We start from the raw sequence: 144179 nt of genomic DNA on the forward strand, positions 1-144179 counted from the left end.
TGGGGTCATTGTCCATTTGGAAGACCCATTTGCAACCAAGCTTTAACTTCCTGACTGATGTCTTGAGATGTTGCTTCAATATATCCACATCATTTTCCTTTCTCATGATGCCATCTATTTTGTGAAGTACACACTTGTGGGGGTGCTTTCCCTCCTGCAGCAATGCACCCCCACAACATGATGCTGCCACCCCCGTGCTTCACAGTTGGGATGGTGTTTTTCGGCTTGCAAGCATCCCCCTTTTTTCTCCAAACATAATGGTCATTATGGCCAAACAGTTCTATTTTTGTTTCATCAGACCAGAGGACATTTCTCCAAAAAGTATGATCTTTGTCCCCATGTGCAGTTGCAAACCGTAGTCTGGCTTTTTTATGGCCGTTTTAGAGCAGTGGCTTCTTCCTTGCTGAGCGGCCTGTTTTACTGTGGATATAGATACTTCTGTTTCCTCCAGCATCTTCACAAGATCCTTTGCTGTTGTTCTGGGATTGATTTGCACTATTCGCACCAAAGTACGTTAATCTCTAGGAGACAGAACGCGTCTCCTTCCTGAGCGGTATGACGGCTGCGTGGTCCCATGGTGTTTATACTTGCATACTATTGTTTGTACAGATGAACGTGGTACCTTCAGGCGTTTGGAAAATAAATTCTGAGGTCTTGGCTAATTTCTTTTGATTTTCCCATGATGTCAAGCAAAGAGGCACTGAGTTTGAAGGTAGGCCTTGAAATACATCCACAGATACCTCAAATTGACTCAAATGTTGTCAATTAGCCTATCAGAATCTTCTAAAGCCATGACATTTTCTGGAATTTTCCCAGCTGTTTAAAGGCACAGTCAACTTAGTGAATGTAAACTTCTGACAGAGATTATTACACTTACAATTCAGTATGTAAACAATTATTGGGAAAATGACTTGTGTCCTGCACACAGTAGATGTCCTAACCCACATGCCAAAACTATAGTTTGTTAAGAAGAAATTTGTGGAGTGGTTGAAAAACAAGTTTTAATGACTCCAACCTAAGTGTATGTAAACTTCTGACTCCAACTACATAGATTGGGTAGAACAGTATGTAGTGGACATTTTAGTGTCCTGTATCTGTAAATGTGTGACATGTAGCGTGTTGTTTCCTGACTGTTAGGCTGTTCTGTGACTTTGCTCTCAGGGAGGAAACTGATAGAAGAAGAGCAGAAAGAATGGAACCCATTTGTACTTTCGCCCAACGCCTAGAAACTGTGTGCAAGGTTATCAGTTTATTGCACCCTGAGAGGAGACGCCTAGTTTGTGCATGAGTATAAAGAGTGCTGAAGGGGAAGCACCCCTTCAGAGCTTCTGACACACTTGTGCGTTGAGTATTGTTTGTTTGTAACCTATCCAGACGATATTGTGGGAGAGAATTCGATGCCACTAATTGCATTTGCTATTTCTGAGAAGAGATCATGCCAATAATTACATTGGCTAAATGTAGAAATGATGTCACCTAGTGCAAATGCTGTTTCTGAGCAAAACTCATGCCATTGATTACATTAGCTAATGTATATGACTACATTAGCAAATGCCAATGATTACATTAGCTAATGTACGTGACTACATTAGCAAATGCCCACGACTACATTTGTTACATCTGGACATACAAATGGAGACAGGATGGTAACAAAATGACCAATACGTGAAACATATGTATACAATAAATGTATCATTTTTGTATTACATAAAAGGTCCTGCCACCATTATAATTTAACTCTAAGCAGATGTGGGCTTTAATGGGCGTGGACAAGCAAGACCAGGCACTAAAAGAGAATGATGGCGAAAGGAAAAGGGGAGTTATTCCATTTGCATGTGGGGTGTACCCATATGCGTTATGTAAGGATGTAATGCTATAAAGGCAAAGCTCTGTGCTGAGAAAGACGGTTGTTCCATGGAATAGCACGACTTTGCTACTTTGTAATAAAGTCTAATTTGAATTCACAAGTTCCAGTAAAGGTGTAATATTTCTGAGTCAATATTCCACAACAATATCAATAAATATCTGTTCATTTAACTTAGACTTGGAGTCCTTAGTGGTAGTTTCGACAAGTATGTAAACATTAAATTGACCAGTACATACAGTGAGGGGAAAAGGGTATTTTATCCCCTGCTGATTTTGTACGTTTGCCAGCTGACAAAGAAATGATCAGTCTAAAATTTTAATGGTAGGTTTATTTGAACAGTGAGAGACAGAATAACAACAAAAAAATCCAGAAAAACATGTCAAAAATTTTATAAAATGATTTGCATTTTAATGAGAGAAATAAGTAGCACAGCTGCTTCCTGCCACAGACAAAGCAACAGGATACAGTATATCTATGTACTAGACAGCAGACAGAAACAGCAGAAACACACAGCTCTAAACGAATACTGCCAGATGGCATATTCTCAATGCAATTATTCAATTTGCATCTCAGCTACAGATCACTCCTCATCACTTCACTACAGATCAGACTGGATGGGAAACAAATGGATTTACACAACCCACACTGTTACAGCCCTGCTACACTGTTTGTATGGCAGAGAGACTCGATGCATGCAAGAATACAGACCTGATAATACTGTAGAACACATTTTGCATATCAAATATTTATTTATTTTATTACTATTTGGCATTGCTTTTGTTTAGCCCATTTATTTTTATAGGGGTAGGCTTTACCATGACTGTTTGTAATTTTGGAAAAACGTAATAAAAAAATGGAAAAGAACAGATAATTGGACCCATTGTCTGGTGAATGATGTCATGTGAGATTAAATGGATAATAACATGAGTGAACTGGTGTTGATGCCTATTCATCAACAAAAAGATATTGAGCACATGGAAAGATTCAGTAGGTTTTTTACTTTGTTGGCATGAAAGCCAAGGCACATGAAATTGACTATCCAAAGTAACCATTTGATTTAATATTGCATGCTATCTACACTGAGTGTACAAAACATTAGGAACATTGTCTTTCCACGACATGACCAGGTAAATCCAGGTAAAAGTTATGGTCCCCTATTGATGTCACTTGTTAAATCCACTTCAGTCAGTGAATATGAAGGAGAGGAGACTGGTTAAAGGAGACAATTGAGACATGGATTGTGTATGTGTGCCATTCAGAGGGTGAATGGGTAAGACAAAATATTTAAGTGCCTTTGAATGGGGTATGGTAGTAGATGGCAGGCACACCAGTTTATGCAAGAACTGCAACACTGCTGGGTTTTTCACGCTCAACAGTTTCCCGCGTGTATCACGATTGATTCACCAACCAAAGGACAACCAGCACACTTGACACAACTGTGGGAAGCATTGGAGTCAACATGGGCCAGCATCCCTTTGGCACGCTTTCGACAATTTGTAGAGTCCATGCCCCGATGAATTGAGGCTGTTCTGAGGGCAAAAGTGGAGGGTGCAACTCAATATTGCGAAGGTGTCCTTAATGTTTTGTGCACTCAGTGTATCTTGATTCCATAAGTATTCAACCCCCTGAGTGAATACATGTTAGAATCACCTTTGGCAGTGATTACAGCTGAGTCTTTACGGGTAAGTCTCTAAGAGATTTCCACACCAGGATTGCACAATATTTGCACATTATTCTTTAAAAAAATAATTCCAACTGTCAAGTTGGTTATTGATCATTGCTAGACAGCCATTTTCAAGTCTTGCCATAGATTTTCAAGCTGACTTAAGTCAAAACTGTTAACTAGGCCACTTAGTAACATTCAATGTCGTCTTGGTAAGCAACTTCAGTTTGCGCTTCTCAGTGAAGAGAGTAGTACACAGCGTTGTACGATATCTTCAGTTTCTTGGCAATTTCTTGCATGGAATAGCCTTGATTTCTCAGAACAAGAATGGACTGACGAGTTTCAGAAGAAAGTGCTTTGTTTCTGGATATTTTGAGCCTGTAATCGAACCCACAAATGCTGATGCTCCAGATACTCAACTAGTCTAAAGATGGCCAGTTTTATTGCTTCTTTCATCAGAACAACAGTTTTCAGCTGTACTAACATAATTTCAAAAGGGTTTTCTAATGATCAATAAGCCTTTTAAAATGATAAACTTGGATTAGCTAACACAATGTGCCATTGGAACACAGGGGGGATGGAAGCTGATAATGGGCCTCTGTATGCCTATGCATATATTCCATCAAAAATGTGCCATTTCCAGCTACAATAGTCATTTACAACATTAACAATGTCTACACTATATTTCTGATCAATTTGAGGTTATTTTAATGGACAAAAATGTGCCTTTCTTTCAAAAACAAGGACATCTCTAAGTGACCCCAAACTTTTGAACGGTAGTGTATATATACAGTACCAGTCAAAAGTTTGGACACACCTACTCATTCAAGGGTTTTTCTTTATTTTTACTATTTTCTACATTGTAGAATAATAGTAAAGACATCAAAACTATGAAATAACACATATGGAATCATGTTGTAACCAAAAAAGTGTTACAAATCAAAATATATTTTATGTTTGAGATTCTTCAAGTAGCCACCCTTTGCTTTGCACACTTTTGGTATTTTCTCAACCAGCTTCACCTGGAATTATTTTCCAACATTCTTGAATGAGTTCCCACATATGTTGAGCACTTGTTGGCTGCTTTTCCTTTACTCTGTGGTCCAACTCATCCCAAACCATTACAATTACGGAGACGTAATTCATAGATCGGCAGGTATGGCTAAATGTTCTTTACCATTCGGCCATTAGATTTGCCACCAATGCTTCTTATAGCACTCATCCCTGCACTCTATGCTCGTCAGTAAACTGGTCATCTCTCTGTACCCGTCGCAACACCCACTGGTTGATGCTTATTTATAAAACCCTCTTAGGCCTCACTCCCCCCTATGTGAGATGCCTACTGCAGCCCTCATCATCCACATACAACACCCGTTCTGCCAGTCACATTCTGTTAAAGGTCCCCAAAGCAAACACATTCCTGGGTCACTCCTCTTTTCAGTTCAGTGCAGCTAGTGACTGGAACGAGCTGCAAAAAACACTCAAACTGGACTGTTTTATCTCCATCTCTTCATTCAAAGATTCAATCATGGACACTCTTACTGACAGTTGTGGCTGCTTCGTGTGATGTATTGTTGTCTCTACCTTCTTGCCCTTTGTGCTGTTGTCTGTGCCCAATAATGTTTGTACCGTGTTTTGTGCTGCTACCATGTTGTGCTGCTACAACATTGTTGTCATGTTGTGTTGCTGCCATGCTATGTTCTTGTCTTAGGTCTCTCTTTATATAGTGGTGTGGTGTCTGTCTTGTCGTGATGTGTTTTGTCCTATATTTTTATTTTACTTTTAATCCCAGCCCCCATCTCCGCAGGAGGCCTTTTGCCTTCTGGTAGGCCGTCATTGTAAATAACAGGGATGCAAACTGGTGAGGGCCGAAAAAGGTGACACTTTTTTTTGCACTGAAACGTGCTAAAAATCTCTGCTTGGGGGAAATGCAGGTTTTAACTAATTAAACAACAAAGAATATGATCTACATGATCATTCTCTGTGTAAAATAAAAAGTGGTTAATGTGAACCTAACTCACAGCTAAAAAAATTCAATAAAGCGATCCAATGTTATTTGTTGCCTGGACTTTACTGCAAATGACACTCAAGTCTTGAGAAAAAACAATACACTAATATTGCAGTTAGCCATGACAGCCTTTATAATGGAACATTTGTGACCACACACACACATCTAAATATTGCACTTGGGGGGAAAAACAGCTTAAAGTAGAAATATAATGAAACAAACAGGCATTCTATTTTCGCTCTATAGTGGCCACTACAGGAGACATCGGTCAAGTGCACAAGGCTACATGCGTGCAAAAATAATGTTCACTGAGTCAATTTTTTTATAATCCCCCCTCACTCACCAAACCCACTGGCTCCAGGTCATCTACAAGACCCTGCTAGGTAAAGTCCCCCCTTATCTCCGCTCACTGGTCACCATAGCAGCACCCACCTGTAGCACGCGCTCCAGCAGGTATATCTCTCTGGTCACCCCTAAAGCCAATTCCTCCTTTGGCAGTCTCTCTTTCCAGTTCTCTGCTGCCAATGACTGGAACGAACTACAAAAATCTCTGAAACTGGAAGCACTTATCTCCCTCACTAGCTTTAAGCACCAGCTGTCAGGCAGCTCACAGATCACTGCACCTGTACATAGCTCATCTATAATTTAGCCCAAACAACTACCTCTTCCCCTACTGTATTAATTTATTTTATTTTGCTCCTTTGCACCCCATTATCTCTATTTCTACTTTGCACTTTCTTCTACTACAAATCTACCATTTCAGTGTTTTACTTGCTATATTGTATTTATTTTGCCACCATGGACTTTTTTGCCTTTACCTCCCTTATCTCACCTCATTTGCTCACATTGTACATAGACTTGTTTTTCTACTGTATTATTGACTGTATATTTGTTTTACTCCATGTGTAACTCTGTGTTGTTGTATGTTGTCGAACTGCTTTGCTTTATCTTGGCCAGGTCGCAATTGTAAATGAGAACTTGTTCTCAACTTGCCTACCTGGTTAAATAAAGGTGAAATAAATAAAAAACTCACACACAAATGTTACTGTCAAGTTCAACACAACATAAGCAAAATCTTTGGGCTACACTGCACATTATTACAATTGTACACTTTCTGCCCGTGGACATCTATTCTACAATGTGCCAGCAGAGCATGATACCCTTTGTTGGCATAAATTATCTCTTTCAGGCAGAGTACACATGGCATACCCCTTTTAATCCACTGTATTGAAAAAGTGAGAAAGAGGGAAAGTGTGTGGTGTTCCTTTCATCTCCATAGTGGCATCCAGCTACACTTGATTGCTGAATGCACTTTTACAAGCAACGCCTCATTTTCACCTAATTCTCAAATTCCTGAAAATTAACCACATACTGTAGAGTGAAAACATTAGTTCACAGATAGTAGTTTGTTCGTTAGCTAGTTAACATTTCACGCAGATTGCCAGGGTCCAGTAAGCAACTAACGCATTATAATTTGAACGGCAAGGAGTCATATACCAGTGAATACTATAGCGAATTGGTTAGGTTACTAACGTTAACGTTAGCTCATCTGATGTTGTAACGTTAGCTAGTAAATGTTAGCTGTCCGACTTAATGTTAGCTGTCTGAATTAGCCAGCTAATTTTCACACCATAAACTCAAATAAACACCACCCCCCCTGCCCAAACTTTTCACATCAGATTTACACGAATCACGTAGGACTAGTTTGCATCCCTGAAATAAGAATTTGTTCTTAACTGACTTGCCTAGTTAAATAAATGGGGTTGAGGTCAGGTGATTGTGGGGGCCAGGTCATTTGATGCAGGACTCCATCACTCTCCTTCTTGGTCAAATAGCCCTTACACAGCCTATAGGGGTGTTGTGTCATTTTCCTGTTGAAAAACAAATGATAGACCCACTAAGTGATAACCTGGTGGGATGGTGTATCATTGCAGAATGCTGTGGTAGCCGTGATGGTTAAGTGTGCCTTGAATTCTAAATAAATCACTGACAGTGTCACCAGCAAAGCACCATCACACCTCCTCCCCCATGCTTCACAGTGGGAACCACTGGGAACCACAGTGATCATCCGTTCACCTACTCTGCATCTCACAAAGACACTGTGGTTGGAACCAAAAATCTCAAATTTGGTAGCCACCCTTTGCTTTGCACACTCTTGGCATTCTCTCAACCAGCTTCACCTGGAATTATTTTCCAACAGTCTTGAAGGAGTTCCCACATATGTTGAGCACTTGTTGGCTGCTTTTCCTTCACTCTGCAGTCCAACTCACCCCGAACCATCTCAATTACAGCGACATAATTTATAGATCGGCAGGTAAGGGTGCTCTCAGGCGGCTAAATGTTCTTTACCATTCGGCCACCAGATTTGTCGCCCATGCTCCTTATAGGACACATCACTGCACTCTATACTATGTTTCACAGTGGGAACCACACATGCGGAGATCATCCGTTCACCTACTCTGCGTCTCACAAAGACACGGCGGTTGGAACCAAAAATCTCAAATTTGGACTCATCAGACCAAAGGACAGATTTCCACTGGTCTAATGTCCATTGCTCGTGTTTGTTCTTATTGGTGTCCTTTAGTAGTGGTTTCTTCTCAGCAATTCAACCATGAAGGCCTGATTCACGCAGTCTCTGAACAGTTGATGTTGAGATGTGTCTGTTACTTGAACTCTGCGAAGCATATATTTGAGATGCAATCTGTATCACGGCTCAGGCTAAGACTCAGATGCAGACACAGGAGGCGGATAGTACAAGTCTCAGAGTTTACTACAGTACAAGGGGCAGGCAATAGGTATATCAAGGCAGGCAAAGAGTCGTAATCCAAATCAGAGTCAGGCAGGTACAGGACGGTAGGCAGGATCAGTGTCAGGACAGGCAGAAAGGTCAGAACCGGGAAGACTAGAAAAAGGCAAAACTAGAGCACAGGAAACACAGCAACATGCTGGTAGGTCTTGACGGGACAAGACGAACTGGCAACAGACAAACAGAAAACGCAGGTATAAATACACATGAGGTAATGGGTGACACCTAGTGGGGGTTGGAGACCATCACACCCTAAAACAGATCAGGGTGTGACAGTAACCCCCTCTAGGGGCATCACCTGGTGTCCTACCCTGGGAATACCTGGTTGACCAGGGTGTAGATGGCAGAAGTCAAAGATGAGGGCTGGGTCCAGGGTGTTCCTCTCCTCACGGGCCATAACCTCGCAGTCAACCAGGTACTGGAATCCCCTGCCTTGAGAACGCTCAGGAGGCACCTCACCATGTACACTGGATGGCCGTTGATGAGATGGGGTGAGTGGTGGGCCTGGAAACAGGAGACAAAGGGCTGTGAGATGGGTTTAGTTCTAGATACATGGAAAGTGGGATGTATACAGAGGGTGCAGGACAACAGAATGCAAACAGCAGAGGGTCTAAGGACCTTAGAGATTTGGAAAAGGCCAGTAAAATGGGGGGGAAATTTGCGGGACTCCACCCGGAGGGGCAGATCCTGAGTGGAAAGCCATACCCTCTGCCTAAGACACTAGCAGAGAGCAAGGGTCCGGTGGCGGTCCACTTGTTGGTGATGCCTGGAGGTGGTCTTCAGAAGAGCAGCCCAGGCTCTCTTCCAGGTATGGTGACAGCGACAGACGAACATCTGGGTAAAAGGTATGCTGACCTCTTCCTCTTGCTCTGGGAAGAACTGGGGCTGATATCCCAGGGAACACACAAAAGGTGAGAGACCAGTAGCAGAACAGGGAAGGGTGTTGCTGGCATATTCCACCCACACAAGTTGCTAGCTCCAGGTGGTGGGATTGGTAGAGACGAGGCAACGAAGTGTCATCTCCAGGTCCTGATTGGCTCAATCCAACTGGCTGTTAGATTGGATGAAAACCAGAGGACAAGCTGGCCAACGACCCAATGAGAGTGCAGAAACCCTTCCAGAACCGGGATGAGAACTGAGGACCAAGATCGGACACCATGTCTTCAAAGTCCATGGATCCGGAAGACGTGCTGCACCATGAGCTGGGCCATCTTCTTAGCTGAGGACAACTTGGGAAGGGGGATAAAATGGGCAGCTTTGGAAAACCTATCCATCTGACAGAGGGAGACCCGTGACGAAGTCCAAGGGTATATGGGACCAGGGGTGGTGAAGAACAAGGAGTGGTTGGCAATGAACGCGGATACGTCAGGAACCATGGTGGGTCTCCAAAAACATTGTCGGATGAAAGCCAAGGTCCAACGGGAGCCAGGATGAAAGGTGAGTCTCGAGGAATGTGCCCATTCCAGGACCGGCGCATGGCAGAGTCCGGGACAAACATCCGATTACCCGGACCCCCCCCCCCCCCCCCCCCCCCCGGCCCGGTCAGCTGCTGGAGAACATATGAACGGAACCTTGGGAGAGGTGAGTGCAGAGAGCGGGGAAGCAAGGGTGCTATAACCCTGGATGAAACAATGGTAGAAATTAGCAAACCGTCATTTCTCTTTGCTCATTTGAGCTGTTCTTGCCATGGTCTTTCACCAAATAGGCCTATCTTCTGTATACCACCCCTACCTTGTCACAACACAACTGATTGGCTCAAACACATTAAGAAGGAAATACATTCCACAAATGTACTTTTAATAAGGCACACCTGTTCATTTAAATGCATTCCAGGTGACTACCTCATGAAGCTGGTTGAGAGAATCCCAAGAGTGTGCAAAGGGTGGCTACTTTGAAGAATCTCAAATATAAAATATATTTTGATTTGTATAACACTTTTTTGGTTACTACATGATTCCATATTTGTTATTTCATAGTTTTGATGTCTTTTCTATTATTTTACAATGTAGAAAATAGTAGAAATAAATAAAAACCCTTGAATGAGTAGGTGTGTCCAAACTTTTGACTGGTACTGTATATATCTTCATTTATTTCCACAATTAACAAATAATTTGCGTAACAATGTAGGCAGTTCATACAAAGGATTGTTACCTATAACCAGGATTGGCATTACAAAAATACAAATTTTGGCAAGCAATTACTATTTTGGCAAACAATTATTGTGATTCATCCCGCATTGTCCTAAACATCATTGACCCTGTCATGTCTGTGACTATCATTAAATGTGAAGACTGTTATTTTATCAAATCAATTCTCTATGTGTAATTATTATTACATGTTTAAACTGATCATGTGAACTTTAATTAACATTGAAGTTGGGGCACCACGAGAAAATGTTTATAGTCTCTATTTCCCAAATCGACTCTTCAGATATTTTCATATCTTATTGAGTACAGTCTTGTATTAATGTATTATTATTACCTCATCAGTTCTCATTACTGAATGTCGCAAACCCTTGGATAGCTGCACAAACCTTAGTTTTCATATACAAATTGGCTTAATTAGTTATTTACTAACTAACTAAACAAATCACAGAAATACATAAACAAACAATATAGTTATTGTTTACTAACACAATGCATTGATAAGTCCCTAGTGGGCTAAACTGGTATGATGGCTTGGTAGACAATGGAAAGGGGGTGGGGACAGATAAAAAGCGGGAAAGACAAAATGGATTCACTACACACATGCTAATCTTTTGCACATTAACAGCCACTCATTTGAAAATAATTGCGACGTATATATTTATGCCCGTATGTTGTTGCTGTCTTCTCTGTTGGAATCGCCGGTCCATCTGCTGGAGAGTCAGTTCATCAAAGAGTCTCTGGTTGACTTCCCCAGAAGACACAATGTCTTTCGTAGTTGTCGCTTTCTCAGCGGGTCTGGATAGTGTCTGTTGTAATGGATACGTCAGGCGTACAGATGGTCGTTTCATGGAATAGATGCTTCCGCGGTTGTCGGTATTCTCGTGCTAGAATTTCCAGCTGCAGACTAGTAATTCTACGTCTAGGATTTGCTCTTATTCTGTAGTGATCAATAGTTTCAGAGATGAACCATTTCCAGCCGTGTAGCCAACACTACCCGCTGTCTGGTCTCCTGGGCCTATAGAGTTGTAGTTCTTAACCATTTCAACATGTAACGTCAGCTCCATGTTTTCTAGTCTAATGTAAATTTCATCAGGAGTGGGTTTTATACACTTCTGAGAAAGGGGCGGTCCATGACGCCAACGTAATGTCTATGCTCACGTGGGCGTGGCCACTGATTTGGTTAACTTTATGTGAAAACCCATATTTTTTCATTTAGAAGGTTGACATCACACCTTTTCACAAATTGTTTCATGTTTATCACATACGTTTCACAATATTTAGATGTAAACCCCATAATTAAGAGGTGCACACAACCAAAGACACAGGAATGAGTGTTTCCTGTCCTTCATGAGATCCCCAAATGAAACACACTCTCCATGACTGTCCCTTAAGTGTCCACAGACCACTCCCACATTCTCAAAAATATAAATATGTTTTAATTATTCTATCTTTTGATGTCCAAGAGTCTCTGTGTTCCACAGTTTACATTCCAATCTGTGAACCCTACAGAGCACAGAGGCAGCGTATTTTATGACCGCCATCAAACAGCCGACTTCCCCCTCTCCCCTACGAGAGAGAGCACGCTGTAGAGCGGACCCACTGTAACCTGATCCTTCAGATCGTCACTGGAGAGTTATGACAACCCATAGCAACAGATGTGACACACACACACACACACACACACACACACACACACACACACACACACACAGATAAGCTAGTACTAATAGAACCCAATTCTATTGCATAAAACAACCATCTGATGCAACAACAGTATTATAAAATAGTCTTGTAGTTTCTCCACCATAACACACACTCCCCACCCTTCCCCCACAAACAACCACAAGCTCAGATGTTCAACAGTTGTTCCATTCCCAAGCACAACTCAAGAGAAAACTTGATGTGCGAATGCATGTACAGTTTTAGCTGTTTGAGAAGGCATGCAAAATTTACCAAGAATGGGGAGATTTGATTAACCAATGTCAAGTCCTAGCTGAAACACACACACACACACACGCTGGTCAGAGACCTGGCCGGGTGGTGCCAGAATAACAACCTATCCCTCAATGTAACCAAGACTAAGGAGATGATTGTGGACTACAGGAAAAGGAGCACCGAGCACGCCCCCATTCTCATCGACGGGGCTGTAGTGGAGCAGGTTGAGAGCTTCAAATTCCTTGGTGTCCACATCAACAACAAATTAGAATGGTCCAAACACACCAAGACAGTCGTGAAGAGGGCACGACAAAGCCTATTCCCCCTCAGGAAACTAAAAAGACTTGGCATGGGTCCTGAGATCCTCAAAAGGTTCTACAGCTGCAACATCGAGAGCATCCTGACCGGTTGCATCACTGCCTGGTACAGCAATTGCTCGGCCTCCGACCGCAAGGCACTTCAGAGGGTAGTGCGTACGGCCCAGTACATCACTGGGGCAAAGCAGCCTGCCATCATGGACCTCTACACCAGGCGGTGTCAGAGGAAGGCCCTAAAAATTGTCAAAGACCCCAGCCACCCCAGTCATCGAATGTTCTCTCTACTACCACATGGCAAGCGGTACTGGTGTCATGACGTTGCCCTCTTTGGGTACAGCGAGCACTATTCCCCCTCCCTCTGCACCATCCCCCCATCTCTGTCTCCCCTACACCCAGGCTGCTGTGACCTCAGGTCGTAAATTCCTGGAGGAGAATCCTTCCTCATGGCCAGACAATATAGAGAGAGTGAGTTTTCATAGAGAGAACAAAGGAATTTCTTCCACCTCACAGAACTGGAGGTCCGAACAATATTTATGTTCTGGAAAATGTATAAAAGATCGGTGAAGAATCCAGCTACAAACTGGTCCGTTTAGTATGATCTTGTGAAACTCATGATTGACAATACGGCCACATTACCATAACGCTGTTTATACAATAGCCTCAGTTATGAGGCTTACATCTAATGGTTGTATAAAATGAATGAATAAGGATGAAGATATTTGTGAGATGATGGGATGCTGTGTAATGATGTTAATGTGAGAGAATTGTATTTCTGTTTAAAGTTTCACAACATCCTTGGCACGCCCCCAGGAGCACAGACAGGACCTGGCGTCATGAGACAGCCCTTTTCGATGTTCCGAATAAAACCCCCACCTGGGTTTTCTGTCAGCAGACCGAGCTGACCTCAATTACGAGATGGCTAAACGTTGCAGACCAGCTTACCACGAGAGGGCCAAGGTTTGAGGAGAGACCATAAACCTGAGTATAAGCTAAGGTTTGAGTAGATGGCTGAATCTTTTAACCATACCACGTGGTTAAACTCTTAGACTATCGATACCTGGGGATTCAGTGACCGCCTGCAGGGAGAAACTTTGTTGCGGGGCAGGGGAAAAAGAGGGTGGAGCATCGGGGCTAGTCGCATTAGAAGGGGTGGGATATGAGGAAATGTTGGACGGGCATGGAGTCATGGCTGAGTCAAATAGGAATCCTGACTTAATAAAGTGGTGATTAAAAAGCTCAGCCGTGTGCTTCTTGTCAGTAACAACCACATCACATCAACAACCACAACCACATCAGCTGTGAGGAGGAGGGTTTATTCTCCAGGTCTTTAACCATTTTCCCGAAATTATTGGAGTTAGACCCATAGAGGGAGAACTGCTCCTTAATAACTAACACTTATTTCTCATTTGCCTGAATGAGAGCCAGTGAGCCTGAGTGTGTGTGCTCTCTTCCCTCCACCGGTTTATGACCCCCCATAAATACCTTTCCCCCTTCTCTCCACTTTTGAAAATCCTTTGTTACCACAGAGAGAGACTTTGCAATACAGTAACATCAAAAGGTTGGGAATGGAACAATATTTCTGTAATCCAACCAGTTGAAAGTATCCGTTGATATTTAAGAATATGATGTCAGATCAGTTGTTGTCTGGGACATTATTACTGATGACAGGACAACATAAATTGTATCTTGGAAAGTCTACACATTCTAGTTATCAGATTCACATGGAATTGTTGTACAATTTAAATGTTTAAATATGAAACTATTTGTGAAAAGATTAAATGTTAATTTTAGCCTTCTAAATGATAGAATTGTTTTCATCAGTAAACTACGCTCACTCAGTGGCCACACCCAAGTGAACAGACATTGATTGGAAAGGGATGAAACACGCCCTTCTCTTCTCCAGTATAAAAGCCCCCGTGACCCAATTCACGTCAGACTAAGCAAACCCAGCGTGAGCTGTGGTTGCGAATGGTTAAATATCCACTCTACATAGTGAAATTTACATGAGACCAGATCACGGGGAGGTGACGATCACCACGCTGGAAGGATGAAATCCTACTAGACCAGCAAGAATTCAGCACAAGCTGATTATGGCAAAATGGTATGAACTTTGAACTCTTATTCACTATAGAAGAACTGATACATCCTAGAAGTGAAGTTATCAGCTGCATGTGTAAACGTGCGTAGCCTAGGAAAGGACAAACAATCTCCTAATAAGAACGACAGAGTATAATGTATCCGCTCTACAACACTACGACCAGAAAGATTCTTCAAAGGACAATGGCGATCTCTGCTGGGCAAACCAGTCTTCCATCTTCTACCCATCTATCGAAGCGCAGCTCAGTGTAGATACAGTTGAAGTCAGAAGTATATGTAACAGTATAGCTTCCGTCCCTCTCCTCGCCGGGCTCGAACCAAGAACCCTCTGCACACAGACAGCAGTCACCCTCGAAGCATCGTTACCCATCGTGCCACAAAAGCCGTGGCCCTTGCAGAGCAAGGGGAACAACTATTTCAAGGTCTCAGAGCGAGTAATGTCACCGATTGAAACGCTATTAGCGCGCACCCCGCTAGCTACCTAGCCATTTCACATCGGTTACATATACATACACTTAGGTTCAAGTCATTAAAACACGTTTTTCAACCACTCCACAAATTTCTTGTTAACAAACTATAGTTTTGGCAAGTCAGTTAGGATATCTACTTTGTGCATGACACAAGTAATTTTTTCAACAATTGTTTACAGACAGATTATTTCACTTAATCCCAATTCCAGTGGGTAATAAGTTTACATACACTAAAATTCCAGAAAATTGCCATGGCTTTAGAAGCTTCTGATAGGCTAATTGACATCATTTGAGTCAATTGGAGGTGTACCTGTGGATGTATTTCAAGGCCTACCTTCAAACTCAGTGCCTCAACCAAGACCTCAGAAAAGAAATTGTAGACCCCCACAAGTCTGATTCATCCTTGGGAGCAATTTCCAAATGCCTGAAGGTATCACATTCATTTGTACAAACAATAGTAAGCAAGTAGTCTTCCCTGTGGCTCAGTTGGTAGAGCATGGTGTTTGCAACGCCAGCATGGTGTGTGCAACGCCAGGGTTGTGGGTTTGATTCCCATGGGGGGCCAGTACAAAAAAAACGAAGAAAAAAAAGAATGCATGAAATGAAATGTATGCATTCGCTACTGTAAGTTGTTCTGGATAAGCGCATCTGCTAAATGACTAAAATGTAAGTATAAACACCATGGGACCATGCAGCTGTCATACCACTCTGGAAGGAGATGTGTTCTGTCTCCTAGAGATACTTTGGTGTGAAAAGTGCAAATCAATCCCAGAACAACAGCAAAGGACCATGTGAAGATGTTGGAGGAAACAGGTACAAAAGTATCTATTCACAGTAAAACGAGTCATATATTGACATAACCTCAAAGGCCGCTCAGCAAGGAAGAAGCCACTGCTCTAAAAAAGCCAGACAACGGTTTGCAGCTGCACATGGTGACGAAGATTGTACTTTTTGGAGAAATGTCCTCTGGTCTGATGAAACAAAAATAGAACTGTTTGGCCATAATGACCATTGTTATGTTTGGAGGAAAAAAGGGCATGCTTGCAAGCCGAAGAACACCATTCCAACCGTGAAGCACGGGGGTGGCAGAAACATGTTTTGGGGGTGCTTTTCTGCAGGAGGGACTGGTGCACTTCACAAAATACATGGCATCATGAGAAAGGAAAATTATGTGGATATATTGAAGCAACATCTCAGGACATCTCAGGACATCAGGACATCAGTCAGGAAGTTAAAGCTTGGTCACAAATGGGTCTTCCAAATGGACATTGACCCCAAACATACTTCCAAAGTTGTGGCAAAATGGCTTAACCTCTCTAGGGGAGGTGGGATGAAATTGTCCCACACTATTCAACAGCCAGTGACAAATCAGAGCGTCAAATTTAAAACCACAAAATGTCATAATTCAAAGTTCTTAAACATAGGACTATTTTACACCATTTTATAGATACACTTCTCCTGAATCGAACTACGTTGTCCAATTTCCAAAAGGCTTTACAGCGAAAGCAAAACATTAGATTATGTAAGGAGAGTACATAGACACAAAAAAACCACACAGCCATTTCCAAGCAACTAGCATGCATCACAAATACCCAAAACACAGCTAAATGCAGCACTAACCTTTGATGATCTTCATCAGATGGCACTCCTAGGACATTATGTTATACAATACATGCATGTTTTCTTCAATCAAGTTCATATTTATATCAAAAAACAGCTTTTTATATTAGCATGTGATGTTCAGAACTAGCATACCCACCGAAAACTTCCGGTGAATTTACTAAATTACTCACGATAAACGTTGACAAAATACATAACAATTATTTTAAGAATTATAGATACAGAACTCCTTTATGCAATCGCTATGTCCGATTTTAAAATAGCTTTTTGGCGAAAGCACATTTTGCAATATTCTGAGTACATAGCTCGGCCATCACGGCTAGCTAATTTGACACCCACCAAGTTTGGGACAACCTAAACTCAGAATTACTATTAGAAAAATTGGATTACCTTTGCTGTTCTTCGTCAGAATGCACTCCCAGGCCTTCTACTTCAACAACAAATGTTGTTTTGGTTCCAAATAATCCATAGTTATATCCAAATACCGCCGTTTTGTTTGTGCGTTCAGGTCACTATCCGAAGGGTAACGCCCGAGCGCATTTCGTGACAAAAAATTTCAAAATATTCCATTACCGTACTTAGAAGCATGTCAAACGCTGTTTAAAATAAATGTTTATGCTACTTTTCTCGTAAAATAGCGATAATATTCCAACCGGGCAACGTTGTATTCATTCAAAGACTGAAAGAAAAAAATGGAGAAGTCTCGTGAACGCGCATCTCCAGTCTCACTGTCCCCAGGCTGACCACTTACAAACTCTGCTGCTGAACTTTGCCCAGAGACAGCAGACACCCCATTCCGCTTTCTGGCGGCTTTAGAGAGCCAATGGAAGCCTTAGAAAGTTTCACGTTACAGCACAGATGCTGTAATGTTGATAGAGATGCAACAGAAGGACAACAAATTGTCAGACAGCGCACTTCCTGCATGGAATCTTCTCAGGTTTTGGCCTGCCATATGAGTTCTGTTATACTCACAGACACCATTCAAACAGTTTTAGAAACTTTAGGATGTTTCTATCCAAATCTACTAATTATATGCATATTCTATATGCATAATACTGCCCCCTATACCACAACAGGTTAAGGACAACAAAGTCAAGGTATTGGAGTGGCCATCACAAAGCCCTGACCTCAATCCTATAGAAAATTTGTGGGCAGAACTGAAAAAGTGTGTGCATGCAAGGAGGCCTACAAACCTGACTCAGTTACACCAGCTCTATCAGGAGGAATGGGCCAAAATTCACCCAACTTATTGTGGGAAGCTTGTGGAAGGCTACCTGAAATGTTTGACCCAAGTTTTAAACAATTTAAAAGCAATGCTACCAAATACTAATTGAGTGTATGTAAACTCCTGACCCACTGGGAATGTGATGAAAGAAATAAAAGCTGAAATAAATCATTCTCTCCACTATTATTCTGACATTTCACATTCTTAAAATCAGGTGGTGATCCACCTGATTTTAAATAATTAAACCAATTTTTGTATTGTTGATTCAACTTGTTAGCCAGGGTTTGTGAAGATAACCAAGAAATGTACGACGTTCAGATGAGACTGAATAAGGTGACGATTAATAATTGACTGCTATTGATATAAAAGATCTTCAGAGCTTTAAGAGTTAATTCGGAAGACAGCAGATCAAAAAACACTTTTCCGTGGTGCCCCAGGTTATTAACGAGTGAATTGTTGCATGGTTTAATTCAATCACGTAATAAATCAAACGTTAGGTAATCGATTTGATAAAATAGCCTGTCATATAATTTAATCAGTCAGAGACATGACACACCCAACTGGTAATTACGACTTCACAACAACTAAATTCCCACTTCCCACTTGTTTAAGAAAGCAGTATTACTCCACCAAAATCTTTCTGCGCGAGATGAGCGGACCAAGTGGGAATTTCTTTCATAGAGGTCTATGAGAGTGTCGAATTGTTGTGAGGCTTTTTTGATCTAATGAAAGTTTCGTAATGTTAAAATTGTTACAAATGTACTAATATAAGTGAACGCACTTGGCATTCCGGCAACTTTGAGAAAAACTACTTAGTTCTGCCTGTTGTTCACACACGTATCTGCCCTCTCATTGACTAGAATGGTCCCACCTGATCTTACCCCCTCCGGCCTGCCTTCTATCTTTGAAGAAATGTTTGGTCACTCGACCATCTTGTCAATACTCCGATAGCCATATTAGACTGCAGCTACCCATACTTGAGTTAATGCGCCGCAAATGCGCCGATTGATTCATCATGTGACAAAGCAGCAGCACGCCCACACGACACTCAAACTCTACTGAACAAAAATATAAATGCTACATGCAACAATTTCAGAGTTACAGTTCATACAAGGAAATCAGTCAACTGAAATAAATTCATTAGGCCCTAATCTATGGATTTCACATGACTGGGAATACAGATATGCATCTGTTGGTCACAGATACCTTAAAAGAAAGGTAGAGGCGTGGATCAGAAAACCAGTCAGTATCTGGTGTGACCACTATTTGCCTCATGCAGCGCGACACATCTCCTTCGCACAGAGTTGATCAGGCTGTTGATTGTGGCCTGTGGAATGTTGTCCAACTCCTATTCAGTGGCTGTGCGAAGTTGCTGGATATTGACAGGAACTGGAACAAGCTGTTGTAAACATCGATCCAGAGCATCCCAAACATGCTCAATGGGTGACATGTCTGGTGAGTATACAGGCCATGGAATAACTGGGACATGTTCAGCTTCCAGGAAATTGTGTACAGATTCTTGAGACATGAGGCCGTGCATTTTCATGCTGAAACATGAGGTGATGGCGGAGTGATGAATGGCCTCAGAATAGGCCTCAGGGTCTCGTCACGGTATCTTTGTGCATTCAAATTGCCATAGATAAAATGCAATTGTGTTCATTGTCCGTAGCCCATGCCTGCTCATAACATAACCTCACCGCCACCATGGGGCACTCTGGTCACAACGTTGACATCAGCAAACCGCTCGCCCACACAACGCCATAAATGCTGTCTGCCATCTGCCCGGTACAGTTGAAAGCGTGATTCATTGAAGAGCACACTTCTCCAGCATGCCACTGGCCATTCCCACTTTAGTCGGTTATGAAGCCAAACTGCAGTCAGGTCAAGACCCTGGGAAGAACGACGAGCACACAGATGAGCTTCCCTGAGTTGGTTTCTGAGTTTGTGCAGAATTCTTTCTGTTGTGCAAACCCACAGTTTCATCAGCTGTCTGGGTGGCTGGTCTCAGACGATCCCACAGGTGAAGAAGCCTGAAGTGGAGGTCCGTTGCTGGTCTGCGGTTGTGAAGTCTGCGGTTGTGAGATGCACTGTCAAATTCTCTAAAACATCATTGGAGGCGGCATATGGTAGAGAAATGAACATTCAATACTCTGGCAACAGCTCTGGTGGACATTCCTGCAGTCATCATGCCAATTGTATGCTCCCTCAACTTGAGATATTTGTGACATTGTGTTGTGTGACAAAACTGCACATTCCACAGAACAAGGTGCACCTGTGCAATGATCATGCGTCTAATCAGCTTCTTGATATGCCACACCTGTCAGGTGGATGGATTATCTTGTCAAAGGACAGACACCCTCTAACAGGGATGTAAACAAATTTATGCACAAAAGTTGAAAGAAATAAACCTTTTGTGCACATGAAAAATTTCGGGGATTTTTTATTTCAGCTCATGAAACCAAAACTTTACATGTTGCGTTTAGTGTATGTGTTCAGTGTATGTGGGGGTGCATCCTGTTTCCATTGATCATCCTTGAGATGTTTCTACAAGGTCCCACAGTTGACAGCGTAAGTCAGATCAAAAACCAAGCCATGAGGTCGAAGGAATTGTCCGTAAAACTCCAAGACAGGATTGTGTCGAGGCACAGATCTTGCGAAGGGTACCAAAACATTTCTGCAGCATTGAAGGTCTCCAAGAACACAGTGGCCTCCATCATTCTTAAATGGAAGACGTTTGGAAACACCAAGACTCTTCCTAGAGCTGGCTGCCAAACTGAGCAATCGGGGGAGAAGGGCCTTAGTCAGGGTGGTGATCAGGAACCCAATGGTCACTCTGACAGAGCTCCAGAATTCCTCTATGGAGATGGGAGAAACTTCCAGAAGAACAACCATCTTTGCAGCACTCCACCATTCAGGCCTTTATGGTAGATTGACCAGGCGGAACCACTCCACAGTAAAAGCCACATGACAGCCCACTTGGAGTTTGCCAGAATTCACCCAAAGGACTCTCAGACCATGAGAAACAAGATTCTCTGGTCTGATGAAACCATGATTGAACTCTTTAGCCTGAATGCCAAGCGTCACGTCTGGAGGAAACCTGGCACCATCCCTACAGTGAAGCATGGTTGTGGCAGCATCATGCTGTGGGGATGTTTTTCAGTGGCAGGGATTGGGAGATTAGTCAGGAACGAGGGAAAGATGAATGTAGCAAAGTACAGAGAGATTCTTAATGAAAACCTGCTTCAGAGTGCTCAGGACCTCTGGTGCACTGGTGTGAAGGTTCCCCTTCCAACAGGACAACGATCCTAAGCACACAGCCAAGACAACACAGGAGTCTCTGAATGTCTTTGAGTGGCCCAGCCAGAGCCCGGACTTGAACCCAATCAAACATCTCTGGAGAGACCTGAAAATAGCTGTGCAGCGACGCTCCCCATCCAACCTGACAGCTTGAGAGGATCTGCAGAGAAGAATGGGAGAAACTCCCCAAATACAGGTGTGCCAAGCTTGTAGGGTCATACCCAAGAAAACTAGAGGCTGTAATCACTGCCAAAGATGCTTCAACATAGTACTGACTAAAGGGTTTAAATACTTATGTAAATGTGACATTTCATTATATAAATTTGCAAACTTTATAAAAAACTGTTTTGCATGGTCGTTATGGGGTATTGTGTGTAGATTGATGAGGCAACAATTTGTTTTAATCCATTTTAGAATAAGGCTGTAATGTAACAAAATGTGGAAAAAGTCAAGGGGTCTGAATACTTTCCGAATGCACTGTATGTTTCTGGATGATGCACCATGCTGCCTTGTTGACAACATGACTGAGTGGCACAGATTACTGTTCCATTTGAGAAAGGCACTCCCTCTCTGCTTTTGGACAATGGTGCAGAGATGGCAGAAGCAGTGGAACAGAGACACTAAGGGCAGGCATCTATTCCAAGTACAGAGACAAATCGGGGAAGGGAGGACGGCAGGAAGAGACAGAAGAGAGGAGGCCATCTTAACAAGACTAAGGATGGGACACAGCCGGTTGAATAAGACATTAAATGTGATAGGAAATCTTCCAACAGGAAGAAGATATGATTACTGCCAGGAAACAGAGACAGTGGAACATGTACTGATACAGTGTGGGCAGTGAGGGAAAGAGAGAGACTGAGATCTGTGGGGGAAAATCAGAATTAGCTAAGTAACATAACATAATTAAAGTCTCATTTGCTAAATATGTTTTAATTGCTGTTGATATGTCTCCCTTCAGACTCTGGTGTTGGCGACTGCACTTCCTCCTTCATATGGGCCTCAGTCACCTGGGGCCCAGAGAGGGGAGAAGTCAGAATTGTCTATCACATGTCCCTGTTGCTGTGCAGAACATCAGAAAGAAAATAGGGCAAAGGAGGTCAGAAGGGAACATTGTTTCCATACATGAATGTGTCTTTACCTATTGCAAACCATGTGAAAGGATGGTGTGAGTAATGGGGAACCAATCACTTGTCTCCACAATGTCTGTGCGTCAGTCAGCCCCTCCTTGGGACTTGGGGGAGATTGTTCTTTCCACTGGTTCCCTTTTTAGCACGGTGGAGACTAAGTAACAACAAATGTCCTTTTAAATTCTTAGTACTGAACAAAACAACAAGTTCTTTGTATTTGGGGCCAAGGTCTGGCGCAGGATGTGTGGGGTTAGTGTTTGGAACCATTGTACCATCTCTGAGGTTGCACCTATCCTGAGATAGTATATAACCCAGAGGCTCACTCCAGTCAGTGGACTCTCACTCCATTCACTTTGTGGGTGGTGTGACCACCTCCCTTATCGATACGTTTTTAATAAAGTTATTATCCTGATTGGTGATGGAGCTTGTCTCTTCTCATTATTGATTCAAATATCCACCACAGATCCAGTATGAGGGAGAATGGTCAACAGGAATTGAGTTTAAAGAGCATATTGAGTAGAACATCATTTTAAAGAAATGGTGCTGGCAGGTAGGATTTAGTTCCTCCCTGTCTCTGGCCCGCACTCCAGTACAGTAGGTGGTGGTGATGCCAACCACCGTTAAACCCCATCGAAAAAGAAGAAGTGGCAGCTGGCCAAGTATGGATAATTGCATTCACAGACAGAAGGGGTAACCCAGACACGTCACAGGGGCTATAAAGCTGAAGCATCCATTTAGAACGTTTTATTACCACCAAATATGAGAGTAATGGGACTAGGTGAAACTGGGCTGACATTCTGCAAATTTTTTCATTGATGAAAAGTCTGATCTCAATAAATGTTTCTGTTCCCGAAACTAGAATCTGTTACAGTGCACTAAGTTTTATAGACTTGACGCAACACATGCTACAATGCGCCAATAGGATCTCGCTAGCTCATGCTTGGCTTTGCTCACCTTCTTGCTTGTTCCGCCCACTATGCTTAATTTGCTCCCACTGTAAACGACACTGATTACCTATCTTGGGTTAGTTAGAAATATATTTGCTGCATACGTGGGGTGTGTCTGAAAGTGGGCGTGTCAACAGAAGGGGGAGGCTCAACAGTGATAGGCGTTACACCAGAGCTCTGTAATTGGTTAGACGGTTTTGATTGAGTGTGTTGTTTTTCGTTTAACACGTTTTTATTGGTAAGTTCCCGACCGTGTGAAACAAAACTGGGGGAGCTAAAAGCCACTGTATTCTTAATAGAGAATCATACTGTGTCACTTGAATGTTAACAAAACACACAACACCTCACTTATGAAAATATGAAAATAAAAATAATTTTCACAGCGGTTATTAGTCTACCAGTTTTTTATTTATTACCAGTAAATCTTTATTATTAGGCCTATACTTCATTATGACATCTGTTCGGCTATCATCTGATGATGACAATAAAATGGTGTTTTGTGAATAAGGCTCATTATAATTACTCTTGTGTAATTGGGCAGCAAACAGCCTACCGTTTTTTCATTTACCAATAAATCTATGTTTTATTATTATAACTCATGGCATCTATTTGACTATCATTAGATGATGACAATAAAATAGTGTTTGGCTAAATATAATTAATCTTGTAAAATTAGGCAGCAAACCAGCTTAGAATTAAGTGTATTCAAGGACAAGGGTTAACAAAACAAATCCATTACTAACATGCCTCACATCAGAAAACCACTGTACACAACAGATTGAAAGACAATGGCAAATGAACTTAATGACTTCTACATAAAGTTTGACTGACATTACTTCTCTGCCAAGTGTATTAACATGCTCAACACCATTGTTATTGATGGCCGTGACACCAAGTTAGAATTTAACCCTAGAGAGGCCACAAGAGTCTTTAAGTAAACTGGCAACAGGTCCTGATGGCGTCTCTGCTTTGTACAGAGGAACTTACACAAGCCTGGGTCCCTGTCTTTCAGAGGTCTGTACATTCATCACCCCTCTTCCCCAAAAGCTTTCTCCCAAAGAAAACAAAGACTGTAGAGACCTCCATTATAATGAAGTGTATTGAAGAGATCATGGTGTGTATGCTTCGGTCAGACTAAACACACTGTTGGACCCATATCAGTTTGCTTACAAATAGAAACGTGGCACTGATGAAGCAATCCTCAGTTTTAACAATTGGTGTCGGATGAACAGGATTCACCCTTGAGAGACAGACTTGGTGGGAAGGAGAATTGGTAGTGGAGGTGGCTGGCCTAACAGCCAGCAGCATACCACACTGCAACCCACTGCCAGCTTGCTTCTGAAGCTAAGCAGGGTTTGTCCTGGTTGGTCCCTAGATGGGAGACCAGATGCTGCTGGAAGTGGTGTTGGAGGGCCAGTAGGAGGCACTCTTTCCTTGGGTCAAAATAAAATATCCCAGGGTAGGGTGCAGTCTGTTGGATGGGATGTTAAATGGGTGTCCTGATGCTCTGTGGTCACTAAAGATCCCATTGCACTTATCGTAGGAGTGTTAACACTGGTGTCCTGGCTAAATACCCAATCTGTCCCTCATACCATCACAGTCACTTAATCATCCCCAGTTTACAATTGGCTCATTCATCAACCCTCCTCTCCACTGTAACTATTCCCCTGGTTGTTGCTGTAAATGAGAATGGGTTCTCAGTCAACTTACCTGGTAAAAAAGTAAGCTAGTTTCTTACCTGTGCCCCATGTTTTTTTTGAGGTTGCTAAAAAAAAAGTATCTGTAGGAGAGTGAAGTTTCAATTAGTTAATGTGAAACCATTGTTGGTGGGAGGGGTACCCCGAAATAGAGTCTGGTCATCATAAGGGTGCAGACTATTGGTAGTAGTTTTGAATTGGGGAAGGACTGTGACTAGGACATATAGAGGGTCTCTGGGTGGGGGCCTAGGTGCTCGGGTGAGGGCATTACAGTCGGGTTGTATCATTGTATGGTCTGGAGTGGGAATTCACTATACAGAGTCTCACCATAATGTGCTGTTGTTTGGAGGGTCGTTCAACGCAGGAGGGTCATATTAAGTGATCGATTCAGGTAGGGGTGCGTCCCTATCAGACAATAAATGTGTGGTTGTTTTAAAAAAAAAGTTTTTACATTTATTTAACTAGGCAAGTCAGTAAAGAACAAATTCTTATTTACAATGACAGCTTAGAAACAGTGGGTTAACTGCCTTGTTCAGGGGCAGAATGACAGATTTTTACCTTGTTAGCTCAGGGATTTGATCTTGCAACCTTTCGGTTACTAGTCCAACGCTCTAACCACTAGGCTACCTGCTGCCCCATGTTTGGTGCAAAGACAGGGTTCAAGGGAAGGGGATACTGGAGTGGAGACTTGTATTTAATATAGGTGAAAACAATGACTGTGTGCTGGTTTTCATGGGTGAGAGCTGTATGCAAGTATCCACAGGTCCTCAAATGGCAGCTTCATTAAATAGTACGCACAAAACACCAGTCTCAACATCAACAGTGAAGAAGCGACTCCGGGAGGCTGGCATACACTACCGTTCAAAAGTTTGTGGTCACTTAGAAATGTCCTTGTTTTTGAAAGAAAAGCACATTTCTTGTCCATAAAATAACATCAAATTGATCAGAAATACAGTGTAGACATTGTTAATGTTGTAAATGACTATTGTATTGGCACGTTGTGTTAGCTAATCAAAGTTTATAATTTTAAAAGGCTAATTGATCATTAGAAAACCCTTTTGCAATTATGTTAGCACAGCTGAAAACTGTTGTTCTGATTAAAGCAGCAATAAAACTGGCCTTTAGACTAGTTGAGTATCTGGAGCATCAGCATTTGTGGGTTCGATTACAGGCTCAAAAGGGCCAGAAACAAAGAACTTTGTTCTGAAACTCGTCAGTCTATTCTTGTTCTGAGAAATCAAGGCTATTCCATGCGAGAAATTGCCAAGAAACGCAAGATCTCGTATACAACGCGGTGTACTACTACTCCCTTCACAGAACAGCGCAAACTGGATCTAACCAGAATAGAAAGAGGAGTGGGAGGCCCTGGTGCACAACTGAGCAAGAGGACAGTACATTAGAGTGTCTAGTTTGAGAAACAGACGCCTCACAAGTCCTCAACTGGCAGCTTCATTAAATAGTACCCACAAAACACCAGTCTCAACATCAACAGTGAAGAAGCGACTCCGGGAGGCTGGCAATCTATGCAGGTGAAGCTGGTTGAGAGAATGCCAAGAGTGTGCAAAGCTGTCATCAAGTCAAAAGGTGGCTATTTGAAGAATCTCAAATCTAAAATATATTAATTTGTTTAACACTTTTTTGGTTACTACATGATTCCATATGCGTTATTTCATAGTTTTGATGTCTTCAATATTATTCTACAATGTATAAAATCGTCAAAATAAAGAAAAACCCTTGAATGAGTAGGTGTTCTAAAATGTTTGACCGGTAGTGTATATATATATTCGAATTTGTAGAAATAAGTAGATAAATAATTGGAACATTTGTGAGAAGAAAACAGTAACAAATAAATAAAATAAAAGATCAATTAATTCAGAAGTTCCAAATTGCTAAGGTAATAGAGTTATTGAGTGATGGCCCAAGTATTGTGGAAGGTTTCTCTCTAAAAACGCTACAATATAACCCTACTGTGTAGAAGTGAGAAATATATATTCAGTGTACAGAACTTATATTTTCAGCACTTGGGAGGTAATTTTTGTAAATACCGGTGGAGACAGGGTAAAAGAGCTTTGTGGTAACATGGCTATTTCACCTGAAAACTCCACAGATCGGTGGGCACAAACAGTAAACAAGTTGGGTGAGGATGCTGATGAGGAGTGCAGAAGCATGTATAGGAGTAGTCACCGTAAGTTTCCAGTATTTCCAGTTACAGGAAAAGACGTCCCTGAGGATATATAGAGGGAGGTAATTATGGGATGTTTTGCACCAGGGGTGAAAACATGTAGTCAAAAGTGTGCTCCGATGCTATGGAGCAAATGGTTATCTCTGAAACAAAACACCCGTAGTGCATGGACAGACCTAACTGCAGCAGCGGTGCGGGCAGAGTCAGGGCTAGAACAAGTGGGGGGCCCGAGTCAGAGTAGTGGTGGATAATTTCCCAGCTGGGGGAGGGATGGGTGTTCTCAAGGTAAGGCAAATTGGCAGCCGAGCAGGAAGAGGGAGAGAAACTATAAATCCGGAAAACCTGCCAGGGGTGAAGAAATGGGTTGTTTTAAGTGTGGGAGTATGCCACACTGGATAAGAGAGTGTAAGACAGCCCTAGGGGGGAAGCTGGTGAAGCAATTTACCCCATCTAACAACAAGGCAGAAAAAGGCCATGCTAGGAGCAGCCAGAGGGAGGAAGGATGATTCTGAAGCTTAGGGGTGGTTGACCTCTGTGCGGTCAGTGGTAATAAAAGGCATTGATGGGTTTTATATGGAACGTACCGTTGGAGGTCGCGGGACATTTAACTTTCTTATAGATACTGGTGCCGAAATTTCACTGATTCCTTTTAACTCTATCACAGAACATTTTGAATTTGAGGCTGAAGCACCCTATCATGGGATTTCAGGAGTGCAACAAACAGCACGTGTCACTATTCCACTGTCGATTGACTTCGGTTGTGTAACAGTGACAGCAAAATTAAGAGAAGCTCCAGTCAAGGAAGCTATATTGGGTTTAGACATAATGGCTATGTCCCTGAAGCATGGATGTTTATATAAGGGAATATGGAGTACCTACCACGAGTACGATGCATAGAAGATGCCAAACTTGATTCAAAATGGGATACATATGACTGTTGGGCAAAAGATAGATTGGATTACGGTTTTTGAAAGACTGTGAACCAGTGGTTGTGGAGGGGGAGCCTCCTCCCCCACAGAAACAGTAACCCATCAGGAGTATGAATCTGTAGATTCAGACAGAGGGACTCATTTTACCTCAATGGTGGTATAGGCTGTGTGTAAGGGTTTAAAGATTAAACAATCCTTCCACACTCCATATCAGCCTATGGGAGCGGCAAATGTTGAACACAGCAATAAAACGTTGAAGGAGAAACTCACCAAGGCATTGTTGTCGGAGCAAGGCTCATGGGTAGACCATCTACCCGCAGTTCTGATGACCACCAGGGCGGTGGCAAATGCTAGGACTCACTTGTCTCCATTCGAGATACCTATGGGTAGACCCATGAGGGTACCAGGGGCACCAATATCTCAGCTGGAGCGATGTGATCTTCAAGGGATGGGAGACAAACTGCTAAACTATTGTAAACAACTTACACTTGTATTGAGTACTGTATCTTCCCAGGTGAAAAAGGCCCACCGTAGACTCCCCCAGGATTGGAAAGCACACTCACTACAGCCGGGAGACGAGGTGTACTTGAAGGTCCATCAACCGGGTACCCTTTCAGCCGAGGTGGACCGGACCCCACACTGTCCTACTAGTGACTGACACAGCAGTGAAGGTGTCGGGAAGGAAGACCTGGATCCACGTGTCCCAGGTGAAAACTGCACCAACACCTACTGACTTGGGAGAGGCTGAGCAAGATGGAGAGGCTAGAGCAGGATTTGATAGAGGAGGTGATGATGGAAAAGAAGGAGGAGTGTAGATCACACTGTAAAAGGGCAATAATGTGGGGCATAGGGACATTTTTAGTTGGGGTAGTGTTTATGGTGGCTGCTATAATCACTACCACTCCAAGAGGAGAAAATCAAATAACACTTTATATAGAGTGGATAGCTCGATATGAAGATAAACGGGTTTATTGGGAGAGGGTAACATCAAATGTTGCTGAAGCCGTGAGCGTAACTATTTAAAAGGGCATGGTGATATGGGTGGCTCCAATAGAAAATAGGTCTAGTGTCTTAGATGTACGATGTTCTGATAAGGCGATGGTTCTTTTACAAACAGAAATTTGGAAAGAACGTAATGGAACAGAGAGTTTGAAGAATGAAACCATATTCTCGTCCCTCCCTCATCTTGGCATTGTGTGCGATAGACTCCAGTTAAAATAACAGCAGTTACTAACCTTCAAGTTAGTGTGAGCGGGGGACAAAACTTCAAGCCAGGTGAAGCTACAGATACGAAAGAGAGGGGATTATATCGGAGCAAGAGGTTTTACATACCTGTCACTCCGTATTACCCAACACCAACAGGAATGAAATGGTCTGGGAAGATTTTGGATATTGGGGAGAAATAGCTTGTTGGGGCAATCAGACCCTGGACAATATTATGCGAAGAGAGTATAATGACCAGATAGTCCTTGTCGTTAAACGGCATGAGGAAAGTGGGGGATATGGGCAGATGAAGGCTTATTTACAGGCTCAGTTTGGCCCTACTTTAGTTCATGAGACAAATATACACCAATGTCTGTGGCAGAGTGGGGGAAGTACAGGACATTCCTATGAAGTGTTGGTGTCGGAAGTGGGGTTAACACATGTAAGCCCTCTTCAGGGTATCCCGAAAACCAAGGCCATAGTCTTTACTGGGACAGGAAATAGAGGAATAAATGTGACAGAGGCGGAGGGATGCCTCGCCTATAAATTAAGAAAATGGGTGATAGACTCATTAGAGAATGATACCACTCCACTGTGTAGAGTTATACATGGAATAGTGCAGTGTGGGAAAGACAGTGGTCTGTGCAGAGTCGAAGGACTACTATGAGGATAAGCTCAACATGGAGGACTCCAGGAGGGTGATCATAACCGTATCAAAAATAGTGTTATCATTTCAGACTTTAATAGCCACATATGGAGAAGATTTTACTGATGATGGAACAACAAATGAAAGGGCAATGGTGGAAAAAGTACCCAATTGTCACCCAGTAAAAGTGAAAGTAAAAGTGGAAGTCACCCAGTAAAATACTACTTAAGTAAAAGTTTAAAAGTATTTGGTTCTAAATATACTTAAGTATCAAAAGTATCAATAATTTCAAATTCCTTACATTAAGTAAAGCAGACCACCATTTTCTTGTTTTTAAATGTACAGATAGCTAGGGGCACACTGACACTCCAACACTCAGACATCATTTATAAAAGATGTGTTTGTGTTTAGTAAGTCTGCCAGATTTAAGGCAGTAGGGATGACCAGGGATGTTCTCTTGATAAGTGCGTGAATTGGACCATTTTCCTGTCCTGCTAAGCATTCAAAATGTAATGAGTACTTTTGGGTGTCAGGGAAAATGTATGGAGTAAAAAGTACAAATTTTCTTTATGAATGTAGTAAAGTACAGACACCCCAAAAAACTACTTAAGTAGTACTTTAAAGTATTTTTACTTAAGTACTTTACACCACTGTGAGAGGGTTGCCACAGACCCATGTATACAAGAAGCTGTATTCCCAGAGAAAAATCTTGCAGTAGTGGTGGCAGCCCATCTGTTGCAGGGGACAATAAGGAAGCATGTGACCCAGAGATATGTAGAACTAGGAAATAGTCAAATAAAGAAAAACCCTGGAATAAGTAGGTGTGTCCAAACTTTTGACTGGTACTGTATATATGATTAAATCATCTGTGATTTGGTCGGCTATGTATGATAGGGAGATGTGCAGTATTTGTGATTGGAAGTACTTTCATGTTTGTATTGTTACTGTATGGAGCAGCTATGTGTGTACAATACATATTTCCCCTTGGGGACAATAAAGTAAATAATAACCTTTTAATAACATTGAATAACCTTTTAAAACAATGATCTGTCCAGAATGAAAGAATTACATATTAATCGTGGAATACATTAAGCTTTACACCTGATGAAATGTTAAAATGTGTCTATGTCCTGTTCAATGGGTTTAAATGTCTGTCTGTACATAATGTTGTGATGTTTATACTGTATGTTCACCTGCCCGGGGACTCCAGATGTAAATTAGCTGTCGGCTAAATCTGGTGCAATGCATCACTTCTCATATTCTTAGACTGGTGTTTTGTTGTACTGTACATTGTCCCTGACAAATAAACATAATAAATAAATCATATTGCCTATTCAGCTTAAGCTAGACAATCCTGAACCACAGATTTTACATGCAGTACAAGTAGTGATAGACAGACTCTCAAAATCACACAAATGTTTAGCCTGGTCTGATGGTTTCCCATTTGCATCCAAATTTCATGCAGGACAATAATTAAACAATAATTAAAGACATAATGAAATTACAAAAGAGGGCATTTTGTGAGATATTCATTTAACCATGTACAGCCCAAACAGAATGGCGTTTGGAATATGCATGATAAGGTACTGGAGGTGTTGACCTGGAGGCGTGTCATGATGTCATGTCAGTATTATCATCATGACTAAACCAGTTGGACATTACAAGCATCTATGCCTAATATGAATCCTAAAGAAACCCCTCTTCACAGACCTCTTTGTCTTGACATTACTGACAATACAAATGTACAAATTCTAGCTTGGCATGGCAACGTGACAATAATGAAAGCCAGAATGAAATAATGAACGAGGCCTTTTTACTGTGCGATATTTCTTGCATTTCCATGACTGATAAAAACGTTTTCCATGGGTCCCTTGTCCTTCTGCAGCAGACATATAGTTAGCAATATGTTTGGAACATCGAATCACAATAAAATCACAGTAACGAATCGCAATATAGAATGGGGATATTGTATTGTGAGGTCCCTGGCAATACATATAGAATGGTGGTAATGTATTGTGAGGTCCCCGGCAACTCCCAGAAGAATGCCATGGCTTTTCCCCCTTTTTTTCTGGTTTGTCACAAACTTCCTTCCCACATTGTCCCCCCCACTCCCGCTCCAGCGCTCGACGTCGCCGGTCTACTTACCACCGGCCCTGGCAACAATTATTTTGCACACCTGCTCCCCATCATTACGCACACCTGCTCCTTATCATTACTCACACCTGGTCATCATTATCCCCTTGATTACTCCCCTTTATTTAGCCCACAGTAGACATCAGTCATTAGTTAGTATTGTTTTCTCTCACGTTCTGTACGCTTCTCATGTATTAAACTCACCTTCTTCCGGAGTATTACGTTATGCACATACAATTGTTTTTAAACAACTTGTCACGCCCTGACCAGGGGAACTCTGCTATTTTGGTCAGGGTGTGGTATTTCTATGGTTTATTTTCTATGTTTTGTTATAGCCTTTCTTTGTGGTTTATTTCTATGTTGGGTGCGGGGGTGATTTCCAATCAGACAGCTGTCGCTAGTTATGTCTGATTGGGAATCACATTTAAGTTCCTTTCCCCCCACGATGTTTGTGGGTTGTTGTCTCTTTTGTTTGAGCAGTTAATGATCAGGCATTTTCTTGGTTTTGTGTACGTGTTTATTTCGGTGTAAAAGAATAAACATGTGTTCGCTCCCAGCTGCGTTTTGGTCCGCTTCCTCGTTACCTGACGCCGATCGTTACACAACTGCTCTAAAAGACGGTCATTGTTGTGTGTGCATTTGGTTCCACAAACTGGAAAACATTCCCTCTAAATGTAAACGTTATTAAAAGAACAAAATAACAGTGAGAACAGTCTCCTAACAGTCTTTTAACAGCCAGACGTGTCACGTCCTGGCCAGTATAAGGGTTAATTGTCATTTTAGTTTGGTCAGGACGTGGCAGAGGTATTTGTTTTATGTGGTTCAAGGGTGGTGTGTTAGTTAGGAGGGCGTTTGATTTATTATTTCCGGGTTTTGAGTTATGGTCTATGTTGATGTATTTCTATGTGTAGTCTGGTTGATCTATTTCTATGTTGAGTTAATTGGGGAGGACTTCCAATTGAAGGCAGCTGTGTGGTGTTGCCTTTGATTGGAAGTCCTATATTAGTTGGGTGTGTTTGTCTGTTTAATTGTGGGAGATTGTTCCGTGTTTAGCGTGTGTAAACCTAACAGGACTGTCAGTGTATCGTGAGTTCGTTTTTGTTATTTTGTATGTTCGTTTTGGAATTTATTAAAAGTTCATAATGAACTATCTCAACTCTGCTGCATATTGGTCCTCATTTTCCGATGATGATTTCGCCATATCGTCAAACGACGAGGAAATCCGTGACAGAATCTCCCACCAAACCAGGACCAAGCAGCAGAGGAAGGAGCAGAGGAATTTTGATTTGGACAATCGGGAGAGATGGACATGGGAGCAAGTTATGGCCGGAGAGGGCCCATGGAGAATGGCTGGTAAGGACCGGGAACGTTTCCGAAGATCACGACTGGCGGTGAAGCACGAGAGGCACCCCCAATAATTTTTTCGGGGGGGGGGCACACGGGTAGTTTGGCTAGGCCTAGGAAGAGCCGGAAGCCAGCTACCCGTGGTTATATGGAGGAGCGTATGAGGTGGAGAGCGCCATGTTTCGCGGAGGAGCGCACTCTCACCCATACGCACGCACAGTCCGGTGCGCGTTATTCCAGCCCCTCGCAGGTGCCGTGCTAGAGCGGGCATCCAGCCTGGTAGGAGGATGCCTGCGCAGCGCATCTGCTCGCCGGTAAGCCTCCGAGGACCAGGCTACCCAACTCCCGCTCTACGCACGGCTACCATCAGGCCCCTGCACAGCCCAGTCCGCCCTGTACAAGCACCCCGCTCGTACAGGGCTACTAGTTCCATCCAGCCAGGACGGGTTGTGCAGGAGGTAAGATCAAGACCGCCTGTGCGCCTCCATAGCCCTAGGTTTCCAGCTCCTGTCTCTCGTGCGGACCCGGAAGTACGTCAGCCCAGTCCGACTCGTCCTGTTCCCGCTCCCCGCACTAGCCTGGAGGTGCGTGTTCCCAATCTGGTACGTCCAGTACCAGCACCACGCACCAGGCTTCAAGTGCGTCATCCCAGTCCGACGTCGACAGAGCTGCCCGTCAGTCAAGAGTCGCCAGAACTGCCCGTCAGTCAAGAGTCGCCAGAACTGCCCGTCAGTCAAGAGTCGCCAGAACTGCCCGTCAGTCAAGAGTCGCCAGAACTGCCCGTCAGTCAAGAGTCGCCAGAACTGCCCGTCAGTCAAGAGTCGCCAGAACTGCCCGTCAGTCAAGAGTCGCCAGAACTGCCCGTCAGTCAAGAGTCGCCAGAACTGCCCGTCAGTCAAAAGTCGCCAGAGCCGCCCGTCAGTGAAGAGTCGCCAGAGCCATCCACTAGTCAGGAGCTGCCAGAGTGGCCAGACTGCCCGGAGATGACAGAGTGGCCAGACTGCCCGGAGATGTCAGAGTGGCCAGACTGCCCGGAGATGTCAGAGTGGCCAGACTGCCCGGAGATGCCAGAGTGGCCAGATTGCCCGGAGATGCCAGAGTGGCCAGACTGCCCCGAGCTGCCAGAGTGGCCAGACTGCCCCGAGCTGCCAGAGTGGCCAGACTGCCCCGAGCTGCCAGAGTGGCCAGACTGCCCCGAGCTGCCAGAGTGGCCAGACTGCCCCGAGCGGCCAGACTGCCCCGAGCTGCCAGAGTGGCCCGACTGCCTGGAACGGCCAGAACCGGAGCCACCTCCAGATATAGGTGGGTTGGGGAGGGGGGGTGTAGCACAGTGCCGTCGTTGACGGCAGTCACCCTCCCTTCCCTCCCTTTAGTAGGGGGGAATTTTTGTTTTGTTGTTGTTGTTTGGGGTTGTTTTTTTTTGTCTTAAGGTGCTTCCGGGGTTAGCACCTTTAAGGGGGGGGGGGGGTACTGTCACGTCCTGGCCAGTATAAGGGTTAATTGTCATTTTAGTTTGGTCAGGACGTGGCAGAGGGTATTTGTTTTATGTGGTTCAGGGTGGTGTGTTAGTTAGGAGGGCGTTTGATTTATTATTTCCGGGTTTTGAGTTATGGTCTATGTTGATGTATTTCTATGTGTAGTCTGGTTGATCTATTTCTATGTTGAGTTAATTGGGGAGGACTTCCAATTGAAGGCAGCTGTGTGGTGTTGCCTTTGATTGGAAGTCCTATATTAGTTGGGTGTGTTTGTCTGTTTAATTGTGGGAGATTGTTCCGTGTTTAGCGTGTGAAAACCTAACAGGACTGTCAGTGTATCGTGAGTTCGTTTTTGTTATTTTGTATGTTCGTTTTGGAATTTATTAAAAGTTCATAATGAACTATCTCAACTCTGCTGCATATTGGTACTCATTTTCCGATGATGATTTCGCCACATCGTCAAACGACGAGGAAATCCCTGACAGACGTCTAGAGCGCCATGATATCATCCTCTTGCTGGGAAGGCGGAAAGCCTTCTCCACCAGATCCTGCCTGCGAATCCTGTCAGAGAAATTCTATAGGAAGAGAAAGACTGTAGATTCTTCTAACAACAGCTTTATTATAGAATTTGCAAAAATGAAGCAATCAACCATCACCAAGAATGGTTCAGAGTTGAAAGCTTAATAAACATAATCCGGTCTTTTATATAAAAAAAATTCAACCCCTTTCTGTATACGTGGCAGTCAGCAGATGGTGTGTAAAAGGCAATTAATTGTCTGTGCAGATTTAAGATAGACAGTTGAGCCCTCAGGCTAACTGCATTCACAACAGTAAACACTATAATGTGCTCCTTTCTGCAAGTTTCCATACATGTGACTTCTTGTAGATAGTATACCCACGGGATGTTGCATGCTGCAGTTGCAAACAAACGGCTCTTAGCTGTAAGCCCAGTCTTATGACTAAGTCCCACAAAGACAAGTTTGTATCAGGTTAGAAAAAACACTAGCATATAACAAGAGACTGTTCTTTAAGCAGTAAAGCACAGGATTACTAATTATGTCATTTTCCACAACTATCCTCACCAGTCCTTCACTATGAACTTAGTGATGACAACGTCTCCCTTCTGGTTGAGGCGGTGATAGTGGTCCACACACTGGTCCTCTATTGCTGGGTTCCAGGCTGGCTCCACGAGGAAGACGCGCGAGGCGGCTGTGAGGTTTAGCCCCACCCCTCCGGCTTTGAGTGACAGCAGCATGATCAATGGGCTGCATCGTTCTAGAACTCCTGGACCACCTGAGCCCACCTCTTCTGGCTCAGTGTCGTCCAGACGCACAAACCTGAACCACTCTTCCCTGAGTGGGACTTCCAGTATAGTGAGAAAGCGTGTGAACTGAGAGACAACCAGACTCTTGATGAGGATGTCCTCACTGTGCAGTCTGAGCATGTTCAACATTAGAGCAGGGTTCTCCAACACTGAGAGCTACTCTCTTGTAGGTTTTTGCTCCAACCCCAGTTGTAACTAACATGATTTAGCTTATCAACCAGCTAATTATTAGAATCAGGTGTGCTAGATTAGGGTTGGAGTGAAAACCTACAGGATGGTAGCTCTCCAGGAACAAGGTTGAGGACCCTGCATTAGAGCCTCCACCTTGGAGCTGCTCCTCCAGTTCTCTGAGAGGTTGTTCTCCTCCTCCTCTTCCTGAGGAAACTACACCAGCTCCCTGGCCTTGATCTGGCCTCTGCACAGAGGGCACCGAGCCTGCTCCTGCTCGGTACGTATGACCTCTGAAATGCAGAGTCTGCAGTATACGGTTGCACAGTGTGTGATTAATGGCAGATGGACAGTCCAGACTCACAGCACACTCCTCATCAGAGACAGTGTCCAGCACTAGCCTCAGCCTCTCTATCAGACGCACTCATAACTCTGAAGTGGTCTTGCCCAGTAGGTCAGGGTGGCAGCAGAACTGTCTCAATCTGACCAGGATGTCCAGAACATCCGCATAGTTCCTGAGGACGGTCCCCTCCGGAATATTCCTGCCGATGGTGGTGCATCCCTCTGTCCGTGCCAGCTCATATTCCATTCTCTCTTTGTCAGCTCCACCTCGGGCAGAGAGACCAGAGGCCGCCCACACACGACTGGTGAAAGCTCACACAGACAATGAAAGCTCTTACAATATTTGATGATTACATTTATCTAAAACAGGTTATAGGCTACATGTGCACCACCAAGTCAGAACAGTAGGCGAAATGAAGAGGGGTAAATAGACCAAATTATTAGGGTGAGGCACATTGAACTCCGTTTTGGGTCTTTGCATTTCAAAAAAGATACATGTCATAACACTATGACGTTAAATAAGCTTTAATTTGACACGTCAAATAACAAAATTCTATTATAGAATGTTGTGTGTGCTGAATTTTCACATGCAAGCCAAGCGCCACCACTACTATCAGTAGCACTGTCAAACAAGCACACACCTGTCACAAATTATGTGTTTACAATACCGCGTTGGTGAAAATAGACCAAATTATTAGGGTGAGGCACATGGGCTACTAACATCTTACTACACAACAAACTTAGTATTACTTTCTTAGGTACAGTATACATATCTCCCTTGTATATTACATAATTTATGCAGCAGCACACAAGACATTTTTGGACTGACCTTGTGATATGCTCATTTAAACAGGAAGGTGGCTGGCGCGGCAGTCCTTTGTGGGCACATTTTGTCATCAATGTCTGGCATTCTCTGAATTTATGGTGGGAAACGGGGGAAAAAACACACAGCCACCTCACTGAAAAGCAAGGCTAGTGATTGCTTTGAAATGCTTGCAGTTAGCCACTGATTCCTTCCAAATGACTCATTGTATAATTTCTCTTCATTATTTCTCTTCATATGACAAGGATTAAAAATAATTTGCCAGTAGATTGTGGACTTGATTCATGATGATGACTATAATGTGATTTGACGTAATTTTATCTGTGGCCAATGACCTTGAGCCTTCTTGGAAGGGCACTTGTAATATAGCAATGGCAGTGGCAGGACACAAAGGGCTGAAATGTTGGATGTCTACCCTTACTAAGGATTTAAATTTAGCGATGAGGTGGTGTTCCGATGAGTGACAGAAGACTGAGCCAATCACGGCGCAATACTCCTATTTTCTGCTGGCTAAAAGTAATTATTTTTCAAAAGTATCTGTAATCTGATTACAATAAAACATTCAAAATAATTTAAAGGCATAAAATACACTTTTTCTCTCCGGGTAGGTGTAGTTTGCCCCGGGTGAAAAGTGACTGACTGGGATTGTTCGACATTGCGTAGTGATGGGAAATTCGCCTATTCTGTGAAGAGCGCGTCTGCAATCATTCAATCCGCCCTTGCACTCCTTCTAAACAACGCATTTTTTTAATTAATTTTTTACAATTTGTCAAAAACGCAGTCCACTCTGTGTTACAGATTATAATTTTGGAAACAGAAACCTGTATGGAGATCAAATGTTTCATCGATGAAAACACTTGCTGAATTTCGGCCAAAATCTTGCTCCATCTTTTCCCACAGCCGACCACTGGGCTTCCTGTCGTCACCACATTTGGTAGTGGGTGGAAACGCCAACCGGATGCTTCACATTTATACATCCGGTGAAATATCTGGCTCATTGTTCAATCTTGGTTTGGATCACCTGTCAGCGAGCTAGCTTTAGGAGGTTAGCTTCTCCATACCCACTTGCCCAGACACGGGAGTGGCATTAGGGCAATGGATTCGCTTTTGAATATGTGAGTGGGTAGTTCTGACAGGTTACAGAAATGTTCGTTTTTGAGCGTCTATGAAATGTGATTTGTAACAAATCGTCTAGCTAGCTTGCTAGGTGTCTAGGGTAGCTAACGTTACCTTCTAGTTAGATAACTACATGTTCATTGATGTACATTTCCATTCTTGCAGAAGCGCCTTATATGTCTCAATCTATGCGGACAGATACCTCAGTAACTTCATGGCTTTACCTGCGGGCATAAAAGACACGCTGCTACGAATCATGTCATCACAGGGCACGGTGACCGACCTAAACATCAGCCAGGTATTAGCTGTGTGTTATATGAAATACGGTTGTCCACTGTGGTTCTGGAGAATTCCTGTTCTGGAACCACAGTGGACACTTTCAGTTCTGACTGTGTGCAGGTTTTTGTTCCAGCCCAGCAGTACATATGTCATCCACCAGCAGCGGCCTCAATTGAGCTAGGGCATGTGTTTAGCCAAGGATTATGGATATATTTACAAGATACATCTCTCCACCCTAACAATGGGAGTCATCCACAAAGCGGCACAGCAGGTATTGGGAATTTTCCAGTACATGTGTGCACATTATTCATTCATCTTAGAGTAGTAAGCAGAATCAGTATACTCTATATGTGTGTCTAGGTCATTAGGCTAAGGGAAGCCATTAGCTAGTCCGGTGAGGTTCATTAGACGTGCATTAGGAGCATAGGTTTGTATTACTTAAGCACTATTAGACATGCACATGTGTTAGGAGTGTGCATGTCTGTTTATTTTTGTATCATTGCTATGGTTACGCCTCCAATAGAGTCTATGCCCTAATGTCTGTGCCAATAAGAAAATGGAAACCAAGCTGAAGTGAGTGCAAGGCAAAAAGATAACGGTGGCTAAATGCCAGAGTTACTATGTGTGTGACGTAAGGATGAAAACTGTATAGAAAGTGTTTGCCGAGGCTGGAAAGTCAGTTGGTCCATGAACCAGCTCGGCTTGTTACTTTGTAATAAAGTCTATTTGAATTCACAAGTTCCGGTATCTGAGAAATATGATTGAGCAAATATTTCCACGACACAAGCTGTCTAGCTCCCACCTATTATTTTTTGGCTTGGTGGATACAATTCAATATAGTAATCCTATTTTGAATATTCGATGAGGGTGGTTGAGGTGAACTGCTTGTATTCAATGGAGAGATGCGCTATGCTACTAGCCTCACCATGAATATGCATAGCTACCCTGAGACAACTCCGATATTAGTTTTTTTTCTCAGAATTGCCGGGATGTCACGTGGCCTACTTATTAGTACATTTGTAACAACTTAAGCATTATAAAACTTCTATTTGATAAAATCCATCTCACGTTGAAAATAAACCCTAAAAAAGTTTGACGACCAAATTCGACACACTCTTATTGACCTCCATACAAAAACGACTTTCTTGGTGGGCGAAACAAAAAAACACTACCTGTTGGAGGGAGACAGATTTTCCCCCGAGTTGGGCCTCTCTTCCTCTCTAGTTTGGCCAGCACAAACACACATGATTCTAATCAAAGTCATGTTATTCATTCTGTGTTACTACTGGGATAGAACCAACTCCTGCACACTTCCTACTGTGTTTGCCCTCAGCTGATGCATCTTGGGACACACAAGCTGGACATGGTGAACTGCAGAGTGTCTGACTCCGCCCTGCAACAGATCCGCTGTCCGCAGCTCCGGATGATCCTTCTACGGGGCCACCCCAGCATCACCTCAGATGGTACCTGCCTACCAAATGTAACAATTTCTGTGTTAAAAAAATAAAAAATCAGTTTACTATTGTTAGTCAGCACCTCTACCAACATTCTTGGATATGCACCAGCTCATGCTTTTTACTGGACCATCTCTTTGTTTACAATACAGTACTTTACAATGTAATGAACATCATAATACAATACATCGCCGTTGATAATGGCTGACCCTTGCTGTGACCCCACTCTCCGAGGTTGTCTCAGGGGGAGTTGGGATATGCAAAAAGCACATTTCCAATTCACACATGCATATAATACAGACTTGTACATGTGTGAAACTGGACAAATATAAGCACCCACAAAGTAATTATTATTACAACACAATATGACATATGATATGATCTAATACAGTTAGTTACATTGCTCTATACAACTAACATGTTGATTGGTCGGTTCTCTGTAGGTGTGAGGGCCCTGGCGGCCTCCTGCCCAGGCCTGCAGGTCGTGGACCTGACTGAGTGTGCTGCAGTGACCGATGAAGGGGTCCTGGCGCTGGCCCACGGCTGCAGTTCGCTGGAGGTCCTCTCCCTCTGGGGCTGCTCTGCTGTGGGAGACGCCGCCCTGCTGGCACTGGCAGGAAACTGCAGGCTTCTCCATAGCCTCAATCTCTCGGGAACCCAGGTAATTCAATTGAGTGAGTGAGATGCTTATTACGTTTTCACTGCAGATTCACGCACAGATTGGATGACATATCTCTCTTATAAACTTAAACCCTGGGTTTAGGACTGAATACTTTGTGAAGGCTGCGCTCCTCCTATTCCTAAGATTTAGATTATCTTAGTATATCAGGAATTTATGGTTTATCCCTCTGGAACGCAGCATTACCAGGTTGGTACTTTGACGCTTTGGAAGAGGAACATTTAATTTGTCATCTTATATGGCCCGAATAAGGAACAGGTTATCCTGTTCCTCTTAGTATCTGTAAGATTGCTCAATCACACGGTTTCAAGTTGCCCTTTTCACTTAATCAGTCTGTTTTATAACTGTTTCTAAACTGCCATGTTATAACTTTTTGTGAAACAATCTTTTGTGGTTTCTGTTAACTGGGGTTGTGTGTCCTTGGTCTGATTTGTCTGCTACCTCTGGAACTGTTATCTAGTGATAAGTAGAAGTAACTGACTCATCCAACTGGCATATGACACCCCCCTGCACCCCTCCCCATTTTTTCTATAAATGTCTGCGTGAACAAAGAGCGAGTCTAGTTGTTTATTCCCTTGCATGCATGCTCGTAATAAAGCTTTTGTATATTGAGATCCAACTGCCTTCTGAGAGGTTTTTCCACCACAACACACATTAGAAGTACCAAACTTCTGATGTAGCTAATGTACACTGCTTTTTACTTGTAAGTATTTAGTTGTCAATCACCTCAGCAAAACTGAGATCATATGCGTTTTGTTTCAGGTTACAGATGAGGGTATCATTGGGCTGGCTACTGCACCGTGCTCTAATAGTTTGAAGGTAAGAAGACCAACAAATGTGCATATGAAAATCATTTCCTCATAGAGGACAATAAACTCTGTCCCTTTATTCTTTTGTTGTTGTGTAGATCTTGTTTGTTCAAACTTAAAATGATCAATTAATACCCCTAGTATAGTATAAGTGTGCAAAAAAGTAGCAATGTGCACAAGTTCTTCAAGGTGATGGCTATGGTGATGGCTTTGGCAGCAACTTAGTATCTATGCACACTTGCAAAGTCTAATTTGTTTTTATGCAAAGACTTCCAAGTGTGACATTTTCCCATGTTATTTTGGAGCCAGAGTATTATGTCTAGGCAGACAGGGATCTATTAACTATGTGATTGGATGTGTTGTAGGAACTCCAGTTGGCCCGATGTCGTAACCTGACAGGCAAGGCAGTGAGGGCTGTCCTTACAAACTGCCCCAACGTCCGGATCTTTACCTTCGACGGATGTCCTCTCATCACTGGTGAGCCTTTAGCTCAAAGTACAAGTCGTCTACTATAACAGCGTTAAGAATGTACCGTAAGCTCACTCCACAGCTGATTAGAAATGTTGCCGATTGAGTTATCCAATTAGATCTTTTGATAGCTCAAACAGTTGGTAGGTTGAGGGCGGTCACGTGTGTCTGCGAGCAGAGAGCCTGGTATGGGAACCGGGACAGTGGAGGAAAAGATATTGTTAGCAGCACTGTCTGTTTCACTAGCCCAGTCCAGACCTGTATGTGTGTTTATAAATTAGTATTCAAAAGACAAGTGTGGTAAATTTGCAACTGTATAGTGTTAGTTATTTACTCTGAAAATTAGAACCTCACAGACACTAGAGAAGCTTAACCAAGTTGAATTATTCCCAAAGGGTCGATACAGCTGTAATTCAGACAACCGACATTTCACACAAGCACTGATATTTAACCCTTTCTCCTAGGCTGAGTCTCCTCCTCCACAACTGAACAGCCAATGCATCTCTGTTGCTAGACAGAACCTTAGTAATATCTGTTCTTCCTCACTTCATCTAACCTGACCTCTACCCCAAAGTGCTCACTCCTCCCTAACTCAAGGTTGTCATGGTTATTGATACCAGACTGTCTCTCTTCTCCTCCCAGAGGATCTCTGATGGCTAACAATAACATATCCTGACATAATGTAAACATTATGCATTACACTCTCTCCCACAGTGACATTGTTAGTTTCTAAGATCTCCACCCATCTCCTCTTACCAATGCCTGCCACATGTAATTGCTTCCCTGCACTCAACACATCCCAAGCTTAGTTGCACACACTATATACCTTCCTCCTATAACCCTTAACTTCTGGTGTAGACCCTCTAAACCTTAGCACTCCATCAGTGACATGAATAAGTATATTTCACATTCACAAAACCCAACAACAGCTAAAACCTTAAACTCCTTTGTCTTTCAGATCAAGAGGCCCTGCATAACCTTTTAGACCCAGATAAGTTCCAACAGGTATCATGGACAGTGTACTGAGGGAAAAGTTACCCATAAATGCAGACCTAGGAACAGATTACCCTACCCACAATCCTTAACCTACCCATTAGATTATCTGACCCTGGATCAAGGCGTTAGGAGCAACTTGTACTTACTCCAAGGGAGCACTGAAGAGGATGACAGGAATAAACACACAAACTCCTTAAAATGATCGAAGCTTCTGGGACCAAAGTGACTGAGCTAGGCTAAGTGATTGTTATTTACAGTTCGGTCTCAGTAAATCTTAGCTTTATAGTGTGATTATCATCAGTAACAGTGGTTGAAGATCAAACCTCGATAGTTAGTTGGATGTGCTGCTCAGTGTTGTATTCTCTGTCAATGTTTGCAATTTATACACAGAAAAACATTTCATATTTATTTATTCTCTAACATTTCTTTTTTGTAAATTCACTTAGGACATTCTTTTCACTGTACTTCATTTGAGATGTACTTGCTGTAACCTAGTTGTTTGCACGCAGAACCCTGTCCTAGATTTAGAAATTGTTACTCAGTTTTTGTTGTAAATATGTAAGCACGAAAGTAGTGATACAATCTTACATTTGGAAATAAATAAAATGTTGGAGCAAAGTCTGTTCAGGTACACTGTGATGAGAACTGCCTGTTTAACTATATGTGTATCTTTGTAACATGGGAAAAACATGCTTCTCTCTCTAATATCTGTTTGGATGTATGTTAGATAAAGGCTCTTCTCAGGAAGGTATGGGCTTCTTTGCCTTTGTACTTCTTATGTAAAACAAAGAAGACAAGATGTACCAATACATACATGACCTTCATTACAGAAGGTATGCTGATGGAAACATGATACACCTGAGCTCAATTTCGAGTCTCATCGCAAAGGGTCTGAATACTTATGTAATTAAGGTACTTTTTTTATTTTGCAAAAAAAAATAAAAAAATATGTTTGCACTTTTTCATTATGGGGTATTGTGTGTAGATTGATGTGAGAAAACATTTATTTATTTAATACATTTTAGAATAAGGCAGTAACGTAACAAAATGTGGAAAAAGGGAAGGGATCTGAATACTTTCCAAATGCACTGTACATTTAGAATACATTACAAAGATAAGAAAGATGGTAGCTGAGAATTAACCAAAGATTCTAATATTTTAGCTAGGCAAGAAGGCCAATAATTATTTAGGTCACAAGGCTCATAACCTTTGTGAAGGGGCGTATATGGACCACCTTACAAACCCTTGGGATAGTACCAGGTTAAAAATAAGGGTTAATGATTCAGCAATCAAAGGGGCAGAGAGCTGCAGCAAAAATGGACCAAGCATATCAGCGCCAGAGGATTTTTTTTAACATCAGTCTTAAACAAGGCATCTAGCACATAACAGAGAGTAAATTGTTGAAATGAAAACAAAGATTCCCTAGAAGTTGACAGATTAACTGTCGAGTCAGCGAGAGTCTGGCAGAGGGAAGAGCAGATGATTGACTGACCAGGGTCAACTACACCACCGTTTCTCTCAAATGCAAAGCCTGCCGAGATAAAATGATGATTAAAAGCATCACTTATCCAGTTCTTCTCAGTTATGATGCCAGAGTCAGGCAGAACTTGATAAGGCAGGGATGAAGAGGAATTTGTACGCTTCAGTGCATTTACTGTTTTCCGAAATCAGAGCTTAAAAAATAGCTTGATTTAGTTTTCTTAATCGAGATAGTACCACTGTTTCTAAATTGTCTGAAGGATTGCCAGTCCACTACAGAGTCAGTTTTCCTTTCTTTGGCCCAAGCCTGATTTCTCCTCTGAATGAGCTCAAATAATTCCAAAGAAAACCAAGGGTTTAATCTATATTTGACTCCGAATTATTTAAAAAGGGCGTGTTTATCTGCTAGAGGAATAAATATGGAGTATAATTTTTCTAGAGCCAACTCAGGGTCAGGAGGTAGTGGCTAAATCAGGACATGTCATGAATGAGAGTAAGGAGTGTGGATGCCCCCTACTGTTAGGTCATTGGATTGCAGTCTGACTGCAGTGTAAGTTTACATGCTTTATTGTTTACACAGATGTGATTGATTGCATTTGAAATATGTACTGTATTACATGTGTTACTTGTCATTTTCAATTCATAGATCTGTGTACAACTTTGTTGAGACAACACCCCATACTACTGTGGCATTATTGCTGGGTTTTGTATAAAAGAGAAACGGTTAGGTTTGAGATGTCAAAAGAGGTGGTTGTTTAACGACAGTACATTTGACTTCATGGCAAAGAAGATTGACAAGTTTTGAGTCAATGCCAGGCACTTGCTGATATCAATTCGACAATCATATGTCAAGTGTCACGAACAACAACAGTTAAAGGAGTGCTCTAAAGCACATACAAATATGGGTTCGTGAAAGATGTCTGTCAGAGTTCAGGCAGGTAGCGCCACACAGTGCTGCAGGTCAGTCCATAGTTCTCCTCTCTGACAGCTTTAGGCAGTTCAAACTGAGCCTCCTGACGCAGGAGCCTCCTGATGCCGTGTCCTTCAAACTGGGCCCTCCCCGGGTCTCCTATCAGGACCTGTGTCCCGTGGGTCTGGATGCAGCAGTTTAACCAGCTGTGAAGGCTGTCGGCCAACGCCTCCTCATAGAACATGTCTCCCAGGAGGATGAGGTCATATTCCTCGGGCTCTGAACTAATCACATTCTCCGTATCACAAGGGAGGGGGTTCAGGCCATTCAGCTCACAGTTCAGCTGGGTCGCTATGGCTGCAACTGGAACGAGAGGGAGAATCAGGACAGAGGTCTTCATACCCCAAGGATAGAATCAATCAGTGAAATGTACAAAAGTGTTGTCTTACCAGGATCGATGTCATTGGCTACTACATGAGAAGCACCGCAGAACTTGGCAGCTATAGCAGAGGCTCCACAGCCGCACCCCAGATCTAACACTCTCTTGCCCTGCGACACTCCAGGGTTACTTAATAGATACCTGGAGAGGTGGTGGGTTATATTATGGGCTTATTAGTGGTAATTAATTTGATCCATTTCATTTGAATACAATAGTGCTTTCAAAACAATAACGTACCTGGCGAGTGCTTGTCCCCCTGGCCAGTATATTGCCCAGAATGGGTCAGAGAAAGGCCACAGTTCTGGTCTTGCATGCCAAAACCGACAATTTGGGGTGAACAGTCTCAAATGGATTTCTGGGGTCAAATTATGCTTTCTTACTATCTCAGTGTTTTCTATAATAAAGTTCTTTATATCACTATCCGAGGCAAAGCCTTGAAGGTACCTATTTGTACTATTTGTGCAAAGTGTTTTGACAATGTTCATATAACCCACAAGCCTGGTTAACATTTTGTTAGCTAGCTAGCTACCTAGCTTCTTACTAAATCATAAAAGCATGCCATCAAACACACTACATAGACACGTTCACAGTAAGCTAGCTGCAAGTCTACCAACTATATAGCTACCGACGGTTCAGTATTTTTCCCCATTTCACACAGAAATGTCAACATGTAAATCCTAACCAAGGAAGGCACAAGAGCGTTGTTCCCACACGGAAGCAAAACATGACAGGACCAAATAAATGTACAACGCTTATATGATGCCACTGCACTATAGCGAATAGTACTTTTGGTTCCGCTCTGTAAAAGAAATTCAGCCAATCTCATGTGGATAATGTCAATGCCAAGCTTCTCATGGATGGGGCCAAGGCAGCATCATCTTTCCACTGCACACTCAGTGCCATTTTAGGCAGATTTCATAACTTTTGATTGGGCAAATGTATTCATTTATTCAAAAAATTGGTAATTTGGTGTCTCTTGATTGAGTAAGAAGGTCTAGGCATGCATGTCAGAACATATTATAACATGCTATTACTATTGTTAAGAAAGAAATTAGATAAGTAGACATGAGCGGAAATAATCACAGGAAGTGCACAGCTCTACTGTGCGTAGTAGTGGTGTAGGTGTACACAAAGGGTATGGAAGCCCAATCCCTCCATGGAAAAAAAATAATGTCGATACTATCAAAAAAATGTCAAGATACTATCTAAAAAAAAAAGTAGATACTAAGTGGAAATTTTGAGATAGTAGACCATACTTATAGGAAATGTTTCTTCATTTGTAACAGTGTGTGGTGATTTCAGAGGTTACACCACAGGTCCCAGACTGGTGGTTCCAGATCTGGTAGGCTACCTAACCAGGTAAAACTTCAGACCCTACTTGTAGGGTATGACATAGAAATAAATCAGCTGTTAAACAGTTTTATATAGGCTATGATGGGACTAGATGTTTTCGAAGCAGGTCATATTGTTTTAAAAAAAACTAGACAACTGCTATTGGATAATAGTACTGAACTTGCTTTATGCAGGGTTGCATTGTGTAGGACTTTGCATCTGTAATGTAAAAGTTAATCACACAGTATGTCATCACTTTTGTGTTGATTGATTAATTCAATAAACTATAAAAAATAAAAAGATTTGCACACTCCATATATAAACTCCCAGCAATTTATTGGGTAAATCACCAACATTTCGGCATCACTGTGCCTTCTTCGGGATAACGTCATGAATACTTGAACAAGATTATGTAGACAAACAGTGCAATTAGTGCAACCAATGACAATAGTGAGGGGTGTGTCATAATGATTTAGTTAATTAGAATGGATTGAGTGAAACTGTTAAAAAACAATAGTTTATGGCATATGAAATACATTAGGCTATTGTTATCATATGCAAACATAATTGAATATTGTACATAATATTAGCATCAACAAACATTATTGTTTAATTCAATTTCACATATTTAATTAATTCAAACCAATAATTTGGGATTGATAAAGTCTAGGTAGCCTAGCCAGCCAAAGTTTAAATATAAACCAAATTTGATCACATTTATATTTTCTCTTAACATATACACGTATAAATAGGCTTATTTTAGGCTTTAAATACATAACATTACCGCTTTGTTCCCCCTGGCCAGAGGAAATCAAGAGTACATAGGCTTCTCTAGGCTACCTGCAGCTGTGGTTGTTATCAGTAGGCTACAGTAGATCAGACTGAAGCACCCTGTTAATTATGCATGAGTTGACAAATCATGAGGCAAATCAGTCTAAACAACAGTACTTTGTCCCTATTTTCAACGCTATTGTGTCAATATTTTTTATTCAATTGAATCAAAAATGTTGGGGCAAATGCCATCTGGCCAGTAGTTTGTGCTGTGCTGATCAATGTGAATAGATGGAAATTGCCACATAATGCTATAAATGAAGGAACATGTATAAATATGTTCTACTATCTCTAAATTTCGAGTTAGTATCTCGAAATTTCAAGTTAGTATCTTGCAATGTTGAGATAGTATAGACATTGTAATTTTTTGGGGTGGTGGGAATGGACTTCCATACATTGTACGTTTGAAATGAACCATACCTTGAGAGACTGTTGTTTTGTTGGTACTGAGACTTCACTGACATCTGAAACTGAAAGGAGATCACATTGAGTTTCAGATGTCAGTGAAGTCTCAGCACTGACAACAACAGCCTTTTAGGGTATGTTTCATTTCAAACTTACAATAGGTTTGAGGTTGAACAGTGTGGCTCAGTTGGTAGAGTATGGTTTTTGCAACGCCAGGGTTATGGGTTCGATTCCCATGGGGGACCAGTATGGAGAAAAATGTATGAAATGTATGCATTCACTACTGTAAGTCGCTCTGGATAAGAGCGTCTGCTAAATGACTAAAATGTAACAGAGAACAATAACAAGTGCTTGTGATGCGGAATGACAAGGGATGTTCTCTTGATAAGTGTGTGAATTGGACCATTTTCCTGTAAGGAGTACTTTTGAGTGTCAGTACTTTTGGGTACTTTTTACTGAGTTTTTTTCTTTAGGAATTTAGTGAAGTAAGAGTAGAAGTTGACAAATACCGTAACATGCTGACCACACACGAGAGTTGCAAAATAAATGTGCACATACTTGTTATTCAATCATTGCACCACACTGCTCGCACACGTCAACGAGTGTGTGCATAGCCAGGCGCTTGACGAGCTGCAAGTCCCGCCTCTCCCATCTCCTCAGTGGTATTTAGGAGCATATACCCACATGGGTGATTGAAAGATGAACTGAGGTCCACACTCCAGTTGGTAGTGGTAATGCACCTTAAAGTTGGTTGCCGACCGCCATATGAAGTTCAAACAGGAAGAAGAAGAAGCCTGAAGGAGGAGAGATTACTAGAAACGAACTCGGTTTACCTTTTTATCTGTGGATTAATTGTTGGAGTAGAGGACCTTGTGCCTTTCAGGTAAAATAACAACCCAATGTTTATATCCCAGGACAAATTAGTTAGCAACAGCAAGCTAGCTAAATTGCCAAGAATGTTTAATGCTTTTCGACATGTTCCCAAGTTAATTTAGTTGGTTCAGAATTTGTTTTGATCTGATGGAGTCTGATATGGGTGGACATGTAAGGAATAATTTCCCTTTACCTAAGTGAATTGTTTAAAGGCGTTGTATAGAGACCCTCAAATATTTCCTTGGCTTCCTGAGTGGCACAGCGGTCTACGGCACTGCATCTCAGTGCTTGAGGCGTCACTACAGACCCTGGTTCGATTCCAGGCTGTATCACAACTGGCTGTGATTGGGAGTCCCATAGGGCGGCCCACAATTGGCCCAGTGTTGTCGGGTTTTTTTAAATGTATTTTTATTTTCAATTTCGCCTTTATTTAAAAGGATAAACATTCAACATTGGCCATGGTGTCAATCCAGCATGACTTTTGCCACGCTCAAAACAACTTGAAACTCAGAACTGGGAAATCTGATTTCAGTGAGTTCAAGACAACTGGGAACTCTGGGGGAAAAAATGAGCTCCGACTGGGAAAATATGTTTGAACGGTCATCCAACTCGGAATTGCAAGTCGGGAACTTGGGCCTCTTTCTAGAGTCTTGACCTGACGTCTTCATGATTCAACCTTGTTTTTTTCAGAGTTCCCAGTTGTCTTGAAATCACCATAAATCCAGAGAATGTCAGAGGTCATTGGTCACAGATAAAATTACGTCAAATCACGTTATATCTACAGCAGCTTTGATTGGACTGCTGATTTTGTGAGTCCAAAAATGTCTTGTATGCTGCTGCATAAATTATGTAATATACCAGGGAGTTAATACTTCTGTAGCTAAGAAAGTAATACTAAGTGTATGTTGTGTAGTAAGCTATTAGTAGCCCATGTGCCTCACCCTTATAATTTGGTCCCGTTTCCCCTACTAATTTCACCTACTGTTTTGACTTGGTGATGCACATGTAGCCTAAAGCCTGTTTTAGAGAAATGTAATTGTCAGATATTGTAATAGCTTTCATTGTCTACTTATATGCCCCCTATATTTATCCTACGATTCTGACTTGGTGGACAGGCAGAATAACGTAATAACGGCCCATGATGTCGCCAGAACTTGTAAGACTGCTATGGGATGGGTTTAACATGAATTGTTGAACAAGGTTTGTGCTCTGTCAACAAGTTAGTATACTGTACTGTATATAAGCTTTGGTAGATAGACTTTCTCAGAGCTATGTTTTGGGAAAACCTTGTCGAATGCATTTCTTAAAACCATTTCTTCTTTCTCCAGCCATGGACATCATAGATCCCATCTTGGGCATAACGGAGAAGCTCTACTCTCTATGTGGTGAAGTGAAAGCCAACAAGAAGCGATGTCAGCGTTTGGGTATGCGTGTAAAAGCCTTGGAAGAGCTGGTGAGGGCGATAAAGGTGAAGGGGCTGGGGGAATACCCTGCCCATGTGGAGAACGGCCTGAGTGAGCTCAAATTCACCTTAGAATCTGCCCAGGATGTGGTTAAGAAATACGCCAGTGCCAGCTACCTGAAGCGCATCCTGAAGGCCTACGACCAGGGAGATGATTTTGAGAGTTTGAATGAGCGCTTGAACGATGCAGCTCAGGTGCTCTCGCTTGCCCTGCAGGTGGACCAGAGACAGAAGCTACAGCAGGTGTTTCAAGAGGCGACACGATGGAGAGAGGATGAGGAAGACAGGGAGATTGATTGTCTGGAGCTGCAAAAATGTGAGACACTGAGTACACCGTGTGTGGGGTGGGGCAATTTCAGGCAGGTGACATTGTGCCAATTAGGGATGCACGATATATCGGTGAACATATCGTTATCGGCCGATTTTTAGCTAAAAATGCCAACATCGGTATTAGCCGACGTCTAGTTTAACGTATTCATCAACCTGGCCAAGGCTTTCGACTCCGTCAATCACCACATTCTTATTGGCAGACTCAACAGCCTTGGTTTCTCAAATGATTGCCTCGCCTGGTTCACCAACTATTTCTCTGATAGAGTTCAGTGTGTCAAATCGGAGGGCCTGTTGTCCGGACCTCTGGCAGTCTCTATGGGGGTGCCACAGGGTTCAATTCTTGGGCCGACTCTCTTCTCTGTATACATCAATGATGTCGCTCTTGCTGCTGGTGATTCTCTGATCCACCTCTACGCAGACGACACCATTCTGTATACTTCTGGCCCTTCTTTGGACACTGTGTTAACTAACCTCCAGACGAGCTTCAATGCCATACAACTCTCCTTCCGTGGCCTCCAACTGCTCTTAAACGCAAATAAAACTAAATGCATGCTATTCAACCGATCATTGCCTGCACCTGCCTGCCCATCCAGCATCACTACTCTGGACGGCTCTGACTTAGAATACGTGGATAACTACAAATACCTGGGTGTCTGGCAAGACTGCAAACTCTCCTTCCAGACTCATATTAAGCATCTCCAATCCAAAATGAAATCTAGAATCCGCTTCCTATTTCGCAACAAAGCATCCTTCACTCATGCTGCCAAACATACCCTCGTAAAACTGACCATCCTACCGATCCTCGACTTCGGCGATGTCATCTATAAAATAGCCTCCAACACTCTACTCAACAAACTGGATGCAGTCTATCACAGTGCCATCCGTTTTGTCACCAAAGCCCCATACACTACCCACCATTGTGACCTATACGCTCTCGTTGACTGGCCCTCACTTCATACTCGTCGCCAAACCCACTGGCTACAGGTTATCTACAAGTCTCTGCTAGATAAAGCCCCGCCTTATCTCAGCTCGCTGGTCACCATAGCAGCACTCACTCGTAGCACGCGCTCCAGCAGGTATATCTCACTGGTCACCCCCAAAGCCAATTCCTCCTTTGGTTGCCTTTCCTTCCAGTTCTCTGCTGTCAATGACTGGAACGAACTGCAAAAATCTCTGAAGCTGGAGATTCCCATCTCCCTCACTAGCTTTAAGCACCAGCTGTCAGAGCAGCTCACAGATCACTGCACCTGTTCATAGCCCATCTGTATACAGCCCATCTATCTACCTCATCCCCATACTGTATTTATTTATTTATTCTGCTCCTTTTGCACCCCAGTATCTCTACTTGCACATCCATCTTTTGCACATCTACCATTCCAGTCTTTAATTTCCGTATTGTAATTACTTTGCCACCATGGTCTATTTATTGCCTTAATTCTCTTATTTTACCTAATTTGCACTCACTGTATATAGTTTTTTTCTACTGTATTATTGACTGTATGTTTTGTTCATTCCATGTGTAACTCTGTGTTGTATGTGTCTAACTGCTATGCTTTATCTTGGCCAGGTCGCAGTTGTAAATGAGAACTTGTTCTCAGCTAGCCTACCTGGTTAAATAAAGGTGAAATAAATTTTAAAAAACGCCCGATGTGCAAAACCGATATCAAAGCTGACGTACATGCCTATATTACGAAGGTACATGACGTAATGACGCCACGTATAATGTTGCGCTATGCGTGCAACACAGCATTCCTAAACTAGCCCACAATGTCTGCTGTGTGGATCGAGCAGTCAACTCAAAGGCAAAATCCATTAAAGCCAAGATAATGGAATTCATTGCCCGTAACAATCAAGCGTTCTCTGTCGTGGGTGATGTTGGCTTTCACCGACTGGTCGAGCACCGGTTAACACTACTAAGTGCGCTATTTTTCCGATGGAACGCCGTTTGAGTTTTTGCCTGTCAAAAAAAGGTACAGTAGCACTGTCAAAGCTGTACAAAAAAGTCAGCAAACAAGTAAACACCGGCCTTGAACGATGTGTTTACAATACCGCGTTGGTAATAAAGCATAATTTGTTCGACTGCAACTGCTGGGGTAGCTAGCTCTAGCTTGCTAACGTTACCTATCTAGCACCAATACAACCAGCCTGAAAACAATTACCAGTAGAAACTGCAGTTATTTTCGTTATTCTTAGCAATGATTTAGAAATCCTTGTGAGTAAGTATTAGCTAGGTTGCCTATTGAACTTGAGTTCATGCAAATAAATAGCTAGCCAGCTACTAAACCCTGTTGCCCAAACTTAACGTTATAAGCAGCCAGCTAGCTTCATCTGGCTAGTGATGCTCGACCGGACTGGGTTATGTGTTGTGAAGCTAGACACAATAAGGATTAAGCGCAATAGTGGAATTTGCGGTTTGCCTTCAAAATAAAAGAATGTCATTAACAGTGATGCAAATGAATACAAATAGTAGAATTATACCACACTTTTATTTTTTAGGCTAACCGCAAAGTCCACTATTGTGGCTAATCCTTGTTGTGGCTAGCTTCACATAGATGGGTCCGACCACCATTAATCAAATAAGAACGGTCTTATAAATTAGGGTTATTTTAGATGATGACACATAGCTATATAGTTTGCTAGCTAACTATAGCTACTGAAACAGATTATGTCGTGTCATTTGACGTGTATCTTTTTTGACACCCAAAGACCTAAACGGCGTTGCATAGAAATCCTGGTTGAGAATGAAACAACTGAAAAAACGAAACAGCACAGCAAGTAAGTGAAAGAGATAGGTTTATATTATGTTACTGGTAATGGGGACATACGTAAATGCCAACAAAATAACTATTTGGTCAGTGTGTGTGTGTGTGTGTGTGTGTGTGTGTGTGTGTGTGTAACCTTTAACTAGGCAAGTCAGTTAAGAACAAAATCTTATTTACAATGATGGCCCGGACAACAACGCTGGGCCAATTGTGCGCCGCCCTATGGGACTCCCAATCACGGCCGGATGTGATACAGTCTGGATTTGAACCAGGGACTGTAGTGACGCCTCTTGCACTGAGATGCAGTGCCTTAGACCGCTGCGTCCATGTGTGTGTGTTTTAACTATTTAACTGTACTAGAATGCTTAAAAGGCAGCTAAAATGTTTAATATTGGTTATCTGTGTCTGTTTTTTTTTTTGGCAAGGAAAATATCTAATATCAGTATCAGACAAAAATGTCATATCGGTGCCAATATAACCCACAGTGCTACAGTCTCTGGCGGAGGGCACCAAGGAAAGATTGGACACAATGCATGAGAAAATGGACTCCACCGAAAAGGATGTGAAAGACATCAAAGCAATGTTGGAAACCTGTGAGTAAGCCTATATAGATAAATGTCTAATGTAACTAAAAAAGTTTTGTCCTTAGTTGTTGCCAATTGATCACATTCAAACATCATACTGCATTTGGTAACTACTATTTCATTTGGATTCAGAGCAACTGCTGTGTTCATTAATCTCACATTCCCCAACTAGCACCAGGTGATAAAAAGGGACTGAGAGTCTGTTTGCTTGTTTGTTCCTGTGTGGTTTACACCTTTCTACGTTTTTGTTTGATACTACAAGCACTATTGTTCCACTCACACAAACTATATTGACGGCACTCTGCACAGATGAACATTATGTGCATGGGATGGTAAACAATGTGGCATTCAAATCAGATACCGAAACACAGTTTTGCATCCTGCACCAGGCAAGCACCCTCCATCCGCACTGTTTACAACACTGTGTTGTCCTGTGGTACCTAGAGTTATCTGTGTAAGTGATGTGTTATGTTCCTAAGTGCCTGTGTGACTTTATCTTATTGGCTTTGTTGTGTGTTATCCATTTACAGTACAGAAGCCCAGCATTTTAATTCAAGACATCAGAGAGATTAAGCCAGAGGAGCTGACCTACGACATGCCCAAAGAGCCCATATTAAAAAATGACAACTCAGTGTTGTACAAAGGAGAGTATAACAAATTCACAGTAGCCATCAAAAGATACACCTACCCAAGGAGCACAAGCCCAAGGTATGTAGCGTAGCATACAAGACATCTCAGAAGTATTGTAGTATAAACTTCAGTTCTAAACATCTATTTGTCTAATCGGTAATGTTTGTCCCACGCAGTCAGGTGAGAAGCATATTCAAAAAGGAGGTGGCGACTATGAAGCGCTTTGAGTCGCCAAACATCCTGCGAATGTTTGGGATCTGTGTCCAGCAAGAGGGCGGTGAGTGAGCTACTCTATTTGTTTTACAGTATGTGAAATAGTTGCTGGACAAATAGGAGATGGGATATAATCACCATGTGATTGCAGGATATGATATCAAAATGTGATGATGATGTGCCCTTGTTGCATTTAATCATCCTTTTCTCTACCCTTGTTGTCCTGCAGGTCCCAATCCAAACTACCTTATTGTGATGGAGTTTTGTCAGAAGGGAAGTCTAAGGGAGGTGCTGGATTCCCAAAGTAAGCTGCCCTGGGAAAGAAGGGCCCGCATGAGTCTGGATGCAGCACAAGGCCTTTACAGGTACAGTATACCACTCTTTACCCTGTGCCTTACACATGTAGACCAGACAGTACACCTATTACACATGAAGCACCATCTCTGCCATATCGTTGCCATAAATGTGTTATATTTATACAATTTGAACTAAGGAATTGGCCTATCATACATTTATGTTGAATAAGGTCTCTGTCGCAACCAGTACAGACACCTTCAACATGAAATGTTGGCGGACATGAATGTTGGCGCTTTCCACCAGCGCGGTGGAAAGCGAAACCAAAAGCTGGCTAATAAAGTCACACCCCTGCCACAGCCAAATGTCACTGGGTACACGTCGGGTACAATTTGGCTAAATTCAACAGAGGAACGTTAGATGCTATTCATGCATCTTATGATCCACCTATTAACTTGTACGTACCAATACTATACAGTATGCTCTGGTGTTTCCCCTTCACTAAAATAATGGGTACACTGTATCTGTGCCCTGTGCCTTGCTCACCAAAGTTCACAGAACAAGAAAGTGTATCCTAATCACACTGAGCTACCCTGACATGACTAGCTAATCCCTCTCTCACTGTAGATTACACCAGTCTGAGAAGAAATTTCAAGTGCATGGATGCATCAACAGCAGCAAGTTCCTAGTAGATACTGGGTACAGAGTGAAGGTATGAGGTTTAATGCATTCCACTACACATCCATGTGTGTTTGGCACTACAAAGTGATAGGCGAAGTACTCCACCTCAATGTAATTGTTGTGTGGTCAGCTAGGAGGTTTGGAGCTGGCGAAAACAGAGACTTCGTTGAAGAAGTCTAAGGACCGGAAGAGCTGCTCCTTATGCTACAGCTCCCCGGAGCTGCTTGAGAGTATCAACCACCCCTACAACAAAGCCTGTGAGATGTACAGGTCAGCTATCACACACTCAGATATTGTAAATTAATAAAATCACAAACCCATTAAATGTTTTGTTGAAATTGTATTTGTTAGTCTAATGTAGGCCCTCGGTCTACTGAAAGCTCACTCTGTTTGAATTGTGTCCATTGCAGTTTTGGCATTGTCCTGTGGGAGATTGCAACCCGCAAGATTCCCTTCAGAGGTGTGTCAACTCTGTGTTTATTAAACACAGCCTTTCTACTAACAGCAATGCCAATGATACATCTGAAAATAGCATGGTTGAGTTTTCTCTTTCTCTATAAGCATATGGTTGCTCTGTCATATTTAGACATCTGTCATTCCATTTCTGTTTTCTCTTGTCTTCTGATCAGACTGCTTACCAGAAGAGGTGTTAAAGAGGGTGAGTAAAGACAAATATACTGAACCTCTTCCTGAAGACTCCCCAAAACAGTTGGGAGAACTGATCAACGCCTGTCGCTCCTATGACAGCTTCCACAGGCCAACGGCAGGAGGTAATACCTTCAACACACACAACTAATAGGCCTAGACATTGACATACTGTAGGTCTACATACAATTATTTCACCTGTTCCATATTGATTCCTATTTGTCCTGTTATCCTTGTTTCTTATTTCCATTCTGATCATCATCATTAAGAGGTGTTATAATACCCAGGACGGATTGTTTAATCAAGTCTGTCTGTTCCACAGTGTTGGTGGACAAGCTCCGCAAAGTGGTGGAGCAGTTAAAGGAGGACTAACAGAGTTTCATCTCCAGAGTTCTCAGAAACATGGCTGGAGAAGAGGATAAACAAGAACAGTTATCAGCTCCAGTTTAAAGACATCAACTGACCGCCCCAAATTCATCATGGGATGAACAACACCACACCTACAGACGTTCGATCAAGTGCCTGTGATGTCATTTAAGCCTAGTACATTTTCACGTCATTAGTCAGGAATAACTTTGATTGAAACTGTGAAATGATTTGCAATTGATTTGACAAATTATTAAAGCAACACCATCAAATGTTTGCTACTATGGTACAAAGCTTTGAAAATAAAATATGTAATAACGAAGCGATTTGTTTGTAACTGACAATTTACAGTATTCAGGCCAGTATTCATTTGCATAATATTTAGTAGTCTGGCGCCGCACCAATGGTGGTGTTGAAACATTATGGGGCGGGTCATTGAAGACTGGCGGGGATATTCGAGCCTTCCAAATGACGACGGAGATAGCAACGAAACTAGGAACGGATTATTATTACATCAAATTAATGTCATGCTTTAAGAGTAATGTAGTTTAACAATTTAGCTTGTCGCGGTAACTCACGAAGTTTGACACTGTCAATGATTGTTTTGGTAAAACGAGAATTTAAGGTAGGAAGAGGCGATCTGCTAATTTACACTGCCCGGCAAGCAGCAGCCTGATCTGAGTGGAGCTAGCTAGCATTACAACTAGCTAGCTAGTTTATTAGCAAGGAGGCTATTTCCAAAGAGTAGCCACTAGCTATATATGAAAACTCCGTACTTTTTCATTGATCACATTCGAGACTCACGAAATATCCACATCGGTAATGTACCCTAACTAGCTAGCTAATTGTGATGTTTACGGTTTCAAGTAACTACAGTAGCTAGCTGCCCTTAGGTAGCAGAGCGGCCTTCGGTTTCGGTCTCAATGTACGGTGAATTTGCTTGTTCCAAAATCCCGCTTCGTGTTTTGCACTGCCTAGCAGTTGGCTAGTTAACTAGCTATCATTGTTACCTAGCTAACGTTAGCTGGCTACCTATTAACTGTGCCAATTGTCACCTAACATTTACCTTACATAGCTATCTATCTAATGTATTCTCATTTACATAACTGGTCTTATCACTGATTGTTCGTCCAATTTAGCTTGTTAACCATTTTTCAAGTAACGTTGTGTGGCAATTTAGTTAACTAGTTAGCATTGCATACAAGTTACAGTGCTTTCAGAAAGTATTCACAGCGTTTTCCAAGTTTTGTTCAAATGGATTTTGGCATTTCTTTTGTTAACGATCTACACAAAATACTCTTTCAACGTGGAGAAAAAAAAAAATATATATTATATATATATATATATATAAAAACACTATATTGATTACGTAAGTGTTCAAAACCCTGAGTCAATACACATTGGAATCACCTTTTGCAGCGATTACAGCTGTGATTCTTTCTGGGTCAGTCTAAGAACTTTGTACACCTGGATTGTACAATATTTTCCCATTTATTTAAACGATCCTTAAAGCTCTGTCAAGTTGGTTGTTGATTATTGCTAAAAACAGCCATTTTCAAGTCTTGCCATAGATTTTCAAGCCGACTTAAGTCAAAACTGTAACTAGGCCACTCCAGTGAATATTTGGCCTTGTGTTTTAGGTTATTGTCCTGCTGAAAGGTGAATTTGTCTCGCAGTTTCTGGTGGAAAGCAGACTTGAACCAAGTTTTCCTCTATGATTTTATATGCTTAGCTCTATTCAGTTTCTTTTTATGCTAATCTCCTTAGTCCTTTGCCGATGACAAGCCTACCCATAACATGATGCAGCTACCACCATGCTTGAAAATATGAAGAGTGATACTCAGTGATGTTTTTGTGTTGGATTTTCCCAAACATAATGCTTTGTATTTGGTACAAAAAGTACAATTACTTTGCCACATTTTTTGCATTATTACTTTAGTCCTGTATTGCAAACAGTATGCATATTTTGGAATATTTGTGTTCTGTACAGGCTTCCTTCTTTTCACTGTCAATTAGGTTACTATTGTGGAGTAAATCTTGTGGCGGGCCGGGTGCATGCCTGCTGACTTCGGTCACTAGCTGTACAGGGTTTCCTCTGACACATTGGTGCGGCTGGCTTCCAGGTTAAGCGAGCAGTGTGTCAATAAGCAGTGCGGCTTGGCAGGGTTTCGGAGAAAGCATGGCTCTCGACCTTCGCCTCTCCCCGAGTCCGTACGGGAGTTGCAGCGATGGGACAAGACTGTAACTACCAATTGGATATCACGAAATTGGGGAGGAAAAAGGGGTAAAAAAATATATATATTGTGGAGTAACTACAATGTTGTTCATCCACCCTCTGTTATCTCCTGTCACAGCCATTAAACTTTAACTTTTAAAGTCACCATTGGCCTGATGGTGGAATCCCTCAGTTACCTTTCTCTCCAGCAACTGAGTTAGGAGCGGCACCTGTATCTTTGCAGTGACTGACTGTATTGATACACCATCCAAAGTGTAATCAATAACTTCACCATGGTCAAAGGGATAGTTAGTCTGCTTTTTTAAATTTTACCCGTCTACTAATAGGTGCCCTTCTTTGCGAAATATTGGATAATCTCCCTCGTCTTTGTGGTTGAATCTGTGCTTGAAATTCACTGCTCGATTGAGGGACAAAGTGAGTCCATGCAATTTATTATGTGACTTGTTAAGCACATTTTTACCCCTGAACCTGTTTAGGCTTGCCATAACATAAGGGTTGAATACTTAGTGACTTGACATTTCAGCGTTTAATTTTTTTATGATTTTGTAAACGTTTCTAAAAACATTTCCATTTTGACATATTATCGGTTATGTGTAGATAAGTGACACAATCTCAATTAAATACGTTTTCAATTCAGGCTATAACACAACAATGTGGAAAAAGTCAAGGGGGTGAATATTTTCTGAAGGCATTGTACATAACCTGATTTTTGTTGTCACCATAGCTATGTGGCTCCAGGCAGCATTGCGTGCCCTACGGGGTGTATTGTACTCTTTATGCAGATTCTGTTGCAAAAAAATAAAAATAAACATTTTGTAACAGAAACCATTTATTCCAAACGGAAAACCTTTTGCAACAAAAACAAGTTTCTATTGGACAAATTCAGCATAATAATTACAATGTATTTTACGTAGTGCTTTTCAAATGGAGGCGATGGAGGTGGACTTGCTGCTGGGGGTCCCCAGGAGGGAACCAGAACCAGATGGTATGGCAAGCCACGTAGGGCTCCCTATCATCATCCCTGACTCTGGCAGCGAAACTGAGGTAGAGGACGAGGCAGACGCGGCTCCCCTAGACCCACCACGGCTCCCGACCACATGGGCGTTCAGTCAGAACCGAATCAGAGTGGAGGGTCAAGTTGGGCCCAGGATCAGAACGGAGGGTCATATTGGGCCCACGGTCACTACAGCAGCAGCCCTGAGGCAGCGGAGAGCCAGGTACTTATGGTTGGACTGGAGTCACTCCCTTTAAACTGTACCGGAGACATTGTATACTTCATTGAGTACCTATTTTACCAACAACTCATTTATTGTTCCTGTATTGTCTGTGTGTGATAAAAGGCCAGGCGTCAGGGCGCTCTACCCCACCCAGACCTCTGCCTCTGCTCGCCGCTTCCTAGATTTCCTGCTGCGAGTCCCTGCAGCCAACCCTGACTCTGGCAATACCACAGAGTCAAGCGAGTCAGAGGATGAGGCAGACCCCGCAGGGCCAGTAAACCCTCACGACCCTGACGAACCTGCTGTTCCCTCCAGCCCTCGAATGAACCTTCCCGTGGCAGCCACGCCACTGCAAGGCCTAAATCCTTCAGGTAAACCAACCTCGAGCTCAAGTCTGATCCACGCATTGCCATTTTAGACTGTCACCTATGAAGAGTTAAATCTAACCATGTCTATCCTGTGTATAGATTCTAATGCAACCACAGAGGCTGCGAGGACAGAGACTGGAAATCAAGTGAATCCTGAGGTAAGACCACATTCATTGCCAGTGATGGGACTAGAATCTTGGAGGGGAATAATATTTCCATGATTAGCTAGCTAGTGCAGTTTCTGTAGTACCATTGGCATGCTCTCTCGGTCCCCTTTCAAGAGTGTAACAGCCCCAGTGGCCACCAGTGGTGCGGCTCTTCGGTCGTCCCAAGGGGATGAGGGGGATGGGGAGACCTGCTCTATCTGCTTTGAGCCCTGGACCACGTCAGGGGAGCACCGCCTAGCCACCCTGCGCTGCGGACATCTCTTCGGCTACACCTGCATCGACCGCTGGGTGAAGGGCCAGGGCCAGGGAGCCAAGTGTCCCCAGGTCAGTGTCTGCATGTCTGTCTGTCAGCCTCGGCATGTCTGGGGGCAGAGGAGTGGAGATGCTCAGGAAGGTCTGTACTCAGTATTTGCAGTCCCTCCTTAGTGACTCAAAGCTCCTTGTTCCACTGTAATGACTGGTACCAAATTGACTCTGTGCTGGAGACGGAATTTCCTCAAGCACTCAAAAATAATTTCAAACAAAATAAATGCCTTCTGAATTACTTAAATCTGAGAAAATACTGCCACAGTGACTAAAATACACTTGCATTGACTTACCATTACAGACAATGATGTAATTTATTGATAAGAAAACATTCTCTCAGATTATGTCTAGTCCTTATAATGACCTTTACTGCTCTGTGCATGTCTGCAGTGCAACAAGAAGGCCAAGCGCTCTGATATCGTCCTCCTGTACGCACGCAAGCTGAGGGCTTTGGACAACACAGAGCAGGAGGATATGAAGAGGTAAGGTAGCTGAGCTCCTCTTGATTTGACCTTCTTCACTGCTGTGTGTAGGGAGCGGTTGAGAGAGTGATGCACACTTTTCTACAATGCATGGGAAGAGGTGGGCTGCAAGTGATAGGCCCTAGTTTTCTTCAAGTAGCCAAACAACAAAACTAGACTACTTAATTGGGAAGTATATATACGTTTAGCTCTGCTAATGTCTGAAATTCAGATCTCTGCAGCATGCTCTGTAACATCTGATTGTATTGTTCAGTCAACAATACAATCTGATGTTACAGAGCATGCTGCAGAGATCTGAATTTCAGACACTAGCAGAGCTAAACGTACAGTATCCCACAGGGACACACTCTTAAATAATTATGAATAGATCCACCATTGATCACAAAAACAACACTTGTTACAGAATATTTTACATAGAAATATCATCTGTCAGACAAACCATGCCTAAAAGAGGTTTTAGTACAGGGGCTATATGTATCAAGCCTCAGAGTAGGAATTATTTTCTAAGATCAGTTTTCAAATCATTAAAATCCAGACGGAAAATATTGACACAAAAAGCAACCTAATATCACACAGTCATCCTCTCAGTCATTTAGTAAGTTCACCATTCTGCCATTCTCACTGTTCAAGTGCTATAAGGAAACTGTCTCTCACAAAGACCGCCACAGGAAAGGAAGACCCAGAGTTACCTCTGCTGCAGAGGATACGTTCATTAGTTACCAGCCTCAGAAACTGCAGCCCAAATAAATGCTTCACAGAGTTCAAGTAACAGACACATCTCAACATCAACTGTTCAGAGGAGACTGCGTGAATCAGGCCTTCATGGTCAAATTGCTGCAAAGAAACCACTTCTAAAGGACACCAATAAGAAGAAGAGACTTGCTTGGGCCAATAAACATGAGCAATGGACATTAGACCGGTGGAAATCTGTCCTTTTTGTCTGATGAGTCCAAATTTGAGATGTTTGGTTCCAACCGCCGTGTCTTTGTGAGACACACAGTAGGTGAACGTTTGGTCTCCGCATGTGTGGTTCCCACCGTTAAGCATGGAGGATGAGGTGTGATGGTGTGGGGTGCTTTGCTGGTGACACTGTCTGTGATTTTATTTAGAATTCAAGGCACACTTAACCAGCATGGCAACCACAGCATTCTGCATCGATATGCCATCCCATCTGGTTTGCGCTTAGTGGGACTATCATTTATTTTTCAACAGGTCAGTGACCCAACACACCTCCAGGCTATTTGACTAAGAAGGAGAGTGATGGAGTCCTTCAAGACTGTTGGAAAAGCATTACAGGTGAAGCTGGTTGAGAGAATGCCAAGTGTGCAAAGCTGTCATCAAAGCAAAGGGTGGCTAATTTGAAGAATCACATATAAAGTTTATTTTGATTTGTTTAACACTTTTTTTGGTTACTACATGATTCCATGTGTTATTTCATAGTTTTGATGTCTTCGCTGTTATTCTACAATGTAGAAAATAGTCAAAATAAAGAAAAACCCTGGAATGAGTAGGTGTCAACTTTTGACTGGTACTGTATGTTACAGCACTTTTGTTTCAGTAATAAATATGTTGAAATGGAACCAAATTGTCGTCGCTGCAGAGATGTTTGATCGGGTTCAAGTCCAGGCTCTGGCTGGGCTACGCAAGGACATTCAGAGACTTGTCCCGAAGCCACTCCTGCGTTGTCTTGGCTGTGTGCTTACGGTTGTTATCATGTTGGAAGTTGAACCTTCGCCCCAGTCTGAGGTCGAGTGCTCTGGAGCAGGTATTAATCAATGATCTTTCTGTACTTTTCTCTGTTCATCTTTCCCTCGATCCTGACTAGTCTCTCAGTCCCTGCTGATGAAAAACATCCCCACAGCATGATGCTGCCACCACCATGCTTCACTTTAGGGATGGTGCCCAGTTTCCTCCAGATGTGAATCTTGACATTAAGGCCAAAGAGTCCAATCTTGGTTTCATCAGACCAGATAATCTTGTTTCTCGTGGTCTGAGAGTCTTTAGGTCCAAAAAAAAAAAATGTCTGTCGTGCTTTTTACTGAGTGGCTTCTGTTTGGCCACTCTACCATAAAGGCCTGGCTGTGGTGGAGTGCTGCAGAGATGGTTGTCCTCCTGGAAGGTTCTCCCCCTCTGGAGCTCTTTCAGAGTGACCATCGGGTACTTGGTCACCTCCCTGACCAAGGCCCTTCTCCACCGATTGCACAGTTTGGCCCGGCGGACAGCTCTGGGAAGAGTCTCGGTGGTTCCAAACTTCTTCCATTTAAGAACTATGGAGGCCACTGTGTTCTTCGGGACCTTCAATTCTGCAGACATTTTTTGGTGCTGTTCCCTGGATCTGGGCCTTGACACAATCCTGTCTCTGCGCTCTACGGACAATTCCTTCGACCTCATGGCTTGGTTTTTGCTCTGACATGCACTGTCAACTGTGGAATCTTATATAGACAGGTGTGACTTTCCAAATCATGTTCAATCAATTGAATTTTGCACAGATGGACTCCAAGTTGTAGAAACATCTCAAGGATGATCAATGGAAACATGATGCACCTGAGCTCAATTTCGAGTCTCATAGCAAAGGTTCTAAATACTTATGTAAAGGTACTTTTAAAATTATTTTTGCATTATGGGGTATTGCTTGTAGATTGATGAGGAAAACCAAATTAATTCAATACATTTTTAGAATAAGGTTGTAACATAACAAAATGTTGGAAAAGTTAAGGGGTGTGAATACTTCCCAAATGCACTGTAGGTCTAATATGATAGTCTGCCTATAACCAGTCTGAGTAGGCCTGTAACTCCATTCCTTTTCTATTCAGTGTTTAGAGAAATTAATCAAATTGGAAATGAGCTACTATCAGCCTGGTTAATGCGATGCATGTCTGTTGAATTGGGAGAAATCCACCCGCACTCAGCCCTGCCCCACCTTCTCAACCAGTCAGGAGCCGCTACTGCGTTGTGGCCTTGGCGTACTTCATACTTTTTACTATACGACGATGAGTATACCACGATGAGTGCATATTATGCAGTTTAAGGATGTAGTACGCTGGTATGGGTATTCGGACACAGCCAGTGAGTCTGAATGTGTTGTTATATGTGCAGGTCATTGGAGCAGGAGCAGTCAATGCGTAGGAATGCTGAACTAGAGTCAGCCCAGTGCCGGCTACAACTGCAGGTGATGACAGACGAATGTGGGAAACTACGCAAGCAGATACAGGTACTTTGTTCCTTTTGATGTTGTCATTGATTTATCTGTAATCCCCCCCCTCTCCCCCATCTGTTTATCAGGTAGATTAGAACAACAAGCTGTAATCATTGATATTAATCATATCTTGATTTTCAAGGTTGTGTTGATCACATCTGGTATGCTTGAACACGGACTTCCATTGAACAGTTGGATCACTCTCTACCTTCTCTCCCAGGAGTTGAAGACGCTGATGGTCCAGCCTGGCTGTAGGCCCTCTAAGAACTCAGGGGCCTCTCTCTCCGGGCTCTCACAGAGGCAGGACAGCACCCAGGGGGGCCACTACGTCTTCTCCAAGGCCGTGCTAGTGTCCCAGGCGGGGGGCTGCAGGGTGCTGTCGTACTGTGAGCCCCTCAGCTGCCTGCTGGCCTCCCATCCCTCCCCACACACCACCCTGGTGCCCGGTAAGACCTTTGATATGCTTTCAGTACGGAATAACTGTGAATTTTTTGATTTTTGCATAGATTTGAAAATATCAGAGGGCATATTTTCAACCGTCTGAAATATTTGCTACCTCCCAAGAAGCATGTCTGAGTTTTGTAAGACATGAAAGACATTTCTTGGAATAATTTCTCTCCCTCCCTCATACGCTTGGTCTCTCTCTTCCTCTCTCTGTGTCTACCTGCCAGGCTACGGTGTGAAGAAGGTGAGTACGGTGAATTTTAAGGCATGCCAGTACGTTCCCATCCATGTCAAACAGATCAGAGGCCTGGCATTCAACAGACAAGCTGACAGCCTCCTGCTCTCTGCTGCCCTGGACAACACCATCAAACTCACCAGGTAACCACAAGAGACAGTCAGTCAGTGTCCAAGCAGAGAGATATATCAGCACAGTTTATTTCAGAATGGTGTTGACTTAATAGCCCCAGGCTCTGATGGAGAAGAACATTGCACTTGCTAAGGTAGAACATTCTTTGATTGCAAGAATCAGTCAGACCTAGATTGAAAACAAAACGCTGATGGTTAAAAGGACAGTATTTATTTATTTCTCTCCTGCAGTCTAATGACCAACACAGTGGTGCAGACGTACAACACGGGTAAGCCAGTGTGGAGCTGTTGCTGGTGCCTGGACAACAACAACTACGTGTACGCTGGTCTCAGTAACGGCTCTGTGCTGGTGTATGACACCAGAGACACCAGCACACACGTCCAGGAGCTTCAGCCACTACGCTCTAGGTAGGTCTGATAGCCAGACCAGGGGGCATAGGTCAGCTGTCTATATTCTCAACCACAGTTTGGCCCACTACACCTACAGTTGAAGTCGGAACTTTACTTACACTTAGATTGGAGACATTAAAATTCATTTTTCAACCACTCCACAAATTTCTTGTTAACAAACTATAGTTTTGGCAAGTCAGTTAGGACATCTACTTTGTGCATGACACAAGTAATTTTTCCAACAATTGTTTACAGACAGATTATTTCACTTATAATTCACTGTATCACAATTTCTTTGGGTCAGAAGTTTACATACACTAAGTTGACTGTGCCTTTAAACAGCTTGGAAAATTCCAGAAAATGATGTCATGGCTTTAGAAGCTTCTGATAGGCTACTTGACATCATTTGAATCAATTGGAGGTGTACCTGTGGATGTATTTCAAGGCCTACTTTCAAACTCAGTGCCTCTTTGCTTGACATCATGGGAAAATCAATATAAATCAGCCAAGACCTCAGAAAACAAATTGTAGACCTCCACAGGTCTGGTTCATCCTTGGGAGCAATTTCCAAACGCCCGACGGTGCCACGTTCATCTGTACAAACAATAGTACGCAAGTATAAACACCATGGGACCACGCAGCCGTCATACCGCTCAGGAAGGAGACGCGTTTTGTCTCCTAGAGATGAATGTACTTTGGTAATAAAAGTGCAAATCAATCCCAGAACAACAACAATGTGAAGATGCTGGTGAAAATGGGTCTTCCAAATGGACAATGACACCAAGCATACTTCCAAAGTTGTGGCAAAATGGCTTCAGGACAACAAAGTCAAGGTATTGTAGTGGCCATCACAAAGCCCTGACCTCAATCTTATAGAAGATTTGTGGGCAGAACTGAAAAAGCGTGTGCGAGCAAGGTGGCCTACAAACCTGACTCAGCTCTGTCAGGAGGAATGGGCCTAAATTCACCCAACTTTTTGTGGAAATCTTGTGGAAGGCTACACAAAACGTTTGACCCAAGTTAAACAATTTACAGGCAATGCTACCAAATACTAATTGAGTGTATGTAAACTTCTGACCCACTGGGAATGTGATGAAATAAATAAAAGCTGAAATAAATCATTCTCTCCACTATTATTCTGACATTTCACATTCTTAAAATCAACTGGTTATCCTAACTGGCCTAAGGTCATTTTTAGTAGGATTAAATGTAAGGAATTGTGAAACTGAGTTGAAATGTATTTGGCTAAGGTGTATGTAAACTTCCGACTTCAACTGTATCTATATATCCTACAGTGCCTTCAAAAAGTGTTCTTCCCTTGGACTTTTTCACATTGTGTTGTGTTACTGCCTGTATTTAAAATTGATTACATTTAGATTTTGTCACCAGCCTAAATGCAATACCCCATAATGTGAAAGTGGAATTATGTTTTTTCACTAATTTTTACATTTGAATGAAAAGCTGAAATGTCTTGAGTCCAAGCATTCAACCCCTATTTTTATTGCAAGACTAAATACTTTCAGGAATAAAAATTTTCTTCACAAGTTGCGTGGACTCAATAATAGTGTTTGATATTTTGATTCAAAATACGGGAGGTTTTCCAATGCCTTGCAAAGAAGGGAACCTCTTGGTAGGTGGGTTAAAAGGAAAAGCAGACATTGACTATCCCTATGAGCATGGTGAAGTTATTAATGACCCTTTGGGTGGTGTATCAATACACCAAGTCAATACAAAGATACATGCGTCCTTCCTAACTGTTGCCAGGGAGGAAGGAAACTACTTAGCAATTTCACCATGAGGCCAATGGTGACTTTAAAACCATTACAAATCAAATGTAAAACCATGACTTAGTTTAATGGCTGTGATAGGAGAAAAGGAGGATGGATCAACATTGTAGTTACTCCACAACACTAACCTAATTGACAGAGTGAAACGGAAGCCTGTACAGAATAAAAATTGTCCAAAATATTAATTATGTTTGCAACAAGGCACTAAAGTAAAACTGTAATTGTTATGTTTGGGGCAAATCCAATACATTACTGAGTACCACTCTCCATATTTTCAAGCATGTTGGTGGCTGCATAATGTTACGGGTATGTTTGAAATCGTTAGACTGGGGAGTTTTTCAGGATAAAAGTAACGTAATGGAGCTAAGGGGTGACTCAGGGGTGTGAATACTTATGTAAATGAGATTTCTGGGTTTCATTTTCAATACATTTGAGAGAATCTAAAGACATGTTTTCACTTTGTCATTATGGGGTATTGTGTGTAGATGAGGGAGGAAAAATATTTTAAATACATTTTGAATTTAGGCTGTAACACAACAGAATGTGGAATAAGTCAATGGGTATGAGTACTTTCTGAAGTCACTGTAGCTAGGGCCCAGAGGTTTTCCTCCCTGACCACAGGATCTGACCAGGAACAGTTAGATTTGGTATTTTATTTTCAGCAGTTGGGTTTTGCTACTCATTCTCAAAGATGGTTAAATGTAATATGTACATGGTGTGTGAAATGTCATCCACATGATGTAATACATATACAGTGTGTGATTTAAAACCACAAGGCCAAACCATGACCTCTGGCTCGTCCCAGGTGTCCCGTGGCCTCCCTGTCCTACGTGCCTCGTGCCTCCTCCAGCTCGTTCCCGTGCGGCGGCCTCATCGCAGGTTCTTTGGAGGGGGGCTGCTTCTGGGAGCAGCTGGACGGCACCACTTACAGACCCCACATTTTGCCCCTGGAGACAGGAGGCTGCACAGACATCCAGGTGGAGCCAGAGAGCAGACATTGTCTGGTCACCTACAGACCAGGTGAGAGACTGAGGGACAATGAAGTGCTGTCTGTAGTAAAGAGAAGGAGCTAAAGTGTGTGTCATAGCATTTCCACCAGAGATTTTTTGTTGTTACATATAAATAAAAATAATCTTGCTCTTTTGTCTATAATAATCTCATGTAGTAGGCTATACTCGCACTGTATCTGCGTGCTGTTGGCTAGAGCGCATGTGCCCAGATCAGAGTGGGCACATTCGCTATACAACGCTAACATTTTTGAAAATGCAATTTAAACCCATTTAAATAGTATTTCCTATTTGGTACATGGGAATTAAACTGGAGCCATCATCATCATGTCACCAGAATAAGACCCTCGATGTTTATTGGGAAGCAGCATCAAGCTCATCACCGTGCACTTTCACCACCCTGTGAAGTTCATCATAACTTATTTCATCTATAGCCTAATAAACCGCATGGTTTCCCGAGTCATCGTGGGAGGACCACACCCCATATCATCGCGTGACTCCAAGTTTACTCTGATATGATGGTTATTATATCAATATGTCGCATAAGGGTGTTTTCACAGCCATTTCTCACATAATTAATTTTACCGACACAAAAAGATCCCACCATGTCGAATGAACTAATTATCTGTTGGCATTTATAAAATTGTACGGAAACTTCCTGTTTCCATCACAGCTGTTGTATTTTTTTTTTATATATATATATATATACACACACACACAGTATGACTTTACTTAACGCTGAATAAAAATAAAATGTATAATCTTTTGTCTGATCCAATTCTGCTTGATACTGCTGCCAGAGTCTTTGTTGGATCTAGGAAATCTGCCCACTCTCACACTAGCCCTGGCTTCTGGCTGCAGGATTGATTATAATATCTCTAAGCTCGGCATGAACTAAAGCCTGAATTCCCCAGTAGCTCTCTTGGACCAGGGTCGGTGTTGACCACTAGCACCAGTATTTTGACTGACAGTCTCTGTGTTTGACCCCAGGGCGCTCCAACCCGTCTCTGCGTTGTGTTCTGATGGAGCTGAACAGGACTTTACAGCAGGATGCGGCCCAGGAGCCCTCGTGTTCCTGCTACCCTGTCCAGACCTTCAGCGCCGGCTCCTCTTGCAAAGTGCTCACCAAGAACGCTGTGTTCAGAAGCCCGGCCGGGGAGGGCTCCACTTTGGTCTGTGCCGGGGACGAGTCCACTAACTCCACCATGGTGAGCCACTGGCTAGTGTGTGTGTGTGTGTGTGTGTGTGTGTGTGTTCACACGTATACAATGGTGAGCAATGATTTAAATTCTGTGTATCACTTGTGTATAGAATGGTGGGCATTGGCAATAATAATTGTTTTGTGAACATCTGTATGCCGCACTGAAAACAGGGTCAAGGAAATCATGGTCCACTGTGGAGACAGGGAGCACATTGTGTCAGTCATTACAGATAGAGCCCTAAACTTTCACCCACTGCTGCGATTAGGGAAGAATCAATGGTTCAACTGTTTTGTAGTTGAAAGAACTCAATAATACTGAGAGGCATATGACTCTGATTTGAGGCAGTTTGGAGATAGTTTGAAAAATATGGAACGGCATCAAAAGCTTCACATTGATCTATTGATTCTAACCATGTCATTTTGTTCCAGGTGTGGGATGCAGGGAGTGGATCCTTGATTCAGAAGTTGCCTGCTGACCTCCCAGTGTTGGACATCTGCCCGTTTGAGGTGAATCAGGGCAGTTACCTGGCATCGCTCACTGAGAAGATGCTCAAAATCTACAAGTGGGAATAAGGAGAGATTATGGAAAACACACACCACCAGCATAGAGCATGTATGAGTAGCGTAGCTGCTGCACTGTATAAATGGCATCCATTTAAAATAGCCTTTTCTTAGACTACAGAGGAGCCTTTGTTGGGTTTGCTTTGCAGTGGAGGGACTGGAGAGATATCACACTGCTGAACTGTTATCAACAAACTGATAGCTGGAGTGCCAGTACAGCTACACCACTGTCCTAAATGTTTACATTTGAGGATAACTGAAAACATCCCATCAAAATGAACAAAAATGACACAACAGATATAGTACAGGAAGACAAGGGTTTCCTACCCACTCACCACTTCCCAGCATTTTGCTCTGTAGCTTTTCCTCTGGATGTGAAGATTAATCTGTTTTTGTCAGCCATGCTGCTGATGTTTGTTTTAATTTTGCAATGTTGTGTTTCTTCACTGGGCCATGTTCAGTAGCCAAACGTTCTTGAACGTTGCAGATAGAAATACCATGAATAGAGCCGATGTGAGTCCTTACTGTACATATCAGAGGCATGTTTGAGCTACATTGCCTATTTCTATCTGAATGTTCCAAAATGTTAAATCCTGCTGAATGTGCTCCTGGTCTTAGGCTGCGTTCACACAGGCAGCCCAATCGTGGGGCGCGTTCAGCAGGATTGAACGTTTTGGAACATTCAGATAGAAAAGCTATGTAGATAAAACATGTCTCTCTGATATGTAGAATAAGGAATGCCATCGGCTCTTCATTACATTTTCTATCTGCAACGTTCGAGAACGTTTGGCAACTGAACATGGCCCTAATCTTTGTTCCACTAATTGGTCAAAAGTCCAATCACATCAGATCTTTTCATTTATCTTTTGAGCTGATCTGGTTGGTCAAAAGACACATTTAGTGAAGAAAATATCAGAAATGGGCTGCCTGTCTAAATGCCACCTTTTGAGATGGATGAAAATCAGGACATCTATAGCTAACAAGTTATATTTCCTGTATTCTGATTAGAGCCTGATCAGCAAGCTTTTTCAAAAATCTTTTAAAAATATACTAAAAATTATTTGCTTATTTTAGATCCAGAGGATATATATACATGTATATTTTATACCAAATGTTTATACAATTTCAAATGTAATAAAATATAAATAATTGATTATTGTTCATCCTGATGTAGATGGGGGGTGATATCCAGATTCTTAGCTTTATACTGACCTCGTGCCATACCAGGATAGTTTGTAATACTGACACTGAACACAAGGGGTGCTATTTTCAAACCACACTGATGTGCTGTAATCCAAAGGTTAGCAATGCTAACAAGTACATGTAAAATACCATAGAAAATGCTAAATAAATACTAACAAAATGTGAACATTTTGTACAGTTTCTGACCTAAACTATACAAGTAACTAAAAATGTTACACAGTTTGCTGCACGCACAAAACAGTGACTTAATAGTTCTAAGATATAGAGCTGGCAAACATTTAGTTGTGAGTTCCATATTGTAATTACATCACCTGGCGCATGCTTGCACAACAGTGAATGACACTCAAGGCTCTGGTCTCGTCATTGTGTGCTTGTAAACAAACGTGACGTGACTGGGTACTGCTTGTAAGCTTCATAATAATGTGACAGGTGAGATGAAGAATGCAATGTTATTTATCTCCTAACATATTGCGCTTGTTGACTGCAGGTATGTACTTAAAAATCTCCACATTTATAAAAAATCATGTTTCAACAGTATTGGCGGTATTGCAAAAGCCTCCTGGGTCTTTTTCCAAATACCCTGTTGTACGGTATATACATTGTACTGCCCAATCCTATCCTGGTGTGTGATTCATACTGCAGATTGCTAGCTGCAAACAGTTAGCTAGCTTGTGTAACAGTGTAGGTTCCGTCCCTCTCTTCGCCCCAACCCGGGCTCGAACCAGGGACCCTTGCACACATCAACAACTGACACCCCACGAAGCAACGTTACCCATCGCGCCACAAAAGCCGCGGCCCTTGCAACGCAAGAGGAAACCCTACTTCAAGTCTCAGAGCGAGTGACGTCACCGATTGAAACGCTATTAGCGCGCACCACCGCTAACTAACTAGCCATTTCACATCGGTTACACTTGCTATTTTCATAAATCATATTTTTTCAATAATAAACATTGTCTTCAACAATGAGCATTGTCTATAGTGCTCTTTTAAAGATCAGTAATCAATGATTTTGTATTTTCATAGATTAAATATCAGTATCATGGGTTATGTCAGGAACAAATGAGAGCAGACAGAAGTCGGATTATAGAAACAAAAGTACTAGATTTCCCCATTGCGATAGCGAATTTACACAGGCAGCTCAATTCTGATCTTTTTCCACTAATCGGTCAGTTGGCCAATCAGAAAAGCTTAAAAAGACCCTACGTGAAAAGATCTGATGTAGTCAAAAGATCAATTAGTGGGAAAAATATCAGAATTTGGTTTCCAGTGTAAACGCAGCCGTATAGAGTCCCAAACTATATCTACTTGTGTTTATTGCAAGTTAAAAGGGTGATTGTGATACAGAGAAACTAACGAGTCGCACCATATCAATGTTCCCAATTAGATGTTCAGTCTAGAACATGTAGCTCTATGACTTGAGGTTGCCAACAACGCACACGCCGACGTATGCACGAAAACGTCCCATCCCACTAGTCATAATTTGTAGCTAGCAATCCAAGCTAGCTAGTTATCCGAAGATGGCGGCTTGTAGACGTGTTCCTCTAATGCTTTTGATGTCTGTCCTTTTGTATATGCATCCCATTCGAGGACAGAAATCTGCGAACAGTGTAATCGCCAATACTGCAGTTAGGGTTAATATCCAGGCTCAAAACCAAGCCGCAGTGCCGGCTGCTGTAAATGGAGGTTCTCCAGTCGTCGCGGCCTCGCCACCTCGTAGACGGACCAGCGGCTGGAAGCTGGCCGAAGAGGGGGCTTGTCGGGAGGACTTGACCAGGCTTTGTCCAAAACATTCCTGGAACAATAACCTGGCTGTGCTTGAGTGCCTCCAGGATAGGAAAGAGGTATGGTGGAGTGAGCGATATTGTGTCCAGAGCTTGGGTGTGGGCTTTACTCAAACTATAACGTTATCGTTAGCTATCCGATGCTAACTTTTAGCCAGCTGGCTACTTGGGTACAAAAATATGTAAAGAAAGTATGGTAATTTATTATTCAATATGCTTCGAGAACGTCATCATTTGAGAAACGTACTGAAAATACGGATTTTTTTTTTTTTACAATTTATTTAGGTCCGTGTTAGCTAGTAAAGTGAAGTCTTCATCACTTAACGTGAACTAACGTTAATTACCTAGTCACCTAGCTAATATCTACAGATGTGCCAAGCTATGGCCATTGGCATTGCTAAATTAGCAATGGTTAGCTTGATCCTCTAATGATATGTTGGGAATCATGCCTAACACATATTTACTGTCTATCAGAGCCAACATTTACAGCAATGTCCTGTTTAGAGGAAGAATAGGCGGATGTAGGAGGAGATTCAAGTGACGGTTTTTAAGCTTCCAGCCAATGGTTATGGATAGGCTTGGGAAAGGCAATATCTACAGTAATCTGTGTTGAGGGACCACCTGTGTTGAGGGACCACCTCTGCCTGGGGCCAGAAAGCTAGAGGTGAGATTCGCTATCCTAATCTGAACCAGTACAACCTGGTCTTGAGGAGACAATTAATATGACGAGATCTCCTCTGACGCTCAGGATCCCATTAGCCGGCTCTGCAAGCGTAATGGTATTACAGCCTTGCATAACGACTGTAATGGTGATTGTTGCTCTGCGAAACTCCATATTTTGGTGAGTACCGAACTTATTTTCACACATTTGTAGAGCTGGGATTTGAATTGACGGATCCTGGACATCAGAGGAGGTCATGTCATTTTCATCGTCTCCTCAAGCCCATGTATTGGTTCAGTCCAAATCCGGTGTTTGCAGAAGGCAGATTTGTATAAGCACCTGAGCCTCAAGACAATGGCCCTGAGAGCTCCAGTGGCTAGTACCTGCAGTTTTCTGGTGTGATGATCATCAGTCACTTTGGTTTGCTTTCCTTGATCGTTAGACATAGACTCTAGACTATCTATTCTAGAACATGTTAAGCCTTGATTTTTTTGGGGGGGGGACAAGGAGCTTGTCTAATGTTAATGACAGGTAGTTTCTCTCATCTCAGTCCTCTTCATTGTGAAATGTATTATTTTATTTATTTTCACCAGATGTTGAGGCCTATTTCAGTGGCCTGTTCATTGAGGAGGCTGGATAGTCATGCAGTCTTGGCTTAGCTCTCTTGGCTGTGGGTAGTTTTGAGGCACACAGAATTTTGCCTGTCTCCAGGCTACTCCTCTCACTGTCAGCCTCCCTGGTAGTTGTGGTTTTGTTTACGTGGTCCATTCACAGAGTAGGGAGGAGGCCATGGCAGTGTGGCTTTACTTTCAGGCTTTGTGGATTGACTCATTTAGTTCTGAAAGTTCTGGTTTGGAATTTTGAAACACTTCTTCAGCTTCAGAGCCCTATACTACGAACGCAGTTTGAGGTGTTGGCGAGGTAACTTTGGTCAACTCTGAGTTCAACTCAGGGTAACCGGTACCACAAAAGTGGCTCACCTTTTTGCCAGGAAAATTGCTATAGCAACGAATCCTTCAGAACTAACCTGCTCCGGAGCAGGCGAACTCAGGACTTCATTAACCCTGAATGAAGTGTCTAAGCCATGAGTTGAGAACCAATGAAATCAGATGGGCCTAACCTTGCAAAGATCACCCCCTTCATTTGAGTAAGACAACAGATTTAAAACATTTGATTAATAAAATATTTTATGTTAAAATACCTAATTTGCCTATCACAACACATTTTAGAAATAACAGCATTTGCTTTTGCACTATTGGATTCAGAAATTTGTGAAAGGCAAACAGACAGCTGCAATCAACCATAGACCTACTGTATAATCCATATATGGCAGTTCTCATTCAAGTTAAGACTGGCTGCCATTGCTAGTGTACCCAATGGGTTTAATCGTCAAATTGCCAGGGTTAGAGGTTCCAAAACCCTACTATGGATTGTCTATGACAACAACCTGTTCCACAGATAGGAGCGATAAGCACACCAAAGACAGCATTAAAGATAAGTAATGAAATAAAGACATTTCTAAAAGCCTAGGCCTAATTTTCAAGAACTTTTCTTTCATTTTGATTTTGGCACAAATGAAAATGTGGCACTAACTTGGCCATGGAGCTAAGAAGAGTTTGGCATTCGACTAGCCATGTGCGACATGCACGCGCAGATATAAGCCTGCTAGAGTTTGTTGCAAGCGGATGAGTGACATCCACTGTCGTAGTACGGATAAAGCCTGAACTAAAATGTGAGGCTAGCTAGCTCTGGAAAGCTGGCTACCACCCGGTTACTCAACCCTGCACCTTAGAGGCTGCTGCCTTATATACATAGACATGGAATCACTGGTTACTTTAATAATGGAACACTAGTCACTTTAAAATTGTTTACTTACTGCTTTACTCATCTCATATGTATATACTGTATTCTCTTCTACTGTGTTTTAGTCAATGCCACTCTGACATTGCTCGTCCTAATATTTATATATTTCTAAATTCCATTTAACTTTTAGATGTGTGTATTGTTGCGAATTGTTAGATACTACTGCACTGTTGGAACTAGGAACACACAATACACCCACAATAACATTGCTAAATATATGTATGTGACCAATAAGATTTGATTTGAAAACCCTAAGTAGATCTAGCTTGCTTAATAGAATACCCCTCAGGGGTAAATTTGAGACATTTTGGAAATTTCTCTCAGGTTCAATCTTTAAAAAAAATATATATATATATATTTGGCTATTCATAGTCTCTAGAGCTAAAATGCATTGTAAGGTCTTAGTTTTGGTAATAACAAGTGTTGTTTTTATTGCAAAAGGCTATTGTCCCACTAACACTAGATTTTCATTTATACTGCCAACTGCTGTTTTGTTTACAGCAAATAGGCCTAAACATTGACGTCCACTCGCCCAGCCTTAGTCACCTGTGGGGAAATATTGATGACATTTCATTGCACGCTGCAAGGAAATCTGTACTACACAGCAGTTTCTCTGCTTGATGTAGGCTAACCTTATTAAACTGCTTTGTTCTCAAATTCACATAAGCTCAAAACCTGTGCAGGCGTGCACTACTTTCATGGTTTCTGAGGTCAAGGATAGGCCTAATGCCCAGTTCAGATACAACAGGCAACATAAGACTCAAGACAAAACTAGCCAATTTTAGAATGTTTTGATGTAGATCCGCTGACTGAAGACCTGGCATTCAGATCAGACAGTTGCCACAGTAACGGTGCCTCTTTACAATGACAACGAAACAAAGTTGCCACTTGCATCAGGGTATTGTATCATGAAATATGTATGCACCAGAGACAGGGCACTTTGACTTGTCAGAGAAATATAAGCAAGCTAGGTTAGCTAGCTGCTTGACTGAACGAGTGTTAGCGCAGTGTTCTCTAACTAGCTAAATGGATCTGTCTTGTTGCAAGACTTTAGCTAAAGATTTGATATGTTGCATTTTGGGAAATCCAGCAGCCGACAAGAGACGTTCAAAAAAACTCAGATCAAGCAAACTGCGCTGCAGTATACCTAGCGGTTAAGGGCATTGGGGCAGTAACCGAAAGGTCGCTGGTTCGAATACCTGAGCCCACTATGTGAATCATCTATGTGCCCTTGAGCAAGGCACTTAACCCTAATTGCTCCTCTATGTCGTTCTGGATAAGAGTGCGTGTTAAATGACTGAAATGTAAATGTAGTAAAATCATGTCTCATGTATCTGAAGTGGGCTTAGGATAACTTTTTAAAGATGATATCACAAAACGTCTTCCATCAGACACATTTCTAAAGTAAAAATCTATACGCATGTAACGGACATTTTTAAGATCAATAAAGTTTATATTCATTTTAGAGTGATTAACAACACAATGTGTAGCATATTTATATACAGTTGAAGTCGGAAGTTTACATACGCCTTAGCCAAATACATTTAAACTCAATTGTTCACAATTCCTGACATTTATTCCTAGTAAAAATTCCCTGTCTTAGGTCAATTAGGATCACCACTTGATTTTAAGAATGTGAAATGTCAGAATAATGGTAGAGAGAATGATTTATTTCAGCTTTTATTTCTTTCATCACATTCCCAGTGGGTCAGGAGTTTACATACACTCAATTAGTATTTGGTAGCATTGCCTTTAAATTGTTTAACTTAGGTCAAATGTTTCAGGTAGCCTTCCACAAGCTTCCCACGATAAGTTGGGTGAATTTTGGCCAACTTGAGTGTGAATATAAAGAGCGACATCTGGAGTGAGGGTCTCGAGGGAGCTGTCTCTGAAGGGAGGTGACATTAATGGCCTGTAGGTGATGTATGTACATTGAGTGAGAAAATGTCAGAGGGAGGAAAAATATACATTTTGAGATTTTTGCCTGATGTACCCACACAACACTGACCATGGCATTGCTTTGTGATTCCCCCTCCCCCCCACAGATTTAGTCCAAAAGTGACTGATATTTAGTAGACTGGTTTACAATGGCACAGAGAAGCTGGGGCTGCATTGGTTAAAAGCAAACATTTTATTTCTGAGATTAAGGTCTGTGCCCAAGAACGCCAAGGTGACCTGTCTAAATGACTATCGCCCCATATGTAGCCATGAAATGCTTTGAAAGCCTGGTCATGGCTCACATAAACAAAGTCATCCCAGAAACCCTGCACCCACTCCAATTCGTATACCGCCCAAACGGATCCACAGATGATGCAATCTCTATTGCACTCCACACTGGCCTTTGACTGGACAAAAGGAGCAGCTATGTGAGAATGCTGTTCATTGACCCAACAAACTCATCACTAAGCTAAGGTCCCTGGGACTAAACGCCTGCCTCTGCAACTGGATCTTGGACTTCCTGACAGGCCGCCCCCACGTGGTGAGGGTAAGCAACAACACATCCGCCACGCTGACCCTCAACACGGGGGGACCTGGAGGGGTGCGTGCTTAGTCCCCTCCTGTGCTCCCTGTTCACCCACGACTGTGTGGATGTGCATGACTCCAACACCATCAAGTTTGCAGAGCATCTTGACTGGCTGCATCACTCCTTGGTATGGCAACTGCTCGGCATCCGACCGCAATGCGCTACAGAGGGTACTGTAGTGTGTACGACCATGTACATCACTGGGGTTGAACTCCCTGCCATTCATCCCCTCTACATCAGGCTGTGTCAGAGGAAGGCCCTAAAAATTTGATATCTCGTATTTTCCTTGCCAAAAAAAAAATGATACCGAAAAGCATTCTAACACAGTTAAATAGTTAACACACATGGACCCAGCAGTCTAAGGCACTGCATCTCAGTGCAAGATGTGTCACTACACAGCCTGGATTCAAACCGTCCGGCCGTGATTTGGAGTCCCGTAGGGGAGGCGTACAATTGGCCCAGCGTTGTCCGGGGTATGCTGTCATTTGTAAATAAGAATTTGTTCTTAACTGACTTGCGTAGTTAAGTAAAGGTTACACACAAACACACCCAACACACTGACCAAATTGTTATTTTGTTGGCATTTATGTATGTCCCCATTACCAGCAAAACATAATATGAACCTATTTCTTTCACTTACTTGCTGTGCTGTTTCGTTGTTCATATGTTCAGTCGTTTCATTCTCAACCAGGATTTCTATGGAACACTGTTTGGGTCTTTGAGTGTCAAAATGTTTTCCTATTTGACACGTCAAATAAGCTTGTTGACCAATCAGGACCTGAATATGACTGCACGTCACATTTAACGCTTTCATACATTTTTTACTTAGTTATTACACATTGATTACAATATCACTCATATTTCATATGTCAAAACGATTCATTGATACGTATGCTATGATGCTGATTAAGTTGTCTCGCGCACCTACAATGCTGGTCATAAAAAAAAAGAAGCTAGCTAGCTCATGGATGCAAACAATGTTCTTCCCCAAAAACATAGCAAAAAGACATCTGTTTCAGTAGATGACACCTAGCTATATAGTTAGGTGTCATCTAAAATAACCCTAATTTATAAGACAGTTCTTATTTGATTAATGGTGGTCAGACCCATCTGTGAAGCTAGCCACAATAGTGGACTTTGCGGTTAGCCTAGAAAATACAATTTTGACATTCTACTTTGTGTTCATTTGCATCACTGTCAATGCCATACTTTTATTTTGAAGGCTTGCCGCAAATTCCACTATTGTGCTTAATCCTTATTGTGGCTTGCTTCACAACACATAAGCCGGTCCGGTCGAGCCTCACTAGCCAGATGGCTGCTTATGACGTTAGGTTTGAGCAACAGGGTTTAATAACTGGCTACCTATTTATTTGCACGAACTTACGTTCAATTTCAATAGGCAACCTAGCTAATACTTACTCACAAGGATTCCTAAATCATTGCTGAGAATAATGAAAATGACTGCAGTTTCTACTGGTAATTGTTTTCAGGCTGGTTGTATTGGTGCTAGCTAGGTACCAAGCTAAAGCTAGCTACCCCAGAGGTTGCGGTTTAACAAATTATGCTTTATTACCAACGCGGTATTGTAAACATCGTTCGTGGCTTGTTTGCAGACTTTTTTTGTACAGCTTTGACAGTGCTACTGTATCTTTTTTGACATGCGAAGACCCAAATGGCGTTCCATAGTATGCATGTCGTGGAGCTAATAGCAGTGACACTATTACTGTGTAACTCCGGTAGGGCAACATCTGAAAAATAGCCCACTTGGTAGTGTGTACCAGTGCTCGACCAGTCGGTGAAAGCCATCACCACCCACAACAGAGAACGGTTGATTGTCAAGGGCAATGAATTCCATTATCTTGGCTTTAATGTAGTTTGCCTTTGAGTTGTCTCGCAGGAATTTTGTTTTGTTGACTGCTCGATCCACACAGCAGACATTGTGGGCTAGTTTAGGAATGCTGTGTTGCACGTATAGCGCAACATTTTACGTGCCGTTGTTACGTCATGTACTTAAGTTATATAGGTATGCACGTCAGCTTTGACATCGGTTTTGCACATTGGCGTTAAACTAGACATCGGCCGATACAAATTTATTTCATAAATTAAAACATGTTTATGTATATTGTGCATCCCTAGTTAAAATAGCTACCCAGACTATCTGCATTGACTATTTTTGCACTAACTCTTTTTGACTCTGCACTCACTGGACTCTACCCACATACTCACACATACAGTACCAGTCAATCAATCAAATGTATTTATAAAGCCCTTCTTACATCAGCTGGTGTCACAAAGTGCTGTACAGAAACCCAGCCTAAAACCCCAAACACCAAGCAATGCAGGTGTAGAAGCACGGTGGCACTCCCTAGAAAGGCCAGAACCTAGGAAGAAACCTAGAGAGCAAACTGGCTCTGAGGGGTGGCCAGTCCTCTTCTGGCTGTGCTGGGTGGAGATTATAACAGAACATGGCCAAGATGTTCAAATGTTCATAGATGACCAGCAGGGTCAAATAATAATAATCACAGTGGTTGTAGAGGGTGCAACAGGTCAGCACCTCAGGAGTAAATGTCAGTTGGCTTTTCATAGCCGATCATTTAGAGTATCTCTACCGCTCCTGCTGTCTCTTGAGAGTTGAAAACAGCAGGTCTGGGACAGGTAGCACATCTGGTGAACAGGTCAGGGTTCCAGAGTCACAAGCAGAACAGTTGAATCTGGAGCAGCAGCACGACCAGGTGGACTGGGGACAGCAAGGAGTCATCAGGCCAGGTAGCCCTGAGGCATGGTCCTAGGGCTCAGGTCCTCCGAGAAAGAGAGAGCATACTTAAATTAAGGACACTGGATAAGACAGGAGAAATACTCCAAATATAACAGACTCACCCTAGCCCCCCGACACAAACTATTGCAGCATTAATACTACCAGTCAAACATTTGGACACACCTACTCATTCAAGGGTCTTTATTTATTTTTTATATTTTCTACATTGAAGAATAGTAGTGAAGACATCGAAACTATGAAATAACTCATGGAATCATGTACTAACCCCCAAAAAATGTTAAATCAAAATATATTTGAGATTCTTCAAAGTGGCCACCCTTTGCCTCTGACAACTTTGCACACTCTTGGCGTTCTCTCAAACAGCTTTGTGAGGTAGTCACCTGGAATGCATTGCAATTAACAGGTGTGCCTTGGTAAAAGTACATTTGTGGAGTTTCTTTCCTTAATGTGTTTGGGCCAATCAGTTGTGTTGGGACAAGGTAGGGGTGGTAAACTGAAGATAGCCCTATTTGGTAAAAGACCAAGTCCATATTATGGCAAGAACAGCTCAAATTAGCAAAGAGAAACGACAGTCCGTTACTTTAAGACATGGACAGTCAATACAGAAAATGTCAAGAACTTTGAAAGTTTCCTGAAGTGCAGTTTCAAAAACCAAAAAGCGCTATGATGAAACTGCCTCTCACAAAGACCGCCACAGGAATGGAAGACCCAGAGTTACCTCTGCTGCAGAGAATAAGTTCATTGGCGTTACCAGCCTCAGAAATCAGCAATTAACTGCACCTCAGACTGCAGCCCAAATAAAAAGTAACAGACATCTCAACATCAACTGTTCAGAGTAGACTGTGTTAATCAAGTCTTCATGGTCAAATTGCTGCAAAGAAACCACTTCTAAAGGACACCAATAAGAAGGGACTTGCTTGGGCCAAGAAACACAAGCAATGGACATTACCACCAGTCTAATCTGTCCTTTTGGTCTGAGTCCAAATTTGAGGTGTTTGGTTCCAAGCGCTGTCTTTGTGAGACAGAGTATGTGAAAGGATGATCTCCGCATGTGTGGTTCCCACCGTGAAGCATGGAAGAGGAAGTGTGATTATGTGGGGGTGCTTTGCTGGTGACACTGTCAGTGATTTATTTAGAATTCAAGGCACACTTAACCAGCATGGCTACCACAGCATTCTTGCACGATCTGTTTTGGGTTTAGGCCCACTATCATTTTGTTTTTCAACAGGACAATGACCCAACACACCTCCAGGCTATGTAAGGGCTATTTGACCAAGAAGGAGAATGATGGAGTGCTGCATCAGATGACCTGGCCTCCACAATCACCTGACCTCAACCCAATTGAGATGGTTTGGGATGAGTTGGACCGCAGAGTGAAGGAAAAGCAGTCAACAAGTGCTCAGCATATGTGGGAACTCCTTCAAGACTGTTGGAAAATCATTCCTGGTGAAGCTGGTTGAGAGAATGCCAAGCTGTCAAGGAAAAGGGTGTCTACTTTGAATAATCTCTAATATAAAATATGATTTTTTTGGGGTTACTACATGATTCCATATGTGTTATTTAATGGTTTTGATGTCTTGTCTATTTTACAATGTAGAAGTAACTTGAATGAGTAGGTGTCAACTTTTGACTGGTACTGTACTTATATTGACACTCCAACACATTCACACTTACACACATTCGCCCACACACACACACTTCCACACCACTCACATACGTTGCTGCTACTGTCTTATCGATCTTATCCTGTTGCCTAGTCAGTTTACCCATACCTAATATGTACATAATTCCCATTAATTGAGGAAGATAACGGAAATACCCCTGCAACTCGACTCTGTCCTGGTACCATGTGTATATAGCCAAGCTAGCATCGCTCATTGTGTATTCCTTGTTACTATCATTTTTGAAATTATTTTTTTTTTTATACAATGTTGGACAAGGCCCTTAAGTTAGCATTTCACTGTTGGTATACACCTGTTAACAATGCATGTGACAAAACATTTTGATTTGAAATTTCATTAGCCTAGGTGTCAGTATGGCCTACATATGGTATCTTGGCTGCACCATTTATCCTATCCCAACAGTGTGGGTTAGGTGTAGCCTACTATTTACTTAGACAGTTTAGGCACATTGTGTCAGTGTTTTTATCGGTACTCTAGACTCTGCTCTGCTAGTGAGGGTGTGAATCACTCCTTATGAATGGGTGAGACTAACAAAATGCTGCAGCAAATGAAGATGGCAGATGGTCCGCAGTGCTAATGTGTGATTAGCATGATAGCGGTACTCAAGCTCTCCTCGCACACATTACTAGACAAGTTGATCTCTGCCAGGGGTAGATAGATGAGAGAGAGGATTCACCGTGGGGTGAATTGGTTGTCACTTTACCAGCTTTACAGAGGGAGATGAAATGCAGTTTGTGAAAACTTGTAGTCTGTGTATTAGGGTTGCACATTTTGGGGAATATTCAGAGGTGGACATTTTCTGTGGGAATTAACGGAAATATATGCTAATTAATATTAATACCATTTAAATGTAGTTTTTTGCATCGGACATATTTACCATATCATATGGAGACAGAAACATGTACCTGACCATAAGTAGACGTAATTGAAAATGATTAAATCCTATCAATAAAAAATAAAAATATTTGGTTACGAATTTAACTTTAATTAGTGAGTTGATTCTTCACATGGGATGATTTCACTGAACAACAAAAGGGAATATTGAATGATCCATCGCATCTCCCAAAATGTTTTCAACATCTGTAAAATGATAACCAAAGCTTTAGTTTCTAGACTGTCTTCCTCTCAGGCTTCCATGTCTTCTCCCTGGACCTCAATGTCCACCTCTTGAACATCAGACTCTGAGGCCTCATCTTCACTGTCACTTTCCAACCTTGTTGAAGATGGCTCGTTGTCAGGCTCAAAAAGCCTCAAATATGCCCGGATGCCCAGCAATTGTTCAACCCTTGTATTGGTAATCCTGTTCCGTGCTTTGGTGTGTGTGTGTGTGTTCCCAAACAAGGACCAGTTGCGCTCTGAGGCGGCTGATGTTGGTGGGATTTGGAGGATGATGGCGGCAACAGGGGAAAGAACCTCAGATCCACAAAGTCCTTTCCACCAGGTGGCTGATGAGATATGTTGGCATGACTGCCATATTGCATCTCCATTCCAAAGCCATTGCTTGGAAGTGTACTTCGTCAGACTGCCAAGAACCCTGCCCTCGTCCAGGCCAAGGTGGTGAGACATGGTAGTGATTACACCATAAGCCTTGTTGATCTCTGCACCAGACAGGATACTCTTGCCAGCATACATGGGGTCCAACATGTACGCTGCGGTGTTTATGGGCTTCAGGCAGTAGTCTTCACGCTTTTTGATGCATTTCAGAACTGTAGTTTCCTCTGCTTGGAGCAACAGTGAAGTGAGCAGGGCAGTGCGGATTTCTTCTTACATCTGCAAGCAGAGTCTGAACATCAGACAGGATGGCATTGTCTCCCTCAATCCGTACAATGGCTACTGCTATAGGTTTCAGGCTGCTTACCACTCTCTCCCAAAATACATCATCCAGGAGGATCCTCTTGACGGGGCTGTCCATATCGGCATACTGTGATTATAGCCATTTCTTGGAGAGACTCCTTCCCCTCCAGGAGACTGTCAAACATGACGACAACACCACCCCAACGGATAGAACTCTATCCAAGATGGCGTTGCAGTCAGACATCTTGTCGTGTCCCATGTATGTATCTTTTTTCTTCGCATATCTTTTAAAAATATTTTTCTAAACCTGAACTTCAGAATACTCTCCTGCAACCCGCCTCACCCAATGTGGTGTGGATCTGCTTTTTTCTAAAGTATTTTTCTTTACATTTGAACCCCAACAGAAGCTAGCTAGTAGTCAGCTAACCACTGCTAGCGGTCATCAGCTAACCTTTAGCTCGGAAAACTCTTGCCAGTTTGCATGACGCGATTCAAACCAGAGCATACTGGACTTATTTTCTCTCCATATCCCCGGATTCCTACCGCAAGCTCTGTATCTTTTCACCTGGATCATCGTAGCTAGCTAGCTGCAATCCGAATGGCTAATCCTGGCTAACGTCTCTGTCCCGAAGCAAGCGCCAATTAGCCTGGAGCTAGCCCATGCTAGGCCCATCTCCCGGCTAGCTGAAGAGGTCCATCAGCCACTCCTGGGCTACAATACCTGTTTTGCCAATTGGCCTGGACCTATTTTACTGCCAGTTCGGAGCCCCACCGATCCTTCATGACTGGACTACCGACGTAATCTGCCCGAGGGGGTTCTTCAACTGGCTACAACGTCACGACATCCCCTGAATGCCCATCTGCTAGCCACGGCCCGCTAGCTGTCTAGAGCATATTGGACTGTTAGCTGAAGAGATCCATTGGCCAATTTCTTGGGCCACTATACCTATTTTGCCAATTGGACTGGACCCCCTTTACTACTCAGAACACTACTAATCCATCACGACTGGTCTGCCGACGTAACCGCACGAGGAGGCTCCGCACAAGGCTATAAGACTTCTTCCGTCGCGACGTCCCTCTAAGGCCCTTCTGCTAGCTTGCTAGCCCCATCTCGCTAGCTGTGTCTCTAGCCAGCCTAACTACTCACTGGACCCCTATGATCACTCGGCTACGCATGCCTCTCCCTAATGTCAATACGCCTTTGTCCATTGCTGTTCTGGTTAGTGATTGTCTTATTTCACTGTAGAGCCTCTAGCCCTGCTCAGTATGCCTTAGCTAACCCTTTAGTTCCACCTCCCACACATGCATTTACATTTTAGTCATTTAGCAGACGCTCTTATCCAGAGCGACTTACAGTAGTGAATGCATACATTTTATTTTATTTTTCCCCCATACTGGTCCCCCGTGGGAATCGAACCCACAACCCTGGCGTTGCAAACACCATGCTTTACCAACTGAGCCACACGGGACCAGATGCGGTGACGTCATCTGGTTTAAATGATATTTCTAGAGACAATATCTCTCATCGTCACTCAATGCCTAGGTTTACCTCCACTGTATTCACATCCTACCATACCTTTGTCTGTACATTATGCCTTGAATCTATTCTATCGCACCCAGAAACCTGCTCCTTTTACTCTCTGTTCCAAACGTACTAGACGACCAGTTCTTATAGCCTTTAGTCGTACCCTTATCCTACTCTTCCTCTGGTGATGTAGAGGTTAATCCAGGCCCTGCAGTGCCTAGCTCCACTCCTACTCCCCAGGTGCTCTCATTTGTTGACTTCTGTAACCGTAAAAGCCTTGGTTTCATGCATGTTAACATTAGAAGCCTCCTCCCTAAGTTTGTTTTATTCACTGATTGAGCACATTCTGCGAACCGGATGTCCTAGCCGTGTCTGAATCCTAGCTTAGGAAGACCACCAAAAACCCTGAAATTTCCATCCCTAACTATAACATTTTCAGACAAGATAGAACGGCCAAAGGGGGCGGTGTTGCAATCTACTGCAGGGATAGCCTGCAGGGTTCTGTCTTACTATCCAGGTTTGTACTCAAACAATTCGAACTTCTTCTTTTAAAAATCCACCTCTCCAGAAACAAGTCTCACCGTTGCCGCTTGCTATAGACCACACTCTGCCCCCAGCTGTGCCCTGGACACCATATGTGAATTGATCGCGCCCCCAATATCTTCAGAGCTCGTGCTGCTAGGTGACCTAAACTGGGACATGCTTAACACCCCAGCCATCCTACAATCTAAGCTTGTACCTACCAGGTACAACCCCAAATTCTTAAACACGGGCACCCTCATAGATATCATTCTAACCAACTTGCCTCCAAATACACCTCTGCTGTCTTCAACCAAGATCTCAGTGATCACTGCCTCATTGCCTGCATCCGTAATGGATCTGCGGTCAAACGACCACGCCTCATCACTGTCAAACGCTCCCTAAAACACACTTCAGCGAGCAGGCCTTTCTAATCGACCTGGCCAGGGTATCCTGGAAGGATATTGACCTAATCCCGTCAATAGAGGATGCCTGGTTATTCTTTAAAAGTGCCTTCCTCACCATCTTAAATAAGCATGCCCCATTCAAAAAATGTAGAACCAGGAACAGATATAGCCCTTGGTTCACTCCAGACCTGACTGCCCTTGACCAGCACAAAAACATCCTGTGGTGTACTGCATTAGCATCAAATAGCCCCTGCGATATGCAACTTTTCAGGGAAGTTAGGAACCAATATACACAGGCAGTTAGGAAAGCAAAGGCTAGCTTTTTCAAACAGAAATTTGCATCCTGCAGCACAAACTCAAAAAAGTTCTGGGACACTAAAGTCCATGGAGAATAAGAGCACCTCCTCCCAGCTGCCCACTGCACTGAGGCTAGGAAACGATGTCACCACCGATAAATCCACTATAATAAATCCCTGCACCTCCCACAGCAACTCGCCCAAGCCTCCCCCATTTCTCCTTCACCCAAATTCAGATAGCTGATGTTCTGAAAGAGCTACAAAATCTGGACCCTTACAAATCAGCCAGGCTAGACAATCTGGACCCTCTCTTTCTAAAATTATCTGCCGAAATTGTTGCAACCCCTATTACTAACCTGGTCAACCTCTTTCATATTGTCTGAGATTCCCAAAGATTGGAAAGCTGCCGCAGACATCTCTAGACCCAAACTGCTACAGACCTATATCTATCCTACCCTGCCTTTCTTCGAAAGCCAAGTTAACAAACAGATTACCGACCACTTTGAATCCCACCGTACCTTCTGCGCTATGCAATCTGGTTTCAGAGCTGGTCATGGGTGCACCTCAGCCACGCTCAAGGTCCTAAACGATATCATAACTGCCATCGATAAGAGACAATACTGTGCAGCCGTATTCCTTGACCTGGCCAAGGCTTTCGACTCTGTCAATCACCACATTCTTATCGGCAGACTCAACAGCCTTGGTTTCTCAAATGACTGCATCGCCTGGTTCACCAACTACTTCTCTGATAGAGTTCAGTGTGTCAAATCGGAGGGCCTGTTGTCCGGACCTCTGGCAGTCTCTAATGAGGTGCCACAGGGTTCAATTCTCGGGCCGACTCTTCTCTGTATACATCAATGATGTCCCTCTTGCTGCTGGTGATTCTCTGATCCACCTCTACGCAGGCGACACCATTCTGTATACTTCTGGCCCTTCTTTGGACACTGTATTAACTAACCTCCAGACGAGCTTCAATGCCATACAACTCTCCTTCTGTGGCCTCCAACTGCTCTTAAATGCAAGTAGAACTAAATGCATGCTCTTCAACCGATCGCTGCCCGCCCGTCCAGCATCACTACTCTGGACGGTTCTGACTTAGAATATGTGGACAACTACAAATACCTAGGTGTCTGGTTAGACTGTAAACTCTCCTTCCAGACTCACATTAAGCATCTACAATCCAAAATGAAATCTAGAATCGGCTTCCTATTTCACAACAAAGCATCCTTCACTCATGCTGCCAAACATACCCTCATAAAACTGACCATCCTACCGATCCTCGATTACGGTGACGTCATTTACAAAATAGCCTCCAACACTCTACTCAACAAATTGGATGCAGTCTATCACAGTGCCAGTCTATCAATGCCCCATATACTACCCACCATTGCGACCTGTACACTCTCGTTTGCTGGCCCTGGCTTCATACTTGTCGCCAAACCCACTGGCTCCAGGTCATCTACAAGTCTCTGCTAGGTAAAGCCCCGCCTTGTCTCAGCTCACTGGTCACCATAGCAGCACCCAGCCGTAACACGCACTCCAGCAGGTATATTTCACTGGTCACCCCTAAAGCCAATTCCTCCTTTGGCCGCTTCTCCTTCCAGTTTTCTGCTACCAATGACTGGATCAAACTGCAAAAATCACTGAAGCTGGAGATTCCCATCTCCCTCACTAGCTTTAAGCACCAGCTGTCAGAGCAGCTCACAGATCACTGCACCTGTACATAGTCCATCTGTAAATAGCCCATCCAACAACCTCATCCCCATACTGTATTTATTTATCTTGTTCCTTTGCACCCCAGTATCTCTACTTGCACATTCATCTTTTGCACATCTATCACTCCAGTGTTTAATCGCTGTATTGTAATTACCTCGCCACCATGGCCTATTTATTGCCTTACCTCCCTTATCTTACCTCATTTGCACACACTGTATGTAGACTTTTTTTCCTACCCTATTATTGACTGTATGTTTGTTTATTCCATGTGTAACTCTGTTGTAATGTGTCGAACTGTGTTGCTTTATTTTGGCCAGGTCACAGTTGTAAATGAGAACTTGTTCTCAACTAGTCTACCTGGTTAAATAAAGGTGAAAAAAAAACTGGTGTTGCTGGGCAGCTTCAATGTGGTGCTCTTATTGTTCTCACTTTGCTGCTATAACTTGATGACCCTTCACATACCTAAATGTTTCCTTGGGTTTCTTGTAGAGTGTATCCATTGTTTTCAGTGCCATGATGTCCTTGAGGAGCAGATTCGATGCATGAGCAGCACAGCCAATGGGTGTGATGTGAGGGTAGGACTCCTCCACTTTAGACCAAGCAGCCTTCATGTTCGCAGCATTGTCTGTCACCAGTGCAAATATACCTTCTGTGGTCCAAGGTCATTGATTACTGCCTTCAGCCCATCTGCAATGAAGAGACCGCTGTGTCTGTTGTCCCTTGTGTCTGTGCTCTTGTAGAATACTGGTTGAGGGGTGGAGATGATGTAGTTAATTATTCCTTGCCCACGATCGTTCGGCCGCCCATCAGAGATGATTGCAATACTGTCTGCTTTCTCTATGATTTGCTTGACCTTCACTTGAACTCTGTATCCACCAAATTGGTAGATAAACCATGTCTGGTTGGAGGGGTGTATGCTGGGCGAAGAACATTCAGAAATCTCTTCCAATACACATTGCCTGTGAGCATCAGAGGTGAACCAGTTGCATACACAGCTCGAGCAAGACATTCATCAGCATTTCTCTGACTACGTTCCTCCATTGAGTCAACTTGATTCCAGGAGGACCATGAGCTGTTGCTATCGATAAGGTGTCTGATTCATCATTTTCACCTCGAATAGAAGTAGAGGGACTTTTGTCAGAGGTAGCTTGTTGTGAGCGCTGAGTGAACTTTAGACCAGATGATTCTGCATCTTTGTTGCGTTATTCACATATGAGTTGGCACAGTATTTGCAAATGTACACAGCTTTTCCAACTACATCATTCTTCTGCAGTGAAATGTCTCCACACATCAGATGGTGCCGGTGGCATTTTCCTGTAAAGATTAGATATAAAAAATAAATAAATATATATATATATATATATATAATACAATTCCAAGTACAGATAAATAGTTAAGCAGTTAGATTAAACAACTCCTTTGTAAGATAAATGTATTAAAATTACATGTGTATGGAAACAAGTGAATTAACACTCAGTTAGCAGGCTTAAGCAAGCTAAAACCCACATGGTAGCAAAAACTAACTAGCAGAAATTGTTAGGAAGTTAGAAATTATTTAAACACATTTTGCTGTAGGCTACTATTTACTAGTTAACAAAAAATGTCATATAAAATATATTCACCCCACCCAGTATTGTGATCAAAACGTATCAGAAAGCATGTAGTCCTTGGCTCAGACAGTGTAGTAGTGTGAGCTCAATAGCATCTAATTAGGGTGCAAGATCTTGAGAATCAGCTGTACATGTGATGGAAGAAAGCACTGTGCATGCAGAGGGTTGCAATTCCATTGAATTGGGGATAGTTTAACCAAAATATGCCACAAGACCTAGAATTGCCTTGTGTATACCACAAAAAAGGTTCACTGTTATAAGCTAACTTTTTAAAAATGAATTTAAGCAACATTCCCGGGCTTAACTTCCCATGGCAAATTTCCAGAAATTTACCGGTAAGTTTCCGACCCTTTGCAACCTGTGTGTGTGTTCACTCACTCACTAGGGAGGGGCACGGTTATTCGAATATCCAAACAGACGTTAGCATTCGAATACTTCAAAGAGTAACAAGAAAAACAGGCCTATTTTATCAATGGAAAAGGCTTTATCAATATTAAATACACTGCTCAAAAAAATAAAGGGAACACTTAAACAACACAATGTAACTCCAAGTCAATCACACTTCTGTGAAATCAAACTGTCCACTTAGGAAGCAACACTGATTGACAAATTTCACATGCTGTTGTACAAATGGAATAGACAACAGGTGGAAATTATAGGCAATTAGCAAGACACCCCCAATAAAGGAGTGGTTCTGCAGGTGGGGACCACAGACCACTTCTCAGTTCCTATGCTTCCTGGCTGATGTTTTGGTCACTTTTGAATGCTGGCGGTGCTTTCACTCTAGTGGTAGCATGAGACGGAGTCTACAACCCACACAAGTGGCTCAGGTAGTGCAGCTCATCCAGGATGGCACATCAATGCGAGCTGTGGCAAGAAGGTTTGCTGTGTCTGTCAGCGTAGTGTCCAGAGCATGGAGGCGCTACCAGGAGACAGGCCAGTACATCAGGAGACGTGGAGGAGGCCGTATGAGGGCAACAACCCAGCAGCAGGACCGTTACCTCCGCCTTTGTGCAAGGAGGAGCAGGAGGAGCACTGCCAGAGCCCTGCAAAATGACCTCCAGCAGGCCACAAATGTGCATGTGTCTGCTCAAACGGTCAGAAACAGACTCCATGAGGGTGGTATGAGGGCCCGACGTCCACAGGTGGGGGTTGTGCTTACAGCCCAACACCGTGCAGGACGTTTGGCATTTGCCAGAGAACACCAAGATTGGCAAATTCGCCACTGGCGCCCTGTGGTCTTCACAGATGAAAGCAGGTTCACACTGAGCACATGTGACAGACGTGACAGAGTCTGGAGACGCCGTGGAGAACGTTCTTCTGCCTGCAACATCCTCCAGCATGACCAGTTTGGCGGTGGGTCAGTCATGGTGTGGGGTGGCATTTCTTTGGGGGGCCAGAGGTAGCCTGACTGCCATTAGGTACCGAGATGAGATCCTCAGACCCCTTGTGAGACCATATGCTGGTGCGGTTGGCCCTGGGTTCCTCCTAATGCAAGACAATGCTAGACCTCATGTGGCTGGAGTGTGTCAGCAGTTCCTGCAAGAGGAAGGCATTGATGCTATGGACTGGCCCGCCCGTTCCCCAGACCTGAATCCAATTGAGCACATCTGGGACATCATCTCTCGCTCCATCCACCAACGCCACGTTGCACCACAGACTGTCCAGGAGTTGGCGGATGCTTTAGTCCAGGTCTCGGAGGAGATCCCTAAGGAGACCATCCGCCACCTCATCAAGAGCATGCCCAGGCGTTGTAGGGAGGTCATACAGGCACGTGGAGGCCACACACACTACTGAGCCTCATTTTGACTTGTTTTAAGGACATTACATCAAAGTTGGATCAGCCTGTAGTGTGGTTTTCCACTTTAATTTTGAGTGTGACTCCAAATCCAGACCTCCATGGGTTGATAAATTGGATTTCCATTGATTATTTTTGTGTGATTTTGTTGTCAGCACATTCAACTATGTAAAGAAAAAAGTATAAGATTATTTCATTCATTCAGATCTAGGATGTGTTATTTCAGTGTTCCCTTTATTTTTTTGAGCAGTGTATATTTATGACATTGCTAAACAGAAGAATATTTCACGACGTTCTTAAATCAATATTTTAATGTAGTTTTCATGACTTGCGCCCCGAAGACCTACCGTAGCGTACATGGGTTTCACACGTTTGTTATTGTCGGCCAATCAAGGTGGCACTAGTAAATGGCTCCATGTGTAGCAAGTGAAGAGGGAGATCTCTAATCATAGCTAAATGGAATTAACGTTACGGAATTAAGTTAGCTAATTGAGGAGTCCGCTACAACGAGCAACCATCAGGTAGGCTGTGGAATCTGAATGGATTTGCTGTAGCTCAGGACGGGAAGCACAGCAAAATACAGTAGCCTCAGTTAGCCTAGCTAGCTGGCTATCTTAGCTAGTTTCTTTCCATCGATTTGATGCATTAGACGGGCACTACCAGATATGATGATGATATATGGGGTCTACAAGTTTGTCTAACTAGCAATAGTCCGTATGCTCGCTCGTCAAACACACACTGACCTCTGCCCATCCCCCGAACTGCTGCAAGCAGAGTGGCACCTCTCCCAAATTGCACAACAAATCAGTTTCAATGTTTTAATCAAAGTATTTTTATTTTGACTGGGGAAGAAATGCATGATATTCAAATAGTCACATTATTTCAAATGCTAACACAAGATTTGGCTGCCATGTGGCCCTGCCCTCCTGTAGATTGTAGTAGGCCATTTTGTAGAGATGTTATTTTATCACTATAGCGCTGATTGGTGCTTAGTTGGACAGGACTGCATTGCTTACAGTCAGTCAGTCTCCTGCAGCTCAGCTCCCATAGGGAGGCCATACATCAGTCAGCCTGGCCTGAGAGGTGCTAAGGAGAGGCATGCAGACATTCCTCTCCTCCTCAATGGCCTTGGGATAATTTAGGAGGTGGGCTCAGTCAGGACAGTAGCTATATTAAGCACAGGCCCATTAACGGTATAAAGTCAAATGGGACTGATATTGACAGGTGACACTCGTATGTTTCTACAGCCCTACAAGTTGTTGAGTCATTACATTTTACTGGTGGCTAAGTGTTGTGTTCAGCTCTTCTCTACTCCACGCTAAATGACAACCGAAGTGCTGCATCACTGTATTTGTTTGTTTGGCCTTGTGCTCTTAATTGCTCACTGCCCAGCATTTTCCTGCTTCTCTTTACGGTTCGCATCATAGTTTGACCTTTTTTTTCTCTCCAGGAAACCGAGATCGCTGCTGACTGCAACCATGTAAGTGTTTTGAACTCCCTCCCTCACATCATTAAACCGTCCTTTCAGTTTGTGTAACTGAATGTGAATAACGATTTAATACAGCGTTGTTAGCCCCACTTGTGGTCTGACCTGCTATCACACCCCTGCTTGAATTTCCCACTCACAGTGGACCTGTACTGTTTTCTCTGAGCTATCAATAGACTTGTTTAATGTCTTCTTTCTCCAGCTCCTGTGGAACTACAAGCTGAACCTGACGACTGACCCCAAGTTTGAGTCTGTGGCTGTGGAGGTGTGCAAGACCACCATCACTGACGTAAGTTTGCTAGCTAGCTGGCAGAGCTTTATGGATCTGACTATAGGTAATAATCATTATTATTTGGGTGCTTATTTGTCCTGTTTCACATATGTACAAGTGTGTATTATACACATGCAGGAAATGGGCTTTTTGCATATCTCAACTCCCCTTGAGACACCCTCCGCGAGCGGCCAGGGTCAGCCATTATCAACGGCAACCCTAATTGCTCCAGGGTTAAGTGCCTTGCTCAAGGGCACATTGACAGATTGTTCACCTTGTCGACTCTGGGATTTGAACTAGAGGTCGACCAATTAATCGGAATGGCCGATTAATTAGGGCCGAGTTCAAGTTTTCTTAACAATCGGATTTTTTGTGTGTACTAGGCAAGTCAGATTAAGAACACATTCTTATTTTCAATGACGGCCTAGGAATGGCGGTTAACTGCCTTGTTCAGGGGGGATTCGGGGATTCGTTTTTGCAACCTTCCGGTTACTAGTCCAACGCTCTAACCACCTGCCTTACATTGCACTCCACGAGGAGCCTGCATGGCAGGCTGACTACCTGTTACGCGAGGGCAGCAAGAAGCCAAGGTAAGTTGCTAGCATTAAACTAATAAAAACTATCAATCTTAACATAATCACTCGTTAACTACACATGGTTGATGATATTACTAGTTTATCTAACGTGTCCTGCGTTGCATATAATCGATGCGGTGCCTGTTAATTTCTCATCGAATCACAGCCTACTTCGACAAACGGGCGCATTTGCGAAAAAAGCACTGTCGTTGCACCAATGTACCTAACCGTAAATATCAATGCCTTTCTTTAAAACCAATACACAAATATATATTTTTAAACCTGCATATTTAGTTAATATTGCCTGCTAACATGAAATTGTGTCACTTCTCTTGCGTTCATTGCACGCAGTCAGGGTATATGCAACAGTTTGGGCCGCCTGGCTTGTTGCGAACTAATTTGCCAGAATTTTACGTAATTATGACATAACATTGAAGGTTGTGCAATGTAACAGGAATATTTACACTTAGGGATGCCACCCGTTAGATAAAATACAGAACGGTTCCGTATTTCACATTAAGAAAATTAATGACCTAAGGCTTGTATTTCTGTGTGTTATTATGTTTAAGTCTATGATTTGATATTTGATAGAGCAGTCTGACAGAGGTGGTAGGCGCTCTTAAGCATTCATTCAAACAGCACTTTCGTGCGTTTTGCCAGCAGCTCTTCGCTGTGCTTCAAGCCGGGTGGGTATAATTTGTGGAACGTTCCAACAGGAATCTATTCCAAAAACTTCGTAAATAACAAGGTTGCCAAAAAACAACGCATACAAAGTTGTATAGCGGCAGAATAAGATGCCGGGTAGGGAGTCGTCTATTTCATTGCATTTTTCACTCATCACGTTTATTCCGAAAAATGTCTGTCCTCATTCTGGTTGCCTATGGACAAACATTAAGAATAAGCTACGTGGTGAGTTGATGCCTATTCGGCAGCTAGTTAGCTAGGTTTGTATGCGTTGCTACTTTGTATGCGTTGTTGGTTGGCAACCTTTTACTTTATAATTTGTTGAACGTTCCAACGGGAATCTGTTCCAAAAAACGTAACCACCCCTTCAAGCCTATCAACTCCCAAGATTAGGCTGGTGTAACCGATGTGAAATGGCTAGCTAGTTAGCCGGGTGCGCGCTAATAGCGTTTGAAATGTCACTCGCTCTGAGACTTGGAGTGGTTGTTCCCCTTGCTCTGCATGGGTAATGCTGCTTCGAGGGTGGCTGTTGTCGATGTGTTCCTGGTTCGAGCCCAGGTTAGGAGCGAGGAGAGGGACGGAAGCTATACTGTTACACTGGCAATACTAAAGTGCCTATAAGAACATCCAATAGTCAAAGGTATATGAAATACAAATCGTATAGAGAAATAGTCCTATAATTCCTATAATAACTACAACCTAAAACTTCTTATCTGGGAATATTGAAGACTCATGTTAAAATGAACCACCAGCTTTCATATGTTCCCATGTTCTGAGCAAGGCACTTAACCTGTTGAGGACAGACGTTCCGCTAGCGGAACCCCTAGCCAACAACCAATGGCATTGCACGGCGCGAAATATAAAAACCAACTAAAATACCACAATTCAATTTTCTCAAACAATCAACGATTTTACACCATTTTAAAGATAAGACTCTCGTTAATCTAACCACATTGTCCGATTTCAAAAAGGCTTTACAGCGAAAGCAAAACATTAGATTATGTTAGGAGAGTACATAGACACAAATAATCACACAGCCATTTTCCAAGCAAGCATATATGTCACATAAACCCAAACCACAGCTAAATGCAGCACTAACCTTTGATCTTCATCAGATGACACTCCTAGGACATTATGTTATACAATACATGCATGTTTTGTTCAATCAAGTTCATATTTATATCAAAAACCAGCTTTTTACATTAGCATGTGATGTTCAGAACTAGCATACCCACCGCAAACTTCCGGTGAATTTACTAAATTACTCATGGTAAACGTTGACAAAATACATAATTATTTTAAGAATTATAGATACAGAACTCCTTTATGTAATCGCTATGTCCGATTTTTAAAATAGCTTTTCGGCGAAAGCACATTTTGCAATATTCTGAGTACATAGCTCGGCCATCACGGGTAGCTAATTTGACACCCGCCAAGTTCGGGGCAACCTAAACTCAGAATTACTATTAGAAAAATTGGATTAACTTTGCTGTTCTTCGTCAGAATGCACTCCCAGGACTTCTACTTCAACAACAAATGTTGTTTTGGTTCCAAATAATCCATAGTTATATCCAAATACCTCCGTTTTGTTCGTGCGTTCAGGTCACTATCCGAAGGGTAATGCGCGAGCTCATTTCGTGACAAAAAAATTCCAAATATTCCATTACCGTACTTCGAGCATGTCAAACGCTGTTTTTAAAAAATTTTTATGCTATTTTTCTCATAAAATAGCGATAATATTCCAACCGGGCAACGTTGTATTCATTCAAAGAGAGAAAGGAAAAAAAAATGGCGAGTTCTCGTGACCTCGCATCTCCAGTCTCACTGTCCCCAGGCTGACCACTTACAAACTCTGCTCCTATACTTTGCCCAGAGACAGCAGACGCCCCATTCCACTTTCTGGTGGCTGTAGAGAGCCAATGGAAGCCTTAGAAAGTGTCATGCTACTGTCACTGTCTCTGGCACCTAGCAACACCTAGTACCAACACACCGTTTGTAAGTAGGCCTAACACACCCATGCACTTAACTGGAAAAGCTTAAATTACAGAAAAAAGTGGCCTGCCTATAGTAGTTCCTTCAATTTCTTTAATCATGAATTGGTTTTGGCTTAATCCCTACGTGCACAGGCCTTTGATGCCCATGCAAGCTAAATTTGTAAGAAAGATATATATTGTGACATACGCTAACCATAATTTTCCTCTTCTTCCACTCAGATAAAAGAATGTGCGGCGGAGGAGAGAGGAAAGGGCTACCTGGTTTCCTGCCTGGTGGATCACCGCGGCAACATCACGGAGTACCAGTGCAACCAGTACATCACCAAGATGACCAGCATCGTGTTCAGCGACTACCGCCTCATCTGTGGCTTCATGGACAATTGTCGCGAGGACATCAACAGCCTGCACTGTGGCAGCATATCCACCGGCGAGAAGGTGACTGCTCTCGTGGCCTTCTCTCACCTGTCTGTTATTGCTCTGTGATATATCAAAGTACATGCTATTTAGCAGACGCTTTACATACATTTGGTTCCAGGAATCGAACCCACTATCCTGGCCATGCTTTAACAGCTGAGTTACAGAGGACCACATCTATAGGAATAGCTCTAACCTTGTCTAACTGTCATACACACCTGTCTCTTCTTACTGTCTACTCTCAACTCATTTCACTGGCGACTCAGTAGCCTACACGTCTCTAAAGATGGAACACTTGCTCACTTTTTAAATCAGGAATTTGTCACGAGGGCTTTATATAGCATTAGATTTGTATGAATCGGTCTCTGTCTCTAGAGGTAACAAAAAAAATGGACAGGCGCAGGATATGCCCATTTTTTGTTTGTGCTGGTTTCTAATTTGTTTGGTTTTCCTTTTTATTTGACACTTTGTGTTCCACCATGGCTTATGACTACATGAGGTTTCCTGCTTTGGGCATAATGTAGTCAGGCTTGAGTTACTGCCTCTGTGCTGCTCTGAGCTCCAGTGTGGTTTTCCTGGCTATGAGTCCTCCTGAGTTTGCGCTCACTACAGTCAGTAACTTAGCTACTTCAGTCATGATTTATGACATATTTAGCTTCCACGCTCCCAAAACTCCCAGTGTTAAACAATTTATATTTTCATCCTGGCATCCTCTGAATTATTCATTTCTACAGGATGATTAATGACCATGCCTTCAGGAATCAAAAGCCAGTTGTCAGGGCAACACATCGGCAATAACTCCTGACGCTGAATTAAATGTTGGTCCTTTTTTAAATATTTAACTTCTCTGTATTTACTAGTGTATTTCCTTCCCTCTCTGGCTGTTTTTGTGGTTGTGTGTTCTATTAAATTGCTAAAAGAAATCCTTTGCAATAAAATATTTGATAAAAACATCGGATCCAAAGCGCAACTCTGGGCGCTAACACTTCTCCTGGCCTCACACAGAGAAGCATCAGTACATAAAGGCTTGTCAGTGCTGTAGCCAACTTGAATGTATCCATCTCACTGTCCCCATGCCACCCTGTCTGTCCCTCAGGACGTGCACTCCCAAGGTGAGGTGATAGCATGCCTGGAGAAGGGTCTGGTCAGGGAGGCAGAGGAGCAGCCCGGGGTCCATGCCATCAGGCCTGACTGTAAGAAGGCCATCATGCGTGTGGCCGAACTCTCCTCAGACGACTTCCACCTGGACAGATACCTCTACTTTTCCTGCCGGGAGGACCGTGAGCGCTTCTGTGAAAATGTGAGTACCTTCTTCCTGTTCCCTTCTCGTCTCTTTCATTTCATTAGAGGCTAAATATTGAGATTCGGGGTCAGATGCATTGACTTTTATCCGAGTTGAATCCAAGCTCCTTGCAAAGGTGTTTTTGTCACTAACTTTGGGAATGTGAAAATGAATTCATCATTGAATCACAATTCTATTGTCTTTGATTTCCAGACTCCAGCCGGAGAGGGCAGAGTCTACAAGTGTCTCTTCAACCACAAGTTTGAGGAGGCCATGTCTGAAAAGGTACGTGTTCTGCTCTTCAGCCTGGTTGGAACGGAGTCATCGCCAAAATAATCATATCCATCTTCTGCTACTTGTCATTTGTCCATATGAATAATGCTGTTATTGCAAGGCATTTTGTCAGCATGGGTGTCTAAAATATAGAGAACACCCTTGAATGGGAATATCTGTTGGGGTAATTCCATTCTATTAGTCAGTGAGTCAGGTGGAGATTGTGACCAGAGCTGTGTTTTGGTTGACCTCCACAGTGCAGAGAGGCCCTGACCACGCGTCAGAAGCTGATTACCCAGGACTACAAGGTGAGCTACTCCCTGGCCAAGGCCTGCAAGACAGACCTGAGGAAGTACCGCTGCAGTGTGGACACCAACATGCCCCGCGCCCGCGAGGCCCGCCTCTCATATCTGCTGCTCTGTCTGGAGTCTGCCGTACACAGAGGTTAGGCTGGCTGTCTCTTCCTAATCTATATCTGTGTCTCTCCCTGTCAATCTGTATTCGTTTTTCTCTCATACGGTGTCACACTGCTGTTACTTTGAGGGGTTTTCTCTCCACTTAATGAAATGAAATGGCTTTGTAGTGCCCCACTTGCAGTTCCTATGTGACTTTTCCTGATGTGTGTGTTCCAGGTCGTACGGTAAGCGGTGAGTGTCAGGGAGAGATGTTGGACTACAGGAGGATGTTGATGGAGGACTTCTCTCTGAGCCCTGAGATTGTGTTGCACTGCCGTGGGGAGATCGAGGCCCACTGCTCCGGCCTACACCGCAAGGGACGCACCCTGCACTGCCTCATGAGGGTGGGCCGAGAAGACATGGGCACCATCGACAACCTCTGCCAGAAAGCTGTGAGTTCACAGGGTTCTCCCCAGGAGTGGTGCTGCTGTGTAAGGTGGGCGGGGGAGGTCTGGAAGGGGGCAATGTTCAGAGGTTTGTTTCATTTAGTTTATTTTTTGTAGTAAAAAAAAAAAATGCCCGTGAAATCACCAGGAATTAATCTTAAAATTAGTTTAATTTAGGATATTCCACCACCGAGGTCAAACAGAAAAGAGAACCACTGTCAAGTTTTACAACACGTGCAGTTTGCCTAGTCATCTAGTTGTGTAACCCTCCCATTACCAGACAGTGGTTGTTGAAGGTTTGGGTCTCTTTCTCTTAGCTCCAGACCCTGATCCAGGAGGCTGATCCTGGGGCAGACTACCGTATTGACCGGGCCCTGAACGAGGCTTGTGAGTCTGTCATCCAGACCGCCTGCAAACACATCCGCAACGGAGACCCCATGTGAGTCACCAAATTGTCCCTCTCTTCTGCTTGATTTACGCAAAGCTAGCAGAACATTTGTTTGTCAAATTGCATGCAGTACTTTGTGTATCTGTGGAATTGTTAAGCTCTAAAGTGCTTGTGTGTAGGATCCTGTCTTGTCTGATGGAGCACCTGTACACCGAGAAGATGGTGGAGGACTGTGAACACAGGCTGCTGGAGCTGCAGTACTTCATAGCACGGGACTGGAAGTAAGTAGCAATGCTACTAGTTTATGGTGATGCTTGTCGTGGAATATTCTAATCAAGTGAGAGACTGGCATTTCTTCTAACAATCACGTCTATTCAATATTGATTATTTATTGCAATAATGAGGCTGGTCGACCGCACACTTTAAAGTGTGTTGCCGAGAGCTTAACCTCTATGGGCTAGGTGGGACGTTAGCGTCCCACTCTATTCAACAGCCAGTGGAATCGCGTGGCGCGAAATACAAATACCTCAAAAATACAATAATTTCAATATTTCAAACATACGACTATTTTACACCATTTGAAAGATAAGACTCTCGTTAATCTAACCACATTGTCCGATTTCAAAAAGTCTTTACAGCGAAAGCAAAACATTAGATTATGTTAGGAGAGTACATAGACACAAATAACCACACAGCCATTTTTCAAGCAAGCATATATGTCACAAAAACCAAAAACACAGCTAAATGCAGCACTAACCTTTGATCTTCATCAGATGACACTCCTAGGACATTGTTATACAATACATGCATGTTTTCTTCAATCAAGTTCATATTTATATAAAAAAACAGCTTTTTACATTAGCATGTGATGTTCAGAACTAGCATTCCCACCCAAAACTTCCGGTGAATTTACTAAATTACTCATGATAAACGTTGACAAAATACATAAATTATTTTAAGAATTATAGATACAGAACTCCTTTATGCAATCGCTGTCAGATTTTAAAATAGCTTTTTGGGGGAAAGAACATTTTGCAATATTCTGAGTACATGGCTCAAACATCACGGCTAGCTAATTTGACACCCGCCAAGTTCGGGGCAACCTAAACTCAGAATTACTATTAGAAAAATTGGATTACCTTTGCTGTTCTTCGTCAGAATGCACTCCCAGGACTGCTACTTCCACAACAAATGTTGTTTTTGTTCCAAATAATCCATAGTTATGTGCAAATACCCCTGTTTGTTCGTGCGTTCAGGTCACTATCCAAAGGGTTACGCGCGAGCGCATTTCGAGACAATTTTTTTTCAAATGTTCCATTACTGTACTTAGAAGTATGTCAAACGCTGTTAAATAACATAAAAATTGATTTTATTCTCGTAAAATAGCGATAATATTCCAACCGGACAATACTGTATTCATTCAAAGAGAAAAAGAAAAAATGGCGAGGTCTCGTGAACGCGCATTTCCATTCCCTTTGTCCTCAGGCAGACCACTGACAAACTGAGTTACTATACTTTGCCCAGAGACAGGAGACGCCCCAATCTGCTTTCTGGTGGCTTTAGAGAGCCAATGGAAGCCTTAGAAAGTGCAACATAACCCCACGGATACTGTAGTTTCGATAGACAAGCAAAAGGAGAACTACAAAATCGCAGACAGGCCACTTCCTACTTGGAATCTTCTCAGGTTTTTGCCTGCCATATGAGTTCTGTTATACTCAGACACCATTCAAACAGTTTTAGAAACTTTTGTGTTTTCTATCCAAATCTACTAATAATATGCATATTCTCATTTCTGGGCAAGAGTAGTAACCAGTTTAAATCAGGTACGTTTTTTATCTGGCTGTGAAAATACTGCCCCCTAGCCCAGACAGGTTAACCTTTACAGAGCAATCCTGTTTCTCATATAGCTGACACTAAGAATGCTTAGTCATGGCTGGTTCCACCCCTCCCGTGCAGATCGGCCATCTTGGGTTCATCTTATGGTTATCTGCACCTGGTGCCGTTTTAACCCAACCCCGGTTTAGTTTCCCAGATTCTTTTGCTCCTCCAGGCTATCTCGGTTACACCCACCACATGTTGTCTATGTAATCTCAGGCTGCAACTCAGTTGTCAGCTCAAGCTCCAGAGGCCCAACTCAGCCCCACAGATACAGATGAGAGAGTACTCATAATAGCTTTTCGATGCATAAACAGTATTAAACAATCTTGTAATTTTTGTCTCATATGCTTCACACATTCAAAGCCTATTAGGAGCCTGATCAGACTCCATATTAAGGGTTTTTAGTATGCCTGGTCAGTGTGCCCTGGTATGGTTTCCTACACTGTGCTTTTGCTTGTTTTTTGGGTCTAGGCCGGGTAACTGTAAAATCACTTTGTGACAATTGCTGATGTAAAAGGATGTTATAAATGTATTTGCTTAATCCTCACACACACTCCTCTTACTGTCTGCCAGACTGGACCCCATCCTCTATAAGAAGTGCCAAGGCGATGCCTCCCGCCTGTGCCACACCCACAGCTGGAACGAGACAAGTGAGATGATGCCACCTGGTGCCATCTTCTCCTGTCTGTACCGCCACGCCTACCGCACAGAAGAGCAGGGACGACGGGTAGGACTGATTTCACCGCAGTGCGCTGCACAAAAAGTAGCTATCAGTGGCTAATGTAGAGGAACATCAATATAGATGTAGCTAAATGTCAAATTATCATAGAAAACCAAAATATTGTCTGAAGTGATCTAGGACCTTTTTAGAAATGCATCTGTCCTCAGTACATTCTGAAGGTGTTGTCCTTTTTAAAAGGGAAATGCAGTGGAAAAAACAGGAAGACGTGTTTCCGTTGTAAGTTCAGTGTTTTTGTTGGTGGTGATTATCACGATTTGATTGCGTTCTGATTCCTGAAGTTGATTCTGGTCAAAATGAGGGCATATTATAAATTTTGCTTGTTAAAGAATGTCTTCGATTACCGTAATTTCCGGACTATTAAGCGCACCTGAATATAAGCCGCACCCACTGAATTTAAAAAATAATATTATTTTGAACATAAATAAGCCGCACATGTCTATAAGCCGCAGGTGCCTACCGGTACATTGAAACAAATGAACTTTACACAGGCTTTAATGAAACACGGCTTGTAACAAAAATAAATATGCTTTAATGAAACACGGCTTGTAACAAAAAATAAAAAAATAGCAGTAAACAGTAGCCTACCAAGAAAGTCATTGGTCACCATCTTCCTCCTCCTGTGCACTGAAACCATCTCCTTCGGTGTCGGAGTTGAATAGCCTCATAATTGCTTCATCAGATATTGGATCGTTTTCATTGTCGCTCTCGTCACTTTCATCCGGAGGCAAATCCCCCGCTGAGCCCTCTTCAACACGCAGCAGTCCAGCCTTTCGAAACACGTTGATGATAGTGGATTTTTTGACAATGCTCCACGCTGTCAGGACCCACTGGCAGACTTGACCATAAGTTGCTCTTCGCATGCGGCCCGTTGTAGTGAAGGATTTCTCCACACTTGTCATCCAAGCCTCCCACTGAACACGGAGCGACACCTTAAATGCACGATTTACACTGTCGAGTGGCTGCAAATACTTTGTTGTGCCCCCAGGAATCAGGGTGACAAAATGACTACCGTAATCAGAATGATGGGAAGTTTGAGAGCGCTCGATTTAATCTAAACAGTAAACAAAAAAGTTGTTTGACCTTAACCCGTTCGGCAATTTCATTGGTCTAATGAAAGCTTCATGCCGCCAAAAAACTGAGCACGTCACAGAATGTTTATTTTTTTTTAGAAAAAAAAATTGAAAGCGGGAAAAATCCATATATTAGCCGCGTCATTGTTTAAGCCGCGAGGTTCAAAGCGTGGGAAAAAAGTTGCGGCTTATTGTCCGGAAATTACGGTACGTTTTTGATACGACTTAAAGTATGAGCGCATGCACCTCTACATGTTGAATGTGTCATTGGTATCAGCAGTGGGATTATGTGATGTAACGATCACTATACTCAGGAAATGGTCTTGAGAATGACTACCTTAAAAGGCCCAGTGCAGTCAAAGTTCTGTTTTCCTGCAGAAACGAACACTGTAAAAGTGTTAAATGGAATCTGTGTAATTTCCTGGTAGTTCCTGGTTGAAAATGCAATCTACGCAAGACCTCATCAGCCTGATTGGCGTGAGTTTCGGCTTGCCTGGTGTTATCACCAGGCGGGAAATTGGTTAATAGATCAATAAGAGTTCCAAACCTGTCTACCAATAACCACTCCCAGACAGTCCTAGCAAAATTCTTGCTCTAGAATGACGTGAAATACGTGCCAATTCAATTAGTGTCTAAACCTAGTTATGTTTTTGCCTATGTCAGTATGAATCACACACAGTGAATCATTAGATTGTTCTCTACAATATTATAACATTTAATATCCTTGTACAGTGTTGATTAAATAAGATTGTTTGTTGTGAACGTTGCTAGTTTAGACCGCACTGGTCTTGGTTGTGTCGCTTCCATATTTCGACGGTGCGAGGTGGTTACATTTGGAGGCGTTTCCGCGTTTTGGACCAGTCAGAATCAACTTGATACCCTTGTCATTTTCATCTCGAGATCCATGACTTTCTATTCCTCAAACCCTGTTCAATCAACTTTGAGAGGGCCTGTTTCTATGGTGATTTAAAGGGAAAACTCAGAAATAAACCAAAAAAATGGGGGAGGGTAGATATTGAAATTCTGTTTTGATAGCTTTGTAAATGAATGTGTGTGCGCATTTTTTATATTTTTTTCCTGTGGATTTAATTTATAAAAAGCCCATGTTATCACACACGAACCTGCAGGCACTAGCTAGCTTGTCAGATGACGCTCGACGTTGGCGCCGTTCTGCTCACGGAGCAGTGTCCGAGTTCTATTGAGCAGTGACCACTTTTTGACCATGGCTGTAATAACATTCTAATCTCTCTAATCATGCTATATTCTCTGAGTAAACCATCTTTACCAGAAATTATTTGATATTGATATAATAACATCTGCATTGGGCCTTTTTAATATTTGACTGGAATGGTTGATTGGTGACGTTAACAGTGGGATTATTTATTGTGATTGCCTATTCAATATACTGAAGGTACACTACAAGTAAACATGTAATTCTGATGAGGCCTTCCATAAGTGTTGACACCTGTCTGTCTTGGGGGCTCCTAACTCCCCTACTGTCTAGTACTTTTCCTGCATCCTAAACAGGGTTGGCCTCAATTCCATTTCAAATCAGTAAATTTAGGAAGTTCCTGAAAGTCCAATTGACCTGATTGAAATGGAATTGATCCAGATCCTGATTTTTTTTTTTTTTATAATGTTGAGTTCTATTCTTTTTGATATTCTTTAGCTGTCCCGGGACTGTAAAGTGGAGGTGCAGCGTATCCTCCACCAGAGGGCGCTGGATGTGAAGCTGGACCCCGAGCTGCAGAGACGCTGTATGACTGACCTGGGGAAGTGGTGCAGTGAGAAGACTGAGTCTGGACAGGTACTGGAGGAGACCACTTGCTGTCTGTCACAGCAAATTCAGACGACTTGCATAATAAACCATCTCATCCATTCATTGAATTGTAGCCTGTAACTCTGACGTGATGGTTTTGCTTTAAAATGCTGGATGCAGACAGTCCTTTACTATGGAATATGGCTGTACATATTGGGGCTAGATCAGGGGGACAGTAATTGCACAACCAGGGTGTAAAAAGTTTGACGTGGACTTTTTTTTGGTGTTCCAGGAACTGGAGTGTCTACAGGACCACCTAGAGGAGCTGGTGTCAGAGTGCAGGGATGTGGTGGGCAACCTGACTGAACTGGCGTCTGAGGTGAGAGAGACGGGAGTACCAGGGACAGACACGCTGACTAACTGACTGACTAGCTGACTGACTGCTCTGTAAGAAGAACTGGCTGTGGTAAACTATGGTTGGTCACATGGTAACAGGGCATTCTTCTCTCTCTTCCCACCAGGACATTCAGATTGAGACCCTGCTGATGAGAGCCTGTGAGCCAGTCATCCAGTCGCACTGTCACGTGAGTCCTACCTCTACCACCGCCCCGAGTGCCCTCTCAGGGTTTCTCATACCACCAACCCCCATTTTAACTCCACTAACAATGACTGGGATATCTCTCCTGTCAAGAATGTAAAATGATCCATTAACTGATTTAAGTGATCAGGTTATCCTGACCACGTCTCCCCTTCTCTCTCCCAGGAGGTGGCAGATAACCAGATCGACACGGGGGATCTGATGGAGTGTCTGGTGCAAAACAAACACCAGAAGGAGATGAACGACAAGTGTGCTGTGGGAGTCACACACTTCCAACTGGTGAGTCTGTCTCCCAATTCCAAATAAACTCCCAACACTGGTGTCCAATCTGAAATGATTGGATAGATGGAAGTGAGAAACATACAATATGCCTCTAAACCAACGCTTTCATCCAAAGCAACTTGCAGTGAGTTCATCAGTTTGATAGTATGTGAGAATTGAACCCACGACTTTGACAGTTGCTTCTCTCCCATTTTTCTGCGCTTCCCTTCTCCCTCTCAGGTCCAGATTAAGGACTTCCGTTTCTCCTACAAGTTTAAGATGGCCTGCAAAGAGGATGTGCTCAAACTCTGCCCCAACATCAAGAAGAAGTGAGTCCCGTCTGAGAGAGAACCTGGGCATAGTTGACCAAACTACAGTCAAACTTTAAACGGACCCAAACATTGTCTCTGCTGTCTCTCTAGGGTGGACGTAGTGCTCTGTCTAAGCACCACAGTGAGGAACGATACTCTTCAGGACGTCAAGGAGCAGCGCGTGTCTGTCAAGTGTCGTAAGCAGCTGAGGGTGGAGGAGCTGGAGATGTCTGAGGATGTCCGTCTAGAGCCTGAGCTCTACGACTCCTGTAAGCAGGACATCGGGAGGCTGTGCCAGAACGTGGCCTTCGGGAACGCCCAGGTAAGGCCCACTGACAACTGTTTGTGTGCCTTGAAAAAGCATTTAATAAACATAGTATTTTTCATAACTATTGATTACGATGATGGCAACTATTGATGACTGTGACGTTTGTAATAGGTGATAGAATGTCTGAAGGAGAACAAGAGGCAGCTGACCCAGCGCTGTCACCACAGGGTGTTCAAGCTGCAGGAGGTAGAGATGATGGACCCAGAGCTGGACTTCCAACTCATGAGGGTCTGCAAGCAGATGATTCGGGTATGTACTTTTCACACTCATTTTAGCACCGAATGCATAACACAAGGACCCTGGTCCAAACCCAAAGCAAGGAATGTAAGGAACTTTTCAACAATGTAGCTATTGTCAAAGGTGCCTCAGTCAAACCATGATTGCTGATTACGTTGTGTCCGCATTAAGTTACATTTCAGAGTAATTATCATTTTCTGAAGGAGAGGTCCCTGGATGCTACTAAGACTGTCCCAGACAGACATGATGACTGGCTTGTCTGTTGGTCTCTCCCCTGTGTCTTCTCTCCCAGTGTGTGTATATAATCTGCATAGATGCAATACATTTAATCGATAATGAAGAGCAACGTTTCACCAGCTACGCTGCCTTCATCTGTGTTTCTGAGTGTCCTAGTGTTGTCTGTGTCTCTGCCAGCGTTTCTGTACTGAGGCTGATGCCAAGAACATGCTGCAGTGCCTGAAGCAGAACAAGAACAGCGAGCTGATGGACCCCAAGTGTAAACAGATGATCACAAAGAGACAGATCACACAGAATACAGGTGGATACTGAATATACACATACACTATAGCTCACAATATGAGCAGAGATTATGGCTTTCATCAAACATACAGTACACAACACCTCTGTAGTATTACCCTACCCCTATGGTTCTCACCCTGTCTCCCCAATCTAACCCCTATGGTTCACCCTGTCTCCTTCTGTGTTCTGTCCAGACTACAGGTTGAACCCAGTGCTGAGGAAGTCATGTAAGGCTGACATCCCTAAATTCTGCCAGAGCATCCTGAACAAGGCTACAGGAGACAGTGAGCTGGAGGGACAGGTTGTCTCCTGCCTCAAACTCAAATATGCAGACCAGGTCAGACTACACATGTTTAATGGGTCTCCTTATACGGACCAGAAATATTAACGCAACAATTTCAACTGTTTTTACTGAGTTACAGTTCATATAAGGAAATCAGTCAATTGAAATTAATTCATTAGGCCCTAATATATGGAATTCACCCGACTGGGCAGTGGTGCAGCCATTGGTGGGCCTGGGAGGGCATAGGCCCACCCACTGGGGAGCCAAGCCCAGCCAATCAGAATGAGTTTTCCCCACAAAAGAGCTTTATTACAGACAGAAATACTCCTCAGTTTCATCTGCTGTCCGGCTGGCTAGTCTCAGATGATCCCTCAGGTAAAGAAGCCAGATGTGGAGGTCCTGGGCTGGCGTGGTTACACGTGGTCTGCGGCTGTGAGGCCGGTTGAATGTACTGCCTAATTCTCTAAAATGACATTGGAGGCAGCTAATGGTAGAGAAATTAACATTCAAATGTCTGTCAACAGCTCTGGTGGACATTCCTGCAGTCAGCATGCCAATTGCACACTCCCTCAACTTGAGACGTCTGTGTCATTGTGTTGTGTGACAAAACATCACATTTTATTGTCCCCAGCACAGGGTGCAGCTCTTTAATCAGCTTCTTGATATGCTACACCTGTCAGGTGGATAGATTATCTTGGCAAAGGAGAAATGCTCACTAACAGGGATGTAAACCAATTTGTGCACAACTTTTGAGAGCAATACGCTTTTGGTGGATATTGAACATTTCTGGGATCTTTTATTTCAGCTCATGGGACCAACATTTGACATGTTTATATGTTTGTTCAGTATAGTGGACCATGTTTGGTAGGTAGGTTACACGTACTGTTTGTCTGTGTGGGTGTACTTAGACCATTCTCTTACGTGTGTGTCCACAGCGTCTGTCTCCAGACTGTGAGGACCAGATCAGAGTGATCCTACAGGAGTCAGCTCTGGACTACAGACTGGACCCCCAGCTGCAGATTCACTGCACTGATGAGGTGATTGGGTCTAAACAGGGGTGTATTCATTAAGTCTTGCAATGGAAACCATATACAGTTTTTAAGAACCAAACGGAACGAAATGGGGAGGGACCTTCCTGAATTTGCCAAATAGAAACTCTTTGCAAATCGTTTTCCGTGTGGAGTAAACAGTTGAAATATTTCGCTACGGAATCGTCGCAATGAATACACCCCAGGACTATTACAAACACACACGCTTTGTAACACAGTTAAGAAATGGTGGTTATACGTTACCCTTGTGCGTGTCAGATCTCTCGGCTGTGTCCAGAGGAGGCTGCGGCCCAGGAGCAGACCGGTCAAGTAGAGGAGTGTCTTAAAGTCAACCTCCTCAAGATCAAAGTGGAGGGCTGCAAGAAGGTGGGTGGTTCTGTTCTCTTCCCTCTCCTCTTGGTAAACAGAAACTGACAATGTTCAGCCATCTTAAAAGCCAAGAGTCTGAGAAACATCCGTTTATTTCTCTTTTCACCCCCCCTCCTCCTCTCTGCAGGAGGTTCTGAACATTCTGAAGGAGAGTAAGGCAGACATCTTTGTGGACCCTGTCCTCCACACGGCCTGCGCTTTGGACATCAAGCACCAGTGTGCTGCCATTCCACCAGGACGAGGACGCCGTGAGTAGTACACACACACACCACCTGCACATTTGTACAAACACCTCTGTCCTTCTTACATACATCCCAGTCTCTGTAAGGCCTTTTCCTCTGTGTTGAAGCCTTTTTGCTTGTGTTCCTCGTCAGAGATGTCCTGTCTGATGGAGGCTCTGCAGGACAAGAGGGTGCGTCTGCAGCCAGAGTGTAAGAAGAGACTGCAGGACCGCATCGACATGTGGAGCTACGCTGCCAAGGTGAACAAGACGCACGCACAAACATACCAACAAGACGTCACTAGCTTGCCTAAACACTCGCACCTGAGTCCCTTCAAAACAAGTGCGAACCTACCAAACATTACCACCGCACTTTTTAATGCGTGTACATTTTTTGTCATGAATTGAGCTATCTGTGGATGCTACCCTCTTATTGCCTAGGATTCAACTCACACAATATCACATTGAACAATTTCTACTTTTTCATACTTTGACACCCACACCTGCTCCCCTCCCCCTATGTCCCTCCAAGGTGGCCCCGGCCGAAGGCTTCTCCGACCTGGCCATGCAGGTGATGACCTCACCCTCCAAGACCTACATCCTGGCTATGATTGGCCTGAGCGTGTGCATTCTCTTCCTGTTTGGCCTGATGTGTGGCCGCATCACCAAGCGATTAATGCAGGAGCAGAAGGACAGGTAGAGAGAGGGGCCACAGAACCAGGATAGGGCCCTCACTCAACATAGCCCCAGCTGCCCTGACCTTAGCCTGGCTTCATGTACAAACCATCTCCTCCTTTTTATCCTCCCCTTCTACCACCCCCCAGCCGCCTCCACATCCCTCCCCGAGACTGGCTTCTAGGGGGGAGCCAGCCATTCGAGCTTTTGTCATCATTGCTATGCTGTCGGAGGGCCACGTAGGGTGCGGGCCTGGCCTAGATTACCCAGTCTATCCTATAATAGTTTGTTTCACTGGTGTGAGTGTGGACATGCTCCGACTGTGAGACCGACTCATAACCCCTCCACCATCTCCACTCCAGTGTCTGACTGATGTTCTGAAGTTATACAGGAGACTTCTAGAAGGACGCTGCCGCCACCTGTTTGTCCTCCATCGCTCCACTGCTAACCAGCTAACGCTAACAGACCTGTACCGTCGGGCGGCCCAGTTAGGCCAGCCCGATGGGGCATAAGCAAAAATTCTGGATTCTGCTTTTGGTTTCTCTTGCAGTGGTTTTCTTATTTGCTTTATCTCATTTAGAGGTAATATTTCTTTACAGATGTTTTCTGTGGGTTGGGGGGGGGGGGGTGGATTCACAATAACTCTTACTGTTTATGTGAGAGAGACAGAAAGAACCTCTCCGTACTTATGTTCTTCCTGAGGCTTTCAATGATTTCAGTACTGATAAATTGCTTTTAGTGTGTGTTTGTGAGAATGAAAGTGTGTGAGAAATGGGAGTATTAACTGTTTTTCTATTATATTGTTCTTCTCCTGAGAGGCCGGTGGGGGGGTTGACTGACTTCAGGTTGCCCATGTTTATTACATTCACTGATTTGCCATGAGACTGCCAGGTGTGAACTGTCCTCCACCGACTGAGCCGCATAGAAGAGTCCAACAGCCTACAGTATATTAGATCAGTCGTACACTTATAATAACTGATGATAAATAATAGTGATTCATCCATTTGTGATTATACTGACAGACCTGGCAGTGTATCATAGATGGCTCCAGTGCCAATGCTAACCGCATGGGTGGTATGGTAGAGAAACGGTTAGCATTGACCAGATGGCTGGACATCCAGGCGAGTAGTCACACACATTTCTCTCAAGGTACTCAGAGTTAACAATGGGCATTTCAAAGTTGGAGAGCTGGGTCTAGGTCGTCTGATTGGACACAACACTGGTGACAGACGGTGCAGAAAGATAAGTCTAATTTTGAACACTAACATTTCCAAAGCTTCCCATGTAGCAGGTTTAAGCCAAGGGTATCGGTAGCGGCGTTAGGATGGTGGTAGAAGGGGTCAAGAACAATGCAACAAAAAAATAAAGACAAGTGCTTATAGAGAAGTTTTTGTTTGAAATTATACTGGAACCATTGCACATTTTATGTTATTTTAGTTATATATGCACAGTACCAGTCAAACATTTGGACACACCTACTCATTCAAGGATATTTCTTTATTTTTACTATTTTCAACGTTGTAGAATAATAGTGAAGACATCAACTATGAAATAACACATATGGAATCATGCAGTAACGAAAAAAAGGGTTAAACAAATCAAATTATATATTTGAGATTCTTCAAATAGCCACCCTTTGCTTTGACGACAGATTTGCACACTCTTGGCATTTTCTCAACCAACTTCACCTGGAATGCTTTTCCAACAGACTTGAAAGAGTTCCCACATATGCTGAGCACTTGTTGGGTGCTTTTCCTTCACTCTGGTCCAACTCATCCCAAACGATCTCAATTGGGTTGAGGTCGGGTGATTGTGGAGGCCAGGTCATCTGATGCAGTGCTCCATCACTCCTTCTTGGTCAAATAGCCCTTACACATGCTGGTGGTGTTTGGTAATTGTCCTGTTGAAAAACAAATGATAGTCCCACTAAGCGCAAACCAGAATGGATGGCGTATCGCTGCATAATGCTGTGGTAGCCATGCTGGTTAAGTGTGCCTTGAATTCTAAATATATCACTGACAGTGTCACCAGAAAAGCACCATCACACTTCCTCCATGCTTCACGGTGGGAACCGCACACCCGTTCCCCTACTCTGCGTCTCACAAAGACACGGCGGTTGGAACCAAAAGTCTCACATTTGTACAGACCAAAGGACAAATTTCCACTGGTCTAATGTCCATTACTTTTGTTTCTTGGCCCAAGGAAGTCTCTTCTTATTGGTGTCCTTTAGTAGTGGTTTCTTTGCAGGAATCTGACCGCAAAGCACACCTGTTAATTGAAATGCATTCCAGGTGACTACCTCGTGAAGCTGGTTGAGAGAATGCCAAGTGTGCAAAGCAGTCATCAAGGCAAATGGTGGCTACTTTGAAGAATCTCAAATATAAAATATATTTTGATTTGTTTAACACTTACGATTCCATAATGTTATTTCATAGTTTGTCTTCACTATTATTCTACCACGTAGAAAATAGTAAAAATAAAGAAAAATCCTTGAATGAGTAGGTGTGTCTAAACTTTTGACTGGTACTGTATATTGTTTGGTCCTAGCCTTATTTATTTGTTTACTAATGGTCAAAGTTTGAGTCCTTTTTTTGATTTGAATGTTCTCTTGTTGCCTTTTCTCCAGAGCCCCACAGTGGTGTTAAAATACTCGTAAAACCTAGTGGTCAAATAAGGAAATGGTTCCAATTTGTTTTTCACATAGGGGATTTTAGAAATACTTAAATAAGGGCTATTTCTCATGTAGGCTTACCCTGGTGTGACGTTTGGATAACCATATAAATCTCAACCCGACAAGGTGACTTTTATCAATATATTCGGCTCTATTTACTCTGATTCGAAATGCAAATTAGCATGAAAGTAGACATAATGCAAAACTACAAATCCCTGTTGACACCTTTGCTAACAGGTATTGTGTCAATTTAAAACTTGCACAAGACAATTCACATAATTATCAATTTAAAGCAATGTAGCCAATTTGTTCATTACTACATTTAGCTAACATTGGATAGTTAATCCAGAGCTTTTTACCTTTGAATCATTTCAGCAGTTCTGCATGTTGTCTACTTTTATGCTAATGAGCATTTTCTAATCAGAGTAAATGGAGCCGACTGTGTTGATAAAAGTGACCTTGTCGGAGACCGATTTACATGGTTATGAAAACGTCACGCTAAGGTAAGCCTACATGAAACACAGCCCTTATTTTCAGTGTTTCTAAAATCCACAATAGAAAACATTAATGGTGGGAAAACGATTGGAACCATTTCCCTGTTTGACCACTAGGTTTTATGGGTATTACGACACATACTGTGGTACTCTATTGCCTGTATAGCAAAAGGCTTTCACCTTCGAGTGAAGCCTGGGAGCCGAGGGTGGTGGTGGGGGGGAAGAGTTTGGGGGGAGGGGCTTGGTGTTGTCACTCCAGGAGCTTCTTTCCTCAGTGCGGGAATGAATTCTGTCTGTTGCCATTTTTGTTTTAGTTATTACTGAACTCAAAGTACTTATTCAGATGGGACCTAAACTTTAACCAATCCAGTCAGAGGAAAGCCCTCTCAACGAGAAGAGTTCAAAGGCATTTTCATGATGATTCAACAATCGTTTTCGCAAAACAGTCATGCCATGTAAATGGGATTTTAGTAGTTTTTCTCCTATTGCTACTATGTCATTGCCTTGTTCTTGAATTGGTATGAGGTGTGAGTCCTTCCTTCCTTGCTTGTAAAAACAGTTGATAATTTGACTTGTAAAATGGACTCTGCTGTAACGATCCAAAAGGTAGATTTGTCAATGCGTGCCTACTCTGACAATCCCAGATAGTGTTCCTCCATGTATGTACATAGTGTGTGTGAGATAGGGATCCTTCATGTATGTACATAGTGTGTGTGTGTATATATACATATACCACAGGCCCCTGGCCCACTCCTAACACCCCTTCAAACTGAGCAAAGGTGTGCATGTGCACCCCTCAAAGCGGTCATACCCCAACTTGGGAGAGGGGTAACCTTCTAACAGACGGCTAGAAGAGATCTCATGGCTTATTATTTTTTACCAGCACTCCCCTCTTGTGCTGTCCAGACTGCATTAAATACTGTTGAGTCGTTCTACTGTTGCTTACTGTTATTTCTGTCTGTCTAAAGCTTTCATCAAGTCAAAATGAAATGATAACTTTAACAATGACTAACATATGATTTAAGATTATGATGATAAAATGTTTTGTAATGTGTTTCAATTTACGGAGGTCCTTTGCTTTTATCTCTGATTTTGCCATGTACTTGAGATGTAACAGAATAATGTATTTCCCTGGTTTAGATTTTTGTTCTGTACAGATGAAGTTGGACAATTTGTTAATAAAGACTGCAGGTTTTTATACTGTTCTCCACTGCGAATAGAATGACCAGTACCAGCATAATGTCTATTGAGAGAGGTGTTGGGACACTGGGAGGATGGAGGTTGTAGCGCCAGGCAGAACCTCAAAACTCACTTGGGACAGCTTTTTGATTATCTACACGAACTCACCTACCCCCTCAGTTTAGGTTCCAAGCCAGGAGGGTCTCATGTTCATTCCAGCCCTCTGCACACAGTTCATCTAGTCTAGTGACACAAGCAGCCAGTATTGACACATGGACATAAATTTGCAGATTCTTGTTGATTTTAGTACATTCTGAAGCATACCCAGTGATCAAAACTTCAGTCAACTTTTTTCTCCAGCTCCACAATCTGCATGACATCCTACTGTGTGCCATATTCCATCCCATAGTCACGTTGCCATACCTCTAAATTCACTTCGTTGCCACGCCATGTAATCCATGGCTTCTGGTTGGGGTATGTACGTACAGTCACTGTGGGGCCAATGTCATCAATGCACTTATTGATGAAGCCAATGACTGATGTGGTGTACTCCTCAATGCCATCTGAAGAATCCCGGAACATGTTCCACTCTGTGCTAGCAGAACAGTCCTGTAGCTTAGCATCTGCTTCATCTGACCACTTTTTTTATTGATCAAGTTACTGGTGCTTCCTGCCTTCATTTTTGCATTTAAGCAGGAATCAGGAGGATAGAATTATGGTCAGATTTGCCAAATTTAGGGAGAGGGAGAGCTTTGTACGCGTATCTGTGTGTGGAGTAAAGATGGTCTAGAGTTTTTTTTCACCTTTTAGTTGCACATTTAACATGCTGGTGGAAATTAAAGTCCCTGGCCGCTAGGAGTGCTGCCTCTGGATGAGTGTTTTCCTGTTTGCTTATGGCGGTACACAGCTCATTGACTGCGGTCTTAGTGTCAGCATCGGTCTGTGGTCATATGTAGACAGCTACAAAAAAATACAGATAAACTCTCTAGGTAAATAGTATGGTCGAGAGCTTATCATGAGATACTCTACCTCAGGCGAGCAAAACCTTGAGACTTCCTTAGATATCGTGCACCAGCTGTTGTTTACAAATATACATAGACCACACCACTTTTCTTACCAGAGGCTGCCGTTCTATTCTGCCGATACAGTGTAAAACCCACCAGCTGTATGTTGTTCATGTCGTCGTTCAGCCACGACTCGGTGAAACATAAGATATTACAGTTTTTAATGTCCTGTTGGTAGTTTAATCTTGCTCGTTGGTCATCAATTTTATTTTCCAATGATTGCATGTTTGCCAATAGAATGGTCTGATCTAAGATCTGTCTATATAACATTACTCATTATGTGTGCGTACACAGGCGCCCAGGCTGAGCCAGTGGGAACAGCTGACACTCACCAATGTCTGAAACACAGTTTGTCAATATGTCACTGATATAGATAGTACTTTAGTTTACATACAGTATTTTGTAAGGCCTCTTCCAATATTTGGTATTTTATTAGGATCTCCATTAGCTGTTGCAAAAGCAGCAGCTACTCTTCCTGGGGTCCACAACACATTAAATATAATACATTACCTCAATAGACAAGAACAGCTCAAGGACAGAACTACATACATTTCAAAACAAAAGGCACACGTAGCCTACATATCAATGCATACACACAAACTATCTAGGTCAAATAGTGGAGAGGCGTTGTGCCGTGAGGTGTTGCTTTATCTGTTTTTTGAAAACAGGTTTGCTGTTTATTTGAGCAATATGAGATGTAAGGAAGATAAGGGCTCTATATAGTACTGTACGCTTTCCTGAATTTGTTCTGGATTTGGGGACTGTGAAAAGACCCCTGGTGGCCTTGGTGGTGTGTCACAACAGTGCACTGACCTCACTCCTACATAAAGATCCCATGACGTACATACAGTTCTAAGATTGTGTGGTTCTAAGAACCGATTGGTTCTTAAAAGTGAAACACATTTGAAGTAGGGGAGCCTGTGGTTTTCGACCATTTCGGTGGTTGACTCTTCTTTCTTCTTTCAGGTAAGATTTGTCCGTACTGACCTGTGCAGATGTTGCTGTCGCGGCCGCTTATGCTGAAGCCTGTGTTATACGTGCAGCGGGAGGAGCTGTGGAGGAGGATGAAGTGGAGCGGGAGGACGAAGAGAGGTAGGATGGCGTGGGTAGGGCGGCAGGGGTTTAAGACTGGGGAACAGAAAGAGACCTAAAAGGTTACACCACACAGCAGAGCAAGTAAAAGCAATAAGATACATTCTACATACAGTAGTAAAGAGGGATTCCTCACTCATGAATATTGAATACAGTAATATAACAGTAGAATAACATCATGTTATCCTTCCAGGCACGGAGGGAGAGTAGTCACAGACAGAGGTGGGCGAAAGGCTCAGGGCTCTGACTCACCCCTGCATGTGGGCTGCTGGCTGCTCCACTTCAGAGACGCCAGTAACACTGGTCTGGGGCTCCAGCAGCTCATAACCAGCCTTACAAAGTGCACCTCCTGCCCCACACCAAACAACCTCACCAGCCTCCCACCATAGGCCAGGCTCTCAGGTTCAGGACCGGTAGCTGGGGAGGGAGCAGGAGAGGGAGAGACATACAAACAGTAAGACAATCATGAGACATTCAGACAGAAAAGTATAACACAAGACATTGGCAAATCCAGTAATTATTGAAGTGCTAGTGCAATAATATATATTATTGTAAAAGAGAAGAAACAGTCATGTGCAAATGGCAAACTAAACAGACGCTGTATCTATCTCTCTCACAGTTGTGGGCCTTGGTGGTGTGTCTGATGGTGACAGTGCTGCTGTTCTGCAGGGCGCTCAGTCTATTCCTCAGGGAGCGAAGGCTCTGTTGGTAGGAGTCCTCCTTGAGACGAATATATTGATATGTCACCTTGTCCGAGAGAGATTTACATGGTTATCAAAGCATCATTACAGAGTAAGTCTACATGAAACACAGCCCTTATTTTAAGTGTTTCTAAAATCCCCTTTGGGAAAAATGAACGCTGGAAAAATTATTAGAACAATTTCCCTGTTTGACCGCTAGGTTTTATGGGTATTTTGACACCTCCACTGTGGGGCGCTTTACAGAACGCAGAAATCACTCTGCCATTTGCTGGTTGCAAAAATTCTAATAGTTTGCCTAATTTCAGTTAATGTGACAAAACAAGCAAGAGAATCATTGTACCATCTAAACTGCTGTGAAATATATTTCCAATAACTGAAAATATTGTATTTTCAGCTGTTTGAAGCTGGTGTACAATGCCGAAAGTAAAAGACGCAAAAATGTAACTTAAGAACGGGTAGCTTAGAAATATGCACATATAACATATTGTATCTACCACTTCTTAGACTTGCTTTCAATGAGAATGACAGATCTATAACATCTATGTGGATTTGGTCAGATCGCCCCGAAAAGTTGCATATTGCAGCTTTAAAAACCTCTTAGATGTAAACTAGTACCGTGGTTCTGGTACTAGTTCCGGTCATCATTTTCCCTCATAAATCGATCTGTAGACACCTTAGATCTAAATGGCTTGCATTGAGCTATAGCCCTGGTTCCCATAGACACAATATTTTTTCTGAGCTTATGTGATTTAGAATGTGAAATCTGAAACCACTTGAAGATGGGATGTCCCTACTACCATTTCATTCACTTTTCCGACTGTCCATCAACTCCTGGCTGAACCCTATGTCATAGCCACTGAGAAAGCACATGCTTCCAATTGTAGTGCAGCAGGAGAAAGTGGTTTCATCACGGTAGCACATTCAGAGATCAAATTAAAGCCATTAATCTAAAATAATTTGTAGATTTTAATCAAAAAACACTTTCTATTTGTTATAGACGGACTAATATGAGATGAAAGGCAAATTCCTAATGAGTTCAGGAAGCCAAGCTAGAGCTCTGTGAGACACAGCGATGGGGTCAGCCATTTTGATCAAGGGAGACCTTTAGAAAATATGCACATTTTCTCTAACACTAAACATACAAATATGTATTTTACAGATATAAGGAAGGTGAATTCTTATAGGTTGTTTTATAATTTTATTATGTTATATTTATAAAGCATATACGTCATTTCAGTTCTTATTCATAGAGTTTTGTTGAATATGAAATACATCATATAAAATATTTTCATATCTTTATCATATTTGTATTGTGTACTTGTCCTTGTGTCCTCAAAAGTGGCTACAGCGCAGTAATTTATAACAATTTTTTTTACCGGAAAGTTGAGATTGTATCCTTTGAGTATGCAGCATTACTAATTATTGTTTATGGCCCTCTCATGATAAATAATTACTTTTGGAGACTATGTAGAACATTTCGATTACATTTAATTATATTGAACTCGTTAAGTAAAAAACGAAAGTAGGATGGTTGGTCGGGGTGGATAGGTGGGCGACTGTACACTGAGTGCACAAAACATTAAGATCAAATCAGATTATTTGTCACGTGCGCTGAATACAACAGGTGTAGACCTTACAGTGAAATGCTTACTTACAGGCTCTAACCAATAGTGCAAAAAAGGTATTAGGTGAACACCAGCTCTTTCAATGACATAGACTGACCATGTGAAAGCTATGATCCGTTATTGATGTCACCTGTTAAATCCACTTCAATCAGTGTAGATTTTGCCTTTGAAAGGGGTATGGTAGTCGGTGCCAGGCGCACTGGTGGTTTGTGTCAAGAACTGCAACACTGCTGGGTTTTTCACGCTCAACAGTTTCCCATGTGTATCAAGAATTGTCCTCCACCCAAAGGACATCCAGACAACTTGACACAACTGTTGGAAGCATTGGAGTCAACATGGGGAAGCATCCCTGTAGAACATTTTCGACACCTTGTAGAGTCCATTCCCCAACGAATTGAGGCTGTTCTGAGGGCAAAATGGGGTGGAACTCAATATTAGAAAGGTTTTCCTAATCAAATCAAAAGTTAATGGTCGCATACACATATTTCACATATGTTACTTCGGGTGTAGTGAAATGCTTGTTTTGTACACTCAGTGTATAACGCGAACATCTAGCAACCCAAAGGTTGCGTGTTCGAATCTCATCATGGACAACTTTAGCATTTAAGCTAATTAGCAACTCTGCAACTACTTGCTACTTTGCAACTACTTACCATGTTAGTTAACCCTTCCCCTAACCTTAACCCTTTAAGTTATAACCATAACCTTTACCACAACCATAACCCCTAACCCTAACCTCTAGCCTGGTTAACGTTAGCCACCTACCCCTGAGTCCAGGTTGCAGTAAATTCGTAAGATATCATACCTTTTTGAAAATTCATAACATATTGTATGAATTGCAATTCGTAACATATTGTACAAATTGTAATTCGTAACACATCATACGAATTGTAATTTGTAACATATCATACAAAATGGATGATGGACATCCATAAATTAATATATACCATACCATGTAACATTAATTAATTGGCATGTCCCAGATTTATTTTTACTATCTTACGCCCACCCCTGCGTCCTGGTTGCAGCCTCGAGAGCAGATGCCACATTTCTCCATGCTTAACAGACAACCAGTTTAAAGTCAAAATGAGGACCTGAATCTACCACATGCTGAGTAGTCTCTCTCTTTCATGCTTCAAGTCTCCCCCCTGTTTATAGGTGCAGCTTGCTAGATGTCCACAAGGTGACTCCTTTTGTTTGCATTCCTCCAGACTAGAGTCTCTAGACTACACCCATATCCACTACACCCATATCCACTACACCCATGGCTCTGAATTCTCCTGTCTTGGCTCTGCTTTTGGAAGATTTGAAGTAGTCATGAAAAACTTGTCTGAGCATTTTGTAATTAGAGGACCGTGTCATTATATGTTTTAGAGACTGCTTACATTATTGTGAATAGTTGCTATGATATTTTGATTTTACAATGAGACACAACAGCTCAAAAACAACAGTTTTTTAAATGAACCTCAGACTCCTTCAAGTCACTATGCATCAATACTTCAAAAGTGTCAATTCTTAAACTCTTACCGTGTACCTATGTTTGTCCTCTGCATGCCTTTTTTTGTTTGCTGAAAACCATACTTTTAAAAAAATAAAACATTAATCAAATACAACCACTGACTGTTTCCTTGTTGAGATTCAATTGGCACATGCACATTCACACTGAGTTGCCATTAGAGCAACAGCAACGAGGAAACAGTCGGTTGTATTTGATTAACGTTTTATTAAAAGTATGTATTTCAGCAAACAAAGACAGGCATTCAGAGGACAAACATAGGTACACCGGTTTAGCAACTCGAAGAAGGTTGGAGGTTCTTTTCAAACACTCTAGTCTGTGATGTGAAGAAGGAATCTGTGTAGTGTAGTCTACAGGGATGGCGTGTGTGTGCGCGTGCGCTGCTCCTCTCCAGAGCATAGAGAACCTGTAAACTTGCATAAAACGGGGGATTTAAAAAGGACATGATTGGAAACAGCCTAACAGGGACAATGACATTGGGATTAACTTTCAGGCCAACTCAAGCAATATTTTTCTTGGTTGCTGCATTGTATGTCAAACTAGAATTGGAGGAAGGGATTACAGTTACAATCCTCTTCTAAAAACCGCTGTATCTTAATTACTTTCACTTCAGGGTAGAGGAGGAAGCCACTACCAATTACACACACAATACCTTTATCAGGCCTCTCTGTCTCTCACACACACAGATCTTCTCTCTCTCTCTCTCTCTCTCACACTCTCTCTGTCTCTCACACATTCTCACACTCACTCACACATAAAAAAAAAAGAAAGACCGCGATAATATGGAGATTGCGTGATACAGCTGGTCAGGTGTATAAACTAACGATTCCCTCCAAAGGAGAGGACCGTAGAGCTGAGTTAGCCCTCTCTCTCCATCCCAGTGAACTATCATCACCCACAGTGTTAGCTAGCTGGCTCCCTGGCCTACTACCTCTGACAAGCCATTAATGGTGAGCAGCTCAGCTCTGTTTGAAGGCTGTATTAATTAGGGAAGAGGATGACAGAACCCTCCTGGAGTTCACTGATCCTCAACAGTGCTTGCAGCCACAAACCGGTTTCTTCCGGTTCTCTTCATTCAAGACCCATGATGAGGATGTATGTTCTCTATTATATTGTGTGGTAATTTGGGGGGTGTTACTATAACTGAAGTTGCTTTGTGGTGTTGTGTCATTTCTCACAGGTGCTGATTGGCTGAAGACTGTCTCTCCTTCTGAAACTGTATCAATGATTGTACACACATTGTAGACAATGTTCCGTCTAATTTTGGGGGGCACTGAGCAAATTTTAGGTCTTGTGATCAGAAACTTTGAGGAACTTCCGGTTCGCGTTTACCGTGAATACTAAGGCTACACCCTTACAGTTTTAGACAGTAGCTAAAAGGCTATTGCAGCTATTTAAGCATAATGTAGTTCTACCAACAATACCAATGGAGCAAATCCCATAACATTTTCACATGGAAATAGCTTTTGATTTCTATGATATAGCCTTCAGTAGCCTATATGTGGTGTTCATTGCAGGCCTACATTAATTGCATATTGAAGCCTGTCTCAAAATACAACACTGCCCCTTTAATTAAAATAAGCTTTTTTAACTGACTGACTTTTCAAAGACAGGTTGAAATGTAGCCTACAGGTTTTGTGCTCTTCTAGGAAGCATTATTTCCCCATTGCTGACCTATATGTATCTATAACTGGGCTAATAACTCGCACATAATATCAACAAATGTGCAAACACGCTGTTTCTTTTTTATTTTAACTTTATTTAACTAGGCAAGTCAGTTAAGAACAAATTCTTATTTTCAATGACAGCCTAGGAACAGTGGGTTAACTGCCTTGTTCAGGGGCAGAACGACAGATTTTAACCTTGTCAGCTCGGGGATTTGAACTTGCAACCTTTCGGTTATTTGTCCAACGCTCTAACCACTAGGCTACGCTGCCGCCTCTGCTACCCCTGCCAATAGAATTCTACTCTGTTTCGCTCTGGTTCTGCGTATAACAAAATCACAGACTAAATATTGCAAAGTTAGATTTGTTTTGATTTGTTGCATTGAAAGGGCATGATATAATGTTGATTCGATCACAAAAAAACGTTGATCTATATAGTACAAACTAAAGGGGCGAACTATGAAATGTAATCTATTGGGTCTCTGCATGGCATTTCTTCAGCACGGCAGTCCTTGAGGAAGTGCGCAGCACCCAAAAAAGTGAGAACAAGGTGATCTCCACTATGTTTTCCAGTTTGCATTCATTGGAACTTTCAACCTCGTTTTAAACCAGAGATGCTATCTTTTTCAGTTGATAGCAGCATATCCTCAGTGGAATGCATTGTATGTGCAGTGGTAGTGATAAGGACTGGCTGACAGGGGTAAACGTCATAGATAAATAAATAAACTCGAGACCACAATCCACTCAATATCATCATATCTTAATTAGATAGGATGAGTTGAATTAAAATGTAATCATTAAATTGATTTTCTAATTAAAATGGAGTTAGCTGATGGTCGATCTCATTGGCTCGACAGTGTGCAGGCATTGATCTTAGTGTGTGTGTGTCTAAAGCGTAGTTGTGTATTTCTTAACTTTGAGATGTATGTACAGTGCAAGTCAAACGTTTGGACACACCTACTCATTCCAGGTTTCTTTTTTTCTCCTATTTTCTACATTGTAGAATAATAGTGAGACATCATAGTTATTTCATAGTTTTGATGTCTTCACTTTATTCTACAATGTAGAAAATAGTAAAAACAAAGAACAATCCTTGGATGAGTAGGTCTGTCAACTTTTGACTGGTACTGTATGTATGTAACTGAACAGTTTTTAAATGTATATAGGCATGGTACTGAGGGCATGTACATACAGTTGAAGTCGGAAGTTTACATACACCTTAGCCAAATACATTTAAACTCAGTTTTTCACAATTCCTGACATTTAATCCAAGTAAAATATTCCCTGTCTTAGGTCAGTTAGGATCACCACTTTATTTTAAGAATGTGAAATGTCAGAATAATAGTGGAGAGAATTATTTATTTCAGCTTTAATTTCTTTCATCACATTCCCAGTGGGTCAGAAGTTTACATACACTCAATTAGTATTTGGTAGCATTGCCTTTAAATTGTTTAACTTGGGTCAAAAGTTTTGGATAGCCTTCCACAAGCTTCCCACAATAAATTGGGTGAATTTTTGCCCATTCCTCCTGACAGAGCTGGTGTAACTGAGTCAGGTTTGTAGGCCTCCTTGCTCGCACACGCTTTTCAGTTCTGCCCACAAATTTTCTATGGGATTGAGGTCAGGGCTTTGTGATGGCCACTCCAATACCTTGCCTTTGTTGTCCTTAAACCATTTGGCCACAACTTTGGAAAAATGCTTGGGGTCATTGTCCATTTGGAAGACCCATTTGCGACCAAGCTTTAACTTCCTGACTGATGTCTTGAGATGTTGCTTCAATTTATCCACATAATTTTCCTTTCTCATGATGCCATCTATTTTGTGAAGTGCACCAGTCCCTCCTGCAGCAAAGCACCCCCACAACATGATGCTGCCACCCCTGTGCTTCACGGTTGGGATGGTGTTCTTCAGCTTGCAAGCCTCCCCCTTTTTCCTCCAAACATAACGATGGTCATTATGGCCAAACAGTTCTATTTTTGTTCCATCGGACCAGAGGACATTTCTCGAAAAAGTACGATCTTTGTCCCCAGGTGCAGTTGCAAACCGTAGTTTGGCTTTTTTATGGCGGTTTTGAAGCAGTGGCTTCTTCCTTGCTTAATCGCCTTTCAGGTTATGTCGATATAGGACTTGTTTTACTGTAGATATAGATACTTTTATACCTGTTTCCTCCAGCATCTTCACAAGGTCCTTTGCTTTTGTTCTGGGATTGATTTGCACTTTTCGCACCAAAGTATGTTTATCTCTAGGAGACAGAAAGCGTCTCCTTCCTGAGCGGTATGGCGGCTGCGTGGTCTCATGGTGTTTATACTTGCGTACTATTGTTTGTACAGATGAACGTGGTACCTTCAGGCGTTTGGAAATTGCTTGTGGACCAGACTTGTGGAGGTCTACAATGTTTTTCTGAGGTCTTGGCTGATTTCTTTTCATTTTCCTATGATGTCAAGCGAAGAGGCACTGAGTTTGAAGCTAGGCCTTGAAATACATCCACAGGTACACCTCCAATTGACTCAAATGATGTCAGTGCCATAGTGAGTGACCGATGTGTAGATTTAATCTCTGTATTGTTGTCTGAAGGAACGGTGTGTGTGTGTGAGACAGTGGGGAGGGAGGGTGGGAGTCTCTCTGACTTGACTGAGCTTTGATGTCGCTCATGCTTGATTCCCTCTGTTCTTCCGCTGCATGAAAGATGAAACGACTGCATGGTGTTTTCGGAGCGAGTATTGCTGACACGGCTTAGTGAGATAGAGATAAGGGGGGGGGGCAGTCAGGTGATAGAAAGAGATGAAGAAAGAGATGGGAGCGAGAGACAGAGAGAGAGAAATAAAGATGACCATTCTGGGGCAAACCTCTGTGAGTGAAGAGATGAGACTGTTCTTACTCAGAGAGAATCTCCCGTCCGTCTGTCCTGCTTTCGTCTTTCACAGGTTGATGATGAGGCACTTTTCTAGGCCCAATCTAGCTAGCAGCTGCTGTTTAATTCTCTAGATGACTGTCAGTGATGAACCTGAAGAATGCTCAGTGAATGCTTTATCAAGAGATGGAGACTGCAATCAAGATTATGACCAGTTGGCCCCAGTCACTAATCTTATACTGCACAGTAGCTTACATATCTTCTTCTGCACGGAAGCCTACATGTCTTCTCTGGTTTTATATTACAGCACATTGAATCCAGTGAGTGAGTTGGTGCTTGAAATCTAGTCAGACCGGCTCCAGACATAAGCGACATATGCGGTCACTTAGGGCAGGGATTCCCAAACTTAGTGCTGCCCCCCCTGTACGTTTTGGTTTTTGTCCTAGCATTGCACAGCTGACTCAAATAACCAACTCATCATCAAGCTTGGATTATTTGAATCAGCTTTGCAGTGTTATGGCAAAAAACAAAATGTGCAGGGGGGGTTGCAGGACCGAGTTTGGGAAACCCTCGCTTGTTGTTTTGTTCCCCCTGTCCAGACGCTGTTCTTGTTTTGTTATATGTCTGTTTATCCTTTAAATCTTCACTCCCTGTACTTGCTTCTCGTCTCCCAGCGTCTGTCCTCACACAATTAGCCATGTCACCTATCTAAACTTGTAGTTTTCATGGCCCAGTACCGACCTGTCACGCAGGGCACATGCCCAGTGGCCATGACCTCCAGGGGGCCCACATTGATTTTGTTAGTCACACTCACTCAGATATTATTAACATGCCATAAGTCATGGCAAAATGTGTAGAATTGCAAGGAATTAACTTTAAAAAATATTTTGATCTCCACCCCATGGAATTAAAAAAAATTGCATTACATGTGTTATAAAATTGCAACGTTTTCTCTCCGCCCCGTGAAATAAATTGTAGAACTGCAGAAAACGTTCATTAAAACTGCAACATCTATTCTTTTTTCTTTTTCATTTTTTACTCAGTCGGGGTCTCAACTTACTATTAAGATTTAGAGACAAGTAGCAAGCACGTACCCAGGGGCCCTGACATCTCGGGGGCCCACATTGATTTTGTTAGTCATTCTCACTCAGATATTATTGACATGTAAAACTGTAAAAAAAAAAAAATATCTCCACCCCATGACAAAATGGGTAGAATTGTTGGAAATTAGGTGTAAAACACTGAGCCACAACATGAGTTTTTTCCACAGACTCCATCTGTGATGCCTGTCTCAGCTCAAGGATCTGTCCTCTCTCTCCTCTCCCTCGGCACAGCCTGCATTCCTCCAGTTCCTTTGCTACTACAATAAACAGTGATAATTCCTGAGTGCTCTGTGTGGCTGTGACATACAGTACAAGCATCCACACAGCTATACCATTCTCTCCAGTCCACACAGCACCCCCCTGCCTGTTACAGAGTGGGTCAGCCCACCACCCCATTGTGGAGCTTGACATGGTACATCCCGCTGGTACTGTTCTTAGAGCATGGTCATTGATTCCATAGTGAACAGTCTCCTCTCCTCTTTGTCAGGGTTGCAGGGAGGCACTGGGAAGGAGAGATTAAAAGAGGAGAGTCTCCACTGATTCTGCTCCTTTTCAAGGCATTCCTCTGCGCTCTCTCCCTCTCTCTCTCTGTCCCCTCCCCCCTCCCCCCCGGTATGACCCTGTTCAAGAGTGAATATCACAGCCTAAGACGTGAGTATAGGGCAGTCTGCCTCTCTCTCTCTCTGTGTGTAGTTGTGTGTGCATGTGTCTGTGTTAGTAAGAAAGCACATTGATGATGCATCAGCGCATATCTAATTGGTATTATATACTGTATGTTTATTGTGCCTGAACTTTAGGTGTGAAGTCTTATCCTTTGATGAGCTCTACTAACACATATTCCATGCGCAGATACCTGACAACATCTGATCAAGGATGCTTGACTATCTATGCAATGAAAGGGGTGCCTCGTAGTACACTGACTGAAGCATGTCTAGAATGTAGTTTGTGTGTGTGGGTGAGAGGTTGGTGAACTGAGGTGATTGAAGAGGCTATGTAGATAAGTATCTGCCAAGATGGCAGGAATTGATCAGATTCTGCAGCTTGGGTCAAAGTAAATGAAGCCTCTGTCACTCACACACTGAGAAGGACAGATGTGTGTGTGTGTGTGTGTGTGTGTGTGTGTGTGTGTGTGTGTGTGTGTGTGTGTGTGTGAGAGAGAGAGTGAGAGAGTGTGTGAGTGAGTGAGTGAGTGACCCTTGTGTAGTGGATGTAAACTCGCCCGCAGCACGTTAGAAGTTGTGCAGAAGGTTGCTGCTCAGGGCATCCCAGCTCAGGGCAAAACAGAATTTCCTTACAATGGATCTGTGACCCCCCATCCACTGTTGGGCTCTGTCCGGTTAAAGGGAGGAGGTTAAAGGGGGGTGAATGTAGTTTTGTGTTGTTGTGTGAAAGGTTGCTATTTCGATCTCCGCTTTGGGCAGAACAGAATGCACTCTATTACACTTGCAAAATACAATTGATTTCCACATTATCATATTGCTTATTGCTTATCTTTAGGGGGTTTAGTAGCCTGTACGTATGACGATTCAGCCTACTAATATAGTTGAATCATATTATAATAGACAGACACCATTCGATTTACCACTCATATACACCTGCTGTTATTTTCTTCTAACCACAATACTACCCTACCAAGCAAAAAGGCAGTAACTGCTCATTTGGACAAGTATCCTGCCTCTATTGTATTATGTTTTGGAGAACATGGGGGTCATGTTATCAGTAACTGCATAAAGTTACTGTGAAACCAAGGTAAATAAAATCTGTTTTTCTCAGTTCCATGCTCTGTGGAACTGCCTTTTTGCTTGGTAGGGCAGAATACATAAATGTCTCTATATAATTAATAATCACAGTGCATAATATACACTGAGTGTACAAAACATTAGGAACACCTGCTCTTCCATGGCAGACTGACCAGGTGAATCCAAGTGAAAGCTATGATCCCTTATTGATGTCACCTGTTCAATCCACTTCAATCAGTGTAGATGAAGAATTAGGCCAATACTGCACATTTTTGTCCAAAAGGCAGGCTCAATGTCTCCAGATAATTAATAACCACAGTGCATTATATATATTATCTCATCTCCCTCTCTCTCTCCTCCTTCTGTGCTATATGTTTCCCAACAATACAAGGGAATAATAAATAAATAACCCTAATCATTCAGTCAATGATGCGCAATTACCCATTACCAAGCTGTGAGCATTCCCGTGACCTGACAGCGATATCGATCTCCGGGGTTGGGCGATTAAAAGTGCCATGGCAGCAGCTAACAGATGGCAGGCGATGGTGCTCATAAACCCTGCACTAAAACAGTAATGCACCACAAACAGAAGAGTGCCTTTCTGTCATAAACAAGGCTGTCATGGGGTGTCATTTCTGTAAGGGTGGGCTTTGGGCCGCTGCCAGAGTCTGATGTATAGTACGACTGCTGTTTAACACTGTGTGCTGTGCCGGAGTCTGATTTACGACTGCTATTCAACATTGGGCTGTGTGCTGCTGCCTGCCATTTGGACAGAGATGTGCAGTCCTAAGTAGATAGTTGAGACCTAAGTAGATATCAATGTCAAACTATCAAATTCTAACAATAAACATTTATACTGCAATGTGTATGTTTGATTGAATTCCACCTTTTGTTTGGACTGACAAGAGATGCTGGACGGACAGGTAGGGCAACAGGGAGGAAGAAGAGAGAGGGCCGGCTGCCTGTCAGTCAGGCCCCTGGGTGAAGGTGAGGGAGTATGGAGCGCTATAGTGTCAGTAGAAAAAAAATAAAGGAAGTACGGTGTCCCATGCTCTTTGAGAGCGAGAGAGAACACTGCATTGACAGACAGGTACATGTTGGAAGGAATGAAGCAACACAACTGTGAGAGGCTATTAATTTGACTCTGGCAGACGGAGGGCAATTAGGCTCAGAGTCCTCTCGTTAATTTGTCCTTCTGGGAGTGTGTGTGTGTGCATGCATCTGGCAGCCCACTCTGCTCACCTGTCCAACTCTATTCCAGTTTCCTCAGGGGTTTGCTTTACGAGGTCACAGCTGTCCTAACACCTGACATTACTAAACCTCTAAATGAATGTGACTTTATAGCCGTCGTTGTATTGTGTTTCAGATAGGACCATGACTGGGGAACTGAGGACAAGCCGCCCAAAGACGGGAACCAAGAGACCCAGCAGTGAGGCCTACAGGCGAGTCAAGGTTCAGCCTCATTAAGGGCATGAACCACACAACTACCACATTCCCTTATAGCCTTTACTGCTATGGGGTCATTCCATGAAATTAGTGCCTTTGATATTTTAAGTATAAATTGTTCACCAACATTGAATCGTAAAAGCCTGTTATATTAAATGAGGCGCCGTTTAATATAGACCACATGGAGAATTCAATCAATCAGATTATGAATATTAATAATGTTTTTTTGTTTTTTTACATGTACAATATATATATATTTTTTTTATATATTTTCCTTTATTATTTTATCCTAACCCTACCATCCCTCCCCTAATTGGAGTAAACTCATGGACAACAACTCTTAGGCTTCTACTTCCAGCTTATACATACTATATACATTTTACAGACACAGTATATTTTACAATAGTTGTCTTTTGTTTGTTTTTAGTCCCATTCTTCAACTCCACTCAACCCCTCCCATCTCTCTGAACAGTGATCACCATCAAGTTTTAATTTCTATTTGCCATATATTTTTCAACTGTGCTGTGATGTTTCACAAAAGTTCTGAACCTTTCTATTCTCATAGATTCTACATATTGTAAATTAAAGATAAACATTTTTACTAAGAGTATTATTATATTATTGATCGATTGACTATGACTTTTAAATCACCCAGCAGTGCTAGCTCCAGGTAAATGTTTTAAATCACCCAGCAGTGCTAGCTCCAGGTAAATGTTTTAAATCACCCAGCAGTGCTAGCTCCAGGTAAATGTTTTAAATCACCCAGCAGTGCTAGCTCCAGGTAAATGTTTTAAATCACCCAGCAGTGCTAGCTCCAGGTAAATGTTTTAAATCACCCAGCAGTGCTAGCTCCAGGTAAATGTTTTAAATCACCCAGCAGTGCTAGCTCCAGGTAAATGTTTTAAATCACCCAGCAGTGCTAGCTCCAGGTAAATGTTTTAAATCACCCAGCAGTGCTAGCTCCAGGTAAATGTTGCAATTCTTCAGCCGTTCCTAAACCTGCGACCAAAAACAAGCTACATACCTTATGGACAGTACCAAAACAAATGATCTACTTATTCTGTCTCTTCGAGCTGAGATGGCTGTATCCTCCATATATACAACATTATATTGGTTGCAAGAATTTTGTATAATAATTGAAATTCAAAAACTCAGAGTTTTGAATCAAGCATTCTTTTGTGTAACAGTTCATAAACCATGTGCCATGGAATCGGCACATTGAAAATCTCTTCCCGACTATTTTGCAATCTATATGACACAGCTGTAAATGTTTTGGTCCTTAAATGGAACTGGTATACCTTTTAATTTATTACAATTTTCTTCAGCCAATTTTGGTCTTTAATGCAGGGCCGACAGACAACTTCCTTACTTTTTCCCCCTTCCACTTGCCTCTTCCATTTTTGCGGTAATGCTGCAATTAGTTGGTTATAATTTTGTGTAGAGCAGACATTTCCATATTTTTTTAATAAACTCTTACTAGCACCAAAATTCAGCATTATGACATGCCCCTCCGTTGACCCTCTGTGACTTCAAGGAAGATTTTAACCCACTCAACCCCAAGATTTTCACCATCATTGTTAAACCCTAGTTATTTTGTTTCTTTGAGAGTCATTTCTGAAGATTATTATTTATTTCAAGTGAATAGTGATTCACATACGCTATATATACAAAAGTATGTGGACACCCCTTCAAATTAGTGGATTCGGCTATTTCTGACACACCTGTTGCTGACAGGTGTATAAAATCAAGTACGCAGCCATGCAATCTCCATAACAAACATTGGCAATATAATGGCCTTATTGAAGAGCTCAGTGTCTTTAAATGTGGCACCGTCATAGGGTGCCACTTTTCCAACAAGAGTTTTTCCCTTTTTGGGGGGGTGTGTACTTTTTTGCCCCGATTTCAGTTTGTCAAATTTCAACCCTGCTAGAGCTGCCCCGGTTGCCAATCACCATATAAAGTCCACAGAAAAAGAAGAAGAAGAAATTACTAGAAGACAACTTTGTTACCCCCCCCCCCCCCTTTTTTCTTTGGTGTGTACTTTTTTGTCCCGAAGTCAGTTCGTCAAATTTCAACCCTGCTAGAGCTGCCCCGGTTGCCAATCACCATATAAAGTCCACAGAAAAAGAAGAAGAAGAAATTACTAGAAGACAACTTTGTTACCCCCCCCCCCCCCTTTTTTTTGGTGTGTACTTTGTTGTCCCGAAGTCAGTTCGTCAAATTTCTACCCTGCTAGAGCAGCCCCGGTCAACTGTAAGTGCTGTTATTGTGAAGTGGAAACGTCTAGGGGCAACAACGGCTCAGTCTCGAAGTGACAGGCCACACAAGCTCACAGAATGGGACTGCCGAGTGCTGAAGCACATAGCACATAAAAATCATCTGTCCTCGGTTGCAACACTTACTACTGAGTTCCAAACTGCCTCTAGAAGCAACATCAGCACAATAACTATTTGTTGGGAGTGTCAAAGTAGTTCTGCAGGAGGGGTGAAGTCAGGCGCAGGAGACTTAGGTACGTGAAACACGTTTAATGAAGAATGCAAGTCCAAAGAACCGAACCGACAAGGCTGGGTAAAAATAATTCCAAAGCAAGACAAACACAGTCTAGGAATGTAGCGGGACGCAGCCCAGCAACCCTAATGCCAAAAACGCGTAACGTATTCTTAAGGACAAGAAAAAATAATCCCCCAACCTACAACAACAGACACGAAACAATCCCGCACAACCCCCACACACAAAACAGACAGACTAAATACCCCACTAATTACTAAACACAAAACAGGTGCTACCCTAACCAGACATTACCAAACGAAAACAGAAAAGGAAATCGGTGGCAGCTAGTAAGCCGGCGACGACGACCGCCGAGCGCCGCCCGAACGGGGAGAGGCGCCACCTGTGGACGTTGTGACAGGGAGCTTCATGAAATGGGTTTCCATGTCTGAGCGGGCGCACACAAGCCTAAGATCACCCTGTGCAATGCCAAGCTGCGGCTGAAGTGGTGTAAATCTTGCCCCCATTGGACTCTGGAGCAGTGTAAACGCATTCTCTGGAGGGATGAATCACGCTTCACCATCTGGCAGTCCTAAAGACGAATCTGGGTTTGGTGGATGCCAGGAGAAAGCTACCTGCCCCAATGCATTGTGCCAACTGTAAAGTTTGATGGAGGAGGAATAATGGTCTGGGGCTGTTTTTCATGGTTCGGGCTAGACCCCTTAGTTCCAGTGAAGGGAGATCTTAACACTACAGCATACATTGACATTCTAGACGATTCTGTACTTCCAACTTTGTGGCACAGTTTCTGGCAGGTCCTTTCCTGTTTGAGCATGACAATGCCCCCGTGCACAAAGCGAGGTCCATACAGAAATAGTTTGTCAAAATCAGTGTGAAAGAACTTGACTGGCCTGGACAGAGCCCTGACCTTAACCCCATCAAACAACTTTTGGATGAATTGGAACATTGACTGCGAGCCAGGCCTAATCACCCAACATCAGTGCCGACCTCACTAATGCTCTTGTGGCTGAATGGAAGCAAGCCCACACAGCAATGTTCCAACATCTAGTGGAAAGCCTTCCCAGAAGAGTGGAGGCTGTTATAGCAGCAAAGGGGGACCAACTCTATATTAATGCCCATGATTTTGGAATGAGATGTTCGACGAGCAGGTGTCCACATACTTTTGTTAATGTAGTGTACATCTGTTCCTTTTTTTAATATGGTGAAACTATTCCTTTTAAAATAATTTTTTCATTTCATTGAACATCTATCTAATAATTAAATCCTAGTGTAAAAGCAGGTGAGCTTGTTTTGGGCATTTGCTGGTGTTTTGTAGTGGAGAACTGAGTGTAACACTCCACTGAAGTGTTGTCTGTGAAATAATTGTCAGAGTAGAGAACACACGATTTTGTGTGACTCAAAATGGGTCAAAATTCTACAAACTTGGTTCTATTTTTGACTCTTGACGCGCTGCAAGTCCCGCCTCTCCCATCTCCTCATTGGTTTTTAGGAGCATATACCCACGTGGGCGATTGAAAGATGAACTGAGGTTCACACTACAATCCAGTTGGTGGTGGTAATGCACCTTAAAGTTGGTTGCCTATCACCATATAAAGTCCACAGAAGAAGAAATTACTAGAAGCTAACTATGTTTTCTCATTAAATTTTTTTGGTGTGTACTTTTTCCCCCCAATTTTGTGATATCCAATTGGTAGCTACAGTCTTGTCCCATCGCTGCAACTCCCCTACGGAGATGCGAAGGTTGAGAGCCATGCGTCCTCCGAAACACGACCATGCCAAGCCGCACTGCTCACTTAACCCGGAAGCCAGCCACACCCATGTGTCAGAGGTAACACAGTACGGTCAGCATGCATGCGCCCGGCCTAACACAAGGATTGGACAAGGACATCCCGGCCGGCCAAACCCTCCCCTAACCCAGACGATGCTGAGCCAATTGTGCACCGCCTCATGGATGTCCCAGACACGGCCAGCTGCAACACAGCCTGGGATCGAACCCAGGTCTGTAGTGACGCCTCTAGCACTGCGATGCAGTGCCTTAGACCGCTGTGCCACTCAGAAGGCCCTAGGTTTCCCCTTTTATCTGTGAAATAATTGTCGGAGTAGAGAACACACGATTTTGTGTGACTCAAAATGTGTCAAAATTCTACAAAGATCCAGAAAAAGGACCTTGTGCATTTCAGGTAAAATAACTACCTGCATCTGGTGTGGATGGACAAAATCAACATGCGTGCGATGGCGCATGAGCGTACCTGGTCTAGTCAGCATGTTACAGAGAGCACGTTGTTTTGGGAGCAGAGAGGAAGAGCTTCTTTATTCTATTTCCCCTACTGTACCATACCATATTCATTGATTATGCGTTAGTACAATAGCTTTGGTCCAGTTTTTCTTAAGTACTCTTAAATTGTTGCTAGTGTTTGTACTAAATTATCCTCTAAATTACACGTTGCTTTTGCTTACATAGTGAGTAAAGTCAATGTAGGTAGCTTGCTAGCTAGAGTTTCTGCTTGCTAGTAGCTCCTTGACTTCATAAATCTTAGTAAAATCACTAGTGATGTCTAGTGGAGGCCATATGCAGCCAAAATGTACTTTATTTCTCATTATTTCAATTCACAAGATAGAATGATGCCGCAACGCGTCAGCCTTCAAAAATGTAACCTCTACAATTCATGAGCTTGGACGCTGGCATTGGACGTGATGAAACGTGAGTGCAGCTTTCATTGATTTCAAAGGAAGCAGTCCCTCAACTGCTGATGTCTGACGACAATGTCGGACGCCTGAAGACTATAGCATAGCAGTGCCGTAACATGTCAACCCCGTTACCCATAGATAAATATTGTAACAATTAAACATTTTTGTGAAGCTTTCATTTGCCTCACCCTGTTGCACACAACACACTTCCATTCCCCCTGTCAGAAGGGGATTCATGGCTGATTTAAGATGAAATCGTCAACCCTGTTATGGTCAACCTTGTTACTTTATTTCAAACTTAGTGTAGTTAGTTTTTCATTTAAAAACATTTTGAGATGGGAAAACTTGATTTTTATGAAGTTGAATATGTGCTCTTTATGGCAGAATGTTAAAATTAGGTGAAATCCTTTAAAAAAATGTGTTACCCTCAAAAGGCATCAAATTGGTGGAACGACCCTATAACTCATAGTGAAAGAACCATCTCCCAATTATGTCTAGACTTAGACAATGGATAAGTAGTTTAAAACATGTCTGTTCTTATTTGAGGAAATGAGAGCCTCTGTCATTTCTCAATAGCAGTAGCAGTTTGTTGTTAAAGCAGTAGTTACCACAGTGTTATTGTTGTAGTATTCACTGTTACTTCACTACACGTTTGGCCTTGCTGAATGTGACTCTATAATCTGTCTGGACACTCCAGGAGCAGGAGCAGCTGCTGCAGAGGAATGCCTTTGTCAGAATCATTCAGTAAATCCCAGCCCACAGCTGGTTTATACTAGGTCTAACGACGTGTTTAAAGTGGCAATCCTAAAGTTTGCATCTAAACACAGCTATCCAACTGCTACCGTTGCTGTTGCTACTGCTGTTGCTACTGCTGTTGCTGCTACTGTTGCTACTGCTGCTACTATGGTTACTGCTGTTGCTGCTACTGTTGCTACTGCAGTTGTTGCTTCTGCTATGGTTGCTGCTACTGTTGCTACTGCAGTTGTTGCTTCTACTATGGTTGCTGCGACTGTTGCTACTGCTATGGTTGCTTCTACTATGGTTGCTGCGACTGTTGCTTCTGCTATGGTTGCTGCTACTGTTGCTACTGCAGTTGTTGCTTCTACTACGGTTGCTGCTACTGTTGCTACTGCTATGGTTGCTTCTACTATGGTTGTTGCTACGGTTGCTGCGACTGTTGCTACTGCAGTTGTTGCTTCTACTATGGTTGCTGCTACGGTTGCTGCTACTGTTGCTACTGCAGTTGTTGCTTCTACTATGGTTGCTGCTACGGTTGCTGCTACTGTTGCTGCTGCAGTTGTTCCTACTGTTTCTCCTACTGTTGCTTCTGCAGTTCTTGCTTCTGCTATGGTTGCTGCTACTGTTGCTACTGCAGTTGTTCCTACTGTTGCTTCTGAAGTTGTTGCTTCTGCTATGGTTGCTGCTACTGTTGCTACTGCAGTTGTTCCTACTGTTGCTCCTACTGTTGCTTCTGCAATGGTTGCTGCTACTGTTGCTAATGCAGTTGTTCCTATTCTTGCTCCTACTGTTGCTACTGCTATTGCAGTTGTTGCTTCTGCTATGGTTGCTGCAACTGTTGCTGCTATTGCAGTTGTTGCTTCTGCTGCTTCTGTTGCTGCTAATGTTGCGCCTACTGTTGCTACTGCAGTTGTTGCTTCTGCTATGGTTTCTGCTACTGTTGCTGTTACGGCCTGGCTACACTATAGCCATAAGTGCGTCCTGCATTGCCATCAGCCGTCAGCTGTTGAAGAAATGCTTCCTTTGAAATCAATGAAAGCTGCTTCACTGCCCGTGTTGCACTCGCGTTGCGTCACGTCTAATGGCAGCGTCCAAGCTCAATAATCGCAGAGGTTCCTTTCTATCTTGTGATAGAATTACTATCTTGGGAATTGAAATAATGAGAAATAAAGTATATTTTGGTTGCATATGGTCTCCACTAGACACCACTGGTTATTTTACTAACATTTATGAAGTCAAGTATAGCAGCTTTCATTGATTTCAAAGGAACCATTCCCTCAACGGCTGATGTCTGACGGCAACGCTGGACGCCTGATGGCTGTAGTGTAGCAGGGCCATTATAGTGGAGCTGAAGTGTTATAGTGGAGCTGAAGTGTTGCTGCTGCTGGAAAAACCAACATAAATGAAATGTATCACTATTGCTGCAAGCAGACAAAGGATTAGGGTGTTTTTGAAAATGTGATTATTCTTTGAAACTGTTATGGTGTGTGACCCATGCAGACCTAATTCCAGCCCCACGATAGCGGCCTCTACTCTAAATCTCACCATCACATCCTCTCTGGATGTTTTGTTGGCCTGTAACGCTGGTTTAAAACAGCCATGCTACTGTGCACTATTCTTTGGTGCAATGTCTCCACGTTTACATTTTTGGTTCTTGTAATGGGGCATAGTTAGTTTTCATTAGATGGGAGGAGAGACAACAGGCAGAGAAGAGCAGGCTGAGTGAGGCATGGACGCCCATACAGCTGCTGGGCGATGCAGTACAGTACTCCCTCCGTTTCTCCATTCCTCTCTCCCTGTTTGTCAGCACCATGGCTCCCCTCATCCTCTCCTCCCCTCCTCCCCCTCCCTTCCCCCCTCTTCCCTTCTCCTTCTCCCCTTCTCCTCCTACCTACCTGCACCTCTACCGCACACTGCCACACTCCATTAAAATCCAGGTAGCAGGTAATAGACCCTATCAGATATTTATGTAGTTGGTGCTGTATGTTAACTATTATAAACTGGGTGTTTCAAATGCTGATTGGCTGAAAGCCGTGGTATATCAGACCGTATACCACGGGTATGACAAAACATGTATTTGTACTGTTCTAATTGCATTTGTAACCAGCTTATAACAGCAAAAAGGCACCTCGGGGGTTTGTGGTATATGGCCAATATACCAAGGCTAAGGGCTGTATCCAGGCACTCTGTGTAAAAACAGCCCTCTGTGTAAAAACAGCCCTTAGCCGTGGTGTATTGGCCATATACAACATCCCCCCCGTGCCTTATTGCTTAAATATACATGGGTTCTAACTTAAAAAATGATTTGTTAGTTTACAATTGCACAATTTATGCTACATGCATATTAAAACCAGGAAGACTGCCGGAAATGCCCGAACACAAGATTGTAATTTTGACGACTCGCATGCTGACCACACCGCTTGCGTCGCAAAATAAATGTACACATACATGTTATTCAATCATTGCATCCGCACTGCTTGCATGCGCCAACGAGCGTCTGCGTTGTCAAGCGCTAAAATAGAAGTCAGTTCTATTTGTGACGCTGAACGCTGTGCAGGTCCTGCCTCTCCCATCTCCTCATTGGTTTATAGAAGCATATAACCACGTGCCATCTCCTCATTGGTTATACCCACGTGGGTGATTGAAAGAGGAACTGAGGTCTTTCGGTCAGTTGTGGTAATTCACCTTATTATGAAAGTTAGATGCCAATCGCCATATAAAGTCCAAAGAAGAAAAAGCCTAGAAGGAGGAGAGATGACTAGAAACAGTTGACCGTCTAATGTGTGGATTAATTGTCGGAGTAGAGGACCTTGTGCATTTCAGGTAAAATAACAACTGAACGTTTATGTCCCAGGACAAATTAGCTAGCAACTGCAAGCTAGCTAGCTAAATTGCTATAAATGTTTAATGCTTTTCGACCTGTCCCCAAATTAATATTTGTTGATCCAAGATGGCGTAGCAGTCAGACATCTTTGTCTTTGTCCTGTCGTGTCTCTTGTATATATCTTTTTATATATTTTTCTTCGTATATCTTTTAAAAATATTTTCCTGAACCTCAACTTCTAAATACTCTCCTGCAACCCGCCTCACCCAGTGTGGCGTGGATCAGTTTTTTTCTAAAGTATTTCTATTTACTTCGGATCTGGAATCCCTCAACTGAAGCTAGTCAGCTAACTAGCTACCAGCTATCAGTCAGCAAACCACTGCTAGCGGTCATCAGCTAACCTTTAGCTTGGAAAGCTCTCGCCAGTTCGCACAATCGTGACTCAAACCAGAGCGTAACGGACCTATTTTTTTCTCTCCATATCCCCGTATTCCTACCGCAAACTCTGAAAAGTCAGGTCTGTACCCAAACAATTTGAGCTTCTACTTCTAAAAATTAGAAGTAGAAACAAGTCTCTCACTGTTGTCGCTTGCTATAGACCACCCTCTGCCCCAGCTGTGCCCTCGACACCATATGTGAATTGAATGCCCCCCATCTATCTTCTGAGCTTGTGCTACTAGGTGACCTAAACTGGGAAATGCTTAACACCCCGGCCATCCTACAATCTAAGCTTGATGCCCTCAATCGCACACAAATTATCAATGAACCTACCAGGTACAACCCCAAATCCGTAAACACGGCCACCCTCATAGATACCATCCTAACTAACTCACCCTCCAAATACACCTCTGCTGTTTTCAATCAAGATCTCAGCGATCACTGCCTCATTGCCTGCATCCGTAATGGGTCTGCGATCAAACGACCACCCCTCATCACTGTCAAACGCTTCCTAAAACACTTCTACGAGTAGGCCTTTCTAATAGACCTGGCCGGAGTATCCTGGAATGACATTGACCTCATCCCGTCAGTAGAGGATGCCTGGATATTCTTTAAAAGTGCCTTCCTCACCATCTTAAATAAGCATTCCCCATTCAAAAAAATGTAGAACTACGAATAGATATAGTCCTTGGTTCACTCCAGACCTGTCTGCCCTTGACCAGCACAAAAACATCCTGTGGCGTTCTGCATTAGCATCAAATAGCCCCCGTGATATGCAACTTTTCAGGGAAGTTAGGAACCAATATACACAGGTAGTTAGGAAAGCTAAGGCTAGCTTTTTCAAACAGAAATGTGCATCCTGTAGTACAAACTAAAAAAAGTTCTGGGACACTGTAAAGTCCATGGAGAATAAGAGCACCTCCTCCCAGCTGTCCACTGCTCTGAGGCTAGGAAACACTGTCACCACCGATAAATCCACTATAATTGAGAATTTCAATAAACATTTGTCTATGGCTGGCCATGCTTTCCACCTGGCTACCCCTACCCCGGTCAAATGCCTGGCACCCTCCACAGCAACCCGCCCAAGCCCCCACCATTTCTCCTTCACCCAAATCCAGATAGTTGATGTTCTGAAAGAGCCGCAAAATCTGGACCCCTACAAATCAGCCGGGCTAGACAATCTGGACCCTCTCTTTCTAAAATGATTTGCCGAAATTGTTGCAACCCCTATTACTAGCCAGTTCAACCTCTCTTTTGTATCGTCTGAGATTCCCAAAGATTGGAAAGCTGCCGCGGTCATCCCCCCCTTTAAAGGGGGTGACACTCTAGACCCAAACTGCTACAGACTTATATCTATCCTCCCTTGTCTTTCTAAGGTCTTCGAAAGCCAAGTTAACAAACAGATTACCGATCATTTCGAATCCCACCATACCTTCTCCGCTATGCAATCTGGATTCAGAGCTGGTCATGGGTGCACCTCAGCCATGCTCAAGGTCCTAAACGATATCATAACCGCCATCGATAAGAGACATTACTGTGCAGCCGTATTCATCGACCTGGCCAAGGCTTTTGACTCTGTCAATCACCACATTCTTATTCGCAGACTCGACAGCCTTGGTTTCTCAAATGATTGCCTCGCCTAGTTTACCAACTACTTCTCTGATAGAGTTCAGTGTGTCAAATAGGAGGGCCTGTTGTCCGGACCTCTGGCAGTCTCTATGGGGGTGCCGCAGGGTTCAATTCTCGGGCCGACTCTCTTCTCTGTATACATCAATGATGTTGCTCTTGCTGCTGGTGATTCTCTGATCCACCTCTACGCAGACGACACCATTCTGTATACTTCTGGCCCCTCTTTGGATACTGTGTTAACTAACATCCAGACGAGCTTCAATGCTATACAACTCTCCTTCCGTGGCCTCCAACTGCTCTTAAATGCAAGAAAAACGAAATGCATGCTATTCAATCGATCACTGCCCACACCTGCCCGCCCGTCCAGCATCACTACTCTGGACGGTTCTGACTTAGAATACGTGGACAACTACAAATACCTAGGTGTCTGGTTAGACTGTAAACTCTCCTTCCAGACTCACATTAAGCATCTCCAATCCAAAATTAAATCTAGAATCGGCTTCCTATATCGCAACAAAGCATCCTTCACTCATGCTGCCAAACATACCCTCGTAAAACTGACCATCCTACCGAACCTCGACTTCGGCGATGTCATCTATAAAATAGCCTCAGACTGCATCCAATTTATCACAGTGCCATCCGTTTTGTCACCAAAGCCCCATATACTACCCACCACTGTGACCTGTACGCTCTCGTTGGTTGGCCCTCGCTTCATACTCGTCGCCAAACCCACTGGCTACAGGTTATCTACAAGTCTCTGCTAGGTAAAGCCCCGCCTTATCTCAGCTCACTGGTCACCATAGCAGCACCCACTCGTAGCACGCGCTCCAGCAGGTATATCTCACTGGTTACCCCCAAAGCCAATTTTTGTTCTACTGTATTATTATTGACTGTATGTTTTGTTTATTCCATGTGTAACTCTGTGTTGTTGTATCTGTCGAATTGCTATGCTTTATCTTGGCCAGGTCGCAGTTGCAAATGAGAACTTGTTCTCACCTAGCCTACCTGGTTAAATAAAGGTGAATTAAAAATAAATACAAAATATAATTGGTTCAGAGTTTGTTTTGATATTTCAACCTGCGTGTCGTGATCGCGTTTGGTGTGGGGGGATGGAGTCACATGGTAAGCCTACTGTAGCCTACTGTACATGGTAAGCTTGTGCTCACCAAGTTGTACTAGTTTTTGTATGGAAAACGGCTGGGATGGTGTTTCTTCAATATTCACATCATATTGATACAAATACAATCTCAATAGAATAAAAATCTAATTTCGTCAATTACATTGAGTGAAAAATGTATTTGAGTGAACATTATCAAGCCAGCAGCAGATGAAAGTGAATTCTCTCCTCCCACTATCACCGGTTTTAGTTTGCGGCTGTCATTGTCGAGCTGACTAGCTTTAGGATATTTACTAGTCCATACCAGTGACAAATGTGGCTATGTTATCGACATATAGCAATACACAAACAATCTAGCTAACTAATTTTGCCAGCTGGTGTCACGTTCTTCAGAAGGACGGGACCAAAGCGCAGCGTGCGTATAGTTCCACATATTTTATTTCAAAGTGGAAATTAACAAAACAACAAAGACCAAAATGAACGTGCCGTTCGTAGCACACAATGCACTAAACAAAACAATATCCCACAAAACACAGGTGGGAAAAAGGCTACCTAAATATGATCGCCAATTAGAGGCAACGATTACCAGCTGACTCTAATTGGGAACCATACAACTCACCAAGATAGAAATCAAATGACTAGAACACCCCCCTAGTCACGCTCTGACCTAAACACCATAGAGAACCAAGGGCTCTCTATGGTCAGGGCGTGACTGTACCCCCCCCCATAAGGCGCGGACTCCGGCCGCAAAACCTGAAACCAAATGGGGAGGGTAGGGGGGGTGACTAGTGTCGGTGGCGGCTCCGGTGCGGGTCGCCGCCCAGACCCCGGATCCAGCCATGGAGCCGTGCTGAACGTCGTCCCTGGATTGGG

General features: G+C 42.8%; 6 protein-coding genes across 12 annotated transcripts in view; 5 read left to right on the forward strand and 1 right to left on the reverse strand.

Annotated features, from left to right (window-relative positions):
• Positions 1 to 38783: 38783 nt before the first annotated feature.
• Positions 38784 to 44340, forward strand: LOC115192694 (antagonist of mitotic exit network 1 homolog (S. cerevisiae)). Of its 2 annotated transcripts, none has more exons than XM_029751471.1 (7): positions 38784 to 38907; positions 39074 to 39206; positions 40521 to 40650; positions 41085 to 41302; positions 42083 to 42139; positions 42495 to 42606; positions 43556 to 44340. In XM_029751471.1, exons 1-7 carry the CDS (start codon positions 38888 to 38890, stop codon positions 43621 to 43623), a joined length of 738 nt encoding a protein of 245 aa, XP_029607331.1. In that variant the 5' UTR covers positions 38784 to 38887; the 3' UTR covers positions 43624 to 44340. The 2 variants fall into 2 exon arrangements, with proteins under 2 accessions (XP_029607331.1, XP_029607332.1); XM_029751472.1 differs by having other exon boundaries at positions 39107 to 39206.
• Positions 44341 to 45591: 1251 nt separating this feature from the next.
• etfbkmt (electron transfer flavoprotein subunit beta lysine methyltransferase) lies at positions 45592 to 47181 on the reverse strand. The gene is made up of 3 exons (XM_029751473.1): positions 46659 to 47181; positions 46432 to 46562; positions 45592 to 46345 (listed from the first exon to the last, which is right to left on the reverse strand). Exons 1-3 carry the CDS (start codon positions 46928 to 46930, stop codon positions 45996 to 45998), a joined length of 753 nt encoding a protein of 250 aa, XP_029607333.1. The 5' UTR covers positions 46931 to 47181; the 3' UTR covers positions 45592 to 45995.
• A 2472-nt stretch (positions 47182 to 49653) lies between these two features.
• LOC115192697 (mixed lineage kinase domain-like protein) lies at positions 49654 to 58148 on the forward strand. Of its 2 annotated transcripts, none has more exons than XM_029751476.1 (11): positions 49654 to 49872; positions 51191 to 51640; positions 54902 to 55009; positions 55531 to 55708; positions 55807 to 55907; positions 56073 to 56208; positions 56765 to 56849; positions 56949 to 57088; positions 57229 to 57278; positions 57448 to 57588; positions 57786 to 58148. In XM_029751476.1, the coding sequence occupies exons 2-11, from the start codon at positions 51193 to 51195 to the stop codon at positions 57833 to 57835; spliced, it is 1437 nt and encodes a 478-aa protein (XP_029607336.1). In that variant the 5' UTR covers positions 49654 to 49872; positions 51191 to 51192; the 3' UTR covers positions 57836 to 58148. The 2 variants fall into 2 exon arrangements, with proteins under 2 accessions (XP_029607336.1, XP_029607337.1); XM_029751477.1 differs by having other exon boundaries at positions 57448 to 57476.
• Positions 58149 to 58205: 57 nt separating this feature from the next.
• Positions 58206 to 72926, forward strand: LOC115192696 (E3 ubiquitin-protein ligase RFWD3-like). 2 transcript variants are annotated; one of them, XM_029751475.1, is made up of 13 exons: positions 58206 to 58648; positions 60980 to 61282; positions 61406 to 61653; positions 61750 to 61808; positions 61932 to 62141; positions 62514 to 62605; positions 65702 to 65816; positions 66022 to 66247; positions 66473 to 66623; positions 66843 to 67019; positions 69594 to 69808; positions 70786 to 71003; positions 71426 to 72926. In XM_029751475.1, exons 2-13 carry the CDS (start codon positions 60990 to 60992, stop codon positions 71567 to 71569), a joined length of 2148 nt encoding a protein of 715 aa, XP_029607335.1. In that variant the 5' UTR covers positions 58206 to 58648; positions 60980 to 60989; the 3' UTR covers positions 71570 to 72926. The 2 variants fall into 2 exon arrangements, with proteins under 2 accessions (XP_029607335.1, XP_029607334.1); XM_029751474.1 differs by having other exon boundaries at positions 58206 to 58454.
• A 1289-nt stretch (positions 72927 to 74215) lies between these two features.
• Positions 74216 to 113605, forward strand: LOC115192698 (Golgi apparatus protein 1). The gene is made up of 25 exons (XM_029751478.1): positions 74216 to 74601; positions 95163 to 95192; positions 95401 to 95487; positions 98942 to 99157; positions 100233 to 100436; positions 100632 to 100703; positions 100949 to 101135; positions 101324 to 101538; positions 101850 to 101971; positions 102100 to 102201; positions 104372 to 104525; positions 107280 to 107417; positions 107662 to 107748; positions 107891 to 107953; positions 108133 to 108246; positions 108469 to 108557; positions 108651 to 108861; positions 108979 to 109116; positions 109519 to 109642; positions 109818 to 109960; positions 110842 to 110943; positions 111214 to 111321; positions 111452 to 111572; positions 111699 to 111805; positions 112077 to 113605. Exons 1-25 carry the CDS (start codon positions 74278 to 74280, stop codon positions 112242 to 112244), a joined length of 3426 nt encoding a protein of 1141 aa, XP_029607338.1. The 5' UTR covers positions 74216 to 74277; the 3' UTR covers positions 112245 to 113605.
• Positions 113606 to 128658: 15053 nt separating this feature from the next.
• Positions 128659 to 144179, forward strand: part of LOC115192700 (RNA-binding Raly-like protein) — a 67060-nt gene continuing 51539 nt past the window's right edge. For 3 of the 4 annotated variants that reach the window (XM_029751480.1, XM_029751479.1, XM_029751482.1), the window contains exons 1-2: positions 128659 to 128830; positions 131285 to 131360. In XM_029751480.1, the coding sequence (XP_029607340.1) occupies positions 128794 to 128830; positions 131285 to 131360 (113 nt within the window). In that variant the 5' untranslated portion in view covers positions 128659 to 128793. Of the gene's footprint in view, positions 128831 to 131284; positions 131361 to 136528; positions 136574 to 144179 lie in introns of those variants that run through there. The other variant, XM_029751481.1, reaches the window with a different exon arrangement.

The sequence above is a fragment of the Salmo trutta genome, chromosome 4 (assembly GCF_901001165.1).
Source record: "Salmo trutta chromosome 4, fSalTru1.1, whole genome shotgun sequence".
NCBI classification, from domain to species: Eukaryota; Metazoa; Chordata; class Actinopteri; order Salmoniformes; family Salmonidae; genus Salmo; species Salmo trutta.

Coding starts and splice junctions, on each gene's coding strand:
- etfbkmt (XM_029751473.1), bottom strand. CDS start 46,930: ATGTTAACCAGGCTTGTGGGTTATATGAACATTGTCAAAACACTTTGC. Junction 46,563..46,658: donor GGGGGACAAGCACTCGCCAG/GTACGTTATTGT, acceptor CCACCTCTCCAG/GTATCTATTAAGTAACCCTG. Junction 46,346..46,431: donor AGCCAATGACATCGATCCTG/GTAAGACAACAC, acceptor CTCTCGTTCCAG/TTGCAGCCATAGCGACCCAG.
- LOC115192697 (XM_029751476.1), top strand. CDS start 51,193: ATGGACATCATAGATCCCATCTTGGGCATAACGGAGAAGCTCTACTCT. Junction 55,908..56,072: donor CTGTGTCCAGCAAGAGGGCG/GTGAGTGAGCTA, acceptor GTTGTCCTGCAG/GTCCCAATCCAAACTACCTT. Junction 57,589..57,785: donor CCACAGGCCAACGGCAGGAG/GTAATACCTTCA, acceptor TCTGTTCCACAG/TGTTGGTGGACAAGCTCCGC.
- LOC115192694 (XM_029751471.1), top strand. CDS start 38,888: ATGGATTCGCTTTTGAATAT. Junction 38,908..39,073: donor ATGGATTCGCTTTTGAATAT/GTGAGTGGGTAG, acceptor CCATTCTTGCAG/AAGCGCCTTATATGTCTCAA. Junction 41,303..42,082: donor TCAATCTCTCGGGAACCCAG/GTAATTCAATTG, acceptor GTTTTGTTTCAG/GTTACAGATGAGGGTATCAT.
- LOC115192698 (XM_029751478.1), top strand. CDS start 74,278: ATGGCGGCTTGTAGACGTGTTCCTCTAATGCTTTTGATGTCTGTCCTT. Junction 107,418..107,661: donor AGAAGACTGAGTCTGGACAG/GTACTGGAGGAG, acceptor TTGGTGTTCCAG/GAACTGGAGTGTCTACAGGA. Junction 109,117..109,518: donor TCTGCAAGCAGATGATTCGG/GTATGTACTTTT, acceptor TGTCTCTGCCAG/CGTTTCTGTACTGAGGCTGA.
- LOC115192696 (XM_029751475.1), top strand. CDS start 60,990: ATGGAGGCGATGGAGGTGGACTTGCTGCTGGGGGTCCCCAGGAGGGAA. Junction 61,809..61,931: donor GAAATCAAGTGAATCCTGAG/GTAAGACCACAT, acceptor TCCCCTTTCAAG/AGTGTAACAGCCCCAGTGGC. Junction 66,248..66,472: donor ACACACCACCCTGGTGCCCG/GTAAGACCTTTG, acceptor TCTACCTGCCAG/GCTACGGTGTGAAGAAGGTG.